The sequence below is a fragment of the Polypterus senegalus genome, chromosome 12, assembly GCF_016835505.1.
Source record: "Polypterus senegalus isolate Bchr_013 chromosome 12, ASM1683550v1, whole genome shotgun sequence".
NCBI classification, from domain to species: Eukaryota; Metazoa; Chordata; class Cladistia; order Polypteriformes; family Polypteridae; genus Polypterus; species Polypterus senegalus.
In genome coordinates, this window is record NC_053165.1 from 142,297,928 (window position 1) to 142,441,590 (window position 143,663).

Here is a 143,663-nt window from a genome sequence, read left to right on the forward strand (position 1 = left end):
AATAAATATTTGGAAATATTGCAAAGGGAAATGTTTATATATTTAGCCCAAAATAACTATATGTGTTCTAATAAACAGCATACACACCACTTTGTTAATTATATATATATAGTGGTACATGGCCGGTCATTCCATTCCAATACCCCCAGGCTGCCAGGTGGAGCCCTCCCTGCAGCATGGAGGTGCCCCAAATGCCAGCAGGGAATTATGGACAATGGAGTTTTTATCCGCAGCCCTGCTGGATGCCACGAGGGCCGCTAGAAGGCGCTGCAGGGAGGAGCAGCGACTATTTGCCCTACACCCCGGAAGTACGTCCGAGTCACATGGACAAGAGGAATGATGTGCTTCCGGGTTGAAGAAAAGGAGTTTTTACTTGACCCGGAAGTGTTACCAGTCACATGGATGGAGACAGAAGAAACACTTCCGAGTCAAAGACTATAAAAGGTCTGTTGGAGATCCCAGACATTGAGTTGAATCGGGAGGAAGGGTGGCAACGCGTCTGGGAGAGTGGAAGATTGATTATTAGTTATTGTATTGGTGATTTATACGAGTATTGTGGAGAGGAGGGTGCTTTGTGCACATTATTATTATAATAAATCCATTATTTGGACTTTTATCTGGTGTCTGGTATCTGGTCTGAGGGTTCAAGGCGATGACAGCGCCCCAAACTGTCACAATATACATATATATATATATATATATATATATATATGCTATTCTACAGCATGATTAGAATCGTCTGAGTATTAAAGGTGTAGGTCTGTTTTATAAGCATATTTTATAACATCAATGGTAATATAGAGTACAGTATAACTATAATTATTATTATTCTATATTGGCATCGATATGAACAATTTTTGACAAATTTTTAACAATTATTGGTCTTTATATACCAGAAAGACTTTCCAGGGGTCTTTTGTAGGAAATCTGTACACATAATTCATTTACATTTTCAGAGAAAAATTAACTCACCCATACATTGAATTAAAAAAAAAGTTTTTAAATTGGCAAAGATGAAGTCAAGAAAAAAAACTTTTCACCTTCTATGATTTGTATTTTTATAATTATAGAGCACTTCATATTATTATTTTTAAAGCTCATTCTGTAAAATTAAACTATGATTATACATTTCAATGTTTATTATATTTATACATTATTATATCTGTCTTTACATATGCTGCGCACATATTTAATAAATGTAATAAACGTAACCAACAATGTTTAAAAAATCATTCAAAAAATGTGTACGTGAATGTAAGTATATCTGCACAAACCGACACTTGTGAGTAACATTTTTAGACAGTTCAAAAGTATCTGTGTACCGACTCGAACAAGCTTTTGCAGAATACATTAACTGACAAGAGGCTGGCCCGGCCTTTCCGAGTTTTGGTTGCCAACTCGAGCCGTGATTCACCAATTCTTGGTAGCCGAGTGAGCCCTCATTGGCCAATTCTTGGTAGCTGAAACAGGTTGTGAATGGTCAATTCTTGGTAGCCGATACGGGCTGCGATTGGCCCGAGCTTTCAATTCTTGGTAGAATCTTGGTAGTAGAAAACGATCTGATTGGTTTTCGCTTCCAAGATTTACCTCAACTCATGGCTGCTTGGGGGCGCTATGCAATGACTGGCTCTGCCACCTCACAGCTCAAGAGACTGTTCTCCCCATGTCTTTCTGGGTTTTTTCCAAGTATTCTGGTTTTCCTCACTTAAAACAGAGATGTTAGTTTAAATTGGTACTGTGTGGATGTGTGTGTGTACAGTCATATGAAAAGTCTGGGAGCCCCTCTTAATTCTTTGTACTCCTGTATTTTTCTTGGCCTGCCAGACCTGCTGGGTTTAACGGCAACTGTGCCTGTGGCCTTCCATTTCCTGATTCCATTCCTTACAGTTGAAACTGACATTTTAAACCTCTGAGATCACTTTTTGTAACCTTCCCCTAAACCATGATACTGAACAATCTTTGCTTAATGAGCTAATCCAACCACTTTGGATTCAAATCAGCAAAATTACAAGGGGACCCAAATTTTAGCACAGCCAGTTTTTCACATTTGATTTAATTTCATACAACTAAATACCGCTTCACTAAAAATCTTTGTTCGGAAAACACCCCAGGACTCAGGAAATGAAAGACATCCCAGGACTCAGGAAATGAAAGACATATCACTGTTATCTTTTTTGTTGAAAGTAAATTATTATGCAGGCTGAGAGGGGCTCCCAAACTTTTTCATAAGATTGTATTAGTTGGCTCTGAAATGGACTGGCAACTCACCCAGGGTGTGTTCCTACTTTGAGTTTGAAGCTGGGGACTTAGGCTGCAGCTCACCATGACTATGAAACAGGTAAAGAACTGTAGGTGAATAAATGGAGGAGTCTCCTGGGCTAGAATGGTGCCTTTTATGATGACCTCAGACTGGAGTGAATCTAGCTCAATATGGCACAATGAAGAAATCAAGGATTATTTCAGCTAGGAAAATTAAAGGGAGTGAGCAAGAAAAAGTAAAAGACATAACTAGCACAGAGGAAAGACAAAAAATATCAAGAGTTTCCGGTGAAAGAAATCTTCAGGTGTTGTCTGGCTTGTGCCTGCAGACATCACATCCTGTGGTTCGCATGACGAGGGGTTTATGTCAGTGAAACAATGAGTCCATTTAAAGAAAAGGCTGTAAGCAAATGAGCAGCTGTATTTGCGTGTGCTCTGCTGCTGTTACCTTAGCCTCTAGTTCTGTCTCACAGAAGATGGAGCGATCAGAGCCTTTCGGGGACACTGAAAATGCATCTGCCAACAACACACTGAAGGAACTGGCACTCAAATGGTTCATGGAGACCCAGGCTCCCCTAATCCTGCACAATGGCAGTTTACCAGAGTGGTTCCATGGCTCCATTTCTAGAAAGTAAGCATCTTCTTATTTTACTTCCTCTTTTCTGCTGCCGAGGTGCAGTGCCTCTCTTCTATGTAGTGTGATATCTGGAATGGCGTCTTGGGTTTTATCAAGGCTTCATTTGGATTCTAGTTGTGTCTTACTACAATGGTGGCTCTAACTAGAGATCATTTTGAATCTTTGTCACTCAGCGCAGTTTGGTGTCTATTGGCTACTTTGTGGAATGGAGTAACATTCTTAGGATGTTGAGAGATTTGGCAATGTTTGTATGAGTTGGGTCTCCTTGAGTGGAGTTCAATTGCCTTGAGCCCACATAAACCTCGGTGAAAGAATCTATGCAATGTCAAGTGAATTAGGCCGCTTTTATTTACTTCATTACTCACAGTAGCCAAGTGTAAATGTCAGAACTGTTAAACTTACAGTAAATTTCATACTCTATATTTGCTGGATTTGGGCTCTCTGCGTCCTTCTGTTGGAATTACTGGCTTCAGAAAGTACATGAATGCACTGTGAAGCTGCTTACTCCAGTTCAGTGTTCCAGTGGTCCAGTGTTGGCACTGCGCACGTAGGTAGAAAACGTGAATTAGGTCCCAGTGCACTGCAAGTCAGACTTACCCTTATACCCATGCTTACTCATAACAGGACAGTTTGGAGTCAAACGACCTAAACTGTGCATCTGTGTGGAGCTGGAGAAGAAAAAGAAACAGACCAGCCAGAGAGAAAGCTCATACAGATACAGGTAGAACATACACTTTAACAGTGGCACTGTCAGCATTTACACCCTGTCTCCTGAAGTTGTGAGGCAGTAGAGCTAACTCCTATACCTCCATGTTTTCCAAAATGAATAAATTAGCATTACAAAGTGACATTCTGTTATCGGTTAAGTTATGTCATGCCAGGCATTCTTCTAACCCAGGGGTCTCCAACCTTTTTCCCCCTGAGAGCTACCTTTACAAAATGAAAATGGCTGAGAGCTACTCTTGTTTTCTAACGTTTATTCTCATAGCTTATTTTAACCCAAACAAACTGAATTAGCTTGTTCTGCCTGAACATTTACAAAGTGTTGGTGTCCATAACTAACATTTTACATTAAAACGTCACAAAAAATATTTAGTTCACCTACAAGTGCATGTTGTATGTTTGCATGCATTTTCTAGCGTATCTCACACTATTGAATTAAAACATGAATGCTGTCAAAACAAAACAATGCAATTCCAAATACACAGATATGACTTATTCATTTGTCATTTTGTCACATGTCACTGTTTCACTTTATTCACAGGTCCAGTTGCATGTGTGATGTGTTTTTTAGTTAGTCAGATGACTGGCACTGCATGGAGTCAACAAGAGAGGCCGGTGTCTGGTGGAGTGGAGCCACTGAGGTTCACTCTTATGGAGTCATTTAAATGTTCATCTGTCAGTCTTGTTCTGAACTTTGAGTTCATGACATTCATGTAAAATCAGGCAGACTCACAGAAGTATGGAGACCCAAACAAAGCAGACATTTTCAGAGCTGCTTGGTGAAGATTCTTATAGTTATCTGGCTCTACTAAGCTCAAGAAATGCTGAGAATGCTGTTGAGACTTTAACTGCACATTATTTTGAAGGTTTACTGTTATATAATATATAAAATCCAATGTCTGTCTGCTGCAGTGGCCTGGCGCCCTGCCTGGGGTTTGTTTCCTGCCTTGTGCCCTGTGTTGGCTGGGATTGACTCCAGCAGACCCCCGTGACCCTGTGTTAGGATATAGCGGGTTGGACAACGGATGGATGTCTGTCTGTATGTCTGTCCAAGAACTTCTTAACGGATTTAGATTGTTTTTTTTTCCATTATTTGCTTGAATATTCCAGTTGATTTTGCGACTTCTCTTATTTCGCTATGTATCATAGTTCGCTTGCAGTACCGATTTATTTGCGCGAATCCAAGAAAAAAGCAGCAGGCCGATGGAAGGGCCTTCCTCACTCACCAGCTTCATGTTCCTTAACTTCGCTTAGCTAGCAAACGAGAGAACAATTGAATTCGCCTTTGTTTGATATTTAAAATAAAGTGTTACTTAGGTCTTGATAAGTTTGAGTTGGGATATTCTCTTAAGTGTATGCCACATTGAAAAGATAGATTGCAATTCAGATTGTGGATCGTGATTTTGTGTTAAAAGGATCGTGATATGATTATTTGGAAAGATCGCCCACCCCGAATTTGACTAATCAAGTTTTCAAATTTATGTAGGATTTATTATCCCTTTGGCAAGCTACTTGGAAAAGGGGCTGTGAGCTACCGGTTGCTCGCGAGCGACGTGTTGGAGACCCCTTCTGCTCCAGTCCTCTTATAATGAAGCGTCTTTCCTTTATCAATAAAGTTTCTTATTTTTAGAGGTTGTCCCTCAAAGGCTGTATATTTGAGTTATCTGATAGATAGTCCACTGCCAAGACATTCACCACATGTGACATACTGTAACTGTACAGGGGAGGGTGGGCATAGGTCCACCCTTACTCCAAAGATTCTGAACCTAAGAGAGGGGACTTTTCATGCATGACTCTCAGTGTGATACCCTCACGTATTCACCCCATATTCATTCACAATGGACCATTTTAGACCAGTTCTACAGGACTGGTGACTTTCACTTATAGGTCTTTCTGTTTGAATGGTGTGGAACTGGACCCGGACACAGACAGACGGACATCGTTTGTTCACCCAACACACTCATTTATTGTATGTACACTATTTACAAATCATTTGTGCACACCCATTGCCTCCAGCACCGATCCCCCAAAGTCCAGGCCTCACAGTCAAAATTGCCTTCCTTCTGGCCGCCTCCACTCCTCTCTCTAACTCCGTCCTCTTCCACCCGACTCTTGCTGATGACGGAAGGGAGGCGGCCTCCTTAAATAGCAACCCGGATGGGCTCCAGCTGCTTTCCCGGCAATCCCCCGGGGACACACCCCGGAAGCCCTCCAGGTGTCCCCAGTCTTCTTCCCCCCCGCACTTCCCGGTGTGGTGGAAGTGCTGACGTCCAGGGTTCTTCAGGCACCGGGGCGCCACCTGGTGGTGGCCATGGGCCCCTACAGGGTTGGGCTTCCATGGCCTCTGCCCATGGCCCCCAACACAACCTGGACAGTCGCCCCCTCGTGGTCTGGATGGCACAAGCCCTCCTCCAGTCTTCCTGGGCGTCCCGGCTGGCCTCCACCCCCAGCCGCATGCGACAAATGGTAACTGGTAACCTACTCAAGAGACAGAAGTGTTATAACAGGCTTTGTGCCGGAGTGGAAGCAAAAAAAGAACAATACTGCCAATGTTTTGTCTTTCACAGGCAAGCTGAAGATCAGCTGAAAGACAAGCTGCTTGGAAATTTCATCATCCGACTGAGTGATCGGACAATTGGATACATCCTGTCATATAAGTGAGTGAATATCGTGTGCAAATGAGAGTGTGGGTATTGTAAAATAAAGATAAGAAGGCAAAAAAAGTATTTGGGTCCCTGGGAAAACAACGTTTAATGTCCTGAATGTTAAAAGGAAAAGAGAAACAAAATCAACAGAAAAGGCACCACATGCTGGTCATCAACAAATTACAGTTACTTGTCTTAGGTCAGAGGGTGGCACGGAGGTGTAGTGGGTAGCGCTGCTGCCTTGCAGTTAGGAGACCTGGGTTCGCTTCCTGGGTCCTCCCTGCGTGGAGTTTGCATGTTCTCCCCGTGTCTGCATGGGTTTTCTCCCCCAGTCCAGGTGCATTGGCGATTCTAAATTGTCCCTAGTTTGTGCTTGGTGTGTGTGTGCCCTGCGGTGGGCTGGCACCCTGCCCGAGGTTTGTTTCCTGCCTTGGGATTGGCTCCAGCAGACCCCCGTGACCCTGTAGTTAGGATATAGCGGGTTGGATAATGGATGGATGGATCTCTTAGGTCAGAACCCCATCCTTGGTGCAATCAGGGTCCACAATAAAAGTCAGATTTATATAAGGAGGGGACCAGGAGGGACAGAGCTTAGGATATGAAAGCCAGACATCTCCTTCAGTGTAGGTAAGGAAATGGATATGAGGTTAGTGGTCATGCATCACCTTCATCCTTTCCTTCATCCACCATTATGCCAGTACCAGCGGCACACTCCCTACATACAGGTGCATGACAGTATAGAGTACGGATGTTTCCATGTATTTGTGGAATGTTAAGGTGGCACAATGGTTAATGTTGCCAGCTTTCAGCTCCAAATAGACGTGATACAAATCTCAAACTGGTCACAGTCTATATGGGGTTGTCTCCTGCTGTTCTGGTTTCCTCCCTCATCCCAAAGATTTAAGTGAATAGACAACTCTAAATTGGTTTGTCGAGAGTCAGTGATGATGGAACCCGACGATTGGATTAAGGGAGTTAGGATGAAGGATGTGAATGTGTCTCTGTTGGCAGTGTAGTAGACGTTTAATGTCATTCAGACCAATTCTGTCCTGTCCTCTTAGCACCACAAAGAGCTACCCTACCTAGCACAATTTAGCTAGCAGTAGTATGAACCTCGTAGCATGGATCATGCTGGAAATTTCCTTTAAAGGTTTAGTAGCCAAAATTCTTGGCATTGCTCAGGTATATTTGTAGAATGGGTTAAGAAATAAAAGCAAAGGTTTATGTGTTTTTTTAAGTGGTGACCCTGTTGTTATTGCCAGCTGTCCCTCTGTCATCTGCACTGCCTCCATATCAATGTCTCTGCTCTCTTGAATTGAAAATGTGTTCTTTTTGGGTCCGACTGGAGTCCTTGCTGGGATGTAACCATAAATGGTGTAATGTCTGACTTGTCCCTTAATTTACAGTGGAGACTTTGTAGTGCTTAATTTATGCTGACAAAGCAGGAGTTAAACAAACACCCTTTTGATTCCATTTTGTGTTGTGCTGCACTTTCACTCTCAGTCAAGCCTCACACAACAAACCCCTGCTAAAGTGCATGATACTCCTTTTTATATTTCAGTAGATAGAGACGGCACGGAGCATTGCCCCTTGTAAGTAATGTTAAGCTGTGATCATTTCATCTGCTAGTCTGGCTTCAGCCTGTTTGGATGTTTTACTTGGTCTGAGGCTGCAGGTGGCACTGGTGTGCAAACTGCAGCACATACAGGGAAAAAAAAAAAACACTGGGACCCCCGGGTCAAAATTTAGGGATTCAAAGTAATCTTACTTGTCTGTATGGTCCCAGAGAGCAACTATGAAAATTGTGTTGCAGATTGGTCAAAGGGTATAGGATTGAGTCGCCATCTCTGGTCCTGGAGGACCACCATGGCTGCAGGTTTTCATTCTAACCCTTTTTTTTAATGAGTGCCCTGTTTGTGCTGTTAATTAACGTCTTGTGAATTCATTTTAATTAAATTGCTTTTTTAAGATGTGTTCCCCTGAATTTCTTCATTGTTCCTCCGAATTGCTTCATTTCTTTCCTTAAACTGCACCCAAACAGAAATGAAATGTGAAGTGAGGGAGCCAACTGAAGACCAACTAAGTGAGGGCCTCCAACTCCAAACCAATTTCACTCCAACTAGCTGCTTAATGAGTTGCTGAGTCTTGTTGTTAATTAAACCCGTTCTTTAATTCCATGGCTTGTTGCTGCTCTTGTGGTTGATTTGTGACAGACAGGTATCAGCAACAATGAAAGGGAAGGTCTACAGGATGGTAGTGAGACCAGCTATGTTATATGGGTTGGAGACGGTGGCACTGACCAGAAAGCAGGAGACAGAGCTGGAGGTGGCAGAGTTAAAAATGCTAAGGGGTGTGACGAGGATGGATAAGATTAGAAATGAATACATTAGAGGGTCAGCTCAAGTTGGATGTTTGGGAGACAAAGTTAGAGAGAGGTGAGGTTGCATTGGTTTGGACATGTGCAGAGGAGAGATGCTGGGTATATTGGGAGAAGGATGCTAAGGATAGAGCTGCCAGGCAAGAGGAGAAGAGGAAGGCCTAAGAGAAGGTTTATGGATGTGGTGAGAGAGGACATGTAGGTGATGGGTGTAACAGAACAAGATAAAGAGGATAGAATGATATGGAAGAAGATGATCCGCTATGGCGACCCCTAACGGGAGCAGCCGAAAGAAGAAGAAGAAGAAGTTGCTGCTCTCGTGGTGCATGAGCAGACATTTCCGAAATTGTTGATTTTCTCTGTTAAAATGTTTTGGGGACCTGAGCAGATTGACATTCCTGAGACCTTCATCTTTCTTTATGTCCATATATTGTATGATAGACACCAGTTCTCTTGGCTCATTTTGTATTCCATTATTGTTTGGCTGCTAATTAAGGAAAAAGGAACAATTGAGAGGTCTGAATCTTCAAGAACAAGTCAAATAAAATGAATTCAAAAGAAGTTAATTAGCAGCAAAAATTGCAACTTATTAAGAAAAGGTTTAGAATGAAAACCTGCGGCCACAGTGGTCCTTCAAGACTGGAGTTGGTGACCCCTGATAGAGAGAACAGTTGGACAGCCAGCCAGACATTTTATTTTATTTATATCGATAGGGCCATTTTAATGGTGAGCAGACTTCTTGAATGTCAACATTAGCTTACCTAACTAATACAATCCGTTCCTCTTTTGCTAGTGACTAGTGAGAACATACAAGTTTAAGCACCTAACACATTAGAACAAAATCACCTGCACAATGAAATGATAGCGCCTGGTCTGTCTTCATTGTCAGCTGAGAACTGTTTTACCGTCTGACATTTTCATCATCTGACGAAACACAGCAATACAGATTTAAACATTAAATAAACTGAAAGCCTTCACTTGGGCTGTAAACTGCCTAAACTGAAACAGAAACACTTCAGATTTAGAATCAAATGGCTTTGAGATGACAAAGCACAAGCCACAACGTCATGGACAGCACGTGCAGACCACACACACTGCATGACCCAAACACAAGGCTCTGAATCTGTCCAGGAGGAGCACAAGCTCCCAAGAGGTGAGGTGTTAGCTGGAAAACGTGAGAATGGACAACAATTGAAAAAATTATTTTCTGCATGCCCGTTCTTTTTGTGTCAGGTTTTTGCATTTCTTTGAAACAGGGCCATAATACTGATGGCTTCTTTTGCACAAAATGGAAAGAGCACGGATGAGGCTTCTTTTGTGGCTTTTTCAAAGTCATCAGGGGGCTCTCAGCCCAGTTCTGATCAAAATGATGTCTTGTGCTCGACGCATTTCTGATATTGATGTGCTTTTTTAATTACAATAGCGAACTTTAAGAGCAGCAGTGGTGCTGGACACTTTCATGCCTCTTCAATGGTTTGTGCTGCACAGCCTTGACTCATAAAAGCTGAAACTAGAAATGCAAATATGCGATTAAAATACATTAAAAAAATTACTAATTTTAATGCCAAAAATAAGGATTTGTAGTCATCAAGTCCCATTACAAGTCTGGGAAATAGAGGTTGCATGTCTGCTCTCAGAAGCAAAGCAAAATCCCCTCAATTTATTTTTTAGCTGATGAACGGCTGTGAATAACAGATGAGCTGGTACTTTCTATTTATCACCGAATTCTTCAATCCCCCTTAGAATTACAAGCATCTTTTCACTTCTGATGCACTTGACAAAATGTATTGGAGGTCAAATTAACTGAATGCACGTATGTGTCATATACTTCATTTGCATTGTTATGGCTGGTACTGATAGAGGACAAGACAACTACACTGAAAACAAACCCAAAAAAAGTAATGACACCAAAAAATGACAAGTATTTAAAGACGTCTAAATAGTTATGGCCAACCACAGTGTCGGGGATGCCAAATGCACTCACGCAGATTTCAGGTTGGACCCTTTCTTCTCAACTACAGGACCTATGGACTCAGTCCATCAGCTGAGAAGCTTTAAACAGAAACTCTTGTGGTACTCTGCCATACTTCATCATGCTGCGGTTTTTGGGGTCACTTTAAGTCTTCAGGAGTCAACCTAAAGTTTGTGTAGCTGTGTTTACCCAAAATGACCAAAGTTCAGCAGCTCCAGCTTGTAAATGGGATTCAGCAAAAGCCTGACACATTAAAATGATTCCACAGACAAAATATCCATCCATCCATTATCCAACCCGCTATATCCTAACTACAGGGTCACGGGGGTCTGTTGGAGCCAATCCCAGCCAACACAGGGTGCAAGGCAGGAAACAAACCCTGGGCAGGGCACACACACACACCAAGCACAATTTATAATCACCAATCCACCTAACCTGCATGTCTTTGGACTGTGGGAGGAAACCGGAGTACCCGGAAGAAACCAGAGCAGACACAGGGAGGACATGCAAACTCCACGCAGGGAGGACCCGGGAAGCGAACCCAGGGCCACGTAACTCCGAGGCAGCAGCGCTACCACTGTTCCACCAGAAGAAATATCTTTACCATTAATATGCAATCCACTGAAATTCAGTGGTGAGCTGTGCCACCGTGCCGCCTGACAAAATATCTTCATTTTTAAAAACTTTACTAAAAATTCAAAGTAAGACAGTTTACACAAAGAAAGAGAAAATTGAAATAGCAAAAATTAGAAAAGTTCTTGTTTTAGAGAAGTTCTGTTCAAAGCTTATAAATCTTGATTCATTTATAATCATTGCAAAATCACGTCTAAATGTTTCTGAACCTTTTAAGAAGTGTCATTAAACTGTATGCCAATCCAATTTCTATACTACAAGTGGGTCTTTTAAGTCCCTGCTGGCACTGGGACCTGTTCTAAACATCAACCAACTCAATTATCACACTGTATCTTAATTATAGCAAGAATAAAGTATCTATCTATCTATCTATCTATCTATCTATCTATCTATCTATCTATCTATCTATCTATCTATCTATCTATCTATCTATTATATAGTGCCTTCTATCTATCTATCTATCTATCTATTCTATCTATCTATCTATCTATGACTATCTATCTATCTATCTATCTATCTGGTTCACGTCCCGTGCCTCTACTCTATACTAATCTGCATATCTATCTATCTATCTATCCACTATCTGAACTCACCCGTTGCATGGCTGCACTTGTCCCAATCTGGGATCCTGAGTTGGTTCGTCATATGGAGGGTGCGGCATTGTGCTGTATCAGCGCGTGCTCCTAACCCCTTTCCCTCTCTTTTAAGAAGTGTCAGAAAACTGTATGCCAATCCAATTTCTATGCTGAAAGTTGGTCTTTTAAGTCCCTGTGCACTGGGAGCTCTTCTAAACATCAATTATCACATTGTATTTTAATTATAGCAAGAAAGTTCTATCTCATATTAACTTACAGACTATACCATTGTCTATGACTATGAAAGAAATTCATATGCTATTCAGATTAAGCAGACACTAACCCAAAGCTTTAATTTTCCAAGTCTGGCTCTTACAGTTTGCATTTTGTAAATACATGTAGTTATACTCTTATGTTTGGCCTCATATATTTCATTCCCTGAACTCTCCAGAGAAAATGCGAGACACAGAATTCCTGTGCTGAGATGCATAGCATACCAACACCTTTTCTGCAGCTGCCTTCCTTCAAATGACTTACCTGTAGGTGGCAGTACTGAGGAGCCAATGCATGAAGGAGCTGCTTGTAAGTGGCCAGTTGTCTTTGATGGTGACCCGTGAGTCCAATTTGAAAGGCCAGCGTTCAGAGTGTGATGCCATGATCTATGGTGCAGAGACAGACAGCTCCATGCCAGCTGCCTGTATGTCTTCTTACTGTTATGCATTCCCCTTCCTTTCCGCAAAATAAAGGTTGGTAGATTAGGTTTTAAACTCTGACTGCAGGTCTTTGCTTATTACAGGGGTAAAGACCGCTGCCGCCACTTTGTCATCAACCAGAACAAGAGTGGACATTTCATCGTGTCTGGAGACACTGAGACACATGAGACCCTACCTGCCTTGCTCGAATTCTACAGGACAACAGCAATTGAGCCATTTGGAGAGTATCTCACAATGCCCTGCAGTCAGGTACTGTATGAAAAAGAAGCGAAAGTAAATAAAAGATCAAGCAAGTACCGAGAGCAAATGAGAAAGGCGACACATTGTGACGTGGAAGCATTTTATGATAGACTTTAACTTGATATTCAGTATTATTCATTACATACATAACAGCAGTAGTCTTCCTCAGAAAAGAGTAAGAAAACAGCACATACAGTAGAAATAGACTAGGAGAAACTTTCTGTGTGGCATATTGTAATGATGATGCATTGTAGTGTCTTTCTCATTGCTCTATTTCCTTTGTTACTGTCTCCATTAGGACTGTTCTTTAGCACTACCTCCCTGGGTGCCAAATTGTCAGGCATAAATTTGCTTTGGTCTTATACATATTGGCACGGAGACCAATTAAGCATCCATTTGTCACAGTTTTAATGAAGTATTGTATTTGTAAATCTTCATAAGCACTCTGAGCCTGTCTACAGGGAGCAATGCTATTAAAGAATAAACTGAACTGAATTTCTTCCATGCAAAGCAGGATATCCACAAAACTGGGGGAAATATGTAGGCCTTGGTTGCATTATCACCAGATGTTTCCTTCCTTTCTTGTGCCCCCCACTACTAAATCCCACCCAGTAAGCAAAGAGTTTAGTCTTTATTTGTGACATACCACCTTCCACTTACCAGCTTGAGCCCAGAGGGTGAAGCAAAAAATGACTACTATGCGGCCAAGAGTACAGTTGTGGCCCACATTATTGGCACCCTTGCATAACTGGAAATATGACAACTGTATATCATAATGATATGACGATAGTGTGTTCAAAGGCATACAACAACATATGATGTCTGTGAATTTCTGAGAAAAAAAGATCTGATTATTGGCACCTTTGCTGATATTTCATTGCACAACCCTTGGCAGTGTAGACAGCCTCCAAACTTTCACTCTTCAGCTGTGATTTGTTCCAACTCATTTGTGTTTCCGGGATTCCTTTCACCAATGGCGGTTTTCAGCTCTTTCCAAAGGTTCTCGATTCGACTAAGATCAGGACTCATTGTTGGCCAGTTTAAAACAGTTTATATTTGCATTTTCATTCATTCTTTTGTGCTTTTGGGTATATGTCTTGGCTCATTGTCCTGCTGGAGATCTCATGATCTTCGACCCAGACATTGCTTTTGTGGTCTATGGCCGGCTTGTCACCACGGCCAATACCCCCTGGCCGCCAGATGGAGCTCTCCCTCCAGCATGGAGGTGCCCCGGATGCCAGCAGGGAATCATGGACCATGGAGTTTTCCCTTACAAACCTGCTGGATACACCAGGGCCCAACAGAGGACGCTGCAGGGAGGAATAGAGAGTCATATGTGCCCTATAACCCGGAAGTGCGTCATAGGCAGAGCGACAGCAGAAGTGACGTACTTCCGGGATGAAGAAAAGGATTTTTTTATCTGACCTGGAAATGATAAGGATCACATGAACTGGGGATTGGAACACTTTCGGGTCAGGGACTATAAAAAGACTGTGACAGCTCCCAGACGGCGAGCTGAGCTGGGTGGAAGGGTGGCAACGCGTCTGGGAGTGGAGGATTGTGTTTATTGTGTATTTGAGAGTTGTTTATGAGTATTGTGGAGAGGAGGGTGCTTTGTGCACTGTTGTTAATAAATATAGTCTACTTTTGGACTTTTACCTGGTGTATGGAGTCTTGGACAGGGGTTCAAGGGAGCGATAGCGCCCCCTATCTGTCACACTTTCTAACACTCGCTAGTGCATTTCATTTCAAAATACTTTAGTAAGCCTCTGGCTTCATGATTCCTTTAACATGTTGAAGGTCTCCAGCAAACCAGCAACACTACATTATGAAACCTCCACCATATTTAACTGTTATTAGGGTGTTCTTTTCAAAGTCAAGTCAAGTCAAAGTCAAAGCGGACTTTATTGTCATCTCAACCATATACATGTATACAGATAGATGAAATTGCGAAGCTCAGGGTCCACAGTGTAACAACATGAAGTGCAAATAAAAAATTAAAATTCAATTAAAATTAGAATTTAAATGAAAAATTTTAAATTAAAATGAAAACACAAACAAGACAAGACAAAGAAGTAGCAGCAATATTGACGTGTAGTAAGCAATCTGAATATTGATGCAATGAATGGTATAGTTAATCTAGATACATAAATATAGTCAATAAATATGTAATATAATAAATAAATCATAGATATAGATAATACAGATATTATCAGTGTATGATAATAGTTGTTTAAGACATGTGTAGACAATGACAGGTCAGAATGTTTCACATGGCAGAGTGCAGCGTGCAAAATACTTAAAGGTCAGTATGAGATTTTCAGTTCTTTTCTACATGCACACTCGTCTTTGCAGGAAGGTGGCTTGCATGTATAAAAGTTCTGTTTTTAGAGGTGGTTGAGGTAGTATCTGATGCTGCACTATTTTCTCTTGGATGACAAAAGTGTGAAAAGTCCATGTGAGGGGTGTAAGGGGTCTTGCACAATACTGCAGGCCTTGCGGACACTGAGTTTGTAAAATATGTCCTGTAGTGAAGGGAGAGGCACCCCAATAATGTTCTCTGCTGTCTTCACTATCCTATACAGGCACTTGCGGTCGGATATGTTGTAGTTGCCATACCAGACCGTGATGCAGCTGGTCAGAACACTCTCAATGGTGTCTCTGTAGAACATGGTGAAGATGGAAGGGGGAAGACTTGCTCGCTTCAGCTGTCTTTAGAAAGTGTAGTCTCTGCTGGGCTTTCTTGATTAGTGATGAGGTGTTATGCGTCCATGTAAGATCCTCAGTTATGTGCACACCGAGGAACTTGGTACTCCTAACAACATCTAAACCATTGATGCTGAGTGGGATATAAGCAGGATGTGATTTTCTGAAGTCCACGATTATCTCTTTTGTCTTGTCGACATTGGGAGATAGATTGTTGTCTTCACACCATGAGGACAGCCATTCCACCTCATCTCTATATGCTGTTTCATCATCCCTGCTTATCAGTCTTTTCATTTTGGGCTTCATTTCTTTGCCTACAAATGTATTATTTGTCATAGTGGGGGTCTGTAGGTGACCCTATTTTCCCCTTTTCATACTCTTTATTATGTCCCAAACACTTACCACACTGTCAGATACTGTAGTGCATCAGTTCCTCTGGCTTTCCCTATTACTGTACTTCTATAACCTCAACTCCAGTAAAAGAATAGGCAGGAGAAGGAGTTACACATTTAATTATGTGTTATAGGAAATATGCCAAAATAATAAGGGAGCAAAGTGTGTTGTGTTGGTTTCAACCCAAGACTGTGTGATATTGCTAAATGTGTGGTTTCAAGTGGTACAAAAGCTTGTAGTTACATTAATGTCTTTCTGGTTAGTTCATTTCTAGTCAGCTCTCTTCAGGATGGAAAATGGCAGAAGGAGCATGCCTTTGCAAGCCAGGTATTGTCCCTCTGCAGCTCCTCACACATCTCATGGACACTTCTGTAATACTACATTTTTCTTTATGTCACTGTATCTGGACAGTACTGTTATGAGTTTTATTCACATGTGCATGTTAACTGTGGCACACACGGGCTCAGCAGTTAGAATTGCTGACCAAGCATTGGATTAGATAGCCAAAGACAACTGGAGGCTTGTATAGTCAGCTTAAACACAGGTTAGGGTATTTCTGTCCTCTATCAGCACAAACCTTCTTTCCTTCTTGGGAGAATGAGAATCGACATGTAAGCACTATGATATTTCTGTATTTTGTGGGAGAGGAATTCAGCCCTTGTTTGGAGACGGAGAAGACCAGCAAATGAAGCAAGAACCATATAAAAGGTCTGGACAGTGGCCAGACCCTTCGAGGCTGTGCCGACACACGAGGTGTTGGAAAACCTCCCAGCGTAGGGACGGAGAAAATGGCTGACTGTGTTGATCCAGATTCCCACCTGGATAAAGTCTGTCCATATGCCTCCCCGTCTGTAACTGCGTAAAACGTCAGTAAATGTAAGCTAAAAGATATTTTGTCTCATGTGATTCTTGTACCGCCGTAATCACTATGGGAGGGATATCGCCTTTTTTTAATTATTTAATAAGCCACAATATTAAAAGAACACATTTCCAAGAGAGCTAATGCCTCTGCAGGAAACAACTTCCTGGATCATTCACCAATGAAACAGGTCAGGCACAAACCCTTTTTCAAGTCCAACTTTGTTCCTGTTTAAAACAAAAAAAAAAAAACAAGAAAGAAAGGATGCAATTAAGTCATAACATTAGGCCCTCTCTGGTCAATTATTATCAATGAAACTCTGAAAGGAGAAGAGAAACTGGTTTGTCCAGCTTCCTTGCCCTTTAACAATTATACAAGTATAAAACTAATTTTACAAATACAAACATACAAAATATCTATCAACCTCTATACTAGATATTATTATTACTTTTTTACACTCCACCACAGTCTGCATTGCCAAAGAGCTTCATTTTGGTTTGATCTGTCCACAGAACATTTTCCCAGAAGTGTTGTGGTTTCTCAAAGTGGATTACTGTCTTTTTATGTCTGTCGTTGAGCAGTGGGGTTCTCCATGGCCTTTTTTTTCATCATGTCCTTCTTTGTCCACCACTCCAGATTGCTCAGCTCTTTAGCTATTTTATGTGGTATTCTACTTACCACGCTTATTTTAACTTCGCCTGTTTGTTGCCTGGTACAGATCTTGTAATCGATATTTAACCCACTTGCTACTGTCCGAATGACTTGAAATTTTGCACACTTGCTCACTTCCGATGACAATACATGAATCAATAATCAGTTTCACTAATTGATCAATTAATCCATGTTAATTAAGAAATGAAATTTTCATATGAAGAAGAGTTAAAGATTTTACCAATAGATGGCGCTAGTAACAGATAGAAATATTAAAGGAAGTGTTAAAAAATTGATAAGTTTAGCTCTTGGAATTCTAAGCAGACATTCATTTGAAGATCTAAGGTTACAATTTGGAGTGTAAGACATTCTGAAATATAAGATGGAGCGAGATTATTTAAGGCTTTGTAAACTATAAGCAGGATTTTAAAGTCAATTCTAAAAAAAGTGTGTAAAAAGTGAAAGGGTCTGAATACCTTCTGAATCCACTGTAGATGGTGCTAAACTTACTTCTTGTACTCACCTTATCATGTCCCTAATCTAAGAAAGTTCTAACACTTCTTTTCTTAGGGTGCCCATACTACACATTCCAGTATTGCAGTCTAAAATACGCTATTACTCTACATTGTTTGCCCGCTGCTTGATTTTACAGCCACTGCTGCCTCCATGCATGTGTTATAAAAGACACAACTGCCTGTACAGGAACGCTTACTGTATTCTGATTGTGTGCATCATTGGACTGCACAAAAGGAGGAGAACCGGTGACAAAGAGTTCCAAAGCCTATTTTACATTTGTCTGTGACAGGTTGCTCTGTTATAATACTTAGTTTGATCCAGTTATCCAAATCTGATTTATAAAATCAATCTGAAAGTTAACAGGGAGGTTGTGTCGAAATCTTGTTTCTTCTGTAAAGCGCACCATGATTCGGGTAGGAGCGGATGGGACTTAGGTGCTTACCATTTTTTTTATTTCCTAAACAATTTTCAACTTCATTTTTTATTCGAATCCCTAACGGCCAATGGTTTCATCGACATTCGTGCCTCAAGGGAGTCCATTCCCATTCCTTTTCAAGCTGTCTCACTGTTGCTAATGGTGTTTTCTTGGGTTTTTAATTGTCAGCATTGATGGGTGGGACATACATGGCACAAGGGAATTACATAATCCTGAGATGAATTGTCACCAAAATTTTCTTCCTCTTTTGGTACCCCTTCTAAGCCTATTCCCTGTAAATGTGAAACACAAGGTTCATTTAAGAGAGATAGTAGGTTGGGAGCATGTGCTGATAGCACATTGCCGCACCCACCACACGACATGCCACCTGGATTGGGACCTGAGTGCAGCAGATGACACCTCAGCACCACGCTAGAACAGTGTGAGGTTTTTTTTACGGTGGCTGGAGTGCCAATCCTGCCACTAATCCCCAGGTTTTCCCTGTAAGCTGGAGGACCTGATTGCAGGGTTAGACGCAACTTAACATCATGCCCAGGACAAATCAATTGCAGGTTAAGGGCCTTGCTTAAGGGCCCAATGGAGCTGACTCACTTTTGGTGTTTATGGGATTCAAACCTGCAACCTTCTGATTGCCAGCGCAGATCCCTGGCATCAGAGCCACCACACTTCATTTAAGGCAGCAACAAAAAATATATGCAAAATTATAACTGCTTTGTGTCATCATCTTCTTTTTGTCTTTGTCAACAGTCCTCTGACAGCCAGATCTATGATGAAATTAACCATCGAGAGAATAAAAAAGCCATTGTCAGCGTAAAAGCAGCAAGAGACATGTGGAAAGAGAAATCTGACATAGCACCTATTGGAAAAGTAGAAAGGGAAATTTCAGATAAGAAGAGTGCTGATATGAGGCCTCCAGCCTTGCCCCCAAAGTACGGTAGAGTACCTCAGAATCTGACATCAGGATCTTCACAGGAAGCTATAGAGCCAACATCTCAGGTAAGACTTGGGTTACACCTCTCTATACTGTGTAACACTGAGAATCTGAATTTAAAGATATACAGCAGGGGACTCTGTTTGATATGAAAAACATTTTTGAGAACCCTGTGACAAAGCTGGGAAACAGCGGATTCAATAAACACAACACACTCTGGAAGAAAAGTGCAAATATTTCAGTGAAGGTTTAGTTCACATGATTTGTTAAAATGATATTTATTATTCATTCAAACACTGTTAAGTTTAAATTGGGCATATTAGATTTGAAAACAACACATAAGTTATTAAAAGCCAACTGGCAGCCTCTCAACATGTGTGACCTACTGGCCCAAAAGAAGTCATTGATCCAGAAATCTCATCACTCCTACTGACTTGTGCATCATTTTTCTACAGGACCATGGAAAAGAAGCAGTTCCTTCTCAGAGCAAGCATGAATCACCTTTAAAAACCCTCCATGGACAATCATCTTTTGAAAGAAGAGCACTACCCCAACCTACTCCAGCCACTCAAATGGAGCCATCTTATCAGACTATTACCCGTCCACAGCCCCAAATAAATACAAGAGGTGGCAATAAAGAGTATACAGAAGAGAAGCCATGCGAGTCTCCATTGAAGAGTGTCACCTACTCTATGACTAACATGAGCACCAGAGGCGTTGGTACAATCTATTCTGAACTGAACTTGACGGAGCGTCGAAGCCAGTCTCTGACACTAAAGGATGACAATCTGACTGAGTCACCAAACTTCAAGCTCAACACACCTCCAGGTACATCCCTAAAAGAAGTCACAAAGATGCCACCAGAAGAAGCAGCTCCTTTGAATTTATATTCAGACCTGAAGCACACACCTCACTCATCCCTCGACTATGATGTCAATCGAGAGGTGCCTCCAGCTTGGCAAGATCATGAGGAGAACTGCTATGAGCATGTACCTGCAAGAGCCCAATGGCCCCAGAAGAAATGTCACTGGGAGGTCCCAAGACCACAGATGCCACAACCTCAGCTGGATAATACATATGATCAAGTTCCAGTACAGGTCCAGCCAAAGAGGATCTTCGGTGAAAATACCTATGAATTGATCAACGACTCATCAGTCAACAAGCACCCAAATGGGGCTTCTACAAACATGGAACACCCTGGAGTGCAGAAGGTAAGTTCTTGGCATAAGCTACTAAAAAACGAAAATGAGTTACTTGTCACAAAGAGTGTTTATAAAGCCTATAAGTTGATAGGTTCGAGCACAATTCTGGACGTGACTTTGCATCACTTAATCTCAAACCTTATGATGCTGCACTACTCCTCCACTTTGCTTTATTGCCATATATACTGATGGAAAAAGTAAAAGCAATATTTTCTGGAATGAGGACGTTATGGTTACAACTTGATGTACTTTCACCAACAGTTGTCAATTTGCTTTAGCTCTCTAACCAACAATACAGATTGGGCAGCGAGGCATTGCTTTCAATTAGAACAAAAATAACAGCATTTTAGGACCAACCACAAGCAAGAAAATGAAGTGACTTCAGTCAACCATCAAACAGATATACAGTTAACAAAAGAGTTGGAGCTCTGTCCTCTTCAAATGCCTGTCAATATGTGACGCCACCTTCTGGGAGCGACTCAGGCCGCTGTGAGCCCTGCCTTTGCTGCTTTTTGATGCTACTGGAAAAGGAGAAGCTACTGTTAGCACCAGTGCCCCCTCTTGCCCCAAGATGCAACTGCTTACCTCTTCAGAGCTGAAGAGGTGGTCCTCAGGAGCACATGTGTAACATCAGTTTATTTTGGTATCGCAGTCTTCACTGACTGTAGGCACAAAGCGCTGTGACAAGTTCTCAGGTAAAATGCAAATGCAAATTTTACTAGTCACACAAAGAATACACCAAGACACAAAGTAGCTTGAAGCAGATTAACATAAATGAAGCCCAGCACTACGGTCAGTTGATATTGAGGGGGATGAAAACAAAAAATCCAGTCAGCAGGATCCTTGGAGGAAATAATCTATGGGGGGGTCCACAGTCAAATATAAATAAGAACATTAAAGACAAAGTCAGACACAGTCACTTGAGACCATAGCCAGCTAGCCACCTTCCCCATCCTGGTCATTCCATAGCAGAGTTACTGCTGGGCCATCTTATCTGATAGCAGAATCTTCTCATCCGATGATGTCAATGCTCCCAGTTATCAGAGACAACTTTTCCGTGGACAAGAGAGTAGCTGGGCAGTAGAGCGATGTCACCAAGTGCCACATCAGGATACCAAGAAGCAAAATAAAATATAGAAAGTAAAATGGAATATTACTTATACAAATGATGAACAGACACAGATGGAATATGCACCGCTGATTAGCAGCTCTAGTCAGGGTATTCTAGACTAAAGTCGTGAGTCTATAGCCTGAATTTAAAATCTGAGACTGAAGAGACCTCTCTTATCTATTTTTCTGCAACTTTAGGCTTTGTAACTAAATGCTTGACACCCACTATTATCATATTACTCCTTTGAATCTTTAGAAGGCCAGAATCTTGAGATCTTAATGTGCTATCTTGTTTGTAAGTAGTGATAAGTTTAGACAAGTCAGCAGGACCTTGGCCATTTAAGGTTTTATACACAGGACAAAGAATTTTGTAATTGTATTCCATAATGCCTCGCATGTCACCAGAAGCAAGGTAACAAGACATTTCATGTGCCACCCGTCATGGCTGCGGAAATCCCAAAAGCACAAGTCCTAAAACACCCAAAAGATTTCCCACTAGAGGGGAGAAAACACTGTTAAAACCCCAACTAGCCGCCAAAAGGGCTGTGAAAGATCCTTATAAAACAACAGAGTTTATTTTAACAAAAGGCTGTGCAAGCACAAAGCTCCAAAGCACATAAAGGAATTGCCTGAAAAGACAAGGTAATTCACAGTAAACAAAGTCCCAATACAGAATCCAAAATCACAGTCAAAAAAACAGAGCAGAGGTTCAAAAAAAGCATAACAAGGCACAGATAACTCCCTAGTGCACTTGTAATGAACTGTGTAAGGAACTATGGCAGGCTATCCCATTAAAAAAAGGTGGCGGGTCATTCCTGGCAGAGATTGGCAGGTGGCTCCACCCTTTGGGGAACCACCCACAAAACACATGGGACATAATCTGTGCTACTTCCAATTACAAATAAACACAAAGAAAAATATACATAATAAATAAAAGAAACATTAATACAAATAAAAAAATTAGACAAAACAGACCTGAAATGAGATTATGAACCCCAGTCAGGGGAGAAACATGACATCAGAGTTTCAAAACAGAATATCGAGGAAGCCACTCCAACTGCTAACAAGGCTTCAGTGGTCTGTTACAACAAATGGCTGCCAAAGATGGTTGTTCTCAAGCGACTACACAAGAACAAAGCTGACCCATCAGACCTGCTTGGCTATATTGCTGCCAGAGATGGAGGCAGACATATTGCCCACTGTAATGACAATAAAGTGAGGGACAAGGTCCGTGCTGCTGGCTGTAGAGCAAGCTGACCTTTCAGAGGGCTTCAGCTCTCACCTCCTAGACATGTGACCATACAACAGGACAATGGTCTTAACTGACCTGAAAAATGAACACTGGAAAGCCCTGAATTACAACATCCAGGGAGTTGAGACTTTGGCTGCCAATGGTCAACAGCTCTGTTAGGGTCCTCAGAAACATAATAGCATCCCCCCCTGCAGATATAGAGACACATTCGGTCTTTGTGCAAAAGATATAAAACACTAAAGGCCAGAAGATGCTAAAGGACTGAAACATGACTGTTATTAACACTCAGTTGATCTTGTTTTCCTATTGTTTTTGCTGTTACATTGTTATATTTTTCTATTATTGTCATTTCACAAATGAAGCTTAAAAGCTCAGTCCTACAAATGTTGTGTTTGTTTCTTCCATTAATTTGCAATCAGTGCATTGGATTTTTTTTTCCTAGTTTGTTCTCAAAGTGACCACACAAGAGCTGACCACACAAGGCCGACCCATCAGACTGGTCCATTCAAGCGATTGTTTCAGATCTGAAGCTCATCCTGTTGCCGAACCTGGGGGTCTGCTGTAGTGATAGGACGGTGGGGGACAGGCTGTGGGCTGTAGAACAAGGTGACCTTTCAAAAGCCTGCTGCTCACACCTCTTTGGCATTTGACCCTTCAACACGACAATGCAACAAAAGCAAAAAGAGAAATAAGTAAAAAGGGGTCAGAAGTGAGAACAGAATAAGCAATAGATGATGTAGTGATATCGGGGTGGAGTTTTGTAATCAGATTATTAACACCGGACAATGATGTTAATCATAAGAGATAATATTTACTGTCAAGTGGCCACACTGGTTAACATCTGTTTTTAATTTGTAAATTGGGATAACAAGATGCAACAAAATACCACATCCTGCACAAAGAGGTAAAGAAATTCTCAATTGTGAATTGCAAATGGTGTGGTTGGCTAGATGGATAAATAAGAGATACACGTGACATCTAACCGGTTTGTGAGGTTTGCTAGAACCATTCATTGAGCTGTCTTGCTTCACACTGGAACATTAGAAGAAATTTCACAAGAACAGCCAACAAAGCTCACCAGGCATGTCCACCTAATTTCTCTAAAATAACATCAAGTCGAGATCTGAAGGTCCCTAAAGTTCTGTTCTCCACCACACTACTTAGTAATGTGGGATGAAAAACATTCTAATGTTTGTGTGAAGTTTTCCCTTAACAATGTCCCCCTGTTCTTGTTGAGCTAATTTTCAAATAACAGCCTGGGTCCACTGTACTAATTCCTTTCATAATTTTAAAACAATTCATCAAGTCACCTCCTAATCTCCATTTTCTTGTACTGATACACTTCAGCTCCTTCAGTCTCTTCTCATAGCTCCTACATCTCAGCCAAGTCATTCTTCTCCAGACTTTTCCTAGTTCCGCTGTATCTATATTCTCACCACTTTTCAGCTTCTCTGGCCCAATTGCTCTCTGCCATCTCCAGCCCTGTCAGCTCACCAGCGGATTGCATATTAATGGTAAAGATATTTCTTCTGTTGGCGCAGTGAGTAGTGCTGTTGCCTCGCAGTAAGGAGACCTGGGTTCGCTTCCCAGGTCCTCCCTTGGTGGAGTTTGCATGTTCTCCCCGTGTCTGTGTTGGTTTCCTCCAGGTGCTCCGGTTTCCTCTCACAGTCCAAAGACATGCAGGTTAGGCAAACCTAAATTGTGCTTGGTGTGTGTTTGGTGTGTGGGTGTGTGTGCACCCTGCGGTGGGCTGGCACCCTGCCTGGGGATCATTCCTGCCTTGAACCCTGTGTTGGATGGGATTGGCTCCAGCAGACCCCCGTGATCCTGCATTAGGATATAGCGGGTTGGAGAAAGGATGGATAGATATTTCTTCCATCTTTTATTTGTTGATTAAAATTCCAGGTTTGATTACCTGGATATACAATTTAATGAGATTGTTATTTTCATGGATATTGTTACATATGCATTATTTTCACTTTTACTTTAAAACTTCAGTAAAAACAATATTTGGAATTAACTTTTCTTCAAGATCGCATTGAATTTTGATTCTGTGTTTGGACTTACACGTTGACAACGCAACGTGCAAATGCCCGTGAGTGACTATCGTTTCGTTCTCTCTCATAAATAAACCGACTTTTTTGATTATTTGTCCCTGTGATTTGTTAATTGTCATAACAAAAGCTATTGTATCACGCCAGCGTTTTTGAACGTCTTTATGAAGTTCTACTTTGTCTTTTACTCTTTGTCTTTTATTTCTGAGCCTGATTAGACCTGCGAGGTTTTCAGTTCCAGTTGGTCCAGGCTGATTATTACTTTCCTTATTTTCTGAATTTGCACATAGATTATTATTGTTCTTTTTTGCACTCTTTTCTCTTCAACGTATTTGGGTCTCTTTTCAATGCGCCGCTCTTTCTTCTTCGCTTTGTCATTGACGTGTCATCTAGAACGTATAAAATTATTGTCCTGATAAAATTTATAAGAGCTGAGAGCACATGAAGTGTGTCTGCCAAAAGCATTCCCACGACTGAAAGGTTAGATGACCGGGACTTGCTCCCAAAAGGTTTGTAAGTATGACGTGACTTGAAAGAATCTCATGTTAAAGGTCTCCATCTTGTGGGACTTCGTTCCAAAAAGTCTCTTCAGAAAGTCACGTCTCATCCCAAGGTTTTTTTTTTTATTATAATAGAGAGATATAGCTGGCTCTGTTATATGTAATGTTGCATCTTATTTTTTGTTTTCTAGAAAGATAAACTGAGAAGATTCTTTCCTGACCGCAAGAACAAGTCATAGAGACCTGAGGAGGAAGCAAAGCAAGCTGTGGATAGGAGAATGGCAGCAGCCTGTGGTTCAAGTCCAGCCTGAGAGCCGCAGTGCTTTGCTGCAGTCATTATTTATATTACTATACTTTGAATGCATTTTTATTAATGATCTGCATACGTAGCATATGTACGTTAACAGGCACACTCACACCACTGATTTTTACAATTTGCTGTGACTGTGCTCTGTTAAAGTTTTATTAAAATTCAATGTATACTGTAGGAGTGTATTAATAATCTGGTAGGAAAAGCATATTTATGACAGAGTAGTGCTTATGACAAAAAAGTAAAAAGCAAACTGCTTTCAACTCTAAATATAATGTGTGCCAACTTTTTGAGTAAGTGCTGAACAGGTAGAGGACTAAGAGGGGGTTTGTGCTGCTGAATCTAAGGTGAATGTTGTCTGCCACCGCCATGTGACGCATACTGCATGATTTCTGACTTTTGTATCGGCTGTGAAAGCTCTTCTTAAATATTTACCATGACACGGCAGTTTGAAATTAAAAATGACGGGCATAGCAATAGGCCATTCCATCTCTTTTATACCTGCTACCTTTGCTAAGAACAGACTGCTTGATTCAAATCATCAGACTTCAAGAGGGGCTCTACTTACCATTGTCTACACGTTACTTACCGACATGCAGAGGTGGGTAGAGTAGCCAAAATTTGTACTCAAGTAAGAGTAGCCTTACTGCAAAATAATATTACTCAAGTAGAAGTCAAAAGTAGTCCACCAAAAACTTACCCAAGTAAGAGTAAAAAAGTACTTGTTGAAAAGACTACTCAAGTACTGAGTAACTGTTTGAACATAATAAATGATTTACTTTTCAGAAATGTTGTAGTAAGACAGACAAAAATATAAAATAATGTGCAAATTCTGCTATTTCCAAATAATAAAATAAAAAAATAATTAAAAATGAATCACGTCTTTACAAAATAAAGATGCACAAATAACACAAAGTTCCAAATCTCAGTTTTTCACAACAAAGCTTTTGAAGCCGATACCTACAGTAGGTAACATGTACTGTATGTTTGAGCAGTGCAAAGTACTTACCGTGACGAGATATCCTGTACACTGACAGTATAATACTGCATATGCACCTTCTGGTGTAGTGGCTCGGCGGCTTCAAGAGAAATAAAAAAAAGGCCAGTTTCAAATCCATAAAGCCGTGTCACTCTCCGTGGGTGCAATTGCACGACCGTGGGGAGTTAATGAGGTAGTTGGAGCGAGTCCGATCGGTCCGATCATTCTTAATTGTTTTATTGGCTTCCTGCAGCATGTGATTAAGGCCCACAGAGACGGGAGTGTATATATACGGTCAGCACAAAAAAGAAGGGGGAATCAAAGAAAAGGAGAAAAGACATGAACGGCAGGCTTGGGAACGATGATTTGGTTCTTGCAGTGAAGCTGTGACCGTTTAGCAGTGAACAGGAGCCCCGCATGACTAAAAAGTCTCTCACAGGCTTCAAGACGCAGGAAGTTTGTGCGTAGTCACTTGAATGCATGGCTATGTCTGATTAGTGAAACAGTCATGCAGTCGATCCACTGGCAACTTCTATGTCGCAAAAATATAGTTTAATGTATAAATGGAAAAAAGTAACGAGTCGAGTGTTACCCAATGTAGCGGAGTAAGAATAGCGTTTCTTCTTCACGAATGTACCCAAGTAAAAGTAAAAAGTATGGTGCAGTAAAACTACTCTTAGAAGTAATTTTTTTTTTTAAAAGTTACTCAACTAAATGTAACGGTGTAAATGTAACTCGTTACTACCCACCTCTGCCAACATGCCATCTGTCATCATCCTGCTAGATCTCTCCACTGCCTTTGACACAGTCAACTACCAGATCCTCCTTGCCACCCTCTCTGAACCTGGCATCACTGGGACGGCCCTCAGGTGGCTTAAGACCTACCTAACTTGGGCATGTGTCCTGGCGAGGAGAGATGTCAAAGGAGCAACTAGGGGGGTGCCCTCAAGGATTGGTGCTGGGCCCTCTTCTCTTCTCTCTATACATCCCCTCACTAGGCCCTATCATCCTGCCCCATGGTTTCTCTTATCAGTTCCACGCTGATGACACATAGCTGTACCAGTCATTCCCTCGAGAAGACCATACAGTATCAGCTAGAATCTCTGCATTTCTCACGACTATTGCAACCTGGATGGAGGAACGCCATCTTCAGCTCAACTTGGAGAAGACAGACCTTCTTGTTATCCCAGCTCATCCGTCCATTCAGTACACACTCACTGTTTTGCTTGGCTCATTACAAGGTCTACTCCTGTCCTGAGAAGGGTGTCTTCTAAGGAACTGTGAAAGAGGTCCTGAGTGTTTGGTATGTCAGGGATGGAAGGAGCTGTAGAGAAGGTAACAGTGTGAGTCAGCTAGTTTGTACCACACAAAGAGTTTAAGGCCAGAAGAGCTGAAAAAAAAGACTGATACCTAAAAATGGTAGCATTGTGGTGGAAACATTGACTGTAAACAGAAGAGATGTGTGGAAACCAGTAAAATCATTAATGAATTGTAGCAGCTGACTTCTGGAGCAAGAAAAGGCACAAGCACAATCATGGATATTTGCACAGATCCAGTACAAAAGGAAGAAAAGAATTGCTCTGCCACTCAGCTGACAACGATGTTGTCATCACTAGGTTCTACTTTATTACCCATTGCAACTTTTGAAAAAACTTGTAAGATGAGAAGGCATTTAGGGTAAGAACCAGCTCTGCCACTCTGATGAGGGTGTTTATGGGAGAATCCTGGACTGGATGTCTGTTTGAGGCCACTAAGACCTTCATCCATGAGGACAGACTGTGTACAGAGAGGTGATATCCACAGTCAGGACCATGAAACCTAAAGCTGTTAAATAGGAACATAAAAGGAGAGATGACATCAGAAATAATAATGTAATGTGATACATCCAGTTAAGAATCAGCATCTAAAGAAGAAAAAGGCTAACATGATAACTAGCAGCTGCATGAGGTCCCCAAGGGCCATGGGTCAAAAAATTGATAGTGCTTGATGTTGAGAGCAGCAATAAGATTAGATAGATAGATAGATAGATAGATAGATAGATAGATAGATAGATAGATAGATAGATAGATAGATAGATAGATAGATAGATAGATAGATAACTTTATTAATCCCAAGGGGAAATTCACATAATCCAGCAGCAGTATACTCATAGTGAATTGAGAAAAAAAAAATAGAAAAAATAGAAAAAAGGTAAAAGATAAAGTCATACACGGAGCTGCTGGAAAGGCTGCCACTCGAATGAGGCGCTGGAAATAAATTATTTGTTGCCCTTCATACAAATCATGCTATGTTTTGGGTATTAAGAGATGAAATATGCAGAACACCAACCACTGAACACTCTTTGTTTACTTGGGCATCACTGCATGTCTCTGATGCCATAAACAAGCACACCCTCAGATCCAAAAGGTGTTTGGTGTCTTCTTCTTAAAGGATGTGGAACAAAAACAAAGAGGAACTGACCGTGTGCTTCTGTCGCAAGTTTTTCATATCAGACATAAACTGAAACTGGCACCCAGTTGAGTGTTTGTGTGGCACTTCTCTTATTTTCTTAATGTAAATAAATGGTGGGCTTAGTAAAAGGTGTGACATAAAATGGCACATAGCATGGCTGAACTGAAGTCATGTTATTATAAAAAGGAGGAAGCGAGTTCAGCTGATGCCACAGTGAGGAGGTGCTGTAGCTGACATGGCCATGGAGGGGTGGGTGTGTGTGTGTGTGACAGAGTGTGTTCGTGTGTGTGTGCGTGTGTGTGAGAGAGTGTGTTCGTGTGTGTGTGTGTGCATTCATCAGAGTAAGGCCAAGGCAAACTTCTGCAAGTGGGAGTCGGTCAGATTAATACTGAAGCAAAGTGTCCATTATTGCCTAGTAAAATACAATATGTGATCTCCATTCATTTCTTAAAGAAATACAGTACAAGCCATCTAGAAAGCCGCACAAGAACATTAAATTGTACACCAGATGTTACAACTGAAATTGCTCATTCAGTATATAGTGCCTTTTAGGGACCAAGAACAAAGGTCAAGAGACTTAGTCATAATTTTAAAGTAGAAGATTTCATGACCTCCAAGTGTAGAAAGAACCCTAGTAGCTCCATCTTTATGGTGTCTGCCTACAGGTACTGTGGAGATTTCGTTTCCACAAAGCTACCTAAGTGTTTGAATGTTCTCTCCATGTCATCTCTCTTGTAGGGAGGACAAGGGCAGTCGACAATCTTCTGAGATGCACTAATGACATGCTGAAGCCCCCCGGTGTCAGCTTCCATAGCACACCGCGATACAGTACGTCAGCACACTCTCTATAGGAGAGCAGTAAAAGTTCGCCAGCAGCTTTTGTCCCTGATTGTTTTTCCTAAGCAATTTCTAGAAGTGAAATGAATGACCACCTTGGTGTTTGCAGTCCAAGACAGGTCATCAGACATGAACTTTTACAGTGCCCCTATCATGGCATTAGGGCATTGGGATTTCACATGTAGACCACAAGGAATGTGCCCCCTGATGGCCTCTCTAACACCTCTTCCAGCAGCAACCCAAACTTTTGTTTGTTGGTCAAGTACCGGCCAGGCAGTAGTTAGCTTCTGCTTAGCTTCAGGCACATTACCTCTTCTGAAGTGCAGGTGGTTAGTTGAGGGTACATTGTGGGTCTGATCAGTTAGGTGAGCTCCACTTCCATGGGGCATTCTGCACTTGAAGTGGCATTCAGCTCCCCTTGGCCTGTGCCAAAGCCAGATAATCAGACAGTGTTGTAACACGTCTCGCAGGAGATGCAGGGCTCACTCGCCAGGCCCATTTCTCCTGCTCCAAAGTGTGCTATGCCTCATTACCCAGACACCTCAGCCAAGTGTGTGGCCTCTCATTAAATGAACTGCTGGATTTCAGTGGCGTTTCCTCTGGGCGCCACTTTGTTTCAAATCAATTTCCACTTCATTTCACTCTAAAGAAGAGAGAAATAAATCAGCCGCATGATAATACCGCCAAGGGCAGAGTTCTCAGAGCCTCGCCGCTGTAGATTTACGTCTGCCTCTTAATCGAGCACAGAAATGCTGAGGCAAGCTGCCCGTAATGAAGCTGCTCAAGTTAAACATTCTTTCTATGAAATCTTTCTTTAAATATATCACACTATATTGCCTTTCATCCCTTCAGCAGGAAAAGATGGAGCCAGGGAGCGCTGCCAGTGGCATTGTCTTGGATGAGTTGAGGGGCAAGAGATGCAAACGCATGGGCGATCTCTCAAATTCCATAATGGCTCGCTAATGCTTAGAAATCTAATCCATCCGATCTGTGTAGGCTTTTTATTCAATCAGCTTCTATTTGACGGGGCGGCACAGACTGATGGACACGTTTAAATGGAGTTTATTCACCTGGCTTAAGAGAACAAAATGAGGTCATTGTGAATAAAATGAAGAAAAGCATGGCAAGCCGCTGTAGTTCATCTTACTAGTGAACCATTCATACTGAGGGCCGGTGTGGCTTTGAGGATGTTAGTCTCGCCAGGATGAAGAGCATGATGTCATCGCATATAAAACAATAAAATAAGCCAAACATTCCAGCAGGTCTTTGGTGCAGCTTGTCATGCCAATCTCAGCAGAGTTGAAGACACTTAGAACTTATAACGATAATAATAATAAATTATAATTCTATGCAGCGCTTTTCTCACTCCTCAAAGTACACTTTCACAGTGAGCCACTTCAACCTCCACTACTGTGTAGCATCCACATGGATGATGTGATGGCATACATTTTTGCACCAGTATGCTCATCACACATTAGCTGTTAGGTGGTGAAGTGGTGATAAACAGTTTAGGTGATAAACAGTTAGCCAGTTAGACACATGGTGATGATTAGGGGGCCATGATCAGGCCCTGGACATCTAGATACACCCTGCTCTTTACGAAGGATGCCCAGGGATTTTTTATGATCACAGAGAGTCAAGACCTCAGTTTTACGTCTCATCCATTTTTACAACACAATGTCCCAGACACTGCATTGGGGCAATGAGTTCCACATTCAGACCACAGAGTAAGACGCACCCTTGCTGGCCTCACCAACACCTCTTTCAGCAGCAACCCAGGCTTTTCATGAGATGGTCTTCCATCCAAGTACTTGCCGGGCCTGAACTTACTTAGCTTCGGTTGGCTGACCTCTTCTGAAGTGCATGTGGTATGGCCTGATGTCATTGTTGATTGGCTGAATAAATAAAGGGCCATCCATTATCCAACCCTTATATCCTAACTGCAGGGTCACTGGGATCTGCTGGAGCCAAGCTGAGAGAATCAACAATATCATTTCTAATTTGAGAGAGAGAGAGAGAGAGATCCCAAAGGGAAATTCACATACTCCAGCAGCGGCATACTGATAAAAACAATATTACATAAAGAGTGATAAAAATGCAGGTAAAAACAGACAATAACTTTTTATAATGTTAACGTTTAAGGGGTGGAATTGAAGAGTCGCATAGTGTTGGGGAGGAATGATCTGCTCAGTCTGTCAGTGGAGCAGGACGATGACAGCAGTCTGTCGCTGAAGCTGCTCCTCTGTCTGGAGATGACACTGTTCAGTGATTGACAGGAGCCTGCTCAGCGCCCGTCGCTCTGCCATGGATGTCAAACTGTCCAGCTCCATGCCTACAATAGAGCCTGCCTTCTTCACCAGTTTGTCCAGGTGTGAGGCATCCTTCTTCTTTATGCTGCCTCCCCAGCACAACACCGCGTAGAAGAGGGCACTCGCCACAACCGTCTGGTAGAACATCTGCAGCATCTGGACCATTTTAGTGCTGCTAAGCAGTAAATACAGTAGGTAATGTCTTTTTGATTGCTTTTCATTAGAGAAGGAAGCTGTGGAATAAAGCATACCTGAGTTGATAAGAGTTAAATGAGGCTCACGCAGGGCAGCTCCCCTCAATATGGAAGAGTTTCAGATAGACAGAAAGTGAGTCTTACCCTGTAGCTACAAATTTTAGACCTTTAGACCTTTTCTTTACGTGTACAATTGTAACGTTTTTGTAAAATTGAAAATTGTCAGGTCTAAATATGCTGAGCTCAAGAGTAGCACAGATGTGGAAGGTCATCAAATTAGGAAGAGTACAGGGCAACCATGTTAGTATTATTAGTATCTGTAACCAAAGAAGAGTGTCCATTTAAGAAAGGACAGAAGTCTTGTATTCTTGGTTCAAATCCCAGTCCTGTTGTTATCCATGTGGACGTTATTCCTGGGTGTGTGTTTGTGTTTTTCTCTGGGTACTATAGTTTTCCTCTCCAAAAATGTTGAAAACATATTAACTCTGTGAGGGGTGAATATTTTTTCCAGAAAACTCAGTTTACTGAAAAGCACACAAAGCAATGGATTTCACACATAAGTCAACATAAAATGTCTGTTGTTATGTGCTGTGGCTGCTGTTGGCACATGTTTGGCATCTCTGGCGGTAGTGGCTGTACGGGGGCGCCTTGATGGCCAGCACAGTGGGGCAGCGGTAGCAGTCGCAGTGTGACGCAATATTTTTTGTACCTTGTAAGTGTCATCGGTTTGTCATCGTAAGTGGTGGTCCTCCCAGGCGAACGCTGCTATAGGCGTATCGGCTACACAAACATGTTCAGCTCCACAATCAACTGGGGACTGATCAGCTGATGCTGATACCTCACTTCATTTTCAATATTCATCTCCTGATTACTTGCATAAAATTCCAAGTCCGACAAACCCAAGTCAGATTCAGCGATAATACGTAAAACATCAATGGAGTATTTAGTCTCTTGCCAGATGTCGATGCCATTTTAGAAGTTGTTTGCTCTGCTACTCACGCAGGGAATCAAGATTAAATTGACAAAGCTACTTAACTTTCCTTCTAGCAAAGAGAGTCAAACCTAAACGTAAGGGTGAGTTTTATCACAGTTTACCGATTACCGTCCTCTACCCCTGAATTTCGACAAAACTCGACATCAGCCCTGAAACAGTGAAGGCGACTCCGATTGTGAGTGTTCACTGTGTCACACATGTGCGAATAAGAGACAGCTAAAGGGCTTGAGTAGTGATAATACCATATCAGACCGGGGGCGGCAGGGGGTGCTGACTGTGTTTCTCAGTTCCTTGCAGACCGTTCCCAGGAAATCCCACCAGGTTCTGGCGCCATGGATGTCATCATTTTCGGCGGCTTGGATGATGTCACTTCCGGTTCCGGCACTTTGGATGATGTCACTTCCTCTCCGGTCCTTTAAAACCTCCAGTCTGGCAGTTCTGTTTTGGACTCAGTCTTGTGAATATCTCTGTTCAATTATCTTTGAACTTCTGCAGCCAGGATATAATATAAGGGTGGCTGCCCCAAACCTTTATAATGTCTGGAGAGTATTTCTTGTCACAGTTGCTGTGTGCTCTATAATGCGCTGACGCTCATCAGTTCCAAGATAGGCCTGTCCCCAGCAATCCTGAACCTAGTATATTTTTTAATGTAAGCAGCCATTTATTTCTGCTATGTTGTAGTTAGGGAAAAACGAGAAGGGAGTGAATATTTTTCCCTATTCCTCAAGGACTGACCAGTACTGGGTTGCTTGCCCATGTCCATTGTGGTTTTATATGCAACTAGCTGTGTTCCTCGCTGTGGGAAATTTCCTAAGACACTAGGCTTCAGTTTTAGTCCTGAGGATTAAACAAATGTATCAGAAGTACTATGTAAGTAACAGCACTGTTCCGTACACAATTTTTCCTTAGGGTTTAATATTATTAGTTCACGGGAGCTTGTTAGAGTTGAACATGCCACATACAGTTGGCCATAAGTAAAACATTCCTGCATGGGATCAATTTCTGCTTTACCTCGTGACTTGGCTTTTATTGATGGTCATTGCAAAACACAATTTCAGAGGAAACCGCCATCGCATACATTGGTATGGGAGACAGCTTTCCATCGCATACATTGGTATGGGAGACAGCTTTAGGGCTCTACTGGTAGTTGCACTCCAAGCCAGAGGGTGGCACTGTCGCCTAAAGCTTTTTCTCTGCTTCCCTTTGCAGAACAGAGGATTAATGAACATTCCACCTATGATGTCAGTTCTGCACTCATGAACCCACCCCTTCTGGGTCCCAATCCTGAAGAACGGCTTAGTTGCCATCATGGAGTCAGTCTGAAGAAGACATTCTTGCAATTATTGTGTGTATTTTCATTTGAAAAATCTTCCAGTTACACAAGGTCCACCTTGGTGCCTCAATTTTATTTTTGATTTGTCATCTGATTGCTTTGCACTGCATTCTTCTGAAATCAAACAGGAAGTTAGCAGGAATAATGGGAATTTTGGGTATAAATTCATTTCACCTTGTCACACATTCTGTAAAAATGGTAACTTCCATCAGATTTTAATGTAATGCTTTGATCTGTAATCTTGTACCGTTACAAAGCTTTGGAGGGTTTAGCTTAACAGCAGTGTAAACTAAATCATGGTTTCCTTTAACTTATTACATGCAGCATTGACGTTTACTGGCTGCACATTTATGTGGCCCATGAACTGAACCTTTTAAGCATTGTACAGATAAGAACAGGTGAAAAGAATAAATATGGTGAACTTTGTACAATGTCTACCACCTCTGTGTTCTGTCCATGGAGGACCCCTTTACTAAGGCATGCTGTCACTCCTGGCTTGTGTTGTACCCAGGGCTTGAAGTGGGATGGTACACTGCACCAGCACGTCCAAATTTCTGATTTGTGTACTGGAGATTAGTGGCACACTTTGGTGTGACCTCCAAAGGGACACTCAAGTTCTATGCATGTATATTACCACCAAAGGGTCTCTCATACCCCATTTTTTAAAGTATATGCATCTAAGCATGCTTGATAATCCAATCCAGCTTGAATCTGCTTGTGCTTTAAGAAGAAGCTAACAGAATAAGGAGTGTTGCATGTACCCAAGAAGGCCACTCGCTGACCACGTCTTCTTTGAGTTTCGCCTAACTTTCCTTCATCACATCTTATTTTCCATGCACTTCTCACCTGATTTTGTTTTGCTTTGCAGGGCAGCTGCCCATTTCCACTTGCTATGAAATAACAGCCACAGCTCGATTAGTTGAGCTATTCTGCCTGCAACATTCATCTGCATGAACTGCACACCCAGTTCCTCCACATGATCACCACTGAAGCTAAAAAAGGACAAAAACTTTACCAGTAAATTTCAAGGAATAAAACCGCACATGTCGGCTAATTCTCTTTCTTTCTATAACATCACCAAATTTCAATCAAACCCATCAAAGCTTTTTGTGTTGGAGGTTTACCGTTAAATGTTGATATCAAAATATCCTTTCTTAGAGGATACCTACTGACATAGACGTACCATCCGGCCAAAGTTCAGCTTTTTAACTAAACAAGAAAGAGTGTTTTGTTGATGAGTGAGTCAGTGAATTAGTCAGTCAATCTGACAGTGAGTCAACATTACATTATATACTGTAAGATCTACTTTTTGTAGCCACATCCATGCCACCACTCTATCATAAACAACTACTGCTGCCGAGTTGAGACAGACATCCCTCTGATGGGTTATCCCATCTCAGCCAAGGACTTCGCAGCCACCTTCCTAACCAAGGCTCTTACTGCTCAGCCACTCAGTTTGGTTGGACAGCCAACTCTACGAAGAGTCCTTGTGGTTTCAAACATCTTTTATTTCACAATTATTGAGCCAGCTGTGCTTCTGGGTACATTTAAAGCTTTAAAAATGGTTTTATCCCCTTTGCCCTGATCTATGTCTCACCACAATTTGTTTGTGGGGGTCTACTGAGAGTTGCCTGGACTTCATGTTTTGGTTTCTGTCCGGACATGCAGTGTGAATTGTGGGGCTTTATACACAGTTATGTGTCTTTCAAACAATCTCCAATCAAATCACTTTGCCACAGATGGACTCCAATCAAGTTCTGGATACATCTCAAGGAGAATTAAAGCAAACAGGATGCACCTGACCACAATTTAGAGAGCCACAGCAATGGGTCTGAATACTTATATGACAGAATGAGAGATTTTGTTTTTTTGCCCCAAGTCATTATGGGTTATTGAGTGTAAATTGATGAGTAAAAAGGCAAATGTATCCATTTAAAATTAAATCTGTGTGCAGAAAGTGAAGGGATCTGAATACTTTTTGGATCCACTGTGTATGAAGCCTATAAAGTGTGTACACTTCTTGTCATTTAATTTCACATAACGTTTGTAATTAACCTCTCTCATCCCCGCTGTCACTACACAACCAGAGCAGACTGGTGCGCCATGATACCAAAAGCAGCAGATAATATTTTTGCAAAGCAACAAAATGATAATTGGCAAATAATGCCATAGCTTGGCAAAAAAAACACAATTCATTTTTGTGAATGGTGGGGTCATGACTGGGTGTTATTGTGCTTGAGGATTCTGTTCCTTTATTATCTTATATATAAATGCCTACGCGTGGAAGTGTGTGTCTGTCCAGCCCAGGAAGTGCGAGGCTACAGCATGAAGCTCAAAGAGCCGCCAAGGCGGCCCCAAGTTAATGAGTCGAAAGAAGAAAGAAGTACAAGGCTACAGCATGAAGTTGAAAGAAAGTGACTCTGTCACCAAAGTGAAACCTCCGAGGAAAGACAAACGAGAGAGAAACTCGTTTAGCCGTTGATAGACAAGGGGGGGACAAACACGTCCACAAAACGAAACCGCCGACTCTGCATTTCAATTTTTTTCTCTGATAATTTCAATAGTTTCTAGGAGCCCGAGCTTTTTACACCTAGTATTTCATAATGATTCAGATTTGGTGTTTTGTTTTGCAACTTCTTAGCTGCCATTGTAGGTCCTCAATTGCTACCATATTGTAATGCCGTCATTAGGTCTGCTTCCATGCATTTCTAAAGGCGTTGAGACCTGTGTTAAATCAACACGACAGGGTACAAGGATTCCTGGGAAATTATTTCCTTATCCAATCTGTGAATACTAAAACCTAGCCTTGTGCAAAAAAAAAAAACAAACTTCCATATTGTTTCATTGTTTACTTCTTGCTTGTTCTCTCAACCTTAAATTTTGTGTCTCATTTTGGCTTCAGTTTCATTTTTTCTCGATCCTTTTTTGTTTTCCTATGCACATCTTCCAGGTCATGCTGGAAAAGTTTATCTGCCAGTGCACTGACAGAACAGGTGACAATAAGTATTCGTGAGACTTTTGCCCTATTTTATACTGACTTTCAACAGCGTTGCCTAAAATCATAATGACTGAGCTGCAAACGACAAGGTGACAGTAGTGTAAGCAACTGTAGAGCAAATCAGTCATTTAGAATTGGTGGCAATTACTGTTATGGACAGTGTAGAGCTGACACTCTAATCTGCACAAATGTGCCTACAAGTTGGCCCTGGTGGTTCCCAAGTTTAAGATTTGTGAATCCACTCGTTTATGGGTTTGTAAAATTAAAAGTTTTGTGACCCATTATGTGAAAACTGCAGATAATGCTGCAGCGCTACTTAAATGGACCGCAAATCCCAGCAACCCCGGATGTATTGCTTCATTGGGTAGTGAGGGCTGCTGGGTGAAGGATGAGCGCACTAGCCTTAAAACTGAGCCATAAGAAGCCAACAGGATCGCAATCGGTGGTGTCTTTTTGTTTCAACGCTTCACTGCATGAATGGATTACAATTTCTCTTGATTTACGTTCTTGTCCTGTGCCCACTTGTCGTGTGAATTCATTTGGGTTGGAAAACGTTTTTATCTGGGAGTGCTCCCAGTGCCTGCATATCTTCACGTACTTCGGCATCATAGGTAGGACAAAACTTTATGTAACTTTCAGGTGGCCATTCACAGGTACACCACCATCATTTGCATTTGTGAAACTGGATTGCGTTGTGTTTATTGTTTTGTGCTTAGTATTTTTTGTTGGATTTCTTTTGTATCTGTACTATTAATCATTTTTGCTGTTTATTACCACAAATATACACAAAAACTGCTTATAATTTAAATTTTATTAAAAGTCACTGTAAAAACCTCACACTGTTCCCACTCCATCTGAACTAGTGCGGTGCTGAGGTATCACCCGTTGCATGGCTGCACTCGGGTCCTAATCTGGATCCTGAGTTGGTTTGTCGTGTGGCGGGTGCGGCAATGCGTTTTATCACCGCGGGCTCCTAACTGTTCACTAAAGAACAGGTGAACTGCCATTGTCTGGGGAGTGCCATGCATCTTTTGTCCTGACAGCCAGGCTCACACACATGATTTAATTGTGCAGTGATCATTGTATCTTGCATCTCTTGCATCTTTTTGTATTATTATTAGTGCAATAAACAAAACATATTTGCAGATTCTTGCATTCATTGGGGTCCCTCGCAAATTGCTAGAGATTACTCAAAGATCCATTAGAACTTGAACTTTTGTTAATAAAATTGTCTTTATAATATTTTTATTATTTAAGGTGATTTAAGGATTATGGGTTACAATGAGAGTACAGGGCAGACTAAGTGAGTCCCACAGGGTCGAACAGTGAATCAGAGGCAGACATTGTACTGGCAGTCTTGTGCTTTTACAGTTACGTTACTACATTACACTGCCTACCTACTGCTGAAGACTTTGCAGACTGTTTCAGTTTCATGTGCACATTCCTGACATGTTTTACTAAATTAAATCAAAGCCCTGAGTAGCAACAACAATTTGCAGTGTAGCTTTCAACGTCCTACTGTACATGACAACAAAAAGACCCGGACCCAAAGATGCTTTCAAAAGACATTTGTTTAGTGTACAAGCAACAGAAAGTTTATATATTCCAAGTTTAGCTCAACAAATAGTGGAAACGCAAGAAGACAAGTAAAAGAGGAATGAGAGAAGCATGAGAACAGCAACAGGCAGTGAGGGAGCAAGATAGAGAGAGAGCCCTTCCTTCGACTGGAGATCAGGTCCATGTGATTGTCGTCATGCTCCAGCGACACTGGAATGAAGAGGACACACAATGCGTTTGCCTTCATGCATTTTGTAGAGGAGAATTGCATAGCTCTTATAAATGTGTCTCTTTTGTCCTTGGTGCCAATGCTGTGCTTTTGTTTGTACTTTTTTTTTTTTGCTATTTCCATTTTATAGGATGCATACCAGTGAAAGGAGGATTCTTTTCAAGTAAGTCACTTTCAGCCCTTGTCTGTCCAGAAAACCTGGTATGTTAAGAAAATTCAGTAAAGATATCTTCAAAGGCAGCAGATACTGTATAGCAAAAAGAGGTGCCGCCAATGCACCGGGAAGCTGCCTGCCGAGACCACCTTGAACAAATGCGCCACCTTTTCTTCAGGCCTCAGCAGGACCACATATTGCACAGAGGAAGAAAGAAGCAAACCAAAATGAACATGCATTTGCCTCTGCCTCGAGAAAACGGTGGGCTTCTGAATCTTTTCTCTTCCCTGTGGCTCCCAAACCATTTTCCGTGTGGGAGAAGTGAAGGGCAGTGTGTCTGTCGGCAACACTTCTTCATTCGACATAAAATCTGTCAGTCCCAAGTACCAGAGCCCTCAGATACGGATATGAAACGTGCTGCAAACAAAAAATAAATATGAAAAGGGCATAAGCAAACTTTGTGAACTTATGAGGCTGTGGAAGAAAAATTCAACTTAGGGGTCACATAGTATTTTAGGATAAAGCGTTTTGATACGCTTTCCATATCAAAACAGAGCATTCATCGTAAAGAAATAGCATAAAGGGTTAATAAATGTCAGAAACCTGTTTAAGCATATCAGGAAACCAGACAGAGGTCAAGTGAACAACAACATGTACTGAAAGATGACTAACAAGGCAGCTGATGGCCTGTGAACAACCAGAACGGACACGACATACACAGAAATTTCAAGAGCGGTCACGTATAAGTCAGGTCTTGAAACCCGAAAAATCGATCACAAAATCAGACCCCAACTTATGCGCCCGTTTAAAAATATGACACTTAATTTTTTTTTTTTTACATCTTCTTGATTCCTCCAATCTCGCACCAGATTCTCGGACACATCAAATTTTGTTGCAGCAGTGCAGTTACCAATTTTTTTCGCCACTTCAACGACTTTTAATTTTAAACCAGCTTCATATTTTCTTCTGATCGAACGCTCCATCGTAGATAAGGGATGCTCTTACGATAAAAGTGTATGAGGGTGTGAGATACAAAAGCACAAAACAGTGCAAATGTCGCTTCGGAACAGTTCGGGTATTACAGTGTGGTCACGTAGGCACAATACATAGAAAAAAAAGTCAGTGTGCTCCGTGGTTTCTCTCTCAGGTGGGCGTTAGCATATCATAATGTCTTGGACCGATAGGCTGAGTTTTCCGCATTTGACTTATACGGCCGACACTATAAAATACCGGAAATTACAGTAAAACCAAGCCCCGACTTATCCACAGGAGAACTTTAATGGGAGTATATACAGTAAGTCATTTCAGTGTAAACAAATAAACCAACCAGAATAAAATATATATGTTGATTGACAGTGTATGTAAATAGTTTATAGTTTATAAAATGAACCCTTAGCCTTTGTTCTGCTGACCATTATCATCATGCTGCAAGAGGCTGCTGTGAGCGATGCTCCCTCCTCAGCTTGGTGCTTAAGGTGAAATAATTGACGCAGATGGACAAGCTTTTCTTCTGCCTGATTACTGACTCAAAGGCTTTATCAGATTCGTCCTGTTAGACCAGGGGCCCTCAATCACAGTCCTGGAGGGCCACAGTGTTCTAACCTGGTTGCTTAATTAGAAAGTAACTCTTGCCAATAATTCAATTTCATGGCTTGTTACTGCTTAAACTCTGCTATGTCAGGTAATTCTCATATCCTAGATTTTCTTCCCCTTTCTAAGGTTATCATGCAAATGATTTGAAGGCTGAAATGGATGAGTAATTCTCAGCCCTTCACTTTTTTCTCTTCACTTCCCTTCCAAGTATTTAATTAAACCCAATAGTGCACGATAAATACACACATAGGAGTAAATGGTAACAAGCTAAATGGAGAAATGCTGGTCTCTTTTGTCATTTGCATGTTATTGCTAATTAAGAGCAATTAAAAACCAAGACTACAGCTGTTTAAGACTAAAATAAGCAATAAGGGTTCAAAATCTTAACAAGCGAGACAACTAAAGTGAGCAATAAGTGTTTCTTATTAAGCAGTTGGGTTGGAGCAAAAACCTGCAGGCACTGCGGACCTCCAGGACCGTGACGGAGGACCCCGGTGTTAGAAGATAAGTTTCTTTCTTTAATTAAGAAGTTGATTTCTACCACAAGGCTTCATGTTGACAACTTTTAGTTGCAGGCTGCCAATGTTCTAATTTAGTACTGCATAAGTGTGACCTGCACTCTGGAGAATTATGGCTTTGGGAAAATTAGTCACAGTCATGGTAAAAAGAAAGTCCTTTAGTTCTGTGATTTTATTAATCAGGGCCTAAATCACAATTGTGTTGTCACTAATTTTTATAAACACAACTATCTAACCACAGGTGACCAATAAAAACGTAAGAGAGTTCAATATGTTGTTATTTATTTTCAAAAACGAAGCAAATATTCAGAAACCATTTGGGAAAATACAGTATACAGTAAGTCCATCCTTTCCTGCTACCACAGTAATGAGCAGAGTATTCATCCAGCAGCCAAGTGTCACTAATGAAATGTACAGGGCTAGTTCATTACCAGGAAGTGTGGCCACCTCTAGTTAAGCAAAACATCTGGCACTCTGCTGTTCTGGAGCACTCAGCGTTGTGTTCACATCATGCCAAGAAGAAATTACATCTGCCATGGACTCAGAGAAGCAATTGTTGCTGCTCCTCAATTTGGGACGGGTTTTAGTCCATTTCCAAACAATTTGAAATTCACTGTTCCACAGTGAGAACGACTGCTTTCAAATGGAGAGGTCTGAAGACAACTGCCAGTCTTCTCAGGAGTGGATGTCCCAGCAGATTCAGCTCAAGCTCAGACCGTTTAATGCTCAGAGAAATAAAAGAAAAACCCAAGAACTACATCATGTGATATCCATGGTAAGCATGTTACACATTCATGTTCAAAATAGTAAAATTAGAAAAAGACCCAATAAGTATGACTTTCATGTAAGGTAGAAAAGGTGAAAGCCCCTTCGCTCCAAAAAGAATATGGCAGCACTGCTTAGGTTTGCCAAACTGCATCTGAATAAACCACAAAAATTGTGGAACAACACCCTTTTGACTGATGAGGTCAAGGTGGAGATTTTTCGTCATCAAGCACAGTGCCATATTTGGTGAAAACCAAACACAGAGTATCAACCATGGTGGTGGAGAGGTAATGATTTAGGCTTGTTTTGCAGCCACAGGACCTGGGAAACTTGTAATCATTGAGGCAACAATGACCTCCACTATGTATCCAAATATTCTTGAGTCAAGTATGACGCCACCTGTCCAACTACTTAAACTGGGACGAAATTGGATCATGCAATAGGACAATGATCTCTCGCAGACCAGGAAACCAACATCTGAATGACTAAAATGTTTAAAAAAGTAAGGTGTTGGTATGGCCAAGTCAAAGTTCAAACCTCAATCCCATCGAGATGTGCATAAATAGATGCCCTCAAAAATCAATGAAGCGATGTTGGAGAAAAGAGTGAGACTGATAAACTCCAACAGAAAACATTAATTTCAGGTTCTTGCTGCTAAAAATGGTTCTACATGTTACTAAATTATAGGATGGATTTCTTTTTTCGCACATGGTTTCTGAATGGATGCTTAATAAATAAAAACTTATTGAAATTTCTTATGTTTTGTTGGTCACCTAAGGTTAGATATCTGTGTTTATAGAAGTTAGTGATTTTGACACAACTGTGGTTTAGACCCTGACTAGTAAAATCACAGAACTGAAGGAGACTGCACTTTCTTTTTCCAATGACTGCGTAATGGCTGCTGGCTTTAGGCGTCTCTTACCTTTTTCAATGTGAGGTATTGCATGTCATTTGGGCACTTGCGACTTTTCTATGTGATTTATAAAGCCGTTTCCTACAAGAAATGTGTAGCCAATCTTAAAAAGATTTTTCCAGCCAGTGGAACCCATTAGAGCACATGTAGGTGATTAATGAGATATTTAACAAGCGACCGATCCAGCGAAGTAAGTTTACGTGACTAAAGGAATGCTGCCCAACTTTGCTGCCTGAAGGTTTCTGGAAATATGCTATGAAAAATGCTAGTTTTGCTTGTCATAAACTCTGGGGTTGAAATGTACAGTTGGTGGGATCATGCCAGCACCATACAGCACGTCAGTATAGACTGATGTCCATCAATAAAGCCATTTATCTTTTACACACGCTTACATGCATCCATATTTCCTTTCTGAAGAATCAGGAACAATCAACATTTATGAATGACTCAGCTGTCGTACAGTACACTGTTACTTCAATATTGCAATGAGCTGAACTCATGTTAGATTATTGTGAGAACAGAAGCTGACCCATCAAACTCTTCATCAAACAGTGGATGGAAATCATCTAAAGATCTGGCATAACCAGATAGGCAAGTACTAAAATATTAGCTTTGAACATCATAGTTATATTCTGTATAGGATTGCACTTGAGGGAAGACACAGAATTCTGAGCCTGCTATCCTCATGTTCTTGTACTCTTGTAAGGTTAAGAGGTATATACAAAGTAACTTGGTACTCTGCTAAATATGAAAGATGCTCTTTACCTAACTAGTGTATACTCTACTACATCGATACCATTTTTAGATATTAGTCTTTCTATCAGTTTTCTAAGATTGAAAACCTCTGTCTGTTACAAGCCATCAGACTTCTATGGTTACCTTTTCTACAGCTCCTTCCATCCCTGGCATACTAAAAACTCTCAACCTCTTTCACAGTTCCTTAGACTCCACTGCCTCTGTAGTGATGAGGTTAACTTCTGTAATGAAGAACTCAGAATGACAAAGGAAACCCTTCTCATAATGTGGACAGGTCCCTCAATGAAGCTAGGAGCAGACATTGTAACATCCACTCTAAGGGGAACTCCAATAATGAAATCTGCATCCTGCTGGTTCTCTCAATCCAATAACCCTCCCAATGGCTATTAAGCAGAACTTCTATATTTTGCAGACTGATCCTTCCACAGGAGCCACTTTTATGAGCCCTCTCGATCTTTTTCCAATGACCACCTAACCTACGCAAGCATCTTGTACGCAGCTCACTTCACAGCAGACAGCCACATTACCCACCAGGCACTTTGAGCTGAAACAGGAGATACAGTGTCACTTGCAAATATGTCACCAACAATCCGCTTGTATCTGGTACCCCTAAATTTAGTATTAAACAATGGGCCTCTTGCCTTTCTAGAAGCGTATAGTTATCTACATAGGTAAAATCAGGGAGACAGCTAGCAGGCCATTTCAGGGAGCACATTCGAACCGTTAAAATCAAAGACCTTACAAAGCCTGTTGTAGAACACTTTAGATCTCCTGATCATAGCCACACTGATCCCTCCATTTGTGTTCTTTCAGGAGGCTTCAAAGACACTTCTCAAAGAAAACCAGAAGAAGCTAAGCTCATTCTCACGTTGGAATCATATATTACTATTACTATTAGTTATTAACTACTAACTTTTTAATTGCTCTCTTTATCTTCTCTAATGGTACCATTTTCTCATCTACGCTCATCTTTTCTCCGTTCATTTGCTCTGGCTTTGTTCCTATCCTATATACTTTACCTACTCTTTCCTTTTCTGTTGCACACCTGTTGAAAGTTATATAGTTAGAACGTGTTTTTTACCGTCTTTCCTTTTCAGCATGGAGATAAGTTTTAAACATTTTTTTCCTTTGTGGATGCATGCTAACGCAGTCCTTCAATAACTCTAGTGTATAATCTGATTCACTCCAACTGCTCAGTGCTGTCAGATACAGGACTACCCACCTTAAGAAGTCAGGTGCTCTGGAGATCATGTTTTCAAAATCAGTAAATGCAAGCTTGCCATCTCCATCCAGGTCCGCCTCCTCAATAGCCTTCTCACATACCAAATTCACTTCTTCTGCTGTAAGCTCATCCCGGGTCAGCTTATTTAGGGTTTGTTCCAAATCTGACTTGCAGATAAAGTTGTCTGTGTTGAAATCTGAAACAAAGGCAGCAAGAAAGGAAATCTGTGTGAACAGCATCCTTCCACACTTAAAGAGTTGAAGGTCCTGTCATGGTAGTGTCTGTTATCAGCTTTATGGAAGTGTCTGTAGAGACTGCACTGTTGAACTGACTTCTCTGGGTGATGATCTTGACCCTGTAACCCTCTGCCGTGAGCCTCTGGTCTGCAGAACTAATGATGACAGTATGAAAATATTAATAAAATGGAGCAGTAAAATAAAATGTGAACCCCAGATAAATTATCACTCTAACAGAAAAAGATATAGCAGAGATGCTGGTTGTTGACGCCTGACAATACACACCTAACAACCACCTTGTTCTCAGGAATCAACAGGATACAAATAATGCAGGTGCTAAAAATGGAAAAATTGGATCACATCTTACACTGGGGCAGGGATGTTACTGAAATTGAGAATATGCCCATTTGCCAGGAATTACCTTTGCATGCTTGGATCATTGTATTCTAGTTCTTCTGCACTTTATTCTGACCCTCTCCTTTCCAATCTTAGTCTGCATGCATACTTGTACTCCTGAGAAGACATGGAACTGCTAAGCAGGGGTGCCCAACTCCAGTCTTGATGGGCCACAGCGTCTGCAGGTTTTCATTCTAACCCTTTTCTTAATTAGTGATCTTTTTTTCCTGTTAATTAAATTCTTTTGAACTAATTTTAATTAACTTGGTTTTTAAGAAATGTTACCCTGAATTTCTTTATCGTTCCTCTGAATTGCTTCATTTCTTTCCTTAAATGGCACCCAAACGAAAGTGAAATGTGAAGTGAGTGAGCCAACAGAAGACCAACTAAGTCAGGGCCTCAAACTTCAACCAATTTCACTCCAACCAGTTGCTTAATGAGGCGCTGAGTCATGTAGTTAATTAAACCCATTCTTTAATTTCATGGCTTGTTGCTGCTCTCATTGTGCAATAGCAGACATTTCCAAAATTGTGGATTTTCTCTTTTCTAAGAGCAGATCAGCATTCATGAGACCTTAACCTTTCTTTATTTTCAGATATTGTATGATGGTCACAGTTTGTTGGTCCTGTTTTGGCTGATTTTGTATTTCATTATTGTTTGGCTGCTAATTAAGGAAAAAGAAACAATTGAGGAGTCTGAGTCTCCAAGAGCAAGTCAATTAAAATTAATTCAAAAGAAGTTAATTAGCAGCAAAAACAGGTCACTCATTAAGAAAAGTTAAGTTAGAATGAAAACCTGCGGCCACTGTGACCCTCCAGGACTGGAGCTGGGCATCCCTGTGCTAAGGGTTATCACTTTCAACTGCTCTTGCGTGTGAATATGGAGAGTTGCAATCAGCCTTGTGAAATGTAAGTGGTCCTACTCCTGCTTTGTTCTTTACACTGGCTTTTAAAATCTTTCATGATTTAGACTGTAAACTGATGCTTTGTAGCCTGTTTCTTTAAGAACTGTTGTCAGGGTCATGTCCCTCATCTCTAGGGGTGGGGTCTCTGAGGTCGTGACCTTGACTTGATCAACATCCTTTCGCTAGACCCCTTATTCGATCTCCAGATAAAATTCCTTACTTTCATTTTGATAGTGTGTGCTTTCTTTTCTTGTATTGCCTGGTTACGACTTATTGCCTTTTATTTGACTTTGATTTTACCTCTCATCTTGGTTATGGTCGCTACAGTTTATTTTTAATTTATTTTGTTTTGGCCTTTTGACGCTTCTCCCAGTTTATTCACAAATTCAGCTCACCTGCTTTCCTGTGGAGTCAGGACAGAATCCAGTTAAAAACTGTTGCCTTGGCCTAAACATCTGTAGTGTCATGGGTTTTTTAAATTTTATATCTTATTTTGTTTTTTCCCCACACAAACAAAGATGAACTTAATTTTACAAGGGCAGTTTAACATCAAAGCATCTCCTCTTCCTGAATTGTACCTCACTTTTAAAACATCTATGTAAACAAAGTAAAAGGCCAGGATGATGCCTCAGGGTGTATTGATTACTTTATAACCTGCGAGCAGATGGGTACCTGGGATTAAAAATTGCCAAATTGCTTTACAGCTTGGGAAAGTAAGAGTTTGAACAAAAATATCCATCTTATTGACAGTCAGCCAGCCAAATGTGTGTAACATCACATGCTCCAGAATCCCATGCGGAATTTTAAAATAAATATAGCTCTTACAAGAGACAAACAGAAACAACATAAGGAGAGGGAAGGAGCAACGTCAGGAGAGGGCGAGAGACGTAAAAGTATTTCATCTAATCGTCAGTGAAAGCTTCTCATGAACAACATCGATCACTAAATCAAAAAAGCCGCCAAGGACATTCATCTTGGAAATGTTACATTTTCTGTAAGCTTTTTCTAAAGACTATATACAGTGCATCCGGAAAGTATTCACAGCGCATCACTTTTTCCACATTTTGTTATGTTACAGCCTTATTCCAAAATGGATTAAATTCATTTTTTTCCTCAGAATTCTATACACAACACCTCATAATGACAACGTGAAAAAAGTTTACTTGAGGTTTATGCAAATTTCTTAAAAATATAAAAATTGAGAAAGCACATGTACATAAGTATTCACAGCCTTTGCCATGAAGCTCAAAATTGAGCTCAGGTGCATCCTGTTTCCCCTGATCATCCTTGAGATGTTTCTGCAGCTTAATTGGAATCCACCTGTGGTAAATTCAGTTGATTGGACCTGATTTGGAAAGGCACACACCTGTCTATAGAAGGTCCCACAGTTGACAGTTCATGTCAGAGCACAAACCAAGCATGAAGTCAAAGGAATTGTCTGTAGACCTCCGAGACAGGATTGTCTTGAGGCACAAATCTGGGGAAGGTTACAGAAAAATTTCTGCTGCTTTGAAGGTCCCAATGAGCACAGTGGCCTCCATCATCTGTAAGTGGAAGAAGTTCAAAACCACCAGGACTCTTCCTAGAGCTGGCCGGCCATCTAAACTGAGCGATCGGGGGAGAAGGGCCTTAGTCAGGGAGGTGACCAAGAACCTGATGGTCACTCTGTCAGAGCTCCAGAGGTCCTCTGTGGAGAGAGGAGAACCTTCCAGAAGGAAAACCATCTCTGCAGCAATCCACCAATCAGGCCTGTATGGTAGAGTGGCCAGACGGAAGCCACTCCTTAGTAAAAGGCACATGGCAGCCCGCCTGGAGTTTGCCAAAAGGCACCTGAAGGACTCTCAGACCATGAGAAACAAAATTCTCTGGTCTGATGAGACAAAGATTGAACTCTTTGGTGTGACTGCCAGGCCAATACGATCCCTACAGTGAAGCATGGTGGTGGCAGCATCATGCTGCGGGGATGTTTTTCAGTGGCAGGAACTGGGAGACTAGTCAGGATAAAGGGAAAGATGACTGCAGCAATGTACAGAGACATCCTGGATGAAAACCTGCTCCAGAGCGCTCTTGACATCAGACTGGGGCGACGGTTCATCTTTCAGCAGGACAGCGACCCTAAGCACACAGCCAAGATATCAAAGGAGTGGCTTCAGGACAACTCTGTGAATGTCCTTGAGTGGCCCAGCCAGAGCCCAGACTTGAATCCGATTGAACATCTCTGGAGAGATCTTAAGTATGGCTGTGCACCGACGCTTCCCATCCAACCTGATGGAGCTTGAGAGGAGCTGCAAAAAGCCAAGCTTGTGGCTTCATATTCAAAAAGACTTGAGGCTGTAATTGCTGCCAAACGTGCATCGACAAAGTATTGAGCAAAGGCTGTGAATACTTATGTACATGTGATTTCTCAGTTTTTATTTTTAATAAATTTGCAAAAACCTCAAGTAAACTTTTTTCACGTTGTCATTATGGGGTGTTGTGTGTAGAATTCTGAGGAAAAAATGAATTTAATCCATTTTGGAATAAGGCTGTAACATAACAAAATGTGGAAAAAGTGATGCGCTGTGAATACTTTCCGGATGAACTGTATATATATATATTTAACCAGACTTTTACTATCAGTCTTGTTTTCTATTTTTTCTTGTTCTATTTGGTATTATTATTCATTAATAAACACCAAGCTGCTTTTAAGTGTCTATACTTTGTCTTAATATCTACAGTGATTGCAATAATAAATTGAAAATTAAGACATCTGTATGCAGCACTAGAAAAGGTCCAGAGAAGAGCGATAATATTATAAAATACACTGAGAATGTTTACTAACAAATTTGTTACCATAGATCTTAAAAGCGTAGATGGCTTTCAGTTCCCTGGGGGCCATTTCACTGAGCACAGAGAACATGTCAACAAAATCATTGAAGCTAAGGTTCCCCTGTCCATCTTCTGAGAAGGCCTCTACGATTCTCTGCTTGAAGGGGTTTTCCTGTGGAGACAAAGAAGAGTATGTGAGATTCGTTGAAACCTGCTTCTGTGAATCACTTACAAGGTCAATGGCCCAGCGTCAAAGACTTGACACCCAAAGGATGTCAGTGTCTTAACCAGCAGACGTGGCTGTCAATGTGCTGCACCCATTGCTACAACTCAGTTCTGTTTTCTTTAAAAGCTTTTTTGATGCCATACAACAGTCAGCAAGTAAAGCTAGCAAAGGCTGGCTTGTCCATCTTTTAACACCATAATGCTTAGTAAACCCCCAACAATGAAAATTCAGTGAGGAAGTTTTATTATCAGTATATAACTTATAATTATAATTAATTCATGCATTTATTTCTGATAGGACTGACTACTGCAATGCATTATTCACTGGCTGTTCAAATCGTTCTTTACGTAGCTTTAAGTTAATTGAAATTTACAAGAACTAGAAAGTACGAGCACATAACTCCTGTTCTTACATATTTACACTGACGCCCAGTTAAGCTTAGGGCTCATTTCAAAATCCCCTGTCTTACATATAAAGCCTTAAATAGCCAAGGCCCTCCTTACTTACCTGAACTTATCATTACTATTAAAGTGTCACATCACAGCCAGGGCTCCTTCCCCGGCTGGGGTTGAAATTCAAACTTTGTGTCTCTTTTGTTCATTTTTGATTCTTTTACTTGTTTATATATTGTACATCATTCTTTATTTGTGGTTTTGTCTATGTATTTCAATTACCTTTGCTATTTTCCATGTATTTTGTGGGTAGTCCCTGAAGAGGCAAGCCCTCCTGCCAATCACCACCAGGAACTCCCTGCTACCCTATAAATCCAGAGGGTCATCCACAGCTCCTGATGGTTCAATGTGAATGTGCTAAGCAGTAACAAGTTTACTTGCGTTTCTTTGATCGATTAGATTTATAATTTTTCAGTCCTCTGCATTGTATTTTGACAATTCTTTGAATATCTGTATTGAAAGTTGTTTGCTATGGGCTTCCTTTGGTGCTACAGGTAATTCCTTTGTCTTTTGTGCTGTACAGAGTGTGCTAATGTTAAAGAGCATTTTTGAGAAAATGAAACTTTTTGGTGTTTAATTTCATTACTAGCTGGGGTTTGATGGCATATCCCCCTCTAGTGGGCATAATTGGTAGTGTTTGGGACAATGTGCTTTGGAAATTATGGGGACTTAAGTGCATTTGCTATATTTCAGCCAGGGTTCCTCCCTTGGCTGGAGTTCCAAATCCTTGTTTTATGTCATTTTTGTGTCATTTATTTGTGTTAATATTACTTTTGTTAATTATCAGCTTTGTTTTCAATGTCTTTATTATGTGCATTGTGTTTTGTGTCTTGGAAGGAGATGATTGTTGACTTTAGGAAGACTAAGAGTGACCATCTGCCACTGAACATTGACAGCTCAACTGTGGAGGTCATCAATAGCACCAAATTCCTGGGTGTCCACCTGGCAGAGAACACACCTGGTCCTACAACACAAGCTCTTTAGCCAAGAAAGCCCAGCAGCGGCTCTACTTCCTGCGTAGGCTGAGAAAAGCCCATCTTCAACCAGTTACTCTAACAACATTCTACAGAGGAACCATAGAGAGCATCCTGAGCAACTACATCACTGTCTGGCTTGGAAATTGCACGGTCAGGAATTGTAAAGCCCTACAACAGATAATGAAGACAGCTGAGAAGATCATCGGTATCTCTCTTTCTTCCATCATGGACATTTACATCATACGCTGCATCCGCAAAGCCACCCGCATTGTGAATGACCCAACACACCCTTCACACTCACTGTTTACACTCTGCCATTGAGAAAAAGGTACCGAAGCATTCGGGCCCTCATCACAAGAATGTGTAACAGTTTTTTTCCCCCCAAGCAGTCAGATTCCTGAACACTCATGGACCGGTCTGATATCTGATGTATGTGTTCTGTTCTGCAGTGTTGCACATGGTTGCATATGTTAGTACATTTGACTCACATGCACCTTGTTATATATTATTTGTCCTTATGTTATGTGTTATGGGTTCTTCGTTGACCTGTGTTTTATGTAGCACCATGGTCCTAGAGGACTGTTGTGTTCTTTCACTGTATGCTGTATTACTGTATATGGATGAAATGACAATAAATACTCTTGAATCTTGGGGATTTGAGAAATTTTCTGGTTTTGCAGAATTTTATCACAGGTGCAATCATTTTGGGGTTAGTTTTGTTGTGTCTATTTCTTTAAAATTGCATGGCTTGAATTCTGTGTTGAGCCAAGGGGGAATGGGACCACATGATGCAGCAGTTGAGTAATCAAAGTCAAAGTCAAAGTGAACTTTATTGTCATCTCAACCATATACAAGTATACAGATAGATGAAATTGAAGCTCAGGGTCCACAGTGTAACAACATGATGTGCAAATAGTAAATTAAAAATAGAATAAAAATTTTAAAATTTATAATTAAAACACAAACAAACAAGACAAGACATTGTGCAAAGATAGGACAAACAAGTAGCAGCAATATTGATGTGTAAGATATGTAATATAATAAGTAAATAAATAATAAATAATAGATATAGATAATACAGAAATTATCAGTGTATGATAATAGTTGTTTAAGACGTGTGTAAACAATGACAGGTCAGAATGTTTCATAAATCCTTAGAGGTCAGTATGAGATTTTCAGTTCTTTGCAGGATAGTGGTTTTCATGTATAAAAGTTCTGTTTTGTAGAGGAGGTTGAGGCCGTGTGGAAGGTCCCAGGGGGCAGCCTGGTGTTAAGGAGTCTAACAGCTTGGGGTAAAACTCTCCTGCAGCCTCGCAGATTTGGCTTTGATGCTGCAATATCTTCTCTTGGATGGCAGAAGTGTGAAAAGTCCATGTGAGGGGTGTAAGGGTCCTGCACAATGCTGCAGGCCTTGCGGACACAGCGTTTGTAAAATATGTCTTGTAGTGAAGGGAGAGGCACCCCAATAATGTTCTCTGCTGTCTTCACTATCCTTTGCAGGCGCTATGCGGTCGGATATGTTACAGTTGCCATACCAGACAGTGATGCAGCTGGTCAGGACACTCTCTATGATGCCTCTGTAGAACATGGTGAGGATGGAAGGGGGAAGACGTGCTTGATTCAGCCGCCTCAGGAAGTGTAGTCTCTGCTGGGCTTTCTTGATTAGTGATGAGGTGTTATGTGTCCACGTAAGTTCCTCAGTTAAGTGCACACCGAGGAACTTGGTACTCCTAACAATCTCCACATCTAAACCGTTGATGCTGAGCGGGATGTGGGCAGGACGTGATTTTCTGAAGTCCACGATTATCTCTTTTGTTTTGTCGACATTGAGAGATAGATTGTTGTCTTCACACCATGCGGACAGCCATTTCACCTCATCTCTGTATGCTCTTTCATCATCCCTGCTTATCAGTCCCAGCACCGTCGTATCATCCGCAAACTTGATGATGTGATTGGTGTTGTGCGTGGCTGTGCAGTCGTGAGTCAGCAGGGTGAAGAGCAGTGGACTAAGCACACAGCCCTGCGGTGCTCCAGTGCTCAGTGTGATGATGCTGGAAGTGTTGTAGCCCATCCGAACATCAATCACCTCTGGTGCAGCTCCTGAAATATTATCTTCTGTGATTGGTTTTCATTTCTTGGGGTTTGGATTTCCTGTTTCATTCAACTTCAAAACAAGCCCAAATTATTAGCTCTCTGGCCACCATCACGCTTAGAATGAGGTGTTTCTGTTGAAACTCTGTGTTTGGTTTCTTTGCCAAACATCTCACTATGCTTGACAACCAAACATCTCCATGTTGGTCTCATTAACTCTACAGATGTTGTTCCACAATTTTTGTGGTTTGTTCAGATACAATTTATCAAACATAAGCTGTGCTTCCATATTGCTTTTGAAAAGAAGGGACATTCACCTGCCTACCTTCCCACGATAGCCATACTTATTCAGTATTTTTCTAATTTTAATGTCATGGACATGAACATTTAACCTGCTCACCAAGGTGTGAACATCACGTGATATAGTTCTTGGGTTTTACTTGATTTTGCTGAGAATTAAAAAGTCTGAGTTTGGGCTGAATTTGCTGGGATGTTCACTCCTGGGAAGATTCACAACTGTCTTGAATGCTCTCCATTTGGAAATGGTTCCTCTCACTGTAGAATGCTGAATTTCAAATTGTTTGGAAATGACCTTGAAACCCTTCCCAGATTGATGAGCAACACTAATTGCTTCTCTGAGGTCATGGCTGATGTCATTTCTTCCTGGAATGATGTGAACACAACCCAGAGTGCTCAAGAACACCAAACTGCCAGAGGTTTTGCTTTTATAGAGGTGGCCACATTTTCTGGTATTGAACTAATCCTGTGCATTTTATGAATAACACCCGACTGCTGAATACCTTGTTCATTATTGCAGGAGATGGAAGGGTGGACTCATTTTTCCTTCATGGAATCTGAATGTTTGCATAGTTTTTGTAAATAAATAACACATATTGAAATCTGTTATGTACAGTATTATTTGTTACCTGAGGTGAATAGATTTCTTTTATAGAATTTAGAGATAACAACACAATTGCGATTCTGACCCTGATTATTGAAATCTCAGAACTGAAGAGGAGCATACTTTCCATTGCCCATGACTGTACCCTTGACATTACAGCTGCATGCCTACATAATGAAACAAGTCTTCATGCCCACAAATAAAGAAAACAAGTGGCTGGAAAATGTTCTCTTAGCGTTGACTTTCAGACTGGACCTTCTGGTCCCATTGGCATCTTTGGACAAGCACATTAGGTTAACCTGCATTAGGCTCACACAACACACACCCCACATGTGAAGAAGCTGTGTTACCTTGAGCTCTGGCATGTTGATTATAAGTTGCAGGGGGAGTTTAACATCAGGATCATTAGTGTAATCCATTGGCACTAAATTAGGTGCCAGCTCATGGTATCTTCCATGCAATCTGTGAAAGAGAAAGAAACATTTCAATAATACTCACAATTCTAAATAAAAGTTTACAAACAAGCCTGGAAAAGAATTTTGGCATGTAGCTCTAAGCTGTACTTAGTGAATCAGGCTTACTTCCATATCTATTTTATTTCTACTTGATATCGTTATTTTTTGTTTTCTTAAAGCATTTTCTGGGTGTGAAAATCAAAGCTAAAAACCTGCTCCACACAACTGTAAAATCTGATTAAGTGGGTTTGATAAATGGAAATGTGAAAAGTCCCAGTCAAAATGTGAAGACAATGTAAACTTGAGTGCATAAGATGCTGAGAAACTAATTCACACGTTTGTTTTTAGTCGACTGTAATGCATAGTTACTGTAATGCACGTATAACTGGACTATCTAAGAAAGACATCAATCAGTTGCAGTGAGTCCAGAATGCAGCAGCCAGAATCGTAGCCAAATAAAAAAAATCTGAGCACATCTCACCAGCTTTAGCGTCATTACATTTGTTGCCTGTGTCCTTTAGAATTGACTTGAAAATACTACTAAAGGTATGTAAAGTCATAAATAATCTTGCTCCTTTCCATATACACGAGTGCCTGTCCACCTACATTCCAAGTTGTTACCTCAGATCTTCTAATAATAGCCTGCTTCTTATTCCAAGGCCCAAGCAAGAAAGAAGTGTTGAGGCGGCGTTTTGCTGTTATGCACCAAAAATCGTAATACTTTACCAATAGATATACGCCAGGCTAATACTGTAGAAATCATTTTAAGAAACTCTTAAAATCTCTCTCTTTTAATTTAGCTTTTTCGTACCTTTTTCATAGTTCTACTCTTAATAAACTAGATATACGTAAATTAGAAGAAATGAATCTGCAATCATTATTAATCTTTACTTTTCTGTTTTCTTTTACAGTTCTTCTGTGATGGTGTTCTCCAACACCACCAACCTGATCAACGTCCTGTGCAGCCACCTGTGAGGTTTGAATGAAAGCGGATTCCCCAACTTGACACAAGACCCACTGCACTGAATTCTCTAAGTCGAAGCCTGAAAAAAAAGAATCAAGAACGACTTAAGAACATTTATGATAGGTAGAATGCTGAGTGGGGGCTGGACGGTCTTTTGGCCTGCAATCTCCACATATTTTGTTTTTTTTTCTCCAGCTTATTTGGAATTTAAATTTTTTTTTCTGTCCACACTGGCCATCTGACCTTCCCACCGGACTCACGTTTAGAGACTTAGACAAACAATTCTTTATTTAAGGATAATACTTCTCGTAATTATATATCTTTCGTATATATGAAAGATTAGAGGAGTGGTGGCTCTGAGGCCAAGGATCTGTGCTGGTATCCAGAAGGTTACTGGTTCAAATCCCCGTCTCCACCAAAAGAGATCCTACTCTGCTGGACCCTTGAGCAAGACCCTTAACCTGTAATTGCAGCAGGGGCGCTGTACAATGGCTGACCCTGAGCTCTAACCCCAAGGGGTATGTGAAAACTAACAAATTCCTAATATAAGAAATTATATAAGTCGAAATAAAGAACAAAAAAAAAAATGTTAAGTGTGTATTATTTATTTTGGATATGTGGCAGGCGGCTGGAGTCCATGCCCAGCCGGGACGCCCCTGCACTCTATATTCAGGGGGAGCAGCCCTGGATGGTGCAATACCTCCCCCTGGACGCTAGATGGCCACCACCCTGGGCTGGAGAGGTGCCTCGGTTTCCCGCAGAGCTCCATGGGAATTGGAATTGGGTGCAGCTCTGTTGGGTCCTGCAAGCACCACCAGGGGGTGCTGTAACTGGGACTCCTGAGACCGTATGGGCAACATATTCGCCAAACCCAGAATCGCAGCCAGAACTTGTAGATCAAGCACCTGGAGCACTTCCGGGTGGACTATAAAAGGAGCCAGCGACCACCACTCAGCAGCCAGAGTCGGGTCGAGGAGGACAAGGTTGCCTGGGAGGAGTGGTGGTGCAAGAAAGAAGAGTGTTAGTGCTTGTGTTGGTACTTTGGGACTGTGTTGTGGCTGTGGCGATTATGGGGAAGACGTGCCCCTCCAGCTGGAGAAAAATAAATATTTGCTTTATTTTTATATGTGCCTCCATGTGAATCTGTGTCGGGTTGGGCACTATATAGCGTCTTTCTTACAGATACTATATACTCATTATTATTCTTACCTAATTTAAACTTGTTTTTCTTTTGCGTAGGACTATTTCATGACATCTTATACAGCACTTTGACCTACAGTACATCCTGTGTATGAAAATGTGCTATAGAAGTAAATTTGTGGTTGTTGTTGTTATAGTTTGAGGATGTGTCTCCTTTTTCAGCTCACATATATATGACACACACATCCCTAACTCTCGTAGTGGTCTTCAGTTCTCCGAAAGGATTTAAATAGCACTATTTAGCAATTTTCCTTAATGTAATTTTCCTAAAACGTTTAATGAGCCAATCAAAGACTAAACAGAATATTGAACATGTGATCAATCTGGGGCATTAATGGCCAGAGCAATGTCTTAGGATGCATGAATACTTGCTCATTTGTTTTCCATTGTGAATTCAAACCAGTAAAAAGAAATGGATAGTCGGTTGAACTGTGAGACTATTCTGCCTGCGTTACAGAGTGTCATGATTAGGTTTGTGTGATTTTCTTTTGTAAATTCTAACATCTTGACAGCTATTTTCAGGTCCTTGTATCATTGCCAAGTTGAGAGCCGTTGTCAGCATTGCATCTTGTGTTTCAAGCAGTGTGGCTTAATGGATAATGACCCGCGGGTATTTAGTGTGACAGGATAAAAGATTTCGTTATCCAATCTACGGATACAACTGCTTAAAAAAAATCTTTACTTTGTTTCATTCGGTTTGACTCTTTTGCCTATTTTCTCAACTTCAATTCTTGTCTATCGTCAGGATTTTCTGGCAGAAGCTCTTCAGAGCAAACAGGTCCTCTCCCGGCACCGACCTCTGGCAGTACCCAAGGACCATGACAGAGGAGCTCGTCTGAACTATGCAGCCCAGCCAGAGTCCCAAGTGAGACTATGCCAGAGGAACGCATCTTTTCTATCATTCTAGGAGACAAACTGTTCCAGAAATACAGACTCCACCAGTCCATTAACTAGTCTTTCTCACTGACTGGGATAAAAACATGGAGTCATCCCAGCCAGATTATACCTACATCCGTACTGTCCTTTCAAAATGTCCTCCTGGCCAGGTAAGTGACAAACCTCTCCATCCTAGTCAGGATGCTATGGTTGTAACAATATGTAGATATATTGTGAGGTCCTATGCTCCTTCTTGACCACTCATCATTGCTGTTGAATGGCTCCTGATAACACCATTTCTGTGCGGTATCAAATCTCAACCCAGACTCTTTTGATGTGTAGTTCCTAGCTGGTGGAACGAGCTCCCCACCTCCATTCAAACTTCTCACTCCTTCAATGTGTTTAAGATGGCTATTTTGCTTGTTGCATTTCTCCCTAACTCCATAACTGATATTAGCTGTTAGTTTTGTAATCTAAGAATTGTTACTCACTTTTGTTCTGAGCTTTTCAGTTGTGGTAATTAATCTTGTCACCTTGTCCTTTAACACCTATTCCCAAACAGGACCCAGGAATTATCAAGTGATAGGTCCTAATTTGCTCTAAGTTTGTGTATTCTTTAATTACTTTATGAACCAGAAGGAACTCCTGTGGTCAAGATAACCTTTCCCTGGGGACTCTCAGTGGGTATCTCCACGTGAAGTTTAGTTGGTCTCCGGTCTGGGCCTCGTTTATGATGCTCAGTTTTGGCAGAGCGCAAAGCTGATGTCACGTTATGCGACTTCTTGCCATTGGGAATTTCAGATTTAATGATCGCAGTAGCTAATCTTGTTGCAGCATCATGTCAACTTACACGACTGGTAATAGCAACCCATGTCACATTAGTTGACTGCGTGCTGATCTTCCAGTTCAGTTGTGCTTGCCCCTATTTCTAACAGGCAATAGCGTGTTGTCTGATGGAGCAACACTTTATGAAGGATTTATCTCTGCCCTTTAATTCCTTTCCCTTCTGTTATGGTATGTAAAATACAAGTTCTAATACAAGCTCACAACACCTGCATTCTTTATTCCTCGTCGCTATTTTCTAGACATTGTACTTGCAGGTGAGCACTCATTGGTTCCTGTGGTTGTCAGCTCTCATCAACAACATCTTCTTATATAATACGCTACCGTGGCTGTTCGTTTGTCTGTCCAGGATTTTAAATCACCTGTAGCTCGCAAACCATTTGACCTATTGACCTGAAATTTGGTACACATATACTACGTGACATCTACTATCCATTTTCGGGGTGATGATTGACCTTAAAGGTTATTCCTCTTTTTATTTTTATTTTATTGTAGAATCAACTGTCAGCAGCAGCCAGCAGGGCGGCCATGTGGCGCATGCATACGGGCGCTGCTCTCAACCCTACCACCTTTGCCGTCACTTCCCCTCCTTCTTCATATCTTAAATCGTTCTTGAGGCAGATTGAACATTTAATGGCCAGCTTAAGTGAAAATTAAGGAAAACGTACTAAGTAATTGCAACACAAACACTGACTTAATCAGTTTTAACGTGAAAAGATGCAGACTAAAGAAGAGAAAAAGCGGGTTGCTAGGGTGGAGAAAAAAAGAGCTGTTCAGGAAGCAGCAAGCACATCAACCTCTGAGCAAAATAATGCTAAACGTACAGAGAAAGAGGATGGAAACTAGGAATGCTCAAGTCGAGTGTATTCACTGCCAGTTATCGTGCAGGGCGCCGTTACTGGTTTATTTATAAAGTACGTTTTCATACAAATGATGCAGCTCAAAGTGCTTTATAAGATAAAGAAAGAAAAAAGAAAAATATAAATATCTCGTGCATACACATCCCACACCTCCAACTATCCTGTTTGAGTTTATCCTAGCCAGTCACAGACTAGCTGGTCTCTGTTGGGCATGTCACATTAGACGATCGGCTTCACGGGAGTGAGCCACCGACTGCCTCTGACTGGCTAAGATTATGTAAATGAAGGCTATGACTGAAAAGTCATCTAATGTGACATGGGCTTAAGGAGTAAGTCAAAGGTTCATGTTGTTATTTCCACCCTAACTGCTGGATTAAGCCTCTCACTTGTTTAGTAGCAATCGGGTGTTATACATAATAAAGATCTCCTGCTTCTGGTTTTGTCCTGTTGATGGTCTAGCCTTGTGTGTAACCAGTGCATTCTGCAGTGTTGACAGTTGCTGCATTGTTAAATGAAAAGCTCTGAATATTAAAGACGACCTGACTTGACACAGTCTGCTTAATTGTTCCAGTTAAGAAAAAGGAACGCAGTAGCGCTTTAATATGGCCACCACTGTAAAGAGATGTGAATCACTCATAGAGCTTAATACAATGGCAATCTGCAGCACAGATAAAGACATACTGCAAGGACATTTTCTGCAGACCATAAACAGCACAGGGCACACTCCTTTTCTTGACAAGTTCTTTTGAAAGCTCTGCACTGGGGAGCTACAAAGCGTACAGTAAAGGCCGAGATGCCCAGACTCCTACAGTTGTCAGCAAGTGACAGAATGACTGTGAGGAGATTATTCTTTCCTGGGAGATAAATGGGCAGCCAGTTTTAAGCTTTTCATGTGTTTCCTGGAGGTGGATAAGGAGGCAGACTGAAGCTCCCTGTACTAAACTTGCATTTGTTTCCTAAAGATGGAGTCAGGTTCAAAAGCTTCCTTCTATCCTTGATTTAAGAAGCCAGAGTTAAGAAAGATTGGACGAAACCTATACAGGTCCTGGCTGAGCTTTTGGAACTTTTAGTAGGCCTTACACCATGTTTGACTCACCATTTCACAACACTATTCAGCTTGATAAGACACTCAGGCTAAAAGCTGAGATCTGTCAGCTGGAGGGTTAAAGTGTCTCCAATCCAGTGGGTTTACTCAAAAGAGAGCTGGCATGTCAGCCACCATGGTTCAACAGCACCAGCCAATTCCATAAAGTTTTTAGCGTCTTTTGGCTGTAAAGAGTAGTAGATTCGTAACAGAAGTGTGTCAGTTAGGGTTAACATAGTGCTCCATGCAAGTGGGATGAATGATGTTCTAAAATCAAAACCCTCTTTCTTCTTCACTCTTTGCATTTCTAAATACTAATAAACACAAAACAGTCACAAAGTTGTCTTGAAGGGATTGCAAAATTTAAAAAAAAAAGAAGTACAATGCCATTGTAGGATTTGACTTTGTGTTTTGTCGCCGCAATGCGGTCTCCGCATGTCCAAATCCCATGAACATGAACAGGAACAGTGAGACATGCTCAATGCGAGGCCTTTGCTGCTTCAGTTGGTCTTCCTGAAGCCAGCAGAACGGGTGACTTAGCAGAAGACACAAAGTTTAATATTCACTCCCATGAAGCAATGAAGCCTGATGCTTTTTCAGGCAGGATTGATTGCTAAAATAACACAACTTTATGATTCACATCTCTCGTATAGCTCTCATATAGCTTTTTTTAAACAGCAGGACAGAGAAGGGCACTGAGTGTCAAGGACAAATCTAGAACAGCAACATTGTCCAGACCATCTACATCTATGCATACAAGAATTTTAAAAAATGCAAAGCAGTGGTTATGAAGTGTCCAAAACTAGTGGAGATGTGCTTCCTGCAAGACTCTGTGCATGTGAGGTATTGTGCCATAGAGAAAATGCATGACGAAGATGAAACAGAACATTCCACTCATAAAACTTGTTCTATTCCAGTAATAAAACAAGGAGAGTACTTGAGTAATCTGGATTTTCCCAGAACAAAGGTTTTAAAATTCAGGGCCCCCTGGTGGTCCACTAGGCTGTGCTTGGGCACACACAGCTCTCTTGGCAAAAGTATGTCCTTAAAAATGAATTCCAGTTTTGATGATTGGCTTTAAATTGCTTTGTGTAGTTTTATAATGAACCTAACTGGAAATGCTTTGCAGTTATGTTGTGTGAATATTGAAGCCTTTACTTCTTTGTTGTGGTTATGGATGTATTAACTCATGAGATAAAAGACCAATTCTCCTGGAGAAGATTTTGTGCTGATGGCATTGTGCTGTGTAGCATCAGAAAGGTGGAGGTGAAGAAAGACTTAGGAAGATAGAGGATTGAAGAGAAATAGCCTGCAGGGAGAACTATTGAAAAGTGTGGAGAAATTCAAATAACTATGGCTAGTGGTAGCCCAAGAAGGAGGATTAGATGCAGAGATACACCATAGTGCAGTGCAGACGGAACACTTGGAGGAAGGTATCAGGGGGATTGTGTGATCTAAGGATTTAAGGTGATGGTTAAAGGTAAGGTTTTTAAGATGGTGGTGAGGCTAGCAATGATGTATGAAGCTGAGACATGAGCAGTGTGAACTCGGGACCCGGACACAGGCAGATGGACAACATAGTTCCACCACACACTGTTTATTATACAATATTTACAGTTTGTGCTCACGTGCACCCCCAGTGTCTCGCACCGTTCCCCCAAATGTCCAGGCCACACAAGTCCTATGCCTTTCTCCTGGCCACCTCCCATCCTCTCTCCAGTTCTGTCCTCTTCCACCCGACATCCACTGCTGACTGGAGGGAGACGGCCCCTTATATGAGAACCCGGATGGGCTCCAGCTGCTTCCCGGCAATCAGTCATAGCCACACCCCAGTGTGGCGGAAGTGCCAGCTGCGCACCTGGAAGCCATCCGGGTGTCCCCTGTCATCTTCCCCCCAGCACTTCCTGGTGTGGCGGAAGTGCTGGGCTCCAGGGATATGCAGGCATTGGGGCGCCGCCTGGCGGTGGCAACGGGTCCCTACAGGGCTGGGCTTCCAAGCCCTTTACCCGAGGCCCCCTACATAACCAGAACGGACGCCTCCTCGCGGTCTAGAGGAGGCACAAGCCCTCCTCCGGTCCTCCTGGGCGAGCTGGAGCCCGGCCGGGGACCACAGCAGTAAAGGGAGTGAAGGAGAAGAACTTAGACGTGGCAGAGATGGGAATGTGGGAGGGAATGTGTGAGGCTGCAAAGAAAGACATAATAAGAAATGAGACCATCAGAGGTACAACAGAAGGATGAGATATATCTAAGAAAACACATGAAAGTAGGTTGAAGCGGTATGAACATGTGATGAGGAGAGACAATGAATATGTGGGGAAAAGAGTGATGGAGATGGAATTACACTGGAAGAGAAAGGAAGGGAGGCTGAAGAGGATATAGATGGGTTGAGTAAAGGAAGACCTGAAGGAAAAGGGTGTGACTAGAGAGGAAGTGAAGGATCAAGTTCTGTGGAGATGGCTGATCAGGCACATCAACCCCACACAGAAGTGGAAAATGGGAAATAATAAGATTAATTTCTGACTAATTAATTACTTTTTTCTGAAAGTAGTCCTGTACTAATGTAGTTATACACTAGGCCCCAGTTTTCATCCAATACTGTACAAGAGCAGCTATCAGGTGATATGCAAGGAAACAAAAAGGATGGGGGACAGGCCTTAAAAAGGACCATTAGCTCTACAAAGTGGCTGAACCGTGGTCTCTGTGCTAGGCTATGTTTCAGTTCCACCACTCGATCTCATAGTGCACCTCCCATGACCCATGCCCATTCATGTCCGTGGAGTCTGAGGTACCTGCTCCCTTTTGTTTCCTACCTCTTTAAGCCAGTCCACGCTGGAATTAAGGCTGCCCAGAAATGACGCACTAAGACTGATGATTTTTTGCGAAAGAGAGTGTCATAACAGGTGAGTACAGTCTTAATTACTTCAACACAAGCAGTCTGCAAAACACTACTCTCAATGTTTTAAGGTTTGGTAAACTTGTTTGCCATTTCTTCATTTTCAGAACAGCCTTAGAAATTAGACAGATTACTGAAGAAGATTATATAATGAAAAACAAACACAAATGTTAACAATTATTAATACAGATGGAATTCCGTTGTAGCGAAATTCACGGAAATTGCATTATAACTGATATAGGGAAAATACTGTACATCTACTGTTGTGATCAGAGCCACCAGTGATTCGCCATCGCTAATGGCTATGGTACACAGACAGCTCCATAGCTGCTCTGCTGCAATTGGTAACAAGTAAACCAAGGGCAAAGTATCAGGCTTACCAAGTAACATGTGTATCGCATGATGTTTAGAACATTTAACATTGGGCTTTGATCTGCTCTTCCTTTGTGTTATCCTGGTCTGCCACAGTAGTGACTCTGAACCACTGGTGTTCTTCTAATCTAAAAATGGGAGCTAAAGCAGGACAATTGCCGCTGTGACGCAGCTCCTATCTCATGTGCTTGAGCACTAAAGTAACAGCTCCTATTTTGAATGAAGTCTTGAAACTGTACCTGCCTTCTCTATACTGTAATAACGTACCTGTATTTTCCTTGGAAACCTGGACTCACCTTCCTGTCTCTGGTGCAACTCTGTGACCCAAGCTAGACAAAACCTGTATAAAAAACTGCTTCTTAAACTACAAAAATATTTTATTTGAAAACGAGATATTAGAGGTTAATTTTTTATATAGAAATACAGGTATGAAAACAAAAAGAAAATGAGATGCTACATGTAACTTTATTTTTCAGCGTAAACTGACACTGTTTCTCACTTTTTTTGTTCATCGCAAAGAAAACTTTGAGAAGCGCTGTGAAACTCAAATGGTACAGTATCTGCACATGACACAACTACCCACGTGTGCGCTTGGTGGAGCACTGACTGCTACACTCACTCTCGCCAAGCATCACTGAGACTGTCAGAGACTGGAAATTTCACAACAGACTGTCACTTTCTTTTGGTCTAACAAAAAAGAGACAGCCTGTTGCAGGGTACCTGAGACTCAGTGAAAGTATAGGCACAGCATTAAATATTTTTTCCATTGTATTATTATCTTCAGTGGCCAATTTCGGTTGAAAAAACATTTGTTATACTGAAATGTACATGTTGTGATGTGAAATTTTGCATAGAAGTTGATAAATATTTTGTATGTCTTTATTTCTAACTTAGACAAAGCGATGTATTATTAGTGTTACATTATTGATAATAACAGCAATGGTTTGATGGTTTAAGAACCTCCTCTCCCCTTTTAGGAATGAGTCTTTGTAATTTTACAAAGGGTTGGGGGAAGTGCCTCAAACAAATTTCGTCAATATTTCTCTGCTAAAGTCTCTCAGTCAACCCTGACAGGAAAGCCAGGCTGCCTAACTGCCAAGCTTTACCTTAACACATGGTTTGGAGGGCAGGTGTGAAGTATGGCTGTTTTGAACTGTCTTGTATCAAAAGCCTTTAAGTACCACGATGCCCTATTGGCTCTAGGGGTTGGACAGGAAACCTATAAATTTGCTTCCTTTACTTACTCTCTCTCTCTCTCATACCAAACTGATGAAAGATCATCTCACACCATGAACTGAAAAGAACAACACAATGGAGAGCACAGTTCGGCAGCCGTGCAGCCTGTTCTGAAGAAAGCTGATCACAAATGATGCCTTAACTAGAGACATTTTAAGTAACTAACAAGTCTGTGTGCGGCCTAAAACTACTCATCAGCATTTATCAGGTAGTATGGTTGTACTTTGCATATTGTCTTTCTATTATAAAAAAAATTCTTGGAAAGGAAAACCAGGGAGACGAGACGTGATATTCTCGGAAGTTCACAAACACTACAGGCAAAATGTACGAGTCTACAATAATCTTTTCACCTTCGCATCATTCAATGCACAAAACGTAGATTTACACAATAATACCATACCATACCATATTTATTTGTTGAGCGCTTAAAAACATAGCATTACAACTGACCGAAGTGCTGTACAGTTACAACAAGCAGAACTAAAAGCAAAATATTAAAAACAAACATTAAGAGAGAATTAAAACAGAGATACTAAAAACAGGTCAGGGGACCAAATAAAATAGAGAAAATAGCAAAAGGCAAGTGGAAAATGAAACAGGTTAAGAATTAAAAGCCAATGTGAAGAAGTGCGTTTTTAGGCGAGATTTGAATGTGGCGACTGAAGCGGCTTGCCTAACCACTAAGGGCAGGGAGTTCCAGAGCCTGGGTGCACAGACGGAGAAAGCCCTTTCACCACGAGCTGTAAAACGTGCCTTGGGAACGGTTAGGAGCAGCTGATCTGCGGATCTAAGAACACAAGGGGGATTGTGACAATGGAGCGAGACACTCAAATAGGCAGCCAGTGTAGGGTTTTTAAAATCGGTGAAATGTGTTGGATTCTGCTACTTCCAGTTAGAAGCCTTGCAGCCGCATTTTGAGCCAGTTGGAGTCTAGAAAGAGCGGCTTTACTGATACCAAAAAGGCAGGAATTAGAGTAGTCAAGCCGGGACATAATGAATGCATGTATTACTGATTCCAGGAGGTGGTTAGACAGAATAGGCTTGAGTTTGGCGATTCGCCTTAGATGGAAAAAGCAGGATTTTACTGTGCTGTTGACTTGAGCAACCATTTTCAGGAACGTATCCATTTTGATTCCAAGTTACAAGTTACTGGAATGGGAAGAGAAACGAGGCCAAGGGGTGGAGCCTGTTTGCAGTCGGGACTAAAAACAATGACCTCGGTTTTTGAATCGTTCAGGTGAAGGAAGTTTACAGCCAGCCAGTCCTTAATGTCAGCTAGGCAGTCGAGGAGAGGTTTGGTGGAGTCAGTTGGCTTGAGGGAGAAATAAATTTGGCAGTCGTCAGCATATAGGTGATATGAAATTGCATGTTTTCTAAAAATTGCACCTAAAGGCAGGATGTAGATTGAAAAAAGTAGTGGCCCTAAAATGGAACCCTGGGGGACCCTACACGGGAGTGGGACTGATTCAGATGAAAAATCGTCTAGCATGACTCTGAGATAATGGGCCATATACTATGAGAATCTGTGTTCCCGCAACAGTTAAAGCAACAACAACTTTAATTTCAAAGAAAACACAATTTGGTCAGGTGTATATTTATAATCATGGAGAAGCGATGCAAATTTTAACAGGCAACAAGAAAGGTAATGTATATATTCCGCGAATAACATTAGACGCCAAAGGAGATCTTGATATGCCATTCGTATTAAAATGTTTACAGTTTCCCGTGAGAATAGCTTTTACTATTACAATTAACAAATCATGAGGACAAACATTAGGAAAATTTTATTATTTATTAGAGAAAAAGTAACAATATTCACTCACAGGCAGTTATACATTGCGTTGTCATAATGTATCTCCAAAAACGGAATCAAGATTCAAAGCGATCTTGAAGAAAAGGTAATTCCAAATATTGTTTTTACTGAAGCTTTAAAGTAAAAGTGCAAATAATAAAAATTGAAACAATACCAAATAAAAAAAAAGCTTTTAAAATTGTATTGTTTATGAATATTATCAAAAATACATTATTTAAAGTGTAAATTAATTCCTGCTTGTCTTTACTACACCTAATTGCCTGAGGTTATAGATATAGAAGGGAAGGTGGGGAGAAGTTATATGGTATAATACCTTAAAAACAGTGGTAAGTCTGTGAGATTTGAGGCATTCTGACAAAGGGTACATATTAATAATATAAAAGGGGAAAGTAGAGTAACATATTTCTCTACCAAGACCAAACAGTACATTTTGTTAAAACAAAATCCGTTAAACATTATGCTTTATGAACATTTGTCCGGGCCAACAAAAAGTATTCGTTGTTCTGAAAATTTCATTACTTTGGTATTCACTGTAACAGGATTTGACCTGTAATAGAATAAACATATCTAACATTTCTGGCAATCGCAAGGTTGCCGGTTCGAATCCCGTAAATGCTAAAAGGGACTCTGCTCAGTTGGGCCCTTGAGCAAGGCCCTTAACCTGAAATTGCTGAGCGCTTTGAGTAGTGAGAATAGCGCTATATAAATGCAAGGAATTACTAATTAACATTAATTAACAGTTGAAAGCTTTTGCTTCAGTCAGAGCCCCCAGTGTTTGGAGACCTTCATCCTAACTTACAAAACAACTCCAGGAACAGACTGAAGGTAGAAGCAGAACTGCACAGCCATGAAGCAGGCAGCCTTTACTCTGACTTGGAACCATTTGTGAGTTGTTTTTCTCTTTTTTTGACCATATGTTTGTATGTAACATTATAAAACAAAGCACCTATTGGTATGACGTAGTCTTCTTTGAAGAGAGATGGACACGGGGCAGACAACATGTCTGCTTTCAAAATCAAGGAATAACATTAGTTTTTGACATGAGAACATTGTGTCTGCTATGAAAAGGGAAGTTATAAAGACACTGAAAACGACATGTTGCCAGATGACAAAAGTTCAGCACCAGCTACAAAATTAAAATGCCATTGGACTAAGCCTGTTTCATTATGGCGATGTTTTTAAAGAGTGCTTTAGTTGGATTAAGAAGAATGGACTCTTTACATTACACAGACATCTCTCTCCTACTTATTGCTGTTTCAGACACTGGTTTGAATCATTCAGGTTGTATCTTTTCTTCTCCTTTCAACTTCTAGTATTTAATGCCTGGCTTCCATGAAAATAAACATAAGTCATGATTGAATTAAAATTATGCACTTTTTCTCACTGAAACTTGCCTTGTTTATGTATATCATCTGTCCCCTGTTTTCTTGTTCGAGTGAGTGGTAATTTGGTTATCTCTATCTAAGTGAGTGATTTGACCTTGTTGGAGTGTGCATTTTACTGTATGTCGGTTCAGGTGCGAGCTGTGCTTCTTCTGTTTGAATCGTGCAGCCCTTCCAGGGATGATGATGAAAGAGCTGAAGGAAATAAGGATGGCTCTGGACCCTGGTTAAGGTATTTTGAAGCTTAGGTTAGTTTAATGGCCTTTGCCAAGGTTTTGTGAAGTGTAGCCCTTCCACGGAACGCACCCAGGGGCAGGGATGGCCCTTGTCCCATGTAAAGGTATTCTTGCTTGCTCTGCTTTGAAAGTGAGGTCACCAGCTTTGGCCATACTGCTCAATTTGATTTGTGTGCTTGAAATATTAGTGATGAGTGTACAATACATGGAACCTAAGGGTGATAATGTAAACATTTCCAGTATTAACTTGTCCACCAATAAGAAAAGAACTTTAAAGGTTATAGTGCCTTTCGCTGACACTTTTACACTGCAGCCTACACAGTCAAACATTCATGAACAGTCTGCTATAGTTAAGCATTTACTTTGATTATTATGTCCACTATTATACAAAATTATGTTGTGTGACTGCTGTTAGCAGAAACAGAGATCCAAAATCATCCATCTTTGAAGCATTAGGGGGCTAGATCAGGTTGTACAACACTTTCGGGGTCTTAAGAAGTTATCTTAAAGAAGTTTGCAATCTCCTGCCCAAGGATGACAGAAGAACAATTTGATTTCAGCCTGGCCATACATACTGAAAAGAGAGGGATGTGTGTGTGAGTGTAAACGGACTTGTAACTCACTCAGGGTTGATCCCTGCCCTGATGATAGGACAGAATAGGGTTGGCTTTCTTCATATGAATAAGACATTCATCTAATTTATATTCTGACTAGTTCAGGGTCATGGGAAGTCAAAGTATACCCCAACATTATTGGATGCAAGGTAGGAACCAACCTTTTGACAAGGTGTCAGTCCATCACAGGACATACACAGATACTCACCCTGGCCAAATTAGAGGCACCAATTGACCTCACACTCACATCTTCAGTATACGTGAGAAAAACTCACACAGGTATGGGGAGAATGTGCAAATGTCAAACAGGAAGTGCCCAAGCGTAGCATTCAAACCCAGGAGCCTGGAGCTGTGAAGCAGAAGCACTGCTCCACCAAGCCATCTGTTGTTGGAATAATTGAATTAGAAAATATATATGAGTGAATGAACAAACTGCATTAGGCTGGCTGTTCTCAACTTCACTGTGCACTTCATTAGTATGCACCTCATCCCCTAACCTTTATCCCCATCGCATTCTCTCATTTGCTATCTGCTATCTCCAGCAGCAGAAACGTATTCAGCGAGGAGCTATCATCTTAGTGCCGCACCAGATGAGCCCTGTGATGGCAGGGGAAAGAAAAATTTAAATGAGAAAATGATTTTAATCAAGAAAGGGTGCTGATTAGCACCAGAGGTAGGGTATTGATAAGATGGCACAAATAACTAGACGCTCCTGGCAATTTAAGCATGCAACTAACCCAATCATTAGCACAAAAAAGAATGCCTTTTCTGACATGTAACCTGAAATGCATGTTTTCTTCCATTGTGCTATAAAAATGACAGATTCCCTCACACATGATCTGTGTAGTCTGCTTTCATAGGTGAACTCTACACACACTGCTGCCCTATTTTGTGTTTTCTTTCTTATTCTGGCAGCTTCGGCAAATTCTACCTATCAAAAAATAGAAGTGACAGGTAAGTGATGACAAACTCACATCTGTGAGGATCGGTTACCTTGTCATTTATAAAACTTTGCATAGATTCAAGCCTGAAAATATATGTTCACATATAAAAATCTGACTTATAAAACCTGGCAGTTACACATTTCTATGCAATTTACCCTTATAAATCACAATCACCTCGTAAACAGGCTTACATGAATGCACCTCGAAACCTGCCCAGTTTCTACCCTGAAAAAAACCATATATGGACTATGCATCCTCATCATACATATGGAGTCCTGATGCTACATAACTTCATTGACTTTGTAAAGTTGCCTCCCTTCTGACACATGGAGACCTATCTTGTGCTCCACAACTGACTGCGTAATAGCATGCGTGATACTGTAGTGTCTCTCCTCTACTTTCTGGGGGTTGGAAAAAGGCAGAAGGTGCCATCATCTGGTGGGTACTTACTCACCTGGCACATATACAGATATGATTGCTGTTACAATGAATAGTACAGTTTATATGAAAAACTGTAACTTCTTCTAGTTATCTTACTAACAAGCCAACCACACAAGCACAGGACCATCACATCTGCCAAAGCTACTCAATCTCAAGACAAATGAATCACAGGGTGACCCAGGCCACCAAACCATGATGTTTGTCAGTCACATCTTGTCATCACAAATGACATGTGGATTAATGGAATGTCACTGCTCACGGTTAACAAAAGCAGCTTCATTCTCACTAGATGCCCTTATTGCAATAGGAGGGCAGTAAAGTAATTATATTAGGAAAACCGGACACTGCTGCAATTTGCCTTTTCATGCTGGCAAAAATATGTCTTGTTTTATGTAAGAACACCCAAAAAAAACAAAAACTGAACGCAGTGCTTTGTTGGCTGCTTAATGGCTTCCAGAGAGTGGGCATGATGGAGTGAAGCTTAGTTGAGATATTCCTGACATGTCAGCCAATTCCCTGAGAAATGACAACAGCTAGCTGATATAAACTGATGAAAAACCAAAAAGGTCCTTCAGTGCAAATACACAGCATTGACCCTCTTAAAAGGGAACTAAAATACATTTGTACATCATAGTCATCACTTTCAAAGTTTAATATGTTTGTCACATCAACGCACATTATAATAACAGTTCTGTGATGTGAATTTTTATACACATAAGTCATCATTTAGCTGATTTGGCTGCATTTCCCTATTTGATTATGGGTGTTATCATTTCCCAGGTCAGTCCTCCACTCGTGTGCGTGTCTTCATAATCCGAGCTGACAACCTCATAATCGCATACGTGCAAAAGAAACTGCGAATCGCCTTAATATTACAGTACAGTAGTTTGCCACGGTGTAGAAAAGGGGTCCCGTGTTTGCACTTGTCTGGTCTATAGCTCAGGGGGAGGATGAAAAAAATTAAAAGTGCTCACTTTGACTTAAGGCAGAAGCGCAGTCAGCGTCTCAAAGGCCGGCACAGCTATGCACGCTGCTGGCTGCTCGACTTTGCTGGGCAGGAGACCCAGTTTTGCAGACAAGTTCACGATATCAAAAGTCTCAGAGCTCTTTGGAGGTCATTCAAAATACCTGCGCCTCGCAGCGGAGAAGTAGTGTGTTAAAGAAGTAGTGAAAAAGAAAAGGAAACATTTTAATAATAACGTAACATGATTGACATTGTCATGAGTGTTGCTGTCATATATATGCCTGCCTAAATAAGTCACCCTCGCTTCGCTCTTACTTTTTTACCGTTCGTTTAATCATGACTAGAGGCGGAAAAATTATAAAATGGAAGGAGGATTACACTGAGTATGGCTTTACCAAAACAATTATTGATGGCGAATCGATTATTCATAAAGCTTGAATTGGTGATGTTTTTCTGTGTTAACCTCATATTTTTTCATACTTCTCAAACCAAGGGGGTGCGAGGGTAAAATGAATAGGGATCCGCTGATCAAAGTAATCAGTGTACCAGGAAATCATGCATTGACAAAAGTTCGCCTTTGCTTGTAATGCAAAGTGTGAATAAATGCATTATTTTTTAACGCGTTATGGAGCACATGCATCGAAAACTCTCAGCTGTGCTTGTGCTAAGAAAAGGAAAGATTTTAAAAATAACGTAACACGATTGTCAATGTAACCTTTTGTAAGTAGTGCCTGGAGGATTCAGTGTGGAGAAACTCTAGAGACAGCGTGTGTATTAACTTGTGGATTTTTCTGTGAGTATTTGGTGGCAGTGTGACGAAGTTGCTTCGAAAGATGGCGTTAGCCGCGGAGCTCAGCTCAGAGCGAAATTAGGTAAATGGGAGGGGAGATGATGACGTGACTCTCCCACCCGCCTTAACTGTCAATCCCCCACAAACATAGTCTCTCGGAATTTGCATAAGCACAGCCTTTGACCAGCAATTTTAACTTTGTTACAAAGTGATCAAACTCTCGTTTATATCCTGCGTCCTCTCATTAAACTTGTATCCCGCATTACCCGTGGGCATGACAAACACCAGCGTCAGCCTGTCTATGAACTTAATTTAAACTTTAAGTTTACACCGTGCTTTGTTTCCGAAGTAGCAGCACTCATGAATATGGTTGTATATGTCACTCGCTAGCTTCTTATTGTTTCGCTGCCTTCTCAATTATATAATACATGTTTTCTTTAGCGCTTTTTGGAGCTCTTCCTGGTTTTCTACGTACTGCGTTGATAGTCAGTTCACGTGATTACGTGGGAGGCGTGATGATGTCACATGAAACTCCGCCCCCCACGGCCGTCCAGCTCAACTCCATTACAGTAAATGGAGAAAAATAGCTTCCAGTTATGACCATTACGTGTAGAATTTTGAAATGAAACCAGCCCAACTTTTGTAAGTAAGCTGTAAGGAATGAGCCTGCCAAATTTCAGCCTTCTACCCACACGGGAACTTGGAGAATTAATGATGAGTCAGTGAGTCAGTCAGTCAGTCAGTGAGGGCTTTGCCTTTTATTAGTATAGATATATACTAATACTATACTATATATATATATATATATGACAGCAACACTCATCACTCACAACAGTGACAAGACAATTACATTGACAATCATGCTACGTTATTTTCAAAATGTTTCCTTTTCTTTTTCATTACTTCTTTAACACATAGTATTTTGCTATATGTATATATATATGAAGATATGTATGTGTATATATGTATATATGTACAGTATGTATGTACAGTATATACATATATATATATATATATATATGTAGACTCAAGCCGATTATGACAGCAGCAATCCAAGTTGTGAGAAAACACTAAAAAGAAGGCGTGTCAGACGTTGTGGTACATTTTCTGATGCAGCTAGACGAAAACAACTTTGTGACGCTGCCGCCAAATACACAAAACAATTACTTTGACAATCATGTTACGTTATTTTCAAAATGTTTCCTTTTCTTTTCTTTACTTCTTTAACACACTACTTCTCACTGCGCTTGGTATTTTGCTAGTATATATATATATATATATATACTGTATATTGTCACACACATGCGATTAGGAAGTAGCTAAAGGTCTTAAGTAACGGTAATATTATGCCAGACCAGTGGGTGGCAGAGAGTGCTGACTGTCTTTTTCAGTTTCTTGCAGACCATTCTCAGGAAATCCCATCGGGTTCCGGCACCACTGATGATGTCACTTCTGGTTCTGGCGCCACTGATGACATTACTTCCGGTCCCGAAGACATCACTTCTGGTTCCAACCTGGATGACCTCATTTCCTCTCCCAATCTTTAAAACCGCTATCTTACCTCCATTTGATCAGTTCTGTTTTGGACTCTGTTTTGTAAACATTGCAAACCTTTTTCATACCTTTTGCAGCCTGGTAACATATTATAAGGGTGGCTGCCCCAGACTTTTGTGATTGTCTGGAGTCGATTTTGTTAGAATATATATATATATATATATATATTGTCACGCACAAGCGCATCGGGAGCAGTTGAAGGACCGGACGCAAAAAATATAAGACCGTCGGGGGATGAAAAAAGTGTACTAACCTCTCTCTCCCTTTCTCCCTCAGAAAAGACGAAGCGATGCCGCCATAACACCGCCCGGAGTAAACACCAATCTTCACTTCCGGGTTCCTTTCTTCCCTCTGGTCCCTCAAAGATGATGTTACGCTCCCATCCACCACCACGTCTACCCAGCACCCATCACGTTTAATTTCTGGTCCACCCCTTTATATTGCCCCTCTAAATCTTCCATATTTGTCTTTTGTTACCTCATACAATTACTTTGTTTTGAGAAGAAGACCTGTTTATTTTGCTTTGTTACAGTATATGGGTCCACAAACCCCAAACCTTTCTAAGAGTTGTTTTCATTCTTTCACTATCTATCTATATATATATATATATAGTCCAAGACAAAGGGGGATATGCTTAAGTTACAGAACACACTAGTGAGGCCTCACCTGGAATACTGTGTTCAGTTTTGCTCTTCATATTACAGAAAAGACAGCACTACAGAAAGTTCAGAGCAGATCAACTTGGCTGATTGAAGGACTGAGAAGTATGAGCTATGAGGAGAAATTAAAGGAATTTTTTCAATTTAAGCAAACGGAGATTAAACAGAGAGATAATTGTTTAAAATTATGAGTAATTTGTATATTGGATCCAAGCTGTTACTTTAAAATTAGTTCAACAAGCACATAGGGACACGGTTGGAAACACGTTAAAGGCAAATTTTACAAAACTATTAAAATGTTCTTCACGCATAGACGCATAGATACATGGAATAAATTGACATGGTGGAGAGTAGATTTTTATGTACCCTCAAATCTTAACTTGATGTTATTTTGGATAATCTAGGTAAATAGGGTGGACATTCTTCTTGAGTCTGCAGTCATTTTTCCTGGATCTCATATATATGTAACATACATAGTTTGTGTGAGTTGTGGGTATGTGTTATGCATCTGGCACGTATGCTATGATTACCAGCTTGTGTTCATTGAGCTCAAGCTTCCAATTGGAAATATGCATTTGAACATGGATGGATGGATGTTATTTTCAATCTACATGCTCCCATTAAGCCAGATTATCTCACAACACAAGCCGAACTACCACAGCTATGCAAATGATATGCAGCTTTACCTATCACTAACCCCTGATCACCCTGATGCTATGGACTCTCTGACCCACTGTCTGTCTTGTATTTCTGAATGGATGAGTGGTAATTCCCTCAAACTAAATAAGAAAAAAACTGAAATCTTAGTCATTTGTAAAAATGAAAATAATTAATTTATTAGAAGTGAACTCGATTCTTTAGCAGTAAATGTCAAGGCGGAAGTAAAGAATTTAGGTGTATTCATAGACCCTAACCTAGACTTTAGATCACACATTAACCATATTACTAGGACTGCATTTTGCCATTTAAGGAACATTAGAAAAGTTAGACCTCTCATAATATTGCAAGATGCTGAAACATCAATTTACGATTGTTTTTTTAGTTTGCTAGATTACCGTAATGCACTCCTTGCAGTTAGTACAGAATGCAACAGCAAAAATCTTGCTGAGCACATTTCACAAGTTTTAGCATTCTTACAATAGTTACCTGTGTCCTTAAGTAGAGACTTTAAAATACTGCTAATGCTATGTGAAACTTTAAATAATCTTGCTCCTTCCTATATTTTGGAGTGCCTGTCCCTCTACGTTCCCATTCGTAACCTTACATCTCGTAAAAACAGCCTGTTTATTATTCTAGGAGCCAAGCATAGAAGAATCAGTGAGGAGGCCTTTTGCTGCTATGTGCCTAAAATCTGGAATACTTTACCTATAGAGATACACTAGGGTTAAACTGCGGACATTAAAAAAAAAAAATCCTAAAATCCCACTTTTTAAATTTGTCCTTTTCATAGTTACATTTTAGTCTTACTCTTAATAAACTAGATAGGCATAGAATTTTACTAAATATGCATAGAATTGTCATACTTTTTTAATTGAATCTGCAGTCATTACTAATCTATACTTTTCTCTGTTTTCTTTTCCTGCTCTTCAGAATGCCACCACTACCTGATCAAAGTCCTGCAGATGCCCGTGATGTTTGAATGACAGCAGACACCCCAACTTGACACAAGACCCACTGCATTGAATCCTCTAAGATGAACCCTTAAAAAACAATAACGAACTTCTTAAGAAAATATCCTGTATGTTAGATAAAATGTTCAGAGGAGTCTGGATGGTCTTTTGGCCTGTAACCCCTGCAGATTTTGTTTTTTCATCAGCTTAACTGGAGTTTTTTTTTTTTTTCGTTCCTCCCTGGCCATCTGACCTTATAACTGGACTCACATTTAGAGATCTTAAAACAAGTTTTATATATTTATGAACTCTTCTTCTCTTAATTATATATCTATCTTTCATAAGTGTGCATTATTTATTTTCTGTGTACAATTTATTCACTACTAGCAAAATACCCGCGCTTAGCAGCGGAGAAGTAGTGTGTTAAAGAAGCAATGAAAAAGAAAAGGAAACATTTTGAAAATAACGTAACATGATTGTCAATGTAATTGTTTTGTCACTGTTGTGAGTGATGAGTGTTGTTGTCATATATATATATATATAAACATATATATATACATATCTATACATATACACATATATACATACATATATATACATACATACACACACACATATATAAACATATATATACATATACATACATATCTACATATATACACACACAGCTATTTCAGATCAGTGCAATACGCTGCTTGTTAAAACGGATAACTCCGCTCTTACGTGCAAGTCTGCGTGGATATTATGAACTATCGTATTTGTTCAAGTTCTATTTAAATTTTAAATAGAAGGAATTTTTATTTAGTCGACAGAAATATCTTTGGTAGGAATGGTAAAACAGACAGGAATATTATTCCTGAATAAATCAACTCAAACCTTAAACAACTTATAATATTTTGCTCTCCATAAAAATATATCCTGTCTAAATTATAGAAGTTAGAAATAAAGTAAACATTAAAAGAACAAACATTCAAATTTCTTTACTCTTATGTAATTTTATATAAAAAATAAACTTAGATTTTAAATATCCCAAAAGATTTTGCTCTCCATAAAAATATATCCTGTCAAAATTATACAAATTCAAATATGAACATGCTGCATAACAAAACCTGGAAATATAAATAAAATGTGTTCCTTTCAGCAATAACAAATCAAATCATTCAGTTGTCTTTGCTCATATGTCATTTTAGAGCTGGACGCCTGGCATCTTTTTGGCAACAAGTTCGTTTCTGTTTGGTGTGAGGTTCTGTGTTGTGGAGATTCTCAGGATGGATTGCAGGTGCTCATCAGTGAGGCGACTCCTGTGTGCTGTTTTGTTAGTCTTTATCACTGAGAAGAGCTTCTCACACAGATATGTGCTACCAAACATGCACAAGGTTCGAGCCGCATGTAGACGGACTTTTTGTTCTTCAAAGTCACCAAAGCGCCGTGCAAACTCAGTGCGCTCAGTTTATCAGCAAAGTGCGATTTGGGAACACCGTAGTGACGACTTGGTTTAACATTACTTGGCAACAGGGTTGCACTGGTGCATTTGTGTCTCCCATAAAAGCAGCTTCACTTGAAATCACTTTGTGATTGTGCACGGTAAAACGTCCGCTGAAGTGTCAGATTCTTATTTAATTATTCTGCTTTCTGTATCTTCTGCATTGCATTCAGGTTACCCTGATGTTTTGTCTCATAGTGCCGTCTTAGATTAAATTCTGTAATTACAGCCACATTAGCTCCACAAATGAGACACACGGGTTCAGTAAACATATACTCAGCCTCCCATCGGTTTTAAAGGCTCTATTTTCAGAATCAACTTTTCTCTCAGCATCGTGTGAGCTAGCTTCGCAATAACTTGCAGCATCATAAGCTAGACTTGATTAACGGTAAGTGTTCGGCAAGGCAGCTGAAGCGCTGCATTATGGGATCTGTAGTTTATTGTGTTACCAGCGCTTCATATACCGGGCCATTAATAACAATAATACAGTATATAAAATGATCTCGGGGCGGATATAATTACACGCGGGCGGATGTGGCCCGCGCCCTTGAGTTTGACACATATGGACTAAATAGAACTTGAAAAGATATATTTTTAAATGTGATCGCAATTCAGATAGAGTTGACGCAAGACTACAGCCTGCATCCTCCCTCGCTCTTACTTTTTTACCGTTCATCTAATGAATACACTGAGTATGGCTTTACCAAAACAATCATTGATGGCGAATAAAGTATCCATTATTCGAGTATGTAGATCGGGATATATATATACATATATATATATACCCGCGTATCGCAGCGAGAAGTAGTGTGTTAAAAAGCTAGAAAAGAAAAGGGAACATTTTAAAAATAACGTAACATGACTGTCAATATACAGTATTTGTTTTGTGAGTGTTACTGAGTGTTGCTGTCATCAAGGATTTGATTATCATTATTTCTTTCAATCAGGTTCGTATTTGTAGGATGTGTTGTGTTCAAGTTACATTCCGTGTTTGTCAATCGTTGTAAAGATGACAGGTTTCATTCATCGATTCGTTTCTTACTGCATCAATAAACAGCTCGTCTTCTTCTTTATCTGAGACCTGACACACTGCATGCACGGGTTTTTTTTACACTGTCTTCCTTTAGCGGGACATTGACTTTTTCCACCGTGTGCTTTGTTTCCGCAGTAGCTGGATTTATGAATATGCTTATCAGGCGCTTCATTTTTTTGCTGCCTTTTCAATTGTGTAATTCGGTTTTTGTTCAGCGCTCTTTGGAACTGTTGCTTTTATCTGTGCACTGCGTCAGTTCACGTGAGCCGCTCGGTGTACATGCATCGAAGGTTCCCAGCTGTGCTGGTGCCATCTCGTGCTATGTCCATGGCTGTATTTAATGTTACCTTAGTCCTGGCACTTAAAACTTTCTCTCGCAGTTTCGCTGAGTTTGTGTCAAACACCACCCTGACCATCTCATCTTCCTCTCCATAAGCACAGTCCTTCACCCGTGAATATTTAGTGGGAGTTTGCTATTGGATTGCCGCTGACGGACGGCCTTATATGGGCAGGCACTAAATTACAAACGCCAGCGCAGCCTGTCTATGAACTTAATTTAAAGTGTAGGTTTACATCGTGCTTTGTTTCCGAAGTAGCAGAACTCATGAAGATGGTTGTATATGTCACTTTCGCTTCGCTTCTTATTGTTTCGCTGTCTTCTCAATTATATAATGCATGTTTTCTTCAGCGCTTTTTGGAGGTCTTCCTGGTTTTCTATGTACTGCGTGATTACGTGGGAGGCGTGATGATGTCACACGAAACTCCGCCCCCACGGCGTTCAAGCTCATCTCCATTACAGTAAATGGAGAAAAACTGCTTCCAGTTATGACCATTACGTGTAGAATTTCGATATAAAACCTGCCCAACTTTTGTAAGGAAGCTGTAAGGAATGAACCTGCCAAATTTCAGCCTTCCACCCACACGGGAAGTTGGAGAATTAGTGATTAGTCAGTGAGTGAGTGAGTGAGTGAGTGAGTGAGTGAGGGATTTGCCTTTTATTAGTATAGATTATTCTTAGAAATTAGAAACAAAAATGTTGTGGTTAATGTTGGATGGATGAAACAAATAGAAGGACTTCAGTGATACTGAATAATCATAATTCAAATAAAATCAAAACAAAAACAAATGTTTCACTCACCTGAGAATTTCCTTCCGTGTAAAGAAAGTGCAATCCTGAAAAATAAAAAAGAGCACAATGAATAGATTAGTCAAGCATGAGATATTGTACCTTAAGTGAAAAACTCAAATCTCATCATCCAACCTTCATCCCCAAGCAGCACAGTGACTCAGTCATAACAGATTAAGTTGTAGGGACGGGCTCTCTGTGCATGGATATGGCTTGGGAGCATGTGCTGATAGCACATCGCTGCATTCACCTCATGACGAACCGCCTGGATTTGGACCTGAGTGCAGCGGGTATGATAACTGAGAACCACTGAGCACATAGCCAGAAGTACAATGAATATAATGCAACAATGAGGAATAAGGAATGCTGGTGTGTTGGACCTTGCAAATAGAAGAGATGCTTGTCTGTCTGATATCTCAAGTTGTTTTACATACCACAACAGAACAAAAAGAATTAAAAAAGGGATGGAGATTGCAACTGAAGCACATTTGTACATCACCAGTGTGATCAGGCAGCATGTTACTGACTGTCAGAAAAAGAATCAATCAACCATACTTTGGAAATTTGAAGCTGTGCTGGAAAATCATCATGGAGTCGAGGAATTTGTCATGCCCTGAAATGTCAAGTTGTTTAATCTAACATCCACAGACATCAAGATCAGCAAGTGCAGTTCGCTCTGATATCCCCTCTGAATAGAAGTCATGTAATATGCCACTAGCTTAATATGTCATGCCCTATGATTTTCAGTCATGTAATCTGACATCTTCAAACATCGAAATCAGCAACTGCAGTCATCAAGATCGGCATCCCCTCACACAAGAGGTAGTGTAATGTACTACTAGCTTACACCTTTGACAAAGATTGATATTCTTTTCAAATTTGATGTGGCTTAGGCCGGGTTTATACTTAATGTGATGCAAGCATTGTACTGTTTATATTTGTGCACATACTTTATGTAAATCTGGAAGATTCCACCATGTCGCAGTGCGAGATATCATCACGGTGAGAACAGGTTCTGCATCGCTGAAACATCTATTAAATTCTGAGGACACTTTGCAACAATATCTCTGAAAAGGATGGATGTTTAATGATTAAGTCCATCAATCCAGGGATGTGCCCATTCCAGCTAGCATTGGACATGAGGCAAAAACAACCCCAGGAAGGGGCATCATCTCATTGCAAGGTAAATACAAGCACTCACATACAGTACACTAGTTTCATCTTTGCATCACCAAATCCGCAAATCTACATATCCTTGGAAGGAAAGTGGAGCAAACTGTGGAAACCCACCAAACTTCAGCAATGGGAACACCAGGGACGTGACTCTCTGCAAGATAGCAGCACTACCGATCTGCCATCGAGCTGCCCCACATGTGTAATTATTAAAAATATTTGTTATTTAAATGAAGTTAACGATTTATCTGTAAAATGTAATATACATAGTTCAATGTGTTTCATCATGAAAGTGATATCAAGTAAAATGTAATGTGTTCTGTGTGGCCATTGCTGATTGCCGCTGCTGTCAATTCAGGAGAAGCACATAGCAATTAACAACTGGGTCGGGTTTTAAGATGACGTTTATGACGGTCTACTTCAATGATAAACTACGAAATTAAAGTGTACATTTCGAGATTTAAGCCAAAATTTCCATTCAGAAGATGGTATATGTGAGACCTTTAAAATGTATTGTGTCATTACGATGGGAAATGTGCGACGCTTGAATATAAAAGCACAACAAATGCATTTGTATGTCGGCATTTTGCTTCACCACATCGAACCATTCATCAAACATCGAAGGAGGATGTGCTCAGAGGACGCGTCGATTGAACACTGGGAACGCGTGGTAGCCATGATGTGTATACATACACATTCTGAGCAGGAAGTATGAACCGCAGCTAACAGTGCAGCTTTGTAGTAAGTTTGGAAATAACATAAAATAAATCTGCAAGGAACCATGTGATGGACTGGCACCCCATTTCAAGTCAGTTTCTGCTTTACACTTGATGTCTTAAGGTAAACTCCATCTTCTCACATCTCTGAAATCAGATTAATCAAGTATAGGAGTTTGACCAGTAGGTGGCATTGCAGCACCCCAAACCCCAGACACAACTCCATGGACACCAGTACCCAAATTTTATTACAATATTTATTTTATCAAATACCTTACAAAAGGCTTTTCAACTGTGTTTGCACAATCATAATAATCTGGACTCTCTCTTTCTTTGTCTCCATTCCTCTCAGACGAGCTCCTCCACACCCAACTCTAGCTCACCTGGATGAGGTTGAGAAGTTTGTTCATTCTTGGACCTGGCAGCACTTCCAGTGCTACAGCATAGGTCAAGAGAAGTCCCCAAAAGTGGAGATTGCCAATATACATGCATGAGCAGATAGGGCCAGCAGCATGAATGGGTAGAGCAATGAAGTACGCTTTCAAAACGCATACAAGCATGGAATGGACAGGCAGCATGGATTGAGTACTGAAACAGATCACCAATCTCCACGGCACCCTCTGGCGGCACCCCCAGATCTCAAAAAGGCTACTCCATGAGACTATAGTTCCTGGCATACCTTGTGGGGGGTCCATACTGGTACCACCACCCAGGTATGTTGCCACCTAACATGTCTAGAAAGCATATAGCCCTGACTGATTGTCTCTCCCTGTCCTTTCATTACACAAGCCTCCCGTCCAGGTATTATTTCTCGGTCCAACCACCGCAGGACACCAGCAAACCCATTTCCAGAGTGGCATCTTCTGCCAACTTTATGGCTAAGATAGGGAACTGCCTGCCTTTCATCTGGTGCATCGAAAGGGCATGCCTCCTGTCCAGGTAAGGAACCTTGCAAGGACATTAATGAATGGAAGGATGGAGTTGTCTGAGGTGGGTTCTTTGGATGAGGGTCGAATAAACCAATTGTGAAGACTGGATGCTGATGAATCAAAGATACTGGTCCAATCTTCAGTACTGACTCACTGTATAATCCTGAAAAAGTAAGTTACTTAGCCATGGCTCTGCTTCATTAAAAAAAACTGTTTGTACATTTGCACTACAGGCAGTAACAATAGCTGTTTATAAATTGTAAGACTTAGCGTGAATTAGGACGTCTGTTATTATCTAGTTTAGTACATACTTGTGACTTTCTTGGTAACGTGCCACATAAAATACAGTATCTACATATTCACCAATGGCAAGCTTAGTGCTCATCCTTTTTAGTACATCCCTGAAGGAGATGGAAAAGGAAGCCAATGACAAACATGACATGAATGAATTTGTCTTTGTTTGTCGTGGGATAAAAGGGAGGTATTTGTGTCATGTAAGCTCAGCATTTGAGCCTGCATTGTAGTGCACTCACTGAAAATCGCTATACGAAATTAAACTGAATTGAACTGAACATATCACAGTTGACAAGCAAGATTGAAAGGCGTATGGTCCATCGATACAGAACAGACTGTATCTAATGATCGGAATGCGACATCAGAACATGTTTAGGTTGTGAGAAGCAAGGTGAGTTATAGAAGCATTTAAAAGTTTATCTTGTTATAAAATAAAAGCTAGACACTATCTACAGAAAGGCATGTAGGCATACAAATCTATGGAATTGTACGTAACGGGTTGGAGTATAAAATGTGTTTTGAGAAACAAACAAGGAACTCTAACATGTTTCTTGAAAAATCTGTGCTCACGTAAGTAGTTAAAGACATAATGGGGTTATCATGTCAAGGCTCTAAAGTTTCAAGGTATGCTATCCTGCCTGTTTGCTATAAATAATTAAGCATTCCAGCCCCGTTCTATAATGTCGGCTGGAGTTCTAAAAACCAAATGGTCAGAATTGGATTACACCACATAAAAGGACACTCCAGCAATGGCAGCTGCGTGTCCACCTACATAACATTCTAGAAGTGCAGCAACAGAATGCAACAGAATACAAAGAGTCAGACATTATTAGCAAAGGCTGTCATGAATTTTGTTACATAAATGGATTGTGTCCATAGCTTCTGTTGAGAAGATGATCAGGTGATGTCACCTCCTGAGGAATCTTCTCTCTCTATGCCAGGAGACTAAAGTTGAAGTCCTAGCTAGGAGCAGAACATACGTGCTGAAACTTGATTTCATAACATAACATAATGTTTTCAGACCCTCTTAATCCAGTTCAAAGTTGTGGCTGATGCTGTAGACCATGCCAGCAGCACTGGACATGAGGCAGGAGATAGCCCTGGGGCCTCATGTATAAGAAATGTTGCGTAAGAACTTTTCCACGTTCAAATCGCGATGTATAAAACCTACACTTGGCGTAAAGCCACACACTTTTCCACGGTACCTCATGCCTTGTGGTACGCAAGTTCTCCGCTCGGTTTTGCAGACTGGCGGCACCCAGCATCAAAGCAATGCTACTGTTCCTGTGTGATTACTCATTATTTTCATGACGCGGCTTTATAAATACACAGAAACTAACCGCATATTGTTTATTAGTGTAATGCATCTGAATGTAATTAACTCGTAACAATAAAATGGTTCAGGGAACAGCCATAGTATTCCAAATACCATAACTGCTTTAGCGTTGTTAATCTCACTGCCCCTTCCTCTTCTTCTTATTTTTCTCCTTTTTCTTTCAGCTCCTCCCGTTAGGAGTTGCCACAGCGGATCATCTTTTTCCATATTACTCTCACTGCACCACGCGGAGTATTCATATCACTATATCTGAGTGTGAATCACAGCAGCAGCTGATCGGAAAGAGAATTATCGGTATACAGCTTCAAGGACACGCTGTCTCAGCCACGGCAAAACGTTTTAAAGCCTTTCCTGTACAGACCTCGCGGTTCAGAAACAGTTTAATCCCAAGAACTTTAAATGAACTCAATCAAGTGCTCCTTGTAGAACTGTTTGTACTTATAAGTACAATCACCCCACTGTAAACTTGCAGTTATAATATCGCACAACCTGAGCCACTTTATAAAGCGCGTATTTACACATGATGACGATATCATTTTTAAGGTGAAATGCAGCAAAATATGTTTGTTAAATTAGATAAAACTTTAACTTCATTTAAATAATCTATATTCTTCACTGGGATTGTCGTTAAGGATAGAATAATTAAACATGTACTACGAAGATATTTCAATGTTCTTTAAACGTTTTGAAGAATCAGCGCTAAGCTTACAGATGACTTAACGTCTATTACAGAGCTGATTGTATGGCGATCGGTTACTTGGGGAAAGAAAAGCACTGACTGCAGTGACAGCTACGCAAATATATATTGAATATAAAACAGAAAGAGAAAATAACAACACAGCAAAAAACGCAGCGACAAATTTCGGCAAAAGTTAAATGCTTGTGTCATGAGCACGAGGCGGCTAGTGTCTGCAACAGACGTGGCCATCCACCGTGCGTGACATTGGCGGGCGAAGGAGCCACCGATTCTTCCTCTGCCCAGTGCCACCACAAGCCTAGAGCCGCCCCTGAGTACTGCTGCAATAAATTATTTCATCGAAGTGAAATACATGTTTAATAACGTGCTTTAACTCCTATCATCATGAAAATGACATCACGTATACATCTCAGTATTTTAGTTATTCAGAGAGCTGTAATATCACGAATGTAATGGATTCTGTTTCCAGTTGGAGGAAGAGAGCCGGTTTAAGAAGCAAGTAGTGATTCACACGCACAGAGCACATAGAAGATCACATACAAAACAAAGCATTTAACAAGCTACTTTAATTACGATGTGATTTGAGAAACTGGTTAATTAAACGATTTTAAGATGAAGTTTATGATGTTCTACTTTAATGACAAAATAAACTATGTGATTAAAGTGGAAATGTTGAGATTGAAGTTGACATTTCGTGCTTTTTCCCCACCATGTGCCTTTTTTCTCTGTACCCTAATAAGCTTTCATATGACACTCAGACAGTGGGCTACAACTCGGCTTTTCACGGCGACTTTGATATGTGACTTCTTTTTATTTCCGCACTGTGCGATTTTGTGAATGTGAGCTTTCAAGTTTCTCCAACACGCTATGTCACTCGATCAACTTCCTTTTGTTGATTATACCACGGTTTATTTGAACAAATAGTATGTTTTTCCTTTGCCTCCACTTGGTATTCGCTGAAATTCTTATATTTTCCCCGTGCTTTTCCCATTGTCTTTTCACAGAAGGCTGCGCTTAAGGGCGATTTATATTGATTTGCATATTCAAAGAGGCGTAATTCTGGGAGGAGTTGGGGCGTTACATAATGCGCGTTCATGAGCGTTAGTTTTCACACTGATCGGGATTTATGTAGCGGAAGAACGTGGAAGTTGGAGTACGCACAGATTCCTGCATCTGGATTTTTCTGTGCGTAAGCACATTTCGGCTTTTGTGCTTACGCCATGTTATAGTGCGAGTTCTACGCACGGCGTTATACATGAGGCCCCTGGACAGGATGCCGGCTTTAAACATGCACTGGGCAGATTTGAAACAAACGGTCAGCCTGAACAGCAAACAGGGACGTGAGCATAAAAAAAAAAAAAACCAGAGCACCCAGAGACATCCTCACATGGATATGGGAAGAACAGCAAACTCCACATGGACAACATACAGATGCAGGGCCTGCACCCAGAATCCTGCACATTAAAAATACAGACTAAATAGCAGTGATCACACTGCTGAATGTGCGACTGTTCACTGTATCAGAAAGAAGTGCATGACCTGCTGTTAATTATACAATCTTGTTTCCTGCCACCAACTACACCTGCTGTTAATTAAGTGTGCCGGACTAATGATGGGGCTCCTGCCAAAGACAGATGAGGAAGAGGGTTGGGCACATAACAGAGCTGGGAAAATGGATGGCTGGGAGTTTGCCAAGTGTCTTTCAGCCTTCGCCTTGTCTCTATTTATACACACACACACACACACACATATATATATATATATATATATATATATATATATATATATATATATATATATATATATATATATATATATATATATATATATATATATATAGTGGCCACCAGGAGGCACACCAGCTCCCCAAGCCAGACACTGAAGGACATGAAAACAGGAACAGCACACACTTTTTTCCCCCATTTCCCACCTGCACAGCACTGTTCCAAGCACAATAAGCATGGCACACACCAATGACTTTTCTCCTATATTTTTCTCTTTTCATCTCTCTGTCTCTCTCTCTCTCTCTCAGTTCACCTCCACTTCTCCTGGCAAGCTTTGCCCTCCACTTCCCGACTGGCTCCCGAAGTAGTGGACACTGGGTCCCTTAGAGCCACACCTGGGAGTATTCCATGTGGCTCAGTAAGGAGGTCTGGAATCACTCCCAGATGAGGCAGAAGTCCAAAAAAATAGGGCTCTGTATCTCCCCCTGATGAGGAATCCTAGGCACCGCTGCAACCCAGATGGGCCTGCCATCTAGCGGCCGGGGGAAGTGCTGCCCTATATTTGTCCTCTCCCCTGGTCCTTCCAGTTCACAGGTGTACCACATGCGCACACACATGTGCATGGGAAGCAGCTAAAGGACGCAAAAGAAGGCAATTCCATGCTGGGCCAGGGAGTGGCAGAATACAATTAATCCTTTCTCTTTTATTCCTGCAAACCAAACACAGGAAATTCTGCCTGGGCCCGATGATGTCATTTCCCAACCAACTTTAAAAACCACCATATTCCATCTGCCTATCAGTTCTGTGTTGGACTCTTGCCTGTAAAGGTTTACTGCTCATATTTTTGCTTTTACAGCCAAAACCTCAAGTAGATGGAGTGGCTGCCCCAAATCTTTTTTTGTGGTGTGAAGGTGTTTCTTTTCACTATATATACACGCTAGGGGGATGTGCCCCCCTAGTTGCCTACACCAGCCCAACACCCCCTCGACAGCTTGCTTTGCCCACTATCAGTCCATGGGTATATTCCAACACAGTCAAAACTCTGGCTCTGGGGTTTACTTATACTGTAGTTACAGCAAATGCTAAAACTATTGGAAACTGTCATCTATGCAAGATGAACGGTAATTTACCTGCTGAGGTATCGCCAGTATGTAAATTAATACGCAGAAAGAATATGACTTCTCCTGCATGATCACCAGTCATGATTTTGCCGGCAGTTGAATGCTTATGCAGTTTTGCAGTTTGTAAGTGTGTGTCATTACATAGGCTTTATTTATTGACAGCTAACACACAACTGAACTACTACTGTTCTTAGCAACGTGGATGTATATAAGGCATTTTGTTTGACAAATGCACAGTTAATTGGTTGTATTGACATGAGAGTATCACTGTTGCATTCTCCTAATGACAAAAAAAATTATATATAGATGTTGTGGCGGGACGCCTGGAAGGACTGGGAGAGGGATTATACAGTCAAGGCGCAGTGGAATGGGTTTGAAAACGTTGTACATATAATGCAGGACAGGTGGGACTGGCAAGCTTTGTTGGGCTGAATGGCCTGTTCTTGTTCAGATTGTTCCATTGTGTCCTGCTTGCCTGCTTTTATCAAAAACTAGCTGAAATACCCAATGTTGCCCGGGAGGAAAATAAAGGTTTTTTTTTTATTGTTTGAGAAAAACATAATTTAAAAAAACTTAAAAAAATAAAAATAAATTAACAAACAATAAAACTTGGTTTGCTTCCCGGGTCCTCCCTGCGTGGAGTTTGCATGTTCTCCCTATGTCTGCGTGGGTTTTCTGCAGTGGGCTGGCGCCATGCCCGGGTTTTGTTTCCTGCCTTGCACCCTGTGTTGGCTGGGATTGACTCCAGCAGACCCCCGTGACCCTGTAGTTAGGATATAGCGGGTTGGATAATGGATGGATGGATAATAAAAAAAACACAACGTTAAAAATAAAAATAAATTAAGAAACAAAGACTCACTAATGTCCTTGTCTTGCGGTCTTGTATGTATGTTATCATCTAGTTAACGCTCAGAACTGGTCAACTCTGTTTAATTTGGAAAGCAATAAGGGCGCAGTGCTGCTCAAAAATAAAGAATGCTGGCAGTCACCTGGTATATCCTAACTGTGTAACAGCACGGGATCCTAGAAAGTATTTCAATTGTCAGAACTACTCTGTGCATCTCTCTGCTAGAAGGAATTGTGTTGCCAAAGTGCTTGCATCGTTTGTGCATTAGCAGCTAAGCGACTGTCTTTCTTAGGAGGTTTCCTTTTGCCGGTGTACTGGCCTTGCTTGCGCATCCTAGGAGCTGAAGCCCTCACCCCGACTCTATCTCTCACTTCCAGGCCGTACAGACACACACACTTCCACGCGTAGAACTCTATTTAATTTCAAAAGCAACAGGGGTGTGGTGGCGCTCAAACATAAAGAATGCTGGCAGTCGCCTCCTGTTCGCCCTCTGGTGGTCGTTCCGAGTGTCAACTGGATGATAACATGCATACAAGACCGCAAGATCACCCCCCACCCTACCCAGAAGGGGGTGGGTTACGGCTGATTTCACCCTACAGTATTTTTAGTCGACCAATGAGGAACATGTGTACCAAGTTTCATGAAAATCGCTCAAGCTGTTTGGACGTGATGCTGGAACATTCATAGACACATTGACTTTCATATATATAGATAAAGTTAATCTGTGAATATAATATGCCATAACAAGATAAATATGAGATCAATTACCATAGCTATGTTCTGTGTGAGGACTCAAAACAGGAGTGCTGCCATGAAACTGCAGCAACTGGCATTCTGTCCGAGCAAGAGATGCACAAGAGGTACTGTATATTATTATGGGATGTCATTTCCATGTCATATACGGCCTCTGCCCTTCATTTTGCACAAGAAGAGTCCATCCCACTTGTATGGTCTGGCCCACTGCAGCTTCTCTCATTTGGTTGGGTCCCCCCAATTGGAATAGCTCTGCACTTGTGTCACAGCCTTCAAATAGGTTTCTCTGCTTTTCTTTTTTTTGGCACAGCAGTCTTACAAAACTTAAGGTCACTTTATCCAACTCCCTTACTAACCACAAATTCTCAAAATGACATCTCCAGCAATAAACATACAGTAGTTGCCAGAATCTACTGTTTAGCGCCCACAGAAGATTAGTTGAATGCGTTACTTAGGGAAATACTAAGTGTGATCAGAAGGCCTTGTTTCACTGCCAGAAATGACACAAAAGTACTTTGCAGTATTTGCCCTCTTAAGTGCAGAGTGCTGCCCCTTTTAAATACAATTTTAATTAAGTTAGCATACCAGCAGTCCTCTTAAAATAAAATAAAACACATTGAAGGCTTCATTCTTGTTGCCAAGTGGACCATTTTACCACCTAATTAAGGCCATTTAACTCTTTTCTAACTGAAAAAATGGCCTAAAGTTTGTGGCTGTTTTTATGCTGTTTTACAGAACTACTCCAGAACTTTTGGGCTACTATTTGATCCATGTATTTACTATATTACGCTATTTAGCTTTAGGTATATTATAAGCAATTTTTAATTTGTTTTCATTAAAGAACAGATCTTTTCAGAGAAAAATAGTAGGCGTTGTGTTAGCATAATGCACAGCACAGATGTGGAGTGTTTAGTGCTATTGCTTCACAGCTCCAGGGTCCTGAGGTCAAATCCCAGCATTGTCCTTGTCTGCATAGAGATTACATGGTCTCCCTGTGTCTTGGGTGGATTCTTTCTCCTGATACTCTGCTTTCCTCCTGCATCCTAACACTTCTATGTTATGTTACTAGTGGGCATGAAATTGTAAATAAATACGTATACCTGAGTGAGTGTACCCCAAGATAAACTGGACCTCACCATCCTACCATTGAGTATGATAGAGCCAATGGGGCCTTCAGCTGCTAAGACTCTGAACTACATAAAGTGGGTACGAGGAGTGGATGGACAGACTACCAAACAACTCATGGTCCTTTTGATGTGATTTCTGAGACTTTGCTTTGGGTCTGCATGCAAAGTCATTTTTTTCTAGCTAGTGCGGGTAAAGTACAGGTTTTGATGGAGCTTTGGACTTTTGTTAGCCTGGCACTGCTGCTTCTCCTCCATAACTGGGTAAATCCTTAATGGAGAAAGAACATCATTAAAGCTGTCTGTTGTGACTTGAATAATTTCCAAGATGTTATGTGGAATTTAGATGATTTGTTCTAATTTTTTTTTCTACAGTTTATTCCAGTCATGCATTGTTATGGACCACTTAAGCATTTCTGTACATTCTAAGGTTAAAAACTTAAAATACACAAAATTAGGGGGTTAAACCCTTATTTTTTGATATTAAACAAAAAAGCTGGGTTTCAATAAAGACTTTACTGAAAAACAAAAAAGAGGCTACTTTGTTTCAGTGTTTGATGAGAACAGTACAACTCAGTGTCCAGTAATGATGGAGAGTGATGCCTTGCGCATTAGGCCTTAAATCATAAGCTGACAAATTCAATCCTCATTTGTGACTCACTGTGTGACGCCAAGTAAATCACTTGTCTTGTCTATATATCAAATATCTCTCTGTATAAATATAAATCGATAAAAAAATTGTCATACACGTGCACCTAGGAGCGAGCTGAGTGGACCAAGTGGAGGTAATTACCCACCAGGCCAAGGGGTGATGGGGTGCTCTAAACCTATTTCTGTTACCTCTGCAGGCCAAATATGGGAAAACCTGCCTGATGTAACATCACTTCCGGTTTCTGTTGCCCAGAATGATGTCACTTCCGGTTCCGGTGGCCAGACTGATGGCACTTCTGGTTCCAATGCCCAGACTGGTGTCACTTCCGGTTCACGGCATATAAAACCGCCATCTTCAAATACCTCATCAGTACAGTCCTGGAACTCAACCTGACAACAACAACTTGTTTTCTTTAAACCTTTTGCAGACAATATACGGGTGGCTGCCCCAAATCTTTCCAGCGGGGCCGGCTCTATGCTGGGGCAAGGGGGGGCAATGTCCCCTTAAACAAACGCCCTGTCCCTTTAAATCAAGCATTTAGAAGCTGAGAGAGAAAATAATAGATTACCCACAAACTGAATATGGACAAGATGTACTACAGTAGCTGAAAAATCCACTGGAAAAGGCACAATGAGATGATAGGTTTCACCTCCTGTTCGCTCTTTCCCTCCGTGCACTGTTTGTCCGCAGCTCACACAGCACTCCGCAGAGATCTCCCACTCACCCTCCCCCCAGCTAAACATCCAATCACTGTTAGTATGCAAATGACCCGGTGTCAGGTTTCTCAGTAGGCAGGGCTGCGCAACAGCGGCAGGCTTTGAGGAAGCAGCAAATCTCTGTCGTCAAAATCATAGCGACTCGTGAGATAATTAACAACAACTAAAAAATACATCGATATTTGTACAGTCAAAGGGGGACTAGTCCATTGTTCTTTTCACAGTTTCAGTCTGGTAGAGAAGTGTTTCTTTCACAATCCCACAAGCACCACTGTGAGCCTGTCTGCTACATAGAGCCGACTGGAGGACCTGTGTCTGTCTGTCAGACCCCGACACACAGCCACGCCCCAGCTTTCAACTCTGCACTCAACAGTTTTCTCGTTTCATATACAGTACTGATGAAATCACAGCAATTTTAGTAAAGATTAATTACTTTCCTCCCCATCTTCCAGCAGTTCACAAAGGGAAAGTTAATGCTGTGAGATGCATCCTTTTTCCCAAGCTTTTAAAAAGTGTGACGCTGCTCCTGGCTGTACCAATAGCAGTAGCAATGATCAGAGACAGCAACTAGCATGTCTACTCCTGTGGCACCAACAGGCACTGCTTCTCCTGTACCTCTGCCAACAATTGCTGCCCCAAAGCAACCCGCTCAGCTACCCAGTGAGATAAATGGTAATACACCATCCCAGCCAATACTGGGTAGTTACCCCAAACGTGTACTTGGTGGTACAACATTAAGATCGTTCAATCCTGCCTGGTACTTGTGAACGCTGGCCCCGGCACAGACAGACGGACAACATTGTTTCACCCAACACACTTTATTTACAATATAAAAGTCCAGTGCACACTCACAAAACCCCAGTGCCTTCTGCACTGATTCCCCCAAGTCCAGGGCCCATAGTTCTGTGCCTTGCTTCCTGGCCGCCTCCTGTCCTCGCTCTCCAGCTCAGTCCTTCTGCCTCCCGACTTCCACCAATGACTGGAGGGAGGCGGCCTTAAATAATGCCCCGGATGAGCCCCAGGTGCTTCCGCCATCTGTTCCTTGGCCACGCCCCAGCGTGGCGGAAGTGTCGGCTGCCTTCCTGGCAGCTCTCCGGGCGCCACACAAAGTCTTCCCCCCGGCACTTCCTGGTGTGGCGGAAGTGCGCTCCGGATAATTAGGCACGGCGCCGCCTGGCGGTGGCCACGGGTCCCTACAGGGCTGGGCTTCAAAGCCCTGTACCCGAGGCCCCCTGCCTAACCAGGACGGACGCCCCCACTCTGTCTGGAGGAGGCACTCGCCCTCCTCCGGTCCTCAAGCGTCCGGCCGGGCTCCTGCCCGACCGGCAACCGCACGGGATAAACCGGCATCGGGGCGCCGCCTGGCGGTGACCACGGGCCCCTACAGGGAAGGGCTTCCATGCCCTCGACCCGTGGCTCCCAATAGAACCAGGACGGACGCCCTCGCGGTCTGGAGGAGGCACAAGCCCTCCTCACATCCTCGTGGGTCCGAACGGCACAACCCGAAAGGGCAGCACGTCCCCAGCGAGGGGCCTACTATGTCCCCAGGGTCCAACACGGCACCCTGGGACATCTGTCTTCGCACCCTCGCGCCGCGCAAGCGTCCCCCTGTGGTCTGCGCCGCTCTCGCCCCCGCTGTTCCCCCCAGCGGGGTCACTGTAGGCCTCCCGGCGTGGAGCACTCCCGCGGAGCGGCCCGTTCCAGGCGGGCAGGTCCCCGTCGACGTCGGCCTCAGCGCTCGTCGGGGCTTCGGGCCTGTAAAATAAAGGAAAAGAGGGCCAGAAGCACAGCCAGGACACTCATCCCGAGCCCGTCGGTCTCCGTATCGACCGTGCTCCTGCCCCCCTCCGACAGCCCCCAACTTGCCTGCTGAAGTCCTCCGCCGCAGGTTCCATGCCCGTCCGCTCGTCAGCCTCGGCACCGCTCTCGCAGGCAGCTCGCCCATCCGCCCAGGGGATCTCCTCTGCCCACACAGAGGACGGCCCTTCTCGGACGCGCGCACCCAGCGCCGTCCTCTCCTATCGGGGAACCGGCATTCACCCTTCGGTTCCTCCTTCTTTTCTTGACGCTGGCGGTCTGGGTCTGAGCACAGCAAAGCTCAAATCCAGCCCGTCTGCGTCCAGGCAGAGCGACAGGAGACAGCTGCAGGCTTGAAGCGCAGGGCGCTAGGACCCAGGGCACTCAGCAGCCCCGATCCTACCAGCCCTTGCGTGTTCGAGCTCCTCGCCTCGCTAGCTGTCTGCACCGCGGCGTCTGCTGTCGGGAGGTTGCTTACTTGGAGCTGATCGTCCCGTGCGGTCACAGCCATGTTCGGCAAACCTCCCCACTTGCTCTACGGGAGCGGCAACACTCACCACTCCCGCCGTGTTCTGCCTGCCTCCGGTTCCAGCGCCGCGCCGATCCTCCGTCTCACTCGGTGTCTTTCTCGACGCGACCGCCATCTCCATCAGCTGCTCGCACTGGCGGCGAGAACACGTAGCAGCTCCTCTAAGGGCGGCTTGGCGGGCGAAGGACTCCTCCGGCCGCGCGCCGAGCCGCTGGTGGAGAGAGAGACAAACGTCGGTGGGCTTACCTGTCCATCAGCTCCACGCGACGCCTGCCTCCTCTGGGCCACTCCCTCTGGCCCAATCGGGTCTCGGTTTGGCACGAGACTGGCATTCCTTGGGCCCGCCTCTATCCAATCATCGGCGGGCACGCAAGACACACCGGCCAATCCGTGCCTGTCAGCGGGCGGGCCATCCGGCCCGCGGCCATCTTGCCTTCCCAGCTCCGAGTGCGGAGACGTGCCTCTTCGCCGCGTTGTGGTTGCGGCGATTCCTCGAGCCGCAGCGGCTCCGTTTCCGCAGCCTTCTTCGCTGCCGCCGTCGCCGCGCTGCCGACAGCCCGTGGCCCGGCGTGCTCCTGCCACGGACGCGGATCCGGTTCGTCCCTCCCTGTAAGGATAGAGGTAAGACCGACCCCGAAGGGCCGATGATTGCAGGGCAGGGCACTTACCTCCCGGATCCCGTCATGCCGAGGCCCTCGCCTCGGTGTGGCCTTCGGTACTGCCACGCCGGCCTGGTTGTCCGTCCCGACAGCGCGACTGGAGCGGTTTCTGGGGCGAAACGCTCCCACGGGGTCGTGCGCGGGCCGCTCCCGCGGCCAGTGTGTGGGGTCCGCTGCTGCGCCGGGCCGTTCACAGAAATTGATTGTTTGAACCCAGGTCCCCGCCTTGTCCCAGGAGGAGTATCCTGCCGACTACGCCACTGTGAACGCTGGCCCCGGCACAGACAGACGGACAACATTGTTTCACCCAACACACTTTATTTACAATATAAAAGTCCAGTGCACACTCACAAAACCCCAGTGCCTTCTGCACTGATTCCCCCAAGTCCAGGGCCCACAGTTCTGTGCCTTGCTTCCTGGCCGCCTCCTGTCCTCGCTCTCCAGCTCAGTCCTTCTGCCTCCCGACTTCCACCAATGACTGGAGGGAGGCGGCCCCTTAAATAATGCCCCGGATGAGCCCCAGGTGCTTCCGCCATCTGTTCCTTGGCCACGCCCCAGCGTGGCGGAAGTGTCGGCTGCCTTCCTGGCAGCTCTCCGGCGCCACACAAAGTCTTCCCCCCGGCACTTCCTGGTGTGGCGGAAGTGCCGGCTCCCGGGATAATTAGGCACCGGGGCGCCGCCTGGCGGTGGCCACGGGTCCCTACAGGGCTGGGCTTCAAAGCCCTGTACCGAGGCCCCTGCCTAACCAGGACGGACGCCCCCACTCTGTCTGGAGGCTCCTGCCCCGACCGGCAACCGCACGGGATAAACCGGCATCGGGGCGCCGCCTGGCGGTGACCACGGGCCCCTACAGGGAAGGGCTTCCATGCCCTCGACCCGTGGCTCCCAATAGAACCAGAACTTTGGGCCATACAGACTCTGGTGACCCTACCATTTCCCCCCATCAGTCTCTGAAAAGATCCCTGCTCAACATCCCTGACAGGGCCATTTCAGAAATGGAAACTAGATTTTCACATAAGAATATTGACCTGATGAGAGCCATATCTAGTCTTGCACCCAAATCTAGCGCATTTCTAGATCCCACCCTGTTGCACCCTCTGGCTGTGATGGCTGGCACTGTATCAGATGTTGTAAGTCTGAAAAATGAAGTTCTTGTGGCAAAACAGATGCTGCTTAAAAATGTTCAAAGGAAACAGACCTGTCCACTGTGTGTAAACTCCTGCAGGAGTACAAGGAAGCCTTTCCTGAGTTGCATAAATTGTATGTAACAGCCCTGGTAATTGGTGTGTCTTCAGCATCGTGTGAGAGTTCCTTCTCCACTTTGTCGCGGGTCCTAACCCCCTATTGTCACACCATGTTACATAAAAGAAAGAGGAATTTGGTGATCTTGGCCCATGAGAAGTCCATAACAAATAACTTGAATATGGATGAATTTGTAAGAGTTTTTTGCAAAGGGAAACAGGAGACTGTTGTTGTAGAGTGGATTGAGGAGAAAGGAGAGAGGAGCTGTTCAGTTGCAAATAGAGAGTTCAGTTGCTTGCAAAACAAACAAGCTTAAAACAAGACAAAAAGACAAAAAAAGAAGAAAAAAGTTCAAATGTTCTGTTCTAAATCTGTTGTGTTCTACAAATTAGTTTGAGAATTATAGGAAAAGACATGGTGAATTTTTTTTTTTGTTTTAATTACTATGCCAACCCTTTTTAGTTTTGTAAATATTGGCTATATTGAGAGGTCTTATTTTATTCTTACTTTATTTTGCAAATTTATTTGAGAATTAGGCCATCCAATTAAGATAATTTTTATGTTGTTGGTTGTAAAGATCTGGATGGATATTTTATTTTATTCTTTATTTTATTTTTTTACTTTTCAAGACTTGGTGAATTGATTTTTTTTTTATAACTTGGCCTACCCTTTTTAGTTTTGTTAGTATTGGCAATAGTGAGAAGTGTTATTGTTGGGTTCAAATATATTTGATATAAGGCCATAAAATGAAGGTAAATGTCATGTTTTTAGTTGTTATAATTTGATGAGGAATATTTTATTTTACTTTTGTTGTTTTATTTTTCAGTTATCCTCCTGAAGGATTGCCACCTTATTGTGGTCAGGGGGTTTCCGTGCCTCAGTGACCCTAAGAGCTACACCAGCAGAAGCTTAGCCTTCAGGTGGGACACCCAAGTTGGACAAGTCTTAGGGTAGAGGCCTGACAAAGTGCAATCTAATTACATGACAAAAACAGTTATCCAGAGCACCCCCACCCCTTTCCCACCTCCATCGTCACCATGTGCCCCCTTCACATTTCTGTCTGCCCCCTCATATATGCCTGTCTAGAACCGGCCCAACTTTCCAGTGTGTTGAGACTCATTCTTTTACAGTGGAGTAGCCGGCAGCATGGCCTCCATGCGGAACTGGAAGAGATGTTAAATCAGACAGGATTTCCCATATTTGGCCTGCAGAGGTAACTGAAGTAGGTGTAGAGCACCCTGCCACCCCTTGGCCTTGAGGGTAATTACCTCCACTTGGTACACTCAGCTCGCTCCTAGTCGCACGTGTGTGACAACCTCCATTAGTCAAGTGTTCATTCCCTTGTCTGGGTATAATGTCACCTTTGGTCCAAAGATGGCGTGACCTTCCGATAAACAAAAGCAAGTGGCCAGTGTAAGGTAGAAAACAATTTGTCGGTCCTCTGATGTCCACAACAGGGCTGGAATGTCCAGCGAGAAAAGACAACAAGAAAAAGAAAGATAGATATAAGGAATATCCTCTGAACAAGAGGTTCCTAAATACAGGATGCAATCAAAACAGACAGGCTTACCATTGTACCATTAAGCCCATTTTAATAAACGGGAGTTTTGCTATGCTAGGGAAAAAATAAATAAAAACAACTCAGTCATGAGATCTAATTGACATGTCCTTTTGTCTACACTCTTCAAAATAATAATTCTTTAACGGCATTTTACTGGTTTTTTTTGGTTCCTGATAGATCTGACAAATAACCATTTCCTTCTATGAAGGGTTATTCGAATATGAAATGGTTCTTTGGGCTGTGAAAAGGTTCCTGCTGACACGTGTGGTTTGACGTTGACAGGTGTGGTACCCACTAAACCATTCTGTTCCTCTACTACATCTCATTTACTAAAACAGCCTGTTCCACTCCAGCCAAACTAGATATGCATCTATACTCACTGAGCAAATCATTAGGACCACTATACTTATACTTGGCAGGCCATCATTTTTCTGTCACAACAGCCTCAGTTCTTTACGGCATGGATTCCCCAATATGTGGGAAATGTTTTCTTTGAGATTGTCGTCTATGTTGACATGACTGCATTGCACAAGTTTTGTCAGCTGTACATTCATTCTGTGAATCTCCTGGTCTAACACATTATAAAGTTGTTATATTAGATTCAGATCTGGCAAGACTGTTAAGGCCATGAAGAATGAACATTCATGAAACCGGTTTAAGATGAAGTTCTCCTTGTGACATAGTGCATTATCATGCTGGAAGTAGGCATTAGAAGATAATGTAAATTGTGGCCATGAAGGGATGTACATGGTCAGCAACAATACTCAAGCACGCTGTGGCATTCAAGCAATGATTGATTGGTATTGTGTCAAGAAAACATTCCTCACACTATTACACCATCACCAGCAGCCTGGACTGTTGACACAAGGCAGGTTTAGTGCAAGGATTCGTATGGTTGACACCAAATTCTGAGTCTACCATCTGTGTGCCTCAGCAGAAATCGAGATTCACCAGCGCAGGCTATGTTTTTCCACTCTTCAACTATCCAGTTTTGGTGTGCCTGTGTCCCCACAGCAGCCTCATCTTTCCATTCTTGGCTGACAGCAGTAGGACTGATGTGGTCTTGTGCTGTTGTAGACCATCCATCACAATGTCTTATGCATTCTAAGATGATTTTCTGCATATGACTGATGTACAGAGTAACTATCTGAATTACTGTAGCCTTTCTGTCAACTCAAACCAGTCTGGCCATTTTCCTCTGGCCTCTCTCTAGTGCTTTCATTACAGAACTGCTGCTCACTGGATATTCCTTGTTGTTCTGCACCATTCCGACTAAACTCCAGAGACCGTTGTGCATGAAAATCCCTGCAGATTAACAATTACAGAAATAATTAAACCAGCCCCTCTGACACCAATAATCATGCCACGGTCATGATCACTGAGATCACATTTTCTCTCCATTCCGCTGTTTGAAGTAAACATGAACTGAAGTTCCTCACCTGTATCTGCAGGGATTTTTTGCAGTGCACTGCTGCCACATGATTGGTTGATTAGGTAATTATATTGGATCAGCAGGTGGGCAGATGTCGCTAAAAATGTGCTAAATGAGTGCATAAGATCCATTACTATTTCATTTTTAGTTCACTTTGTAGCCATTTCCAAAATTCCAGAAATGGCGCGTGTTTTGCCAAATATGAGCAAGTGGATGAATCCACTTGATGCTTCAGATTGTTTCTGCAACACAAAAAGAGCTGGCTGCAATCAGAGAATGAACTTCTAGTTCAAGTTTACAGTAGATCCTGAAGGGGCCACATTTTTTTTTTTTTTTTTATCAGATAGAACTTTTTCTGGAGCTGTTTTCAGGTGAAATGCTGCGGATCTACACAGAACAACAGCTAGAAAAGAAAGGGGTGAACTGGAGAATATGAAGTGCACGGGCGGACATTGAACTCTGTGATCGATGAGCTGTGCTAAAAGCTCTCCTCCCTGCTACCGATTTGATCGTGGGGCTAATCGAATTAGGAGGCCAAGCGAGTTGCGCTCGAGGCTTAAGTGATGAGTGAAGCCAAAGAAACAGAGACAGCACCGTAAGCACCCCATACCTGGGCAGCAAAGGGTGCCAAAGTTAGCGTGTGGGTAGTAAGTGAATGAGAGGCATGTATACCAATGGAAAAAAAAGATATTGATCTCTTTAAAATTTCACGTTTTATTACTCGACCTTTATGTTTTAGAGTGCCTTAAGTCACTTAGCATCACTTCCTGGAAGAAAGAAAGAGAAGTGATCCTTATCACGTTCATGTGATATTCCATTTTGCAACATGAGATCTCACTGTAAGAACAGTAATCTTGTAATAAACTGGATTCACCTGTAGCCATCACATCTAGGCTCCACAATCAGTAAATGATTGCTTAGGAATCTTGTGAGAATTGGGAAATTCTCAAAGTAACTGGGACCTGATTGAGGACTAATAGGCTCAGTTTACGTGCACTCTGCAGGCAGGCAATTATAAGAAATGACAAAGGGCTGAGAAAGAATTATTTACCTGAAATAAAAGATGCATGGAAACTAAACTCAGAACTGAATACTTTTCAAAATTGACGGATGTGACAGAATTATCTGTGGGTGCTGACGTCAGTTGGTAATTGGCAGGTGTTCTGTTCCAAAAAGAAGCAGTCACCATAGGAGTCTTCTGATTTCACTTTGAGCCCTTTGTCTTCCCAGTTCCCCATTCACTTTGTGGCAAGTGGCTGGGGGCGGTACCCAGCCGGGACGCCTGGAAGGACCGGGATAGGGACTACGCCTCCTCCGGACCACGATAGGGCAGCCACCCTGGTTTATATGGGGGCCACGGGAATGGAGCATGGAAGCTCAACCCTATAGGGTCCCGTGGCCACCGCCAGGGGGCGCCCCGGATGCCTGTGGAGCCCTGGACGTCAGCACTTCCGCCACACCCGGAGGTACTGGCGGAAGGAAAACCAGGGACAACCGGAGTGCTTCCGGGTACTCATGCGGCACTTCCGCCACACCAGGAAGTGCAGCAGGAAGCTTGTCAGGAGGCACCTGGAGCACATCCAGGTGGACATAAAAGGGCCTGCCTCCCTCCATTCAGGAGCTGCAGTCTGGAGGAAGAAGGCAGAGCTCAGGGGAGAGGAGTGGAGGTAGTGAAGACATGAAGAAGTGGGTGATTGGTGCAAGGGCACTGTGTGCTGTGGACTTTATTTGTAAATAAACGTGTGCTTTATGTAACCATTGGTGTGTGCCTGTCTATATCCGGGGCTGGGCTTCCATAACTTATACTACATTTCCAGTTCTATTAGCAATTTTAACACAGTGCATGGTTTTCCTATTTGTATTCCATCCCTCAATTACGCAATTCCACATTTATGAGGAATCCGGCAGCAAGGTATGAATTGCACTGGATCAGATCTCACTCCATTGCAGGATGTTCTCATGCAAACACATACACACAAGCCCTCAAAGTGGCACCAGGAGTCCTGATGACATTCCCACCTCAACCTGTAGGTAACAGCAGGCTTTCCTCCTCTACCTACTCAGCACTAAGGTGTGGGTATGTGCCCTGACAATGGCTGACAGCTAGTCCAGAGTTCAACAAAGAAATCTAATTAAAATAGTAAAGTTATGGAAAATACTGGATTTCCATTCCATCCATTTACTAACCCAATCTAACCATCAAGGGGGTAAAGCAGCCCAACTTGGTGTCAGAGGGTTAGTGTCAATAAGGGCATCTTACTGTAAAATAACAAGGGAATCAATCTACAGTAATCAGCTTTAGAACATGGTTCCATTTTTCAAAATGTTTCATCTTGAACAAGGCTGTCGGGGTGCTGCTGCCTATCCCAACAATCATAGCCTGGAACAATAACTGGACAGCATGCCAACCCACTGCAGGCTGGATATTATAATATTTAAGTTAACCCTTTTCATGGGGGGTTTGGTGGACTTCCCCTGTATAATTCACTTTCCTACTCTGGAAGACAATGTTGCAAGAAGATAAAGAGAAGATAACCATTCATCACTCACTGATCAATGTGATCATAAAATAAATAAAAACTCAAGTTAGGAACCACATTGTAATATTTAGCCCTAATATTTACAAATTACCAGTTATGGTGTAAAGAAAGAGAAGGATTAACAAATGTTAATGATCAATGTGTCAAGACAAGAACTGGTGTAATCACCGGCAAATGTATGAATTAATATCCATCCATCCATCCAGTATCCAACCCGCTATATCCTAACTAGAACATGCTTCTATTCATCCATCCCATTCATTATCCATCCATCCAGTATCCAACCCGCTATATCCTAACTACAGGGTCACGGGGGTCTGCTGTAGCCAGTCCGAGCCAACACAGGGAGCAAGGCAGGAAACAAACCCCAGGCAGGGCGCCAGCCCACCACAGAGAACATGCTTCTAAATACACACACACACACACACACACACACACACACACACCCACACACACACACTAGGGACAATTGAGAATCGCCAATGCACCTAACCTGCATGTCTTTGGACTGTGGGAGAAAACCGGAGCACCTGGAGGAAGACCATGTAGTCACGGGGAGAACATGTAAACTCCATGCAGGGAGGACCCGGATGAATTAATATGATGATTATAACTTCTAAAAGAAACTTATCAAGAACAAACATGAAAACACAGAAGAGGTGCACGTTTTTTTTTTAATTGAATGAGTTTTCAATCCCAATGCGCATATATACAGAACCAAACCCGCGTAATCCAGTTAAGAGGAGCCGAGGTGCGAGGCTTAAACAGGTCCTCTGTCGATCATCCTGCTTAGTTGAAATGTACTTCAATAGCACAAATCCATTTTTACGTATTTTTCTGTCTGTGGTGCCCTATCAAAAAGTACTACTGCAAGCAGTTTCCACAACTTTACTAGCTAAAGAAATTGATGACCACTTTCATTTGATAAGAACATGCTTCTATCCATCCATCCCATTCATTATCCATCCATCCATCCAGTATCCAGCCCGCTATATCCTAACTACAGGGTCACGGAGGTCTGCTGGAGCCAGTCTGAGCCAACACTGGGCGCAAGGCAGGAAACAAACCCCAGGCAGGGCGCCAGCCCACCACAGAGAACATGCTTCTAAATACAGGTTAATCATATTTTTACTTTTGCTAATTTGCCTAACAAACTTGAAAACTTTCAAATAGCACACATTGATAGACTTATTTCCTTTATTGGTAAAAGCTGTCGAGTAAATTATAATAAAAAGCAAACTTAAACATTGACTGCTGGACAGCATACCTCAACTGTGAAAAATGCCTTATTGGGACGTGGAGCCAAAAATTGGTGGCTAAGGGTGATTCTGACACAACCTACACTCTTAGAAATACTTGTTCTTTAATGGCACATTACTGGGTTGTGTGGATCCTCACAGATCCATTGTAAGAACTGTTTCATTCTGGTAAGGGTTCTTTGCATATGAAATTGGTTCTGAAAAGGTTCCTACACTCTTAAAAATGCTGGTTCTTTACTTGGTTGTGTGGTTTCTCATAAAACTACTGCTTGACAAAGAACCGTTTCATTCTGGGAAGAGGTCTTTGCATATGAAGTCGGTTCTTTTATGCTTTGAAAAACTTCCTAATATGTAGAAAAACCCAGAAATCTTCAATATATGGTAGGCTACCTAGCAGGATACTAACAGATTAGAGACACCTGAACGTTTAAGAAAGCATGTGTTATTTTATGCAGCAACAGTCCTTTTAAAATTATGAGCTATTGGTATTTCATAAATCTGTTACCATCTCTTCATGGTTATTTACTGTACAGAGCTTGTTAAAGATCTAAGTAAATAAAGGTTCTTTCTGGAACCTTCATATTGATGGGTCATTTAGGAACCAAAATTAATTCTCCCATGGCATTGCTCTGAAGAACCACACTCAGACTTTTGTTTTTAAGAGTGTCCTATGTGGAAAAAACAGAAATCTTTAATGTATAGAAGGTGGTGATATCTTTAAAGATCACTGATGAAACTGGAGTGACAATTAAGTCACTGTTTAAATGTACTGCATATTTCTGTCCATTTTACACTAATCACTACTGGAATGGATAAAAATAGTGAAATGACATGGATACTTCCAGCACACTTTTAATGATTGCACAATTCTTCTTTCCTGTATATTTCTGATTGCAAACAAGTTGGCATCACATAAAAACATTGCAAAAATATGCAAACTTTCCACATTAATAGCTAAAATCAGGAAGACCAAGTCAGCAACAATAGCAAGCAATACCATGATTATGTGGAAATAAAAATGTGAATGTTGCTATAGCCCATAGCAGAACAGAAAACATAAACATTTACAAAAATTAACTACTCCCCTCTAAAAATAGCTAAGAATATGCTGTATGTGCACAAGATACTGAAGAACAAGAGTCCCCCCCAATATTAACATCTCAAGGTGGAGGCCAGTGCTGAGAAGAGCCATAATGAACTGTTGGAAGAGGGAGTAAAAATCAAAAACAGTATATCAAGTGTGGAGAGAGCTGACTGATGGGATTCTGCTCATGACAGTGCTTTTTAACATATACCTGTGCTGTTTAATATACACCTGCAGGAGTATGTTTCTATAGCTCAGCTAACTTAAATTGACTTTACTCAAAAATGATTTCAAAGGCTTTATGTATCCCTTACAACTGACTCAAATTTTGTGGGTGTCACATTAAGAAGTACAGTTTGCATATAAACAATATGAATGGATTTCATTGCTTTAGTTAAAAGCACCATTTATAGGAATCATTTTAGAGTACACTCTTGAAAATAAAGCTGCTAAAGCAGTTCTTCGGAGAGATGCCATAGCAGAACCATTTTTGGTTCCTAAACGACCCAGCTATACAAAGGGTCCAGAAAGACCCTTTTATTTAGACCCATAACAGATTCCATAAAATATACATAAAAAGATGATCGCACTTGCTGGGATAGGCTTCAGATGTCCCTCAATCCAGGTCAGCAAATGAACTGATGAATAGATGATAACAGATTTGTGAAATACCAATGGGTTCTTAATCTTAAAAGGGTTCTTGCTGCACAATAACACTACCTTAGAAGTAGAGTTGTCAGCACATCTATAGCTAAAGTTGGCGCAGTTAGCAGCAGGGTTTCCATTGGCTATTTTTAGTGTCTACATCAGACTCCAGCACATTTTGCACTTCTGCTAGCTTCTGTTTTCTTAAAAAAAACCTAAAACATCTCTTTTTTGAGACATCGTTCACATTTCCCTTCAACAAGACACAGCCCAACAGTAGTGCTGGGCGATTCGCAAAAGATTTGTTTTTTTTTGGACTATTCCATCCCGTGAATCATACCAATCAAATGAGTGTTTTAAGTGGCTGTGATTTTTAACATTTTAAGTCAACCTTATTTTCTAAACTTTGTTATGCAGCCATACACTACATAATCACCAACAAAGAATTAAAGGAACATGTCTAGTGATAAAATTAATTAGTGATTTTGCTGTGTAAGTTCTTAATTGACTAATATTTTAATCAAAAGAGATGTGTATTAAAATGCATATATGCAGTATAGGCTCATTTTCATTTAAGAAGAAAATACCAAACCTAAGCTATAGGGTGGGCCAATGAGGAAATTGGGTTAAGTATATCTCTCTGCAGTGTAGAAACTCCACCCTGAAGCTCATAGTTGGTGGACTTGACTCCAAAGGGCAGTCAAAATAGGTGGAGTTGACTCCAATGTGCGCCAATTAGAGTCTAGCTGCAGACCTCCAGAGCTCCGCCCATTTACACTGGTGGTTAACACAGGGGTTGTGGAAGGGTCACCTGACTCCAAAAATGCCAAGGACTGTCAAGCAAGTTAACTCCACTTATACAGAACACCAGGGTGGATCTTCCAGGCTGCAGAAATACTAGATTCACGAGGGTGTCCCACCTGGGCCCAGTCCTGGCACAACCCCTGGTTTGTAGGTGTATGTATCTATTTCTTGTACAACTGATATAATTTGGTTGTCTTTAGAACTTGGTAGTACTGTACTAGGGTGTTGTATCGTGTTAACCATTATGAATGTAGAGAAAAGCCAAGCAAAATGACACCTTTTATTGGCTAACTAAAAAGATTACAATATGCAAGCTTTCGAGGCAATTCAGGCCCCTTCTTCAGGCAAGATGTAAGATGGAATTCACACCGGGATTAAATCTTGCCTGAAGAAGCAGCCTGAGTTGCCTCGAAAGCGTGCATATTGTAATCTTTTTAGTTAGCCAATAAAAGGTGTCATTTTGCTTGGCTTTTCTCTACATTCAGAACTTGGTTAATTTATGTTTATAAAAAACAAACACATTTCATTGACAATCATGTTAGGATGCAGTGTTGACAAATCAGGTGATTTTATTAAAAAAAAGAGTATTTCACGTAAAGCTACACTCTTAAAAGTAATGTTTTTAATAGCACAAAATTGTTCTTTACCGTGTTGTGTGTTTCCCCAGAATTCCATTGCTTGACAAAGAACCATTTCATTCTGGAATACGTTCTTTGCATATGAAGCTGGTTCTTTTTGCTTTGAAAAACTTCAAAATATGTAGAACAAATATTTTTTTAATATATGGCAAGCTGCAGGACACTAACAGATTAAGAAAACCTGGACTAAGCCTGTGTTACCGGATGCATGCAGTGAGAGTCCTTTTAAAATCAGGAGCCACTGGTATTTCCCAAATCTGTTACCATCTGTTTCTGGTTATTTAGTGTATGGAGCCAGATATAGATGTAAAAAAGCAAATGTTCTTTCTGGAAACTTCATATGGATGGGTCTTTTGGGAACCAAAAATGGTTCCCCTATGTCATCGCCCTGAACAACTGCTCTGGCACCTTTATTTTTAAGAGTGCACCTTTCTGAGAAGTTTTCCAGAATGTCCTCATTAGCATAAATTGTGTTAATCTGCATTGATCAATCATTCTTTTTGTAAAGCTATTGCAGAGTTTTAGCAATCTTCAATTACTTAACATTACAGAAAACTAAAGACTGGACATAACAGTAACTTAAGTGCCAACGATTTGTGCAGTTATTGTGGTGGCTTTGAAAGTGTTTGTCATCAATAGTCTGGCATATCTACTGCACACCCTAAACCACATGAGATGATTTAATATGTTAATTACCTAGATGTGATTGGATACTTGGCGATGGTCATTTAATAACAATGTGGTTGTGGTTAGTGATTAGATAACCTACTAATTTAACTACAACGTGAAAATAAAATGATGATGATATACTTTATTAATCCCTAAACAGAAATGTAAATTTCTAAAAACACAATTTTGGTTTATTTTTGGGCTGTCTTTAATTGATTGGAAATCATCATGCAATGTGCAAGTGTGCAATCAACATATTTAAACTTTGTTAACATTCAGTAATTTGGTCTAACAAAACTGTTTTACTTTCACAGTTGTCAGTTTAAAGAAGTCTGAGTAACTCCAATAACTTGTATTCACCTAATTCCTTCCATTCTGGTTACAGTAAATACTGTAGACTGAGTTTAAACTACTCAATGCATTTTATATGTAATTAAATCAAGTTCCTTCAATGAACCATTTTTGAGTGACTGCAGCACATTTAAAACAATTACTCCCTGGAGTTCAGGTCCTCCTGATATGTTGGCTTCTTTAGAGAAAATGAAACACATCATGCATGTTATTATCGGTCCAAGAGTGTGTCTGCAGTAACAGCCTTTTCAAATGGTCAGGGAAACTTGTGCATGCTTTCGCATTCTGCATGCCTCTTAAATACTTACCATAAACGTACTGAACTGACATAGTAACAGAAGCACAGGTTAAAGAATAATTAATGCACTATAAACAAAGGTTATAAGCAACCTAAAGTTGCCACCATTTTTTTTGCTTCTACTGTCATTATCTTTTAATAAATAACTAAAAACAATGGCTAAGCATTCTGCCACACCTCATTGTAAAGTGTCTACTAGTCTTGATGAGTCAGGCATTTTACTTCACTTTGAAAAGCCCTAAAATGCTGCTGGATGTCAACATGAAAATCTATCCAGACATTTTTATAAGATGAGTCTTCCATTACAGGACCATGAAAAGAACTAATCCTGTATAGGACACCATTGTGGTCTAACATCAAAATATAAGTCAAATACAATAGATATTTTTGGATTATTTATTTTAGCTTGAATCCTGTAATACCCAATAGTAAAAACTGAATCAGACTGATAAACAATATAGCTTTTAAATTTAGAGCTCATGGGGCTCTAATGACACAATAGGTGTCAGCAGGGGTTCCAGCAAACTCTAATAAATTACATTATTAAGAAGGCATATGAATATGACAAATAAATTAGCATGTACCTCTTGTATGAGATTGTGGACTCATTGGGAAGCTGAAGCCTATCCCAGAAAGATCAGGAGCAAAGCAGGAGCCAAGCTTGGATGCACTCTTAAAAAGTAAAGGTGCCAAAAAGGTTCTTTAGAGCAGTGCCATGGGGGAATCGTTTTTGGTTCCCAGAAGAACTGTCCACATGAAGGTTCAACAAAGAAGCCCTTATTTATTTACAACTGTAACAGATTCCATTAATAGCCATGAATACATAACAGATTTTGTGTCTTCTTGATTTTTATAAAGGACTCTTGCAGCACACAATGACACTATACAGTAAAGGTTTCTGTTTTGTCCACATATTAGGAACCTTTTCAAAGCCCGAAGAGCCAAATTTATATGCAGAATGAAACAGGTCTTTGTCTAATGACAGTCCTATAAGAAATGACACAACCTATGATTATGGGATGCCCCTCCAGTTCAGGTTGCACTTAAGTACACACACCCACACTCACTTATACTGGGAGAGGGATCAAATTATCAAAGGTGCACCTCTTTGGGATGTGGGAGGAAACATACTGGAAGAAAAGCTACGAGGACAGAATGAAATTTCACACTGACAGTGACTGATTTGATGGCACCAGGCTGCTCTAATTACTATAAAAGACTGACCAATTGTAAATATTATAGATGGTATATATTTTTGAATGTACAATGCTACTTGCTAGGCATTCAGTGTTGAAAATGGATTAGGTTTCCTTTTCTCATTAATGTTAATTCTGTTAAGAATACAAAAGAAAAAACACACGATAAACTTTTCACTGTATGTTGGGAAGTTTAAATACTTCAGAATTAAATAACAGCAAAAGTAATTTGGATTGTATTCTTCATGGCTGCATGTCTATTAAATTGTCAGGCTCTGGAAATGTATGTCCTGAAGACAACCTCCTGAAAATGGGTTGAACCCACATTACAATCTAATTATGATAATAAATAAATCATTTGTCAAAATATCATGGGACACTTAGACAGGAGTCCAGCCACAGTCATGTGCTCCTATTCTCATGGTTTTGTGATTGCAGTAACAGGATGATCTCACACGCTTTGTTCTTTTGGACGCTGCTTTCACGCAGGGAACAATCTGAAATGTCATGCTGTATCGATCCAAGTCCTGTTTATTATATGAATGAAGCGACCCTTTGCCCCCTTGCCCTGAATGGATTCGATCCCCACCAGAACTCTAATGCCAGCAAGACGCTATTTCTTGTGTTCGTCAACCCAGCAGATTGTGGCAGTGAGGTAAACTCGAATCTCGTTTTTCGATTTATTTTTTTTTTTTACGAGTAATTCGTGTTCGCTTGGGTCAATCAGGAGGTTAAAGATCCCACGGTGCGCAACATCTGTAATATTCACTTAAGCACTTGAGACAAAATTTGATAAGGGAGTCGATGACCGCACTATTAAAGGTTGTAGTGGTCTTATTCCTACCTGGTAAGCGTCGAGCTGTTCATCAGTAAATATCGTTTGCTTATTCCCCATCTTTTTGGACTAGTCTTCCTTTTGTGTAGATGCATCACATTGGTAGCTACGGGCGCAGGGGTCTTCTTCGTTGCATGCATTTAGGGCATTTATATTCAGCGTGCTGGAGCCCGCATTGAATTTCACTGCCGCCGAGTTGAGACGCACGGGATCAGTTTACGGAAAGAATGAAGAAGACGGTATTCAGCTTGAAGACTACTTCGGAGAAACGGCACTTAGAAGAAGGTCGTATTCGACAGTCTCAGTCATCACCAACCCTTGAGAAAAAGCACGGTATAAGAAGAAAATAACACGATTCAGCACCAAGGACCGTCCACTAGCGCCCAGCACAACCGCATCCAACAAGGAACTGACGCGGCATTGTGCGTAGCTCTTCTCCGCCAGGGGGTGTTGAGCATCAGTGGCTGCAAGGGTGTTGGTAGAGAGAGAGAGAGAGAGACAGAGAGAGAGAAAGAGCGAGAGAGAGAGGGATCACTTCATTTCCTCAGTAATGTCTCATAATAATAATAAATCATCATTTTTTCTACGCAAAAAGTATTACCCTATACACAGCAAAGAATTAGTAATTATTCTGATCGCTGTTCTGCATGTGTTATGTTTAATGCATCTCAAACGTAAAAATAAGATCAACAAAGGAGATTTTTTTACTACTCTTTTACCCAAAAACGTTGCGCTCTTATGTTGTATATAAGTATTAAAACTGTGGACACAGGAAAATCTGCCGTAAAGTGTGCATTTTTACAGATTTTTGTCTGCTGTCTTACCAAAGGTCATCTCAAAATTGAAACCCAACAGGTGGTCCCGGAATTAGGGAGTGCTGAATAGAGAGCTGCTGATCAGAGACCACTCAACTTGCGTGAGATCCTCTTCACCACAACACATTCTTCACTTTGCTTTTGACTTTCTGTATATGGTTAAGGGGTAAGTTCAGAGATAAGCAGGTGGAAGAGCCTATGCTGTCCTGGATAATGGACTATCGGTTGGGTAGGCCTTAGTTTGTGCAGTTCAAGGATTGTGTGAGCAACACTGGAACACCATAAAGATCAGTCCTGTCCCCTTTTCTCTTCAATCTGTGCACCTCAGACTATATATACAATACCAGGTCATGTTATCTGCAGAAATTCTCAAATGATTCAGCACTTATGGGATATATTGATAAGGGAGATGAGACAGAGTGTAGGAGTCAGATGGAGAACTTTATTTCATGGTGCAGAAAACCTTATTAATATCAGCAAAACCAAGAAACTGGTTATTAACTTTTAACACTGGGAAACTTCTCCAACCTCACTATGGAACATTTGTTAGTTAAAGGTCCAAATATTTCTCAGCCCCTGAAAATGGGGGACTTACGCAGAAAAATGGCTGTCATTCCTAAATGGCTCATATGATATTTTGGTAAATATCTTAAATTAAAGCTGAAAGTGTACACTTCAATCACATAATGATAACTTTTTTTCAAATCTGTTGCGGTTTTGTACAGAGGCAAAATTATGAAAACTGTGTCACTGTCCGCATACTTATGGACGTAACTGTAACTACAACAATATGCCTGCATATTACCTTACTGAGACTGGAACGGCCAATTCAGATGTTTTGTTACTTTTTAGTTTTCTTTCTTTATAGGAATGCTGGTGTATTCTTGGGAGTGGTTTGTTTCTTTTTTAGGTGTCGCAGTGAAGGGTCTGAATGCTTGTGTCAACGTGATATTTCACTTTTTTGTTTTTAGGGAGTTTGCAGGGGTTTCTGGCTTCCTGTTTTTGCTTTGTCATTCTGGAGGGTATTTGGTTGCTTGATGCGGGGAAAGGGTGAATTTGGGAGATTTTGGCACAGGACTGCAACATAGCAGGATGTGGGGAAGATGAACGGGTCTGAATGCTTTCTGAATCCATTGTATAGAATATTTATTGATTTGATGTTATTTTGGACAATCTAGGTAAGGGGTGGCGAACTCCCGGCCTGGAGTGCCGCAGTGGCTACAGGTTTTCATTCTAACCCTTTTCCTAATCAGTGATCAGTTTTCACTGCTAATTAACTTTTTCCCCATCACTTTAATAGCCCTATTGGAAGAGTTCAGCCCTCTGAATTGATTCTTTTCTTCATTAAATGACAGTCAAGCAAAAATGAGATGTGAAACGAGCTAACAGATGATCAGCTAAACTGGGGCTTCAAACTCCAACCAATTTCACTCCAATCACTTTCTTAATGAGAAGCCAATTCTTGCTGTTAATTAAATCCATTATTTAATTCTACAGCTTGTTGCTGCTCTCATTCTGCCATAGCACACATTTCAAAAACTGTTTGTTTTTTTTTTCTGTTCATTCTAAAAGCACCGTCAAAATGTTTTGGTGACCTGAGAGATCAACCTTACCAAGACCATCACCTCTCTTTAATTTCAGATATTGTGTGATGGGCACAGGGGAGCTGGTCATGTGGTGGCTTGTTTTGTGTCTCATTATTGTTTGGCTGCTAATTAAAGAAAAAAACAACTATGAGGCCTGAGTCAAATTAATTAAAGACGTAATCAGCAGCAAAAACTGGTCACTAATTAAGAAGATGGTAAGAATGAAAACCTGCAGCCACTGCGGCCCTACAGGGCTGGAGTTCGCCACCCCTGATCTAGGTGAATAGGGTGGACCAGCTTGTTGGACTGAATGGGCTGTTCTCATCACAGTTGTTCTAACGTTTAGAGTAAGTAGCAAAATGCTATTGTGTTACAAGCTTAACATCTTCACATGTTCCCTTAAGAGAATATACTTGAAAAGATGATGGTCTGTGTGTCAAATCATTGTTACATATCCCTAAGATTTCCTTTGATCTCAATTTGTCACAATGGTGCTGTGGTCACTGGGGCTCTTTCAAAACTGTACAATATCTGGTCTGAATCCCAGCCCTGTCACTGTCTGTGGAGTTCACATGTTCACCTTGTATGTTCTAAGGTTATTATGGTACTGCATCCTAAAGACATGCACCTTAGATTGATTGTTGAACTTACTTGGGTTTTTGATTTGTGTGATATGGGCAGGTGCTACTGAGACGGAAGACCTTTAAATGGATTAAATGGGGTGGTGATTGATGACCAGCTGTCCTACACGAACCATGTTGCTATGGTCTCTGTGCCTTGCAGATTCCTTCTATACAATATCTGCATGATGACACTATATCTGAAAGAATATGCAGCACAACTCCTGGCCACATCTGGACTACTGCAACTCTCTGCTTACAGGAGTACGAGCATGTGTCACCAAGTCAATGCAGATGATTCAAAATGCAGTAGCACATTTAGTGTTCAACTCCTCTTTTCAGATCACTACATTGGCTCCCTGTAGTGGTCCTTATTAAGAGCAAAAGCTAAAGGGCAGAACATACTCCACTAGGAAAACATACAAGAAAATGTTTCAAACACAAGAGAAAAATAACAAAGGTTAATCTTAGGAAAAATTTTCGGTGAAATGAAATGGAGTTATGTATGTGAGAATTACACTGTCTACATGTGATAATACTAGTACTATCGCTACTACTACCACTAAAGAGACAAATTACATATTACATCCATCCATCATCCAACCTGCTATATCCTAACTACAGGGTCACGGGGGTCTGCTGGACCCAATCCCAGCCAACACAGAGCGCAAGGCAGGAAACAAACCCCGGGCAGGGCGCCAGCCCACCGCAGGGCACACACACACACACACACACACCCCCACACACACCAAGCACGCACTAGGGACAATTTACAATCACCAATGCACTTAACCTGCACGTTTTTGGACTGTGGGAGGAAACCCACGCAGACACGGGGAGAACATGCAAACTCCATGCAGGGAGGACCCAGGAAGCGAACCCAGATCTCCTAACAACACTACCCACTGCACCACCATACCGCCCTACATACATTATTACATTTTTTATCAATTTGGCTTCCACCCTAGTTTCCACATGAAACCCCCATGCTGCTGAGATAAATCTAAGCTCATTATAACCACATAGAAGGGATTCAATAAATTAATGGAAAAACTTATTGATTTTGCATTCCAATCACCAGACAGCACAAAGATATCCATACTGAGATGGTTCCTACCCAGTTCACAATGTCGTGGGGGTCTTCAGAAAATATGCCTACAGCAAGATTCGGCTCATGCTCATTGGCAGTATCTCACTTCAACTTTGGCTTTACACTCCCACAGTCTAACTGGTTAATTTTTCTTTTTTTCAGGGATTGGCATCTGTGGACCCAATGCCTTTAGTCACATAGGACGCATAAATAGTATTTGTTATTTGTTGTTTATATTTCTATACAGATTATTTATGTATATTAAAAATGGCAACATTCCCAGTACTGACCCCTGTGGAACACCTCTCTTAACGTCACCCGATTCTGATAAGGTTCCTTGCACCACAACCCTCTGCTTTTCTGTGTTTTTTGGACCGATCTACACACTGCATCCTAAATTTCCACATCTTTTCGTTTCTCAAGTGGGACCTTGTCAAATGTTTTCTAAAAATCAAGATAAATAATATCATATGCACCACTCTGATCATATCATTTTGTCGCCTCCTCCTATAATTTCACTATACAGTATTAGTAAAACACCAACCTCATCTGAACCCATGTCGACTATTCAGTGAAACTCCTATTCTTGCCATGCGCTGCTCAATCTTCTATTTAATAATTTCTTCCTTTAATTTATCTGTGATGCACGTTAAACATACTGGCCTATTCTGTATTATCTAAAGCATAGCCACAATACCCACAACGGAGCTCTGTTAGTACCCGATCTGCACACGAGTACAGAACTCAGAACTCAGAACTTTGTCTGCAGCTAGATGCCTCTCGATCTGCAAGCTCGTGACGACATCTGCCTCTACTTTACGGCCCGCCGCTGTTGCCAAGGTAGCTGTGGCGCGAGAACTTCCGGGTGCTTGATCTAGAAATGAGACGCTACCAGAAGGGCTGAAAAGCGTATCGTGTTTGAGCATATGTCAGTCAGGAGATGCGCTGTCGGCAGTGTGCAGGACGTCAGACACAACAACTTAATTTTTTTTCTTTTCAAAATTAAGTGAAGACGTTTAGTGTCATAGGCACGTCTCCATTTTGCAAAAATGGAGTGTAAGAAAGACCGAGAACAAGGTAAGCGACTTGCTGTACACCAGTCTCATGCCAGAAGTCCGACCTCCCTTGTCAGCCTCCCCGATATCAGTAAGAAAAGAGAAAAGACGTGTGTTCTGTGTCGTAAGTCAAAGAGAGATTAGACAATAAAAGCAAAGCTCTTAACTGGAAGATAAAATAACATGGAGATACGAACTCTTAGCTGCAGGGGTCGCTGCCTATTAAATGAGCGACGGTAAAAATTGCTCAACCCAGGCAGCCTGTTCTTCCCAAACAGAACACCGTAATTCTTCGCTCATTTCCCCTATATCATTGGTAATTTAATTTCCAAAAAATAGCCCAATCGCTGGTGTTAACCACAGTGTAACGGCAATAAACAGATGTCTCATCTTGTCTGGAATGGGTTCTGTCATCTGCTACTATGAACTGAATTAAATGGGCGGTAACACGTTGCACTCGGGTATTTGGAAATTGTAGAGGGAGAAGCACTGCTTAGATTAAGGAAGAAAAAAATCTAACAAATTATCAGGACCTGATCACCTTTATCCTTGAGTATTTAAGGTGATTAGGGAGTGCATATATAAACCCTTGGGGCACATTTTTATAAAGTCATAGTACACAAGGGAAATTCTTAAGGACAGGGAAATAGCAGATATTATCCTGTTATATAAAAACAGAATGAGCAGCTCCAGTAAGCTTAACTTCCATCTCAGGTAATTCATTTAAGGAAAGGATTGAGCAACCCATGGCAAGTTCAGGGATTTTACTGGACAGTCAAAATAGGTTCAGATGGAGGAGGTTGTGCTTTACTAACTTGCTGGAATTCTATGAGTCAGGAACAAAAGGGAAGATCAGAATGAGGCATGTTGTATTATATATCTTGATTTTCAGAAGGCATTTAATAAGGTCCCACATGAGAAAGTTGAGTATTAAACTAGAGGGACCCTGAGTTCAGGATGTAGTATATCAGATGGGTGTAAAATTAGCTTAAGCAGATGAAACAGGGGGTTATGGTGCTAGGAACCTCATCAGAACTTGGTGAAGTTAATTTAAGTGTGGTGTCCAGCAGGGCTCAATACCGGGGATGGGGCAATTTTTAGAAAGTCTGAATTTGCATAAGCTATCCTAATTCATGTTGTTCATAAGAATTGTAATGATTTACTACATAAGGTATAAGTACCAAATAAACAACACTAGTTGTGTCATATATTTGAATATTAAAATTTTGTTCTTCAGTTTAAATGTTTAAAATAGGAATGATTTTTTTTAAGGCCGATAACTGATTTCATGTTACTTCATCGGCCAATTCCAATTATATTTTTCTTTTATCCCATTACAAACTTTTACACTAAACTTCTGCAACTTTTTTATTAAGAAAATGACATTCTGCAGGCCTAAAAATACTGAAGTACATTTCCTTAGAATGCATACTTTAATAAAATATGTACAAAAAATGTATCCATAATACATTTGGCATAAAAGAAAATAAAGTACTTCATATAATTACAAACTGTAATATTACTTAATTTTTTTATAATGTAACAAGGCTTAATTAATAAAAAGTAGTTTTCACTATTTCCCCAACAACAAAAAAATTATATGTGTATTCTCACACAATCATCCATCCATTATCCAACCCACTACAGTATATCCTAACTACAGGGTCACGGGGGTCTGCTGGAGCCAATCCCAGCGAACACAGGGCGCAAGGCAGGAAACAAACTCAGGGCAGGGCACCAGAGGACGACTGCTTCAATTCCTTTCTTCTCATTTTATTACTCCACTTTTTAAACATAAAGGCTGATATTCTAGTCGCCTCTCACTCTTTGCTAAAACAAGCAAAGCCTCAGCTTCCTGCTGTTTATATACGGTGCAGAAAGTTTCCTACAAAAAAAAAACTAAATTAACATAAATCTTAGAAAAGTAGGGGCTGAAAAGATCAGCTTTTGTGATCGGCCAATTTATCCATTACTAAACAAGTCTTTTTTTTAGTGAAAATCAGCTGACTTAGATCAGCAGCTGATCGATTTGTGCATCCCTAGTTTAAAATCTAGATATTCTTTATTGTAATAGAAATTTGTCTTTTTCACCCTCTGATAGAGGTTCATGTAGGGCTAGATTCCTCTTGTAAAGGATCAAAAATAGCATCATATTTGTAATCACGTACTTTTAAATAGTCTAGAGTGATTACCCACATGCTTATGTTTGAAATTTGTTTTTTTACCTTTCTGGGCTTGGCTGTTAGAGTGCAAGGACTACTGACAAAGAATGAAATATCAAAGATATTCTTATATTTGTGATCAGCAATCTCAAAATAATATGAAAAAACACTCTGCATTGCCTATATTACCAATCCCCATTTTTTTAAGTTTTGGAGAGGGAGTAATTTTGAACCTTCATATGCTTTTAAGGGGTGAACCCTTGGGGTCGGTTGATTTGGCATACACAAACAACTTCAAGTTCTTCTGATCATTTTGCTGAAGACACCTATTGGTTTACTCTTTATCATAAGGGTTTAACTTTATACACAAAAATTAGGCAAAAAATGACATTAACAATAAGTTTTTTTGAGTCTATAGGGACAAAAATAGAAGGAACCCTGAAAAGCTCAATGCCTTGCATAGTTAGATATCAAGGTGAGTTGAACGGTATATAAGATGTTGGATTTTTCTTGTATCATAGTGTCAGGAGACTCCAGACAAAATAACTGAAGTGATTTCGAAGCACTCATAAGTAATTCTTATGGACACAGTTTACATACATGACCTTGATGGGGATATAAACAATACGCTGGTTAAATTTGCAGATAATACCAAGGTACTGTAGGTGGATAGGCAGATAATCTAGAATCCATTGAACCATTACAGAGGAACTTGGAAAGCATGCAGGTTTGTGGCAGATGAAATTTAATGCAAGTAAATATAGGAAGTAAAAATATTTGATTTGAGTATACAATGGATCTGAAGACTGAAAGTACCCATTATGAGAAGGCTTTAGAGGAGTCCAAGTGAACTCCTCAATATCATCATCCAGAGTTCAGCAGCCATTAAGAAGGCTATCAAAATGTTAGGTATATAGCATAATGTGTAGAGTCAAAAGAGGTCATGGTTAAGCTTTAGCATGTACTGGTGATGCTACACCTGGAGTACTGTGTGCAGTTTTGGTCTCTAGGCTCTAAACAAAGTTTAAAGGAGTTGAACCTTTCAGTTTAAGACAAATGAGATTAAGGAGTGACATGACTTAAGCGTTCAATATTATGAAAAGAATAAGCCCGTTGCTTCAGGACTTTTATGTTAAAATGAGTTCAACAAGAACACAGAGGCACAGTTGAAAACTTGTTAAGGGTAAATTTTGCACAAACCTTAGGAAGTTTTTCTTTACACCGAAAACAATAGACACATGGAATAAGCTACCAAGTAGTGTGGTAGACAGTGGAACTTTGGCAGTCTTCAAAACTCTACTTGATGTTAGTTTGGAGGAATTAAGTGAATAGGAGTGAAGAGCTTTGTTGGGCTGAATGGCTTTTTCTCATCAAAATGCTTCTAAATTTCTAACATTCTGCTGTTGTTTTTTAAGGCACCATGTAGAAAAGTGATTTTTGTGTATATGTTACTGCCATGAGAAAATGAGAATGATTAAAGTGTGGGACAGTTACAGATTTTTATTTTTTTTGTTTTTGTGTAGTTTCTTTGCATTCTCGTTTCGCGCTTCATTTAATACTATAATAATTTTTTAAATTACACCGATACACTTTCAGCTTTGTACAAAGGTATTTACTTAGTCTTAAGCTAACACTTTTTATTGTTCTACTGCCCTATTCCATCCCTCCACTTTCTGTGTTAATGACCTGTAATAGGTGATTTAATTTCCTGAATATTGATTCCTAGCTGATTTTTTAAGTGTATTGTAGGGAAAAGCACTTCTATTCATGCATAAACTAATCTGCAACTTGTGTCATTTTTAGAAGTTTCCTTGACAAACATAATGTCCACACGGGCCTGTTTTGGCCCAGAGTGGCATAGTAACTTCATTTAAACATGACCTACATTATGTTCCTGCCCAGAGTAATGTCAGGGCCACCCAAATGTTTATTGAAGATGCTGTGGGACGAGATCTGGTGAGGTCAAGGCTTGCAGTGTCTTTAGGATGTGTGGATCAGGAGCCAGGTGGCAGATTGCTCATACAAAGACCACATTGACACTGACTACTTGCACAGTTATGCAGGTGTTGCCAGAATGGCACCTTAAGGAGATGCTAGACTACTGGAAGCTCAGTCCAGAGCTGTTATTAGTAGAGATGAGTTACCCAGTTTGCTAGATGGCGAGGCTGTGTGGGGTATGTCTAATCATTGTTTTGGAGAGATGATTTTGGTAATGACTTTCCTGAGTCACATGTTCTGGTTAAAATGACAGAAGGGCTACTAGAAAGAGTTCTATAAAAATGGCCTCAAGAGTTCTAGGGTCTGGTCCTAAATACTGAAGTAATGAAGGGGGGAGAGGCAGGTCGTCAATTCAAAAAAAGTTATTACCATGTATCTTTAGGTTTCCTGACTATAAAGTGCACTCATAATTCTGGAAGTATGTATTTAACAATATTTTGGCATAAAAATCACACATTTGACTGGATGACTGACATGTAGGTTATGCAACATTAGTAATATGAGGTTTTTGTCTTTTATATCCATCGACATTTTTCACACATTGTTTGCCATTCTACAGCATTCGTCTCTATTGGCTTTTATCTATATATATATATATATATATATATAAAATTCTTTTTGACTTTGAAACGGAAAGTCTGACCACACGAAATGGAAATTACGTATGACCACAGAACATATTATAATACAGGAACTAATCACTTCGTTTGTGGGCGCCATTTTTATATCGTCTTTATGAATTGTTATTATTTGTGTGAGAGTTATTTTACTGATATTGAAAAGAAGTAAACACAAACATGCTGATCTACCCCATAGAAGTGCGCCCCGCATCGCCCTCTCCCAGCCCACCTCTCTGGACTCCAGCACTGAGCCGACCGCCGCCAGGCGCGTTCTGACAGAGACGTTTTATTTATTCGTCCAAGTGACTGTTGCGGAAACTGCCAGATTCTAACTTTTTTTTTAATTGGCAGTACTTGATAGTAGAAGAGATGAAGAAAACAGCTTTGCGTCTTTCTACTTTTTAACTGTGCCGAGCTGTAGAAGACCGCCTTCAGCGGCGAGGGGTTGTGACAACAAAGTGGATGCTGGAAGGCACGGAAAGTCGGGCTGCTCTTCCGGGGTTGACAGCTTCGCAGTTTCGGGCAGCGTCCTCTCTTCTCGCACTGTTTGTGATACTTCAAATGCCCTGTCGGCTCCTTGGACAGTGGAAATCTTTGCGAATGAGTGTAATCAGCACCATCGAAGCATGACTCTCTTGGTAAATTGCGGTGCACGGCTACTTACTGTCCCTTAAGGTGAGTTCGAGTCACTAAAACCCCGCAAAATTCAAGGTTGCTTTTGTGATGAATTCTTTTAAGAAGATGGAGGGTTTACATCTAAGAATATGTACCGACCTCTTCATGTAAAGTATTGGACTTGGGAATTGTTTGGACCTTCTGCCCGTTAAGCACGGAAGGGCAGTGTCCACATTTTTCAGAATATTTTTTCTCTTAAATCACAGGCATGTGGTGCAAGGTCGTCAAGAAGGTAGTTTACCCAAAACCATTGCAGTAGTACTCAATGTATCTTTACTTCTTAAATGTTAATGTTTTACAGTTTAATAATTTATACGTTTCCTATATGTTCTTCAAATTCTTTTATCAAAATGTTTTACTACTTAATAACTTATTTTATGAATACATTTTATTTTTTTTCCCCTTGCACTCAGTGAGCGAAGCCACTGGGTAATCAGCTAGTTATGTCATAAATTTTTTTCTCTCCATTCTGCATGAAAACATTACATTAAAATTTTTTCTCTGCTACCACTACAAAGTACAGGGGGTAACTAACATAAAAAAAATATTTTTGCATGAAGTATTCCTTTAACATAACGCAGGAGTGAAGTTTGTGAGTGAGTCTGGCTGAGTCTTAAGACAATAATGCAGCAATCCATTATAGTGCAAAAATATATCAGACAGGAAGATGAGCCCAGCAGTCTTTTGTAGTTTCTTTCAGACTTTTCTTTCTCACAAAGGCTTTACTGTTTATAGTCATCAAAGGTTTGAAGAAGGTGATGCTAGTTTAACATGGATTTCTACTTTGAATTTTGTTTATGTTCTTTGGTTATTTATATGTGGGAGTGGAGTCACCGAGCACTCGTTTGGGATGCTTTAAAGATGTTGTTTTTCCCCAAAATATTTTTCAGACGTGGAAAATATTAAAATTACAGCTGCTTTGCTCAAGTCAACCACTGGAGAATTTGATTTGGAATCCATATTGTTTCTGAAACTTCGAGGACTTGGTAAGAAATGTACCTATTTTTGTACACCCAACTTTAAAATTTGATGATTTTAATCTTGTTGTTTGCTGTTGCTTTAATCTTTTTCAGGTATCTGTGATCTTGGCTGCATTGGATCCTGTTTAAATCTGGAACGTTTGGACCTGTCAATAAACAGTATTACCTGCTTGACATCTCTGGCTTCTTTAAAGCTGCTTACTGTGCTGAATGTTTCTGGAAACAGAATCACAAATTTAGGTATGTTTAATGGATAATCATTCACCTATCACTAGGGACTCAAAGAATAGATCATTTTTTATCCATGAATATTGGTTTTGTCTGGATTTGCAGATGTTGTTTTTGTATTGCCACCTCAACTTTTTGGAAGCCTTAACTAATCTTATAATTAAATATTGTAGTACAGCAGTTAGCACAGCTGCCAATGCTCTTGGAGGCTTTAAATTTTTAAACTGACTATGTAGGTAATGGTGTGAATAAGAGTGTGCCTTTTAATGAATTTTTGCCGTCTCCAGGGTTATATCTTACTTTCTGCACAGTTTCTCACATGCTACTTTATGTTAGCAGTGTGAGTTGCAGGGAAGTGTTTGTAATATCAGTTGCAGATTTCAGTAAACGCATAAATTGTTGTCCAATTTGTCTAGATATGGCAGTGGCTGCTTTTGTGCAGATAACTGAGAAGATGTGTTGAAACATTGTTTATTTGAAATATATGTGTTTATGTTCGTTCCTTCTTTACGTTTAAAATAAGAAACCATCTTTTTTCAATTGACATATCTTAGTTGGATTTTCATTGATACAAAATAAAGAAAATACGATTTTTACATGAAATTCTGCATTTATTTTTTTAAATTGGTGGACAGTACTATTATATTAACATTTTTAAGTACATATTACATATTTAGTTTTCTAATAGATGTTACTATGTTTTATTTTAACTATATTTTGAATACACAGTATATATTTATGTACAGAGCCTGTGTGTCAGTAGGTTTATTTGTATAAACAAATAAACTAAATATACTTGCAAGAAGATATTTTCAAAAAAGAGATGTTACATGATGTTATTGTTTCATGAGTTAAAAATCTTTATAAAATTATACTGTTATATTTTTAATGCCTATAAATATGATTATTGAAAGTCAGAAACATCCTTTACCATTTACAATGAAACATTTTGTGCTGGAAAAAAAAAAAACAGGACTAGTGAAACATCCTACTAATATAGATTTTCCTTGGTGGCTGTGGAAAAAGTCAATAAGGCCCCTTTAATGAGCATTTTGCCTTATGGTAATTCAGTAGTTTTTAAAATTACTAGGGGGTTTTGCCCCCTGCTCGCTTCGCTCGCCAACCCCCGTGTTTGGTTTTCCGGATACACACTTTTAAGATTTTTTTTTTCTTTGAATTGGTGCTATTTCATTAGTTTCACTTTTATTTCAGAACTTCTGTAAAAACATATTTGGAATCTTTCGAGTCCCAATATGCTGAATCTTTTAAATGAGGTCAGTGAGACATGTGTTTAATGACTTTGTACCATAAATCGGGATTTCTCCCATTGGAATTTCAGCACAGACAAAACAATCTACATCATCAGCAGTTAATATTTTTTTTTGCAAAGTAACCAATAAATGCATGTGTGGTTAGCCCTGTTTTTGAAATTCTCTGACTTAAACTTCAAAGCCTTACATTGGTCAAAGTCTAAACTATTTAAAATTTATCCCAATGTTCCTGACCTATGTGACCGATGTAACTCCTCTTCCTGCAGTTTAAGCCACATGTTTTTTCTTTGCCCCAAAATCCAGTTATACTGGACCTCTTATTTTGATATTATTTTTCATGTTTATGGAATCCGACTGGAACTTTGTCCTTTGATTGCTATATTTGGGGTTCCTGGAGATCCTGTTACGTCTCTTAATAGTACACAATTGGATGCAATCGCTTTCACTTCACTGTTAGCACGACGTAGAATATTATTGTCCTGGAAGGCTTCGCATCCCCCGACCATTGCCCGCTGGCTGAAGGATCTTATGTTCTTTTTAAAACTTGAAAAAATCAAGTTTAGACTGAGTGGGAGAGCTGATGGGTTTTTTGAAGGTCTGGCAACCTTTTGTTTCTTATTTTAGATCCTTGGAAACAATTGCACCTGATTGAACTTTATTTATTTTATTTATTTTCTATTTTACTTTATTACTGTTATTTTTTTAATTGTTATTTATTTATTTACTTATTTTTTGTACTATCCTGTGTATTATAGTTTTTTTTTTTTCTAAATTACTTTTTTGTTGTTTAATTATTCATTATATATTTTATTTATTTATCTTTTTTGCGGGCCTATGGGTGGGATATGGGGTTTAGGTATTATAGGTTTATTGTTCGCGTCTGATAGTCAACACCAATATGTTTGTCAGTACCTTTGGCACTTTTATGTATTTGAAGAGATGTGTACGTATGTTGTTGTTAATTGGAAAACTGATAAATAAATGGGAAAAAAAAAAAACTTCAAAGCCTTACAATATTTACATACTTCGGACATATCACCTATGTCCATATATTCGATCTCTATTCGCCTTTTCGTTATTTTTCAGAGTAATGAGTTCTCTTTTTTTGCTCTAATGCGATGCTTACTTTCTTTGTTTTGACACTGTCTTTTTTTCTTCTTTCATATTCTGTATCTTGCTCTGCATGTGTCTGCTCTACATGTGTTTTGCCCCCTTGTTTTTTAGCCTCTTTATGACGTTTTACTTTGTTTTCTACTCTGTCTTTTATTTCTGACCTCGCTGTGTCCTGCTTTTTTTTAGTGACACCTGGTCCGTGGTGATTATTTTCCCTTTTTCGAGTAATAATTTCCGTTTGTTTGCATTACTGTGATCGCACTGTTTTTTTTTTTTGAGCCTTTCAAATTGTTTTCATAATCTCTAACCTGTTCTGCATGTGTATAGCGCCAACGTTTGTGAATGTCTTTGTCTTTTACTCCCTGTCTTTTAATTCTGAGCCTGATTGAACGTGCTTTTTTTTTCAATTCCACTTGTTCCGGGTTGATAATTACTTTCCTTATTTTCTGAAATTGCTCTTTTTTTCTCTCTAACGCTTTTGAGTCTCTTTTCTCCGTGTTGCTCTTTCTTTTTTGCTTAGTCGTCGACGTTTCATTTATAATGTATTGTCTTTATATGCGCTGAGAGCCCTGGATCTGTGTGTGCTCAAAGCCTTTGCACAACTGAGTGTTTTGCTGCCCGTGGTGTTATTTGATATTGATTGTAAGTAGTGTGTGTCTTGCAAGAATCTCATGTTCTACGTCATCGCGAGACGGTCCTGGGTCAATCTCTTGGCACAAAGTCTCATGTTTAAGGTCCCCGCAAAACGCTCCTTGGCCAATCTCTTTCATCTCATGGGTCTTTTAAGTGTCTTTAGTGAAGATCACGTCTCGTCTCCTGTCTTTCTCTTCCAGGACTTTTTTTTTATAATAGAGAGATATTGTGAGGCTCAAGCTACCCATTTGCTTCTAGAGTGTGGACAGAGTGTACATTCAGTTGAAAATTTTGATTCTTTGTATTTACTTCATTCAGTTGTTATTATTCTTGTCATGAGAATGACAGCATACATGCAAGTTTTAAATTATTATTTATATAATTTAGTTAATAACTGTAATTAAATAATTTAAACTGTAGGCAGCTGTGTGGTGTTACTTTTTTAAAATGTTAACCTGTTCTACAACAAAAGAAAATATACAAATCCTCTGGATTGATTTCACAGTTCAGTGTTTTTTTTTTTTTAGAACCCATAAGCTTTTGTGAAAATCTGCAAACACTGAATGCAGCCGGCAATTTAATTTCAAGGTAACTTTTTAAATTGTGCTTTATATATATGTATAATGTATGTATGTATGTATGTATGTGTGTATATATATATATATATATATATATATATATATATATATATATGAATGCTAGTGTATACTTTAGGCCTAAAAATTGACAAAACTCTTGGTGTAGAAAATTAGGTAAGTGTAGGTAAATGTGGAAGTCATACAGCAAGCTTAGAGTCTGCAGATGTAAGCGTTTTGATCCCTGGAAGTTGACTCTGTTAAAAGCATTTTTTTAAATTGTTTGAGGGTCTTAGTGTTGTTATAGACATTGCAACTGGTTGTAATTTTCTTCTTTAAAGCTTATGAGACCCAATCACTGTATGTGTGGGCTTTCAACTTTTTCACCACGTTAGCATAGATTTCCCTTCGATATCCACAACATATTTGTGTTAGTTTTATTTGGTGACTGTAAACAGGCCCTCTGTGTGTATATGTGTGTGTGCGTATAAGAGTAAAATTGAGTTCCATGCAGTGGATTGATGCTTTGTTGAGATATGTTTTCTTCTGCCTTGCACTTGAAGCTAGTAGGACAGGTTCTGGGCAACTACAGACCTAATCTCTTCAATTAAGGACATTTAGAAAGAATGTGGATGAATATTGTGATATCAAGTGAAGCCTTTTTTTTTTTATTTGTTTTTAAATTGCAACCCATTGTATGGTTCGGATGTCTGATTTAGGTGCACCAGCTATATTTACATTATATAGTACTTTCTGCTTGTGACCTTTTTCTTGGCTGCCTTTACTCTTTGACCCAGAAAAACAATTAAATATCTTGCTGGGTCAACACCTCTGTTCATTTCAGAGTTCCCTATCCATCATCTGCCATAAACATGGCATCCGGTTATAGCAAGCATAATCTGAGCTGCTGGCCATTGTCAAATACCATTTGAAGAATCCCCAGAGAGCCCCTAGCTGACTAGATGATGGCCTGTTCTAATTAAAAATAGAAAAATAAATAAAACATGTTTTTTAAATAAGTAACTGAATTGAAAGCCGAGAGCAAAGTATATGAGATGCTAGCAGTGCTCATAACACTTGCACATTCCTTTTCTTTCACAGTGTTTATTGCCATACAGTTGTTAAAATAAATGCTTATAAGAAAGCTTTTTTTATATATATTATAGCTTTGAAAGCCTCCATTGTCTCACCAGTCTAAAGAAGTTAGAAAGCATTCGATTCAAGGACTCTATGTGTAACTTCTCTAATCCAGGTAAACCTGAATTATTTCTTACAGTATGTTTTTATGTATGCATATGTTTTCCTTTATTAATATTATTTTGTAGTTGACTTTTATTTTTTGCTTTTTAGTTTGCAAGATCACATCTTACAGATGTACAATTTTAGAGATGTTTCCAAACATTAAAGTAATCGATGGTGAGTGTCCAAAAATATTGCCCCATGACACCTTTTGCACTTTTTTGACATTATATCGGAGTTCAGGTTGTATTAGGACAAATTAACTAATGGAAGTACCTTTTCTCAAGTTGAGCTTCTTTCACATTAGCATGTCAAACAAGACAGTATTCTGGCTTTTTGAGTTGTTGTAGTAACTCTGTGTAGTGTGTAAGCGCCTACCAGCAGTGGCTGAGGGATCTTATTGGAGTTGTTGATTACTGCTCTTGATATGGGTTCACCCAAACAAATACAGCACATGAGATAAGTAAAGTTGGAAAGAGCAGGTAACACCTATATGCAACCAGATTTTTGGTCATAGGTTTTTCTTGCTAAAATTAATTTAAACTGTTACTAGCAGCGTATAAAATAAAAAGACATTGACAACAATTAGTGATTGTTCTTTTTAAAACACATTGTGAATTTATTTATTGATAATTTCTTGAAACTGTTGTCATGTCTAACATATATCTCTTGCTCTCATCAGAATATTTTTTATTGCTTCAATTGCAGAGTTTTTTTTACAGCAAAGCTTGAAATTAGCCAATTAACCAGTTTTCCATTTGGTTGTGAAGGTGGGTGTCTGCATCTTAAGTTACAAATTGAGTTGAAGTGCTGGTACAAAAGATGTGTAAAAGATTATTGAATGTATCAACTGTTTGCGTAAGAGTCTAACCAAAGACAGCCTGCTGCAGTTACATCCTGTTACATGTACTAATGATATAACATTCATTTGATATTAAGGTTAATAAGAATACAAGTTCTTCTCCTGAACTTACAACTTCAAATAATGTGGAGTTGTATTAGTTTACTGAGCTAGCTTACTGTTTGTCTGTGGCTGAAAATGATTAGCTGAGTAAGACCACTGAATAGAATTTTTAGATATTACTTTATTTATCCCCAGGGGAAATTTGGCTTTTTACAGAAGCTATTTAAATAAATAAATATATAAATAGATAGGTAAATAAATAAATATACACACTCTTTGGTCTGAAGACCCACTGGAATGACTATAAAGCAAGAAAATTAAAAAGAAAGAAAAGTTTTGACTTGGTTGTCACAGTCCCATTGAGGCATTATGCAGACATATTACTGTTGATATAAAGAAGCCCCAGTTGCGTTTCTTGATACACATCTGCTGAATAATTTGTTGAATTAAAGTACTCCATGTTGGTGTGTCAGAAAGAGGACGCACAGCATTGTTCATAACATCAGTCAGTTTTGGTTTAATTTTCTCCTTCACTGCTACCTCCAGAGCGTGTCCTATAACAAAGCTTGCCCTTTTAATTAGCTTGTTGATTCAGTGGGCCTCTCTTGAAGTGATGTTACAAGCCTAGTATACCACATCGTAGAAAATCACACTGGCCATCACAGATCACTTCCCACATCTAAGGAATACAGTCTCCTAAGGGAAAAGAGCCTACTCTGCTGTTTCTTATATAGTTCATTTGTGTTCAGAGACCAGTCCAACCTGTCATTAATGTGGGCCCTCAAGTACTTACAGAAGTGGACCATTCTCCAAAACATTGCAATTGAAGAAGCGGGTCCTCAAAATAGACGGTTGGATAGACAAAAGATAAATGCTCTCTGTAGTATGCCGCCTGTGATAGCTGCTGTATCTCTTCCTGTAACTTAATTTGCCTAGCTAATTAAATTGGATAAAGTCAGCATTGAGCCACTTGAATCTAATGGACTGAATAGTTTCCTGTCATATGCAAAATTTCATATGTATTTAATTAAAGCTGAATATTTGCCACAGTTCATTTTTCATTGGAATAGTGTGGTGTTTTATTGTATGTTAGTTTTTACAAATTATTTTACAATTTCATATAGGAGCCCATGGCATTCTACATATCTGATGGTCAAGACAACACAAAATTATTTGGTTTCTTTGGAAATCATATGAAGCAAAAACTAATATTTACTACTAAACTTATTTTTATACAGGTGAGAGAGTGGCTGGAAGAGGGAGTGACTTATATCAGTTATGCAAGGATCTTGACGAGTCTCTAAAGGGTTTGTGCATTTTGTATCATGTATTTCAGAAATGACTTTTGGATTTCATAACAGTTTTTTTTTTTTTTTTGTTGATTTAGTATGGGAAATTGCTTATTTCACTGCTTAAAATGATCTTATGCATTGCTTTTATTTAAGGCTTCATATATACTTTTCCATCTCGTCTTAAATTAGTAGTGTTGAATTTCTTCAGGGTTGCAAGGAACCAGAGCCTATTGTGGTGTCACTGAGTACAAGGCAGAAAATGGCCCAGAATAGGGCACCATTCCATTTTGGAACCCTCTTGCATGTGCACAAACACAAACATACACACACACACGCATGCATTTGTGCTGACCTTGAGCCAGCATTCACCTGGCAATCATTGAACCAGACATCACTCTGGGCAACATTCTTAAAGAGAGAACTCCTATTTTACACAGTTCACAAGCAAGTTCATATACAAAGACATTAACTTTAAGACACTAATACACAGACAGAAAAACATATTTCCCATTTTCATTTGCATGCACAGATTTGCATGTTGTGTGCTTTAGATTTAAACGTGTTTGCAAGGTTTCCACTAATTTTTAGTATAGTGGTTAAATATTTTTGTTCGGAACCCATATTGTAAGAATTCCATCTGGTGTGCCAGATCAACTGAATTAATTTGCCACTCCTAAAATTGCCAGTTAACAAGACCTTCACATCTTTGCTGTTGTAGGAGGAAAATCAGAATGCATGGATAAAAACCTGTACAGACATGTGGGGAACATACAAAGATACACATGAACAGTGACTGGGTGCAGGATTGTCGGGGCAGAGCTACCTGCTGCACCACAGAGTACCATTGTTGTCTTCTATAATCATCTTATAGAGAAACAGTCTTTTTCTAAGCTATTCTACAACAGCACTTTCCTCTTTTTGTGTATCAAGCCATATTGAGCCAACAAGTCCCTGCTTACTGTTAATTTATACTTTTACATTAGTTTTTCTTTGTACAGTATATGCTAAATGCCTTGTGTTGCTTAATGGTCAGTTTCAGGACAGTTTTAAAAGGAAAGAAAAAACCTTTACATCAAAGTGTTTTGTCTTTTATTCAGGCATTTATAAAAATGGCCCAGGAGTAGAGGTCCCTGCTTGCAAACCTTGGGTTGAAGAAGGTTTTTGGGAAATCAAAAGATCAAACAATGCAATAATAGAAGAAGCGTACAAGCAATTCAATGGTAAGATGCAGCATTTGTATCATGCCTAATTTCAAATTAAATAATTTAACAAATAAAATAAATGAGTGGTCACAAGACATTGAAATGATGGGGGGTTATATGATTATATGAAAGTTACCATTTGGGAACAATACCTGATTGAAAAACTTAAATAGAAGTTGACCTTTTCTTTGACAGTTTTTAAATATGTGCTCCTAAAATGGCACCTTTTTCAATTTGGCTGTCATATACAGTAGTTAAACCGAAAAAAAAGATATTTACCCTTTGATTTCTGCTTTAGGATAATGCACTAAATAATGTCATGCTAAATAAGAATTATCCTGGGTGATGCATTTCATATGCAAATATATTGTCCTGCGGATTTTAGAATCCACATACTGTGTACCAGCACTGTAGGAGCCTGATCACTTTCTTAATACATTCTTTGTGTGATGATACACAGTTAAAGAGTTCTGTAACTTTCACTTAACCTTCTTTAGGTTTTCCCTCAAAGCTAGTCTATGAAGGAAGTCTAGTTGTGTTAAATTAATAAAGAGGTTGACAGACTTTGAGTTTTTTTTAACTTTGCTTGGCTTGTTATGTTGCCAGTACATCAATACAATTGAATTGTGCTTTTTAAGTTAAGCTCCATTTTGTAACTGATTATTCAGTGTGCATGTCTTCCAATGCTTAGAATCCTTATATTTTTTAACAGTTCTATAAAAAAGTAAGTCATAGTGAATAAAACCACAATCACTAGCTCAGTTTGGAGAAACTCTGGAATATTTTGAAACTCCAGATATAATAATTACAGTTTGTAAAAATGTATCCTTCTTAGAAGGATATGATCCATGCATTTTCTAAAGACATTTTGCAAGGGTCAAACTATTCCTCGTACAGCTTATTGTGTCCAGCTGTTTTTTGGAATTTTAACTTTTTGCTTTTAAATTCAGTTATAGGATAACTGCCCTTATAAAGTTCACAAAAATTTAATAGACCTTTTTTGAGAATGTCAACTTCAGTAACCTTTACTTGTCTTTTCCTTTTGTCTTTATTTTCTCTCTGGGACAGATGTACTACATGAATGTCGACTTCTAAACAACAGAGCATCACATCTAATTACTCAGACAGAGAGAACACTAAGCAACAAGAATCAGACAAAGCTTTATGTTGTCTAAAGCGGCTGTGGAACTAACATACAGTCTCTAACATACAGTATGTATAAGGCAGTTTTGTGTTTTCCTCTTCATGGCAGATACCAGTGCCATGAACAGACTTTCCTGTGCAATCCATGTTAATGCAGTGCTTTCACCCATAGCTGCTGACGTATTGTACCCTTTAATGGTACTTTTTGATCATTTAATTAATGTTCAGGTAAATTAAAAATGGAAAATATTTTTTTGTGCAAGAGAAATCAAAGCACAACGTGTGTGTGTGTATATATGTATGTATGTGTGTGTATATATATATATATATATATAATATATATATGGCATATAATGCTGTGTTAAGGCAATTGCATGAAGCTTTTTGAAAATGAATTACACAGTTGAATGTTTTCTCTGTGTGTGTTTTTTTTTCTTCTGTCCACACCCCCCCTTGGGGTCATAAGTAATATAGGACAATATTTTATGTGTATATGTTAACTATATGGAAATTGTGCATTTTAAATATTGTTTATTTTATACACTGGGAAACTTAACCTACTCAAATGTTTATATGTTTGTTTTTGCCACAAATCTATAAATATGAACTAAAAAGAATGATATAATTGTGTTATTTTCAGTAAGAAAGAATGGCAATATTTTATCCATTTATTAATTCATTTTTTGATGAAGTACATCTAATATGTGAAAGAAAATTATGTAAGGGGTACCATGTTGGTCATCAAAATATATCGGGAAAAATATAGCAAAATCTCTGCAATACATTATATGTATTTATAAAGCAACTACTTTTCCAGGATCACATCTAATTTATCATATATTGGGTTTATTTTTTATGTAGAAAGAAAGAAAAAATCATTTTTAATGACACTGTTTGTTTTAAATCTAAAATAAAGTATAAAATATATATATATACCATTTATAGATTTTGTTGAGCTATGTGAATATACATTTATACAATGGTATCTCTCAGTTGCTAAATGTACAGCCTTATTTAGCCCTGCATTAAATGTGAGGGGTTAGAAAATGGTTAGATGAGTAAGAAATGTTTTTTTTATTGTTATGTATTTTATTTTTGGATGTAAAGAAGCATATATCATCACCTCATTTGACTCAGCACAAATTTTGTAACAAAAAAATATAATTGTCTAACAAATGAAAGAGATTTATGACTCTTGGACCATTTTGTATCCTTTAAAGTTATTTATCACAAATAATAATATTTGTAATAATTTCATTGTCCAACATAGTGGTTTTAAAAAAATATGGTAATTACAGTAGTCTGCTAATTTCTGCATAATTGATTAATAATTCTGGCATCATTTTTGAAATCTCATTTCATGCTGTGCTGAATGTATATCCCTTGCATTTTGCATACACATTCTCTCCAGTTTAATAGAAACATCATAGGCACACTAATGTTTATACGTTGATGAGGACATTTAGAATGTGACCTTTAAAATTTACTTTAACTGTACTGCATCCTGAGAACTATAAAATAGCCATAACAGTTTTTAAACTGTCAAACTACTATGGAACAAGTAGGTTAAGAAAATAAATGAGTATTTGGCAAAGTAGCAAAGCCTGGATGTAAAATGACATCATACTTAATGTTTTGAAATTGGTTACTATATGAGTCACCATTTTAAATTTTGATCTTCTTTTGCTCCTTAGTCTGTAATAATGGGTATAGTTTCAGTGGAAACTGCAAAAAAGATGAAAGACGCAATAACTCGGAATGAAGATAATTGAAACCCATGAGAAAAGGCTTCGTCAGTGAGCATATAACCAACAAACCAAAAAAATTACAACAGAACACTAGCATGCATTTTTAGGAATTTTATTTTCCTACCCAGCCTTGGACAGTAACAATGGTTTCTGTTTGAAGACTTTAATTGGTAAATGAGAATCTTGTTTAATTAGACCAAGGTTGCACCCTGTCTGCAGTTTCAAATAAAAAACCAAGGTCATCTGACCATTTTAAAGAAGTGCAGTTTGCAAACATAGGCTGTGGTTGCCTGTGATCCCATATTTGGATTAATTAAGTGGATGATCTGATGGTTTTAATTTTACACTGAGTAGCCTGTGAACCCAGCATTATATTTCAGAAAGTGGCTTTATTATGTTTTACAGGTTTCATGTTTCATCCATTGGTCTTATATTTAAGATGATACCAGCATCAGTGAAGGCCCAGTAAAGAAATGTAAAAAACCTGTCAAAGGAAATATGGAGCCTGTTGAGCTTATCTCAAAAAGGCAATCTGAGCTGTTAGTTTGCCCACCGTAGAAGTTGCATTTCTGGAAATGTTCATGTTGGAAAGCCCACAGCAATATGGGCAGAAAAACATGCATTAAGAGAATAAAAATGCTATGATCTTGACCTGGTTCCATTGAACACTTGTGTAAATAGTAGCCAGTCAGAAAGTGCAATTTGTCTTTTGCATTTTGAATATATTAAATATATTTTGTGTCCCTCTACCTTCTGTAAAAAGTTATACTTTCTAAACAGGCCATATTACAACAGAAAATTGACCAAAGAATTACACTTTTGATTGGACTTGAATTATGCTTATTTTTCATTTGCTTTATATTGTTCTTTGATGATAGTTGGGTAAACTGTATGATTGTAGAAGCTGCTGTGTAAATTCTTAAACCATTAATGCTAGAAAGTAAAGGGGTGACATTGGGCTTTGACTGCAACATTCATATTACTCAATGAACATATGGCTAAAGTAAGTGGAGTTCAGAAAATTCATGGTATAGTCTAGATGAATGCTTCCCAAACTCGGTCCTGGAGACCCCCTGTGGCTGCAGGTTTTTGTTCCAACCAGCTTCTGTTTTTAATTGGACTCCTGGGCTAATTAAGTGAACTGTTATTACCCAAGTTCTGTGTTTTGGGAATAAAGTAGAAACTAGAAAACTGAAATTGGGGTATATATATATATGTACTTGCAGCCTTTGATTATTCAGTATTTGATTATTGCCTGCGTGCCTGCTCTGCTCGTTTTTAACTGTCATTAATAAGATACAACGAAGGGGGAAAACTGCACAGAAAAAGAGCAAAATATAGTGAAATCAACAAAAGAGTTTTAATAAGCATTTAAATCTTTAGCAAAAGCAGAAATGTTTCTAAATGTCTTATAAATGTAAAATCATGTTGCTCTGCTTTTCTGAATGTAGAATAAGAGAAGAGAAAATAATACCAGCTAATTAAATGAGCTCAGTGTTATCAGGTGTTGTCACTAATTGTAAATCTGGTTGGAACAAAAACCTGCAGCCACAGTGGGCCCCCAGGACCGAGTTTGGGAAGGACTGGTCTAGAATAAATAGCGGATTAAATTTTTTAATTGATTTTATTAAAAGCAAGTAACATTCCATACAGTCAAGTCAAACTTCACAAGACTAAATTCAACCCCCGCCCAAGAGAAAGAGCAAGGCCAACAGCCAGAGTAAAACTTTAAGAGTAGAAAAGAGGGAAGAGAATCCTTTTCCCCATTATAAATTCTTATTCTAAAATGTTATTGATTAGATCCTGCCAGGTTTTATAAGTTTTGTACAGATCATCTAAGTGAGAATTAGATTTCTTTCAATTTCAAATAGTATATAACATCAGTTACCCGCTAACTTAAAAGAGGTGAGTTAGGATTCTTCCAGTTGAGTAAGACAAGTCTACGTGCCAGTAGTGGCAACCGGAAGGATGCCGGTTCGAATCCCGTTAATGCCAATAGGGACTCTGCGAGCAAGGCCCTTAACCTGCAATTGCTGAGTGCTTTGAGCAGTGAGAAAAGAGCTATATAAATGCAAAGAATTAGTGTAGTAAAGGCAATTACTGTTTGTCCTTCTGCACTTTAAACCCATCTGGGAGTCCACCAAACACAGCTGTTAGTGGATTAGGAGGGATTGTGACACCAAGGCTATCTGAAAGGTGTTTAAATATTTTTGCCAGAATGATGTTAATTTGGTGCAGGCCCAAAACATGTGACCCAGTGAGTTACAATTGCAAAGTAAATATTGGATTAATTTAAGGAACTATGTACAAATGGACAGTTTGTTAACAAGTAGCTGTTTGTACTTCACACATATTACTGATTTCTTCTGTCCATACCTATATAGTATTTACAATGTTTTTTTATGGAAGAAATGTTGAGTTTAAATACGTAATGTTTATACAGTTAATGTATAAATTATAGTGTTTTACTTTTTGATTTAATGTGCTGTTTTTGAGCTATGCCAATCAAACGCCAATAGAATGTGGGAAGCAGTATTGGACTTGGATGAAAATCTGTGCTGAGCGGATCTAAAGGTTAGGAATGATAAATTATTAGTGGTCTATCAAGCACTATCTTTGCAGTTTTCATTTTCCTATCCACTCTTTACGGACTTAAACTTAGTTGCATTTTCAGCTTTCCGTTAGAGCTTAGTTTATGTGTGGCTACAGGAAATGCTGAGCATGGAAATTTCTAAAAGCTTATGTGTCTGAATAGTAATTAGTACTTTACCACCACTTAGTATAAAGTTAACTGTTTTGGTCAAACAATAAATTAGTTTACAAGCACAGAAGAATATGGTACAAAGCAGAGCCAAGTGACATGGTGCAATACGGGAGAACATGGGAAAACTCTGGATTAAACTCATCCAGCATTACATCATGTAAAACCATAGAACTAAGTAATAATCTTCAGTTAAAACCATAGAACTAAGTAGTAGGGAAAAGAACAAACAAACTGGGTATCGCCCTCAGTTTGAGTTGAGTTTACAGTACATGATTGAGGAAGTCCAGGGATAGTTTTTCAAACAAAAGGTGCCACAATACTTAATGAGTGTTGCATAGCAGGGTTCTGAGAAAGCTTCAGAATATCTTTGGTTTGTGCAGATAAGTAACAATTAAATGAGTTAAAGAAAATCGTTGTGTATCAAAGAAGACTGGTGTAGCTGGAAAGCAGAGGCTTTCTTTGGTGACAGTATTAATAATTTGTATTCAAAGTAATCTGTGAGAGAATATCCTTAAAAGAATTTAAGGAATAAAGTGAAATGTAATGTACACAAAATGGAATAAGTTTTGCATCAGAGGTGCTGAGTACGGATTACAATCTGCCAAACTTTTATTGAGCTTGTTAAGAGTTGTATCATTCCAAGGTATTGGAAAACAATGGAGTAGTTGGTAGGATCCAAGATTTGGTGAAAAAATAGTCAAGCTCCCTGAGTTGAGCTGGTTAAATCCCATTGTTCAATTTTTACTGTTTACTAATCCCTTAAATCATAAAAGTGTAGGCAGAACCGCCGCGGACACAACCTACAAGCCCTATAAAGTGTCCAGGCGAGAATTTGATAGCACACTAATGGGCAACAAAGTATAGAAAAACTCTTTCAGAAAACTCTTTTATTTGATCAAATCTAAAAATCCATTTGCAGTTTTTTTCCTGGTTTATTGGAAAAACAACATTGGTCTCCCAGACACACAGGTGTCAGTTACAGAAAGCCTGCCGTGTTGGCACATTTTGTTACTCGGTCAATAGAATTGATGTCTGCAAAGTTAATCAATGGAAAGATGATTTACATTCCTCCAGCATTTGAATCCAGTGGAGGAAGTGTCACATTAACTGGACATTTCTCAGTGGAGTTCTAATCTGCTTGCAGGAAACATTTGTAAAGTGAGAGCCTCTGTAATGTAGAGGTCTTCCTTGATACAGCAAACTCTAAATAGAGGTAACAGAGAAGAACAATTCCGATGCACTTTCACAAATACACTGAGTTCTCTGGCCAAAACCTATATGAGAAAGATTAAAATTAAAGAAAAAACAATATTGATAAATACTGAAAACTAGCTACTTCACTCAACAGCAGCAGATGATACTGCATTCTGGGGCCTTCGTCATCCTAGAAGCAGTGAGTGTGATACAGAACCATAGTTGACACAAATGTACATTCTAGTACATGAATTGTTCAGCTTGCTTATTGCACTTTAGGATTTCTTCTCCTGGGCATGTACTCCTGCACAGGCCCATTCAGTATTCCTAAATCTTCCAAAGCCCCAGCAGGAACATGTAATACATGCGTCTGCTCTTTTCACTGAGTGAATGATCTTGGCCTAAAATCTGCTCATTATCTGCTTGAATCCCGAAGGAAGCTGCTGTAACCTCAGTGCTTTCAAAGTGGCTGCATATATTAAGAACAGACCATTACAACATCACAATGAAGATAAGAAAAATCTAACTGAAATTATGTTCCCTAACTCATGACTTCAAAAACTACTTGTAAGAACCCTTTGTGAGACATAATCGAAGGATCAGCCTCTGGGGTTGCATGATTCATGTCTCATTTCACATCTCATCCATCAAAAAAGATGTGAGTAGAGCTGCAGTGGGCACTTGGTCAGTCAGGCATGACTCCTGTATGCAGAATAATTTGAGCAAATAATCACATAACTGGGCACCAAGTTAGAAGTATATATGAAATATTTGTGCAGACCATGGATAGTACTACATTCAGAGCTATGGGGTATAATGTTTTTATTCTTTTTTTTTATGTGTGTTTGAGTGTGTGTTTTTTTTTAATACCATTCTGTAGTCACATGATGATGACAGCATTATGTGTCACTGTATGCCATGTACACTCATCTTATGGCATCTACACTAATACTGGGTAGGGCCTCATTTTGCTCTCCAAATGTCCTCAGTTCTTCACGGCATGGGTGCCATAAGATGTTGGAAACATGTCTTTGAAACTCTGGTCAACATTAACATGTTTGCATAACACAGTTTGTCAGCTACACATTCATGCTGTCATCTGCTATTCTACCACATCCCTGAGGTGTTCTGTTGATGTCAGATCCACTGACCGGGAAGGCGACTGAGGAACGCTAAACTCATTGTCATGTGGGTCAAGGTTCGACATGTTGTGCCTTCAGAAATGATTTTCTGCTTACTACGCTTGTACAGTGTGGTAATCTGAGTTACTGTAGATTTTCTGTCCCTCTTGTGTCTCTCATTAACAAGGCATTTGGGTCCACAGAACTGCCATTCACTGGATGTTCTTTTAGTTTTTGCATTTTGCACTATTCTGCATTTTTTTAACACAATCCCTTTATTTCAGGGTCTCAAAAGTAATTATACAAATTAAATAACTGGAAATAAAATGTTCATTTCTAATACTTGGTTGAAAACCTTTTGCTGGAAATGCCAGCCTGAAGACTTGAACTCATGGACATCACCAGATGCTGGGATTCCTCATTTTTAATGCTCTGCCAGGCCTTTACTGCAGCGGCTTTCAGTTGCTGTTTGTTTGTGTGCCTTTCTGTCCGAAGTTTAGTCTTCAACAAGTGAAATGCCTGCTCAGTTGGGTTAAGATCAGGTGACTGACTTGGCCATTCAAGAATTATACACTTCTTTGCTTTAATAAACTCCTGGGTTGCTCTGGCTGTATGTTTTGGGTCATTGTCCATCTGTATCATGAAACGCCACTCAATCAATTTGATTGCATTTAGCTGAATTTGAGCAGACAGTATGTCTCTGAACACCTCAGAATTCATTCGGCTGCTTCTGTCCTGTGTCACGTCATCAATAAACACTAGTGTCCCAGTGCCACTGGCAGCCACGCATGCCCAAGCCATCACACTGCCTCCACTATGTTTTACAGATGATGTGGTATGCTTTGGATAATGAGCTGTTCCACACCTTCTCTGTACTTTTTTCTTGCCATCATTCTGGTAGAGGTTGATCTTGGTTTCATCTGTCCAAAGAATGTTTTTCCAGAACTGTGCTGGCTTTTTTAGATATTCTTTAGCAAAGTCCAATCTAGCCTTTCTATTCTTGAGGCTTATGAGTGGCTTGTACCTTGCAGTGCACCCTCTGTATTTACTTTCATGCAGTCTTCTCTTTATGGTAGACGTGGATATCGATATGCCAACCCCCTGGAGAGTGTTGTTCACTTGGTTGGCTGTTGTGAAGGGGTTTCTCTTCACCATGGAAATAATTCTGCGATCATCCACCACTGTTGTCTTCCGTGGACGTCCAGGTCTTTTTGCGTTTCTGAGTTCACTAGTGTTTGCTTTCTTTCTCAGGATGTGCCAAACTGTAGATTTTGCCACTCGTAATATTGTAGCAATTTCTCGGATGGGTTTTTTTCTGTTTTCGCAGCTTAAGGATGGCTTCTTTCACCTGCATGGAGAGCTCCTTAGACCGCATGTTGTCTGTTCACAGCAAAATCTTCCACATGCAAGCACCACACGTCAAATCAACTCCAGGTCTTTTATCTGCTTAATTGATAAGACATAACGACAGGCTTGAACACACCTGCCCATGAAATAGCCTTTGAGTCAATTATCCAATTACTTTTGAGCCCCTGAAATAAAGGGATTGTGTTAAAAAAATGCTTTAGTTGTCTCACATTTTTGTGCAATCTTTTTGTTCAACCCACTGAATTAAAGCTGAAAGTCTGCACTTCAACTGCATCTGAGTTGTTTCATTTTAAATTCATTATGGTAATGTACAGAACTAAAATTAGAAAAAAGTTGTCTCTGCCCAAATATTTATGGACCTAACTGTATATCACATTCAAATGGTACAAAATAAAATTTATAGTAGATGCATACAGGTAAGCAACTCAAAGTTTGCCATGGAAAGCAACTCCTTTATGTCTGATGTGTTGGAATTTGATTTTCTTCTGTAAAAGGAGACCAGTTGGGAATGAGACGTTGTAATGAGTAGAATCCAGTTGGGGAAGGGCTGTGTAGTAAACACAAACCGATCGGAGCGCGATTAGAGTCTGCGTTTATAAAAATCGACATCTTCACCCATCCACGCCAGCGTGCTGAGGCTCAGTTTTCAGTACACAGTTGTGTGCAGCGTTTTCAAGTCTCTGTTTAAAAACACCAGGGGTAATGCGGACAAAAGTCCATACTGGAGACTAATGTCTGTATTGTTAAATGAAAACATGGTGTGGACGTAGCCTTAAACTCTGTCCTGCCAGTCCCTCCCCAAGGAGAGCACATTCAGATGTAGGATGGTCCTACAAGCATTTTCATAAAGCAGACTTGTTGTCCCTAAAGAGCACGTGAAAGCTCACGGCTGTAAAGACACTAGGAGTCATTACAGAGTAGTCTAGTCTCGTGTCCCTGGCACAAATTGACCATGCCTTATGTCACAGGTGACCCCGGATGGGAGTACAGTAAATGCTGCTTTGTGACCACTGGATTGTGAAGAGAAGGGTGAGATGAACACTAAAGTGGCAGACGAGGCATTGAAAGAGACTGGCATGATGGGGGTCACCATATTGGATAAACGGGTTCGACAGCTGTTTACGTACGGGCAGCACGTCTGAATTTTTGCTGTTTCTTTTATTTTGTAGTTTGCGTTACTGCGTAATTTTGTATTTATCTTTTACTTCCTTCCTATAGGGTGGTCCTGATCTAATTATGCAATTTTCATTACGCTATAACTTAGATAGATAGATAGATAGATAGATAGATAGATAGATAGATAGATAGATAGATAGATAGATAGATATTAAGTTTATAACATAGAAAATCACCCGAAAAATGCCGGACCATCGAGAAGTGTGCGAACTGACGACATGAAGAATCGTCTTCGCGACGAACTGGAATCGTCCCCGCATAAATCAAAGTCATCCAGACGATCTGGACCATCCTGTATTTTCCTGGGTACAGCAGGCCACTATGAGGGTCCCATCGTATCTCCATGTGGGAGTTTTGCATATATGGGATAAAAGCCGTCAAGCTTAGAGATCACAGCAACATTTTCATCATTGGCCACCACCTCTGACTACATCTATTGTACTATTCATTAAAATGTAAAATGCTGAATACACTTCTTTTCTTGCTGTATTGTTGTATAAAAAACCACCTACAAGGCTTTCCCTCATCATTACAGAGTCTTTGAGGTTTTTCTTCAGTTTACTGAACTTTGGGAGAATGAAAGCAGAGCCCTCAGCACTTTTTTCTCACGCAACATGCTTTAAATGCTTCAACACGGCAGCTCTGCAGCCAACACCTTGAAATATTCCAATTTCACGCAGCTTGAGCTATTCCTTTCTAGATAAACCCGGCCACCATCTGCAGAAGCAAAAAAGCAGTTTTGCTGCTTTTGTTTGTGCTTTTGTTTTAATATCAACATTGCCACAGTGGAGTCACCCAGCGTTGCTTCACCTGGCACATTTCTTCCTGTGTCTTGCTTTTGTCCTCGGCTCCCCTTCCTTGATCCTCTCTGCAGTTGACCATCACTCCTATTTCTACGCCTAGTCCTCTCTGTTCTTACTCTTACATTCGGCCCACATCGCTGCTACCACTTCTGTACCGCAGATGATCTTCTTGTTTGTATCCAGCAGAGTAAAATTGTCATGTTTTGAAACTGCTTCTACAGTATTGAGTTTTAATTTCGCTCAAATAAACCATGATGATCTATCCATCCATCCATCCATTTTCCAACCCGCCGAATCCGAACACAGGGTCACGGGGGTCTGCTGGAGCCAATCCCAGCCAACACAGGGCACAAGGCAGGAACCAATCGCGGGCAGGGTGCCAACCCACCGCAGATGATGATCTATAAAGAAACTAATTTACAAAGCAGCAATTCGCAGAACACTTAAAGCAGTTTAAGTCTTTAAGGGCTAAATATTTTTACCAAAAAAACGTAATTTTCTGAAAAGCACCCAAAGCAATGTTTTCACATATAAATTAACATAAGATGTCTGTGTCACTCTCTGACAAGAGGAGCTGCGTGGGGGCGGCTCAATGGCCTGCAGGAATGCGTGGCGGGCTGGCTGTCTTTGCGGAGCAGGTGTGTGGTGGTGGCAGTCGCAGTGTGAAGCAGTCTGGTTTGTACCGCTTGTCATCATAAGTGGCGGTCCTCCCAGGTGAACATTGCTGTAGGACATCAGCGACACAAACGTGTTCAGCACCACAATCAGCTGATGCTGGTACCTCACTTTCGTTTTTGATCTCCATCTCCATCAGTTTTGGAGTCCGACAAGCCAGAGTCCGATTCAGCGATAACATGTAAAACGTTGTCCACGGATTATGTTCCTTTGCGCATTCATTTTGGTTTCGCGTTAGATGTCAATGCCATTTTAAACGTTGTTTGCTCTTCACTACTCATGCATGCACAGGGAATCGAGGTCAAATCAGCGAAGCTAACTTTCCTTCTAGCAAAGGAAAGTCAAACTATAAAGTAACAACGAGTTTTGTTGTAGTTTACAGCTGATTACCGTCCTTCCTCTACCCCTGAATTTCAACAAAAGTCGACATCAGCCCTGAAAGAGTTTTAAGTAATGTATGGAGGTAATTTACATTGAAAACATCCTCTCTTGTGGACTAATAATTTATGACCCCAATACATTTGCACATTTTTTGTGTATTGTACCAGTAATTTAGAATATTAATGCATCTGTTTTGATAATCCCAGAGTGTTTCTTGCCTTGCACCCTGTGTTGGCTGGGATTGGCTCCAGCAGACCCCCCTGACCCTGTGTTAGATAATGGATGGATGGATGGATGTTTTGATAATTCAAGGAATTTATGGTGTTTTTAGTTAAAATGGTCAAAAATGTTTTATACCTTAATGGTAAAAAGAGTTGAGACAATAAGAGACTGTACAGATAAGTACTGGAACAAAGCTTTTGAACAGAACCATCCAGCATCAAGATAGCTAGCCAATCCCGTGTGTGATGTCACATGATTTATGGAATCCTACATGTGATATACAATATAAATAATGACAGGAAGTGACATCAGAGACCAAGACATGTCAGAAAAAGAGAAAGAGAGAGACCTTTTCATCTGGACATCAAAGAACAAAACTTATGCGTCACACAAGAGTCAAAAAGTCGCCGAGGACAAACATCCATGCTGATTTTCAGTAAGCTGTCAAAGACATGTATGGCTAAACTTTGTTGTATATTTTAGTTGTGATTATTCTTTAAACCTGAGTTAAAACCACATTGCTTTTACATTTTAATACGTTCTCTTTGTATCTAGATCATTTGGAGTTGTAAAGTTAATATTTGGGCACCTGGCGCAAGTGGGGATTGTCATTTGTTCTTCGTTGCAGGGTCGTAACAGGAAAGTCGTGTGACAGACGTGGTTAGCAAGTGACATATAATCAAAAGATGTGTGAGCCTTCATGTGTCTCGGGAACACCCATATGTTGCTAGTGACAGATACTGAGTCCCTATAGAGTACTGAGGAGTGACAGGCCATTAGGCATCACTCATTCCTACCCACGTGAGTGCGCGAAACTCCAGAGTGACTGGCAGTCATCACTCAGACATAACTGTGCGAGTAGGATCTGAGTGTGTGTGTTAATATTAAAGTGCACGAGCAGACCAACCTAGAAACGAATGCGCCGAGTCTCACTTATCCCACAGTAATGCTGTCAGCCACAGGCTGATACAATCCCATCATTACAACTCGAATCTCAAATAATTACTTTTTTTAAATAGATGACATCCAAAAAAACATATCCATTCTGCGTCACGATATAGCCACACCACAGCACCTACCACGGACACTTAAGAAGAAAAATAAAATGTAATGACAAAACAAAACGATGTGCTGCAATTGATGAAAAAGAACACATGCCTATAAATTAAGTATATGCGTAGTTGTAATCCAATTATTTGCAAACAGATATTTTGAAAACTCTCTGATCTGGTGACGGAGCAGCCCAGTGTTCAGACCTCGAATGTTTGGAGAGTCGTTGTTAGGGTTGGAAAAAAAGGTTTGGATGTTATTTACTTCACAGCACATAAACGTATTACTTAATTGTGAAGTACTCCTAACGCGTTTCCAGGATTACGTGTTAAAACACAGGTAATCCTACACAGTTGAGCGCGCTCGTTAACCCCGATCAGTCCAGAAAGCGGCGGGGCGAACATGCAAAACCAATGACGA

General features: G+C 40.5%; 3 protein-coding genes across 3 annotated transcripts; 2 read left to right on the forward strand and 1 right to left on the reverse strand.

Annotated features, from left to right (window-relative positions):
- The first annotated feature begins 2,702 nt into the window (after positions 1 to 2,702).
- On the forward strand, positions 2,703 to 26,158 carry si:ch211-112g6.4. Its single transcript, XM_039773662.1, has 6 exons — positions 2,703 to 2,890; positions 6,187 to 6,276; positions 12,618 to 12,783; positions 19,083 to 19,331; positions 19,722 to 20,477; positions 25,576 to 26,158. Exons 1-6 carry the CDS (start codon positions 2,736 to 2,738, stop codon positions 25,621 to 25,623), a joined length of 1,464 nt encoding a protein of 487 aa, XP_039629596.1. The 5' UTR covers positions 2,703 to 2,735; the 3' UTR covers positions 25,624 to 26,158.
- A 13,184-nt stretch (positions 26,159 to 39,342) lies between these two features.
- On the reverse strand, positions 39,343 to 109,974 carry cib2 (calcium and integrin binding family member 2). The gene is made up of 6 exons (XM_039773663.1): positions 109,550 to 109,974; positions 79,932 to 79,966; positions 54,838 to 54,949; positions 49,865 to 50,012; positions 45,497 to 45,692; positions 39,343 to 40,146 (listed from the first exon to the last, which is right to left on the reverse strand). Exons 1-6 carry the CDS (start codon positions 109,598 to 109,600, stop codon positions 40,125 to 40,127), a joined length of 564 nt encoding a protein of 187 aa, XP_039629597.1. The 5' UTR covers positions 109,601 to 109,974; the 3' UTR covers positions 39,343 to 40,124.
- Positions 109,975 to 114,489: 4,515 nt separating this feature from the next.
- On the forward strand, positions 114,490 to 131,926 carry lrrc61 (leucine rich repeat containing 61). The gene is made up of 9 exons (XM_039773665.1): positions 114,490 to 114,728; positions 121,052 to 121,147; positions 121,235 to 121,381; positions 124,914 to 124,974; positions 126,128 to 126,213; positions 126,312 to 126,377; positions 128,343 to 128,411; positions 129,494 to 129,616; positions 130,667 to 131,926. Exons 1-9 carry the CDS (start codon positions 114,701 to 114,703, stop codon positions 130,771 to 130,773), a joined length of 783 nt encoding a protein of 260 aa, XP_039629599.1. The 5' UTR covers positions 114,490 to 114,700; the 3' UTR covers positions 130,774 to 131,926.
- The last annotated feature ends 11,737 nt before the right edge of the window (positions 131,927 to 143,663 follow it).

What these genes read in the sequence shown, in the direction of transcription:
- si:ch211-112g6.4 (XM_039773662.1), top strand. Translation starts at nt 2,736, where the DNA reads ATGGAGCGATCAGAGCCTTTCGGGGACACTGAAAATGCATCTGCCAAC. An exon ending in GGATACATCCTGTCATATAA is followed by an intron (nt 6,277 to 12,617) that starts GTGAGTGAATAT and finishes TGCTTATTACAG; the next exon opens with GGGTAAAGACCGCTGCCGCC. An exon ending in TCACAATGCCCTGCAGTCAG is followed by an intron (nt 12,784 to 19,082) that starts GTACTGTATGAA and finishes CTTTGTCAACAG; the next exon opens with TCCTCTGACAGCCAGATCTA.
- cib2 (XM_039773663.1), bottom strand. Translation starts at nt 109,600, where the DNA reads ATGGGGAATAAGCAAACGATATTTACTGATGAACAGCTCGACGCTTAC. An exon ending in TCAACATGCCAGAGCTCAAG is followed by an intron (nt 50,013 to 54,837) that starts GTAACACAGCTT and finishes TTGTCTCCACAG; the next exon opens with GAAAACCCCTTCAAGCAGAG. An exon ending in CTACGCTTTTAAGATCTATG is followed by an intron (nt 45,693 to 49,864) that starts GTAACAAATTTG and finishes CCTTTGTTTCAG; the next exon opens with ATTTCAACACAGACAACTTT.
- lrrc61 (XM_039773665.1), top strand. Translation starts at nt 114,701, where the DNA reads ATGGAGTGTAAGAAAGACCGAGAACAAG. An exon ending in TCTGAAACTTCGAGGACTTG is followed by an intron (nt 121,148 to 121,234) that starts GTAAGAAATGTA and finishes AATCTTTTTCAG; the next exon opens with GTATCTGTGATCTTGGCTGC. An exon ending in GTGTAACTTCTCTAATCCAG is followed by an intron (nt 126,214 to 126,311) that starts GTAAACCTGAAT and finishes TTTGCTTTTTAG; the next exon opens with TTTGCAAGATCACATCTTAC.